Below are 144,179 nucleotides of genomic sequence, written 5' to 3'. Positions count from 1 at the left end.
CCTATCAGTCTGAAAGCTAGCATCACTATACCCCAATACCCTCAAGTCATCACTCCCACCGAGGGTAAGGACCCAATCCTTAGTCCTCCACGGGTACTTGAGAATGTTCTTTACCGCAGTCTAGTGAGCCTTGTCAGGGTTCCCCTAATATCTGCTGACCATGCTCAATGCAAAGGCGACATTAGGACGACTACAAGTCATAGCATACATGATTAAGCCTATAGCAGAAGCATACGGTACTCAACTCTTTTCTGCTATCTCAGTCTCTGTACTCGGACTCCGAGTTTTACTCAGTCTGGCGTTACTCTGGATCGGTAACTCTCCTTTCTTGGAATTCTGCATGCTGAATCTATTTAGCACCTTCTCTAAGTAGGTACTCTGACTATGTCCAATTAGTCTTTTACTCCTATCTCTTAGAATCCCTATCCCTAGGATATAGGCAGCTTCTCCAAGGTCCTTCATAGCGAAACACTTCCTAATCCAGGACTTAACTTCTTTCAGAGTTGGGAAGTCATTTCCTATGAGTAGTATGTCATCCACATACAGTACCAAAAAGCTGACTATGCTCCCACTAGCCTTGACATATACACAAGATTCATCTTCACTCCTCGAAAAGCCAAACTCTTTGACCTTCTCATCGAAGCAAAGATTCCATTTGCGACGTTCTTGCTTTAATCTATAGATGGATTTCTGAATCTTACACACTCTATTAGGGTACTTTGTACTGACAAAACTCTCTGGCTGACTCATGTAAACATCCTCAGCCAACTTTCCATTAAGGAAAGCGGTTTTGACATCCATTTGCCATATTTCATAATCATGAAATGCAACAATGGCTATCATAACCCTAACAGACTTAATATTCACTACTGGTGAAAAGGTCTCATCATAATCAACTCTCGGAGTTTGAGAAAAGCCCTTTGCAACCAGTCGCGTCGTATAAGTGTCTACATTACCATCCATGTCGATCTTCTTCTTGAAGATCCATTTGCACCCGACTATCTTGCGACCTGGTACATTGTCAACCAAGTTCCAAACTTGATTGTCATACATGGATTATATCTCGTTCTCCATAGCCTCTTTCCATTTAGCAGCCGCAGGGCCTGCCATGGCTTCCGTGTAGTTGTTAGGTTCATCCAAACTCACCTTATGCTATCACTGATAACTATATCACCTTTCACAGTAATATGGAAACCATAGTAATGCTCAAGTGCATTCCTAACTCTCGTAGAAAGCCTTAGAGGTACAGACTCTTCTATCGGATCAACAGGAGTTTCCTCCTCAGGTTGATGGCTAGGGTTTGAGGTTCCTTCACTGTGACAACCCGGAAAATTTTTTCTTTGAAAACTCAGTCATTCAACTCAACTGAGTGTCAGACTCATTAGTAATGAGTTCTAGCCTTGTTAAAGGTCATTATAAGGAGTTTTACCCTAGCACACCTAAGGAATAAGTGTTAGGAAGTGTTGGGTTTTGAGCATTCTAACACTTCCTAAGTGTACATGCAACCCTAAATACCTTGGATCTATGTTTTCTCTATTATACATGCAAATAAGAACATCCAAGGTATTATCCTAATCTAGCATACAAAAACTATGAATGTAACAAGATAGAATACATACCTCTTGATGTAGCTTGATGTCTTCAAGCTTTAAGAGCTTAGCCCCAATAGTGTGGAAGCCTCAAGTGGAATCACAAATCACCAAGACACCTTGGAATACTTTAGAGAATATGATTACTTGGTTCTCTCTAGTGAAATTGGCTAGCCCTTCTTTAGTTTATTCACACTAGTGCCAATTTCACCAACCAAAGACATCTTTATATAGTATGGAGGATTAGGGTTAAACCCTAATACCCATGACCTTTCATTTCCTAGGATCCATGGGTTAAACACTCCATGGACTATCCATGAAAGCTTAGCCCAACCTAAATGAACTTGGCCCATTCCATATATATAAGAGTCCATATTTAATTAGTTCCTTTTGATCACTTAATTAATTATAAATTAATTCTTGATCAATACTAATTAAATAATATGATTCCATATTAATATATTAGAACTTATAATATATTAATATTAATCATAAACATACTATTCTCAAAAGATTATCCATATAAATTGTGTCGGTGAAGTGCAACCCAAATGGACCATGCCGGGTCGGGTCAAGTACATACCAAATATAGTTATGGACTTAGACATTAATCCAACAGTCTCCCACTTGGATAAGTCTAAAACTATTATTGCGTATGACTTCAAACCTAACTGGCAATCGTAGCTCTTAAAGCTGCTGTCGAACTCTGATCTTGTCAACGAACTTGTCCATTAGATAAGGGATCATATATTCCTCCATTCTAGATATCATATGGACTGAGACATGGATTATAATCATTCTCTCTGTCCATTTGTTGTTTCCCGATTTCCGATTTATGACGACTGACTAATTGAACGAATCAAATCAGTCCTAGCCCGGCCGAGCACTTCCATTTGTCATCATCAAATCATCGAGGGGCCCACAGATATCGCTTTTATCCCGAAGGTAAAAGGAATGGATAAACTTCGACTCATATGGCTTGTTCTACTACTTGTTGAATCATACACAAAGGCACGTTTTATAGCACCGAGTTACCAAATGCGTTTTCGTGCAATCAATGTACAACCAACTCATAGTAACAACTCATATCTCTAGGTTTGAAGAATATAAGATATTATCGTCTCATGATCACTCGTGATAAAATCCATGAAGTGATTCCAATGAGCGCGGGTTGAATCCAATACTCAGAACTTATGAGCACTCATGAGTGTTGTAGCCCTTTGTCCAACACCTTAGACCTCTACAAGCCAACCCATGACAGTCTTAATTCATATCTACTTCCAACATATGACCGACTGTGGATGGTTTGAATAACTTAGTCATTCCGGAAGAATAACCTAGTTTATTCGGGAAGTCAAAACATGCAAAATGAAACACAATAATAATTGAATCCAATATGGTACCAACTCTTTGAACATAAATAAAACACCTTTTATTTATCACCATATGATTACACATTATTCATTGTATACTGTTTCAGCTATCAACTTTATTCTTGAATTTAAAACAATAGTTGTCCCATGCTCCAAGCATGTACACTATGTTTTCTTAAACACTAGTCATGCCACACACCAAGTATGCATACTATGTTTGTCTATGATCCTTACTTTATGAACTAGATCAATTGAACATAACTTCAATGATTCTCTTTTCACACTCCCAAATCCTTACCGCAAATGCAAGAATTCCAAATTCATGCCATTTACTGAAATCTGTTAGATTCTAAACTTATATGCATTGATCCTCTCGTAATGATTATGCACAAAGTCATAAAGACTTGGCAACAATCATTAAAGAGTATTCCAAAGGAGATCAACTCCTTGGAAATATCCTTCTTGCATTAAGTTTCCTTAATCTTACACAGATTGAAAATTCTAACTTTGAAACATTTCCAGATTTCATTTTGACTATCACTTCTGAACAAGAGTTGCCTCCTTACAGATTATGTCAATATGGTCCTTCCAGAATTATCACTATACTTCCAATTGTCCTTGAGTAACCAATCTTTGGTAAACCTTAGATTGTCCTCGACAATTGTTTAATCCTTTTAGTCATATCCAGTTCTAAACCTTTTCCCTTCTTAATACCCCAGGCATTTGGAAAATTTTAGAACGGATGAATATAGCACATGTAATCGATCCTATATCCGAAGCATATGGGACACGATTCATGATGTCTTACATAAAGACTAAACCAGTCTTTTGCTATAATATTTCCATTTCAATTTGCCAAGTTCTCATAATTCAGATTATGAAAAGGGATGCCGTAATCATAATCGAATTTTAGAACGCAAATAATGGACCCATATACAGAATTTCCTTATGTTGAGCCATTCCAACATGATATTCATATATATCCTTGACTAAATGATTAAAACCTCACGATCTAAGCTTATAGATTTGAGATGAAGCATAATTTCCTCTCCCTTAATTATAGCAAAACAACTTTTTCCCAATTGAAACTTTTGTTTTCTATAATTAACATTGCTAACTTGCAATACTTATCATAATTATCATGCTCCCACTAACATGATGATTATTAGCATAACACTTATGCTCCCACTAGTCTTGACATGTACTCAGAAATCAGCTGGACAGTCTGAAATTTAGATTCATACACCCTTTCCGTAGATAGCTCACCTGTGTGTCTAAGCAATTTCAAGAACCATGAAAAGGGATACCGTAATCATAGTCTCAATTGCTTAGGCATTTGCCATTTCTCACAAGTCCATGTTAGTGTGCCGGTTAACCACACGCGCTCCACTAACGACTTTTGAAAATGCAAATAACACAATTGATATCTTCGTAAAATCTACTTAGTGAAAGCGTTTTCTCACCATCATTTTCATGAATCGGAGAGAAACCTTATGACACTTAGATTTAATGGTGTATGTGTTCTTATCCATGTGAATGGTCAAAATCATAGTCACAAGACACCCAAACTCATATGGACTGAACTCAATCTTAATTTCTTGCCACCTGGCAGCTCAAGGGCCTGCCATTGCTTCCAAGTTGTTATGCAACAAACTGAGAACTCTAAGAACTCATATGCAAAGCCAACTTTAACTGGAATGGGCACAGATATGTCAACACGATAGGTTATAAACCTCAAGTCGTGTGCTAGTGAAGAATTTCAGGTTTTATTCATGATTATTTCTTGAGACTTTCAAGACCTTTAAGACTCCCACTGTCCTCTTGACATATAAGACTCCCTTGTCAAACATCCAAGAGATAGTGCGGATTCTAATCAAGAAAAACACTTTACCCAATTGGCCTAAGTTGGTCTTTGTTTTATCCAAAACATCACAACTTACCAATTTCAAATGTACAAGAGTAGAAAACTTTTACTCTTACATTTGACAAGTGTTTTAAACCTTCTTTAAGACATGTCACTCAAATGACAATCTTGGAGTATGACTCTAAGACTTGTATTGGAACGAAGTATGACTCATCTTCTTGATTTAACCATTTCAACAATTCAAGTTCCTCTTCTTAGTCATAAGAATGCACTAAGATTTCCTTAGAGAACTAATTTTGATATGGTTTCTTAATCATTAAGATGATCACAAAAACTGATACTAAAGTACTCTCCCATCTTTTCAGATTTGAGAAACTTTTATCCTTCTGCCTAATTTGATTCTTCTTATTCGCTCTGCCTTACATTGGAACCTTTTCCAATGTCTCAGAGTTACACTTAAGCATGTAAGTATAATCATATTTACTGAGCTTTAGTAAACTATGACGAATAATCTTATCGATCTTTTGTGGTGGACTTAATCAGTGCACAGGACTGTGTACTCGATCCTTTAGTCCTTCACTTGACTCACACATCCATGTGAACCAGTAATTAGTCTTAATTTTCCAATACTTGAAAGTTCTCATTCATCATGCTATACAACTTGCATGATTCCAAGTTCCGGTCCAATTGAAACTTGGGTGATGAGAATCTTTCCTTATTTGGTAAATCTAGACATTACCACAAATGAAAGAATCAATTTCATATTTCCACTCTTGCTCTTAATGGAATCATATAAGCAACAATTTTTCCTTAAATGCCATTGTAAGGATATTTTAAAATAAATAAAATCAAAAAAAAAAAATTTCTTTTATTTTAAAACTTTGCGGAAAAACTTATCCTTACAATCCATATGAAAACTTGTTGTTATCTATTCCTAAGCAATATCTCATAACTCCTAAGAAGTAGCTGAAGAATCCGATTTTTCAAACTATGCGATAGAAATCCATCTATGCGATCAGATTCAGCATATTCTTTCTTTAGGTTTCTTCACTTTTCTTTGATTCTTAAAACATCACCATGTGACCCAGTCACATAATGTATCAAGAATTTCAGAATAGAAACTTAACAGAGTTAGATAGTGGACTTTACCTGAAGTAGAGTCAAACTTATTGACTTTAACATCCTTAGGTAAATCTGGCAGCTTCGCAACCAATGCCCCTTCCTTTGGCAATATAAACATATGGACCCTTTGATAAAGGTACACGGGACTATCACAGACTTAGCTTTTCTCTTTACCATTTGGTCAACCGAGTTGACTATGGCCGATCCCTTTCCACTGGGAAGAGAGAGCTTTACTAGATATTCAATGTCATCATTGTCAATGTCCATAAAGATTTAGGAAGTTGATCTTAGCAAATAGATAAGATCATTAAGGGTCTTGTCATAGTCTGTTTCATAGGTGTCCCAAAGGAACTCACTATGTGACTTAGAAAGTGATTGAACCACCAACTTTCTCAAGACTTTGACACCCAACTCTCCCGGCTTGTCAATATGTGACTACATCTCCAAGATGTGATCACACCTAGACCTTGCCTTGCCAATATGGCTTTGAGTGACCTTAAACTTTTCAAGAACTTGTGGGTTGGGGAGAATAATTGGAGGAGGAGAAAGAAGTATGATATCCATGAGACATCATCTTCATTAGGAAAGCTTGTTTCAAGAGATTTGGGAAGATCATAAATGTCTAAACCAGACATCTTTTGGGAGATATTCAAGATAGTTGATCTTAAGTCCTTAATATGACACCCAATATGAAATATTAAGGCTAGGACCCAACAAACTATTTTACAACTTAGAAGAGGTATGCCGTAATCCAAGCTATAAAATATTTGAAGGTAGGTGAATGACGATTCACCAATTTCCACCAAGATAAACGAAATGTATTATTAGGTTTTAATTGGTTGTGAAACTCCTAGATCTTTGAGATTCATTGAACTGTTCAAAGGCATGTTTCAATCTCGAGTGTGCCCTTCAGGTTTTGTGACTGGGATGCCGAGGATCACAAAACAAGGTGTGAAGTAACCATGCAAATCACTTGGTACCCTTAATAAATTACCCCTCAATCGATGTGCCGGTTAACCACACACGCTCCATCGATACTATGATAAATATTAAGTCACCCTTTACCTACCTTGTTAAGTCCAAGTTAGTGTGCCGGTTAACCACACACGCTCCACTAACGACTTAGACAAAGTGTAAAGTGTAATTTCATGGATTAGCACCTTATTCACATTTTCCCTAAGTAACTAAGATTGGGTATTTTTTTAAGAGTTTAGTTACTTAGTATTCATCATTAATACTTTTAATGAAGGGAGAATTCTAGTCCTGTCAAACCCGTTCGGCTAACGACCCTCCACCAGTCAAGCAAGCGGTGGGTGAGAGTGGACACCCATTAAGTTGCCATTTTATAGGCAACAACCTTATACCCACCTTATAGACCGGCTTCGTGAATGAGGCGTACTAGCGGTAAGACTGACTTTACTCTTATACATATATATATATATTATTAACTTATAATATTATAAAGTATAAGGGTTGAATTTTAACTTTTAAAATTCTAAGGGCTAACTTGGAATTAAAGTATTCATAAGAGAAAACTTTACAAATTCCAAAACTTGAGGGCAAGTTTTGAAACTATTCAAAACTAATTAATTCCATAACTTATGTGTTTAAAGTAGTTTTAATCCAAAAACTCTTCAAGTTCCATAACTTGAGGACAAGTTATGGAAGACTTTAAACTAATAAAAGAATTAACTTTTCTTTATTTTATAACTTATGGAATTAATTAAGGTTACACCTTTATTTTATTTTATTTTATTTTATTAAATGAAGAGACTCTTGGTCCTCCATAACTTGAGGACAAGTTATGGAGTCATAAAACCATTTAATTAGAACTAGACTCTTCATTTTTGTAACCTTTGCCAATTTTTATGAGTTTTATGATTCTTAAATGTGACTTTTCATATAACTTGAGGACAAGTTACAAAAACACATTTTAGAATCAATTCTTAGATTAATTTGGATTAAAACCAACTATCACATAATTTTATTCATTAATCTAAATTTACTCATAAAACAAGGTAACACAAAAAACTTTTGGTGATCCATAACTTATTCTTAAGTTATGGAATCCTTTAAAACATTAACACCAAATTTTGTAACTCCAAAAAAACTTTGAATCAATTTTTTTTTTTTAAAACCTTTTCATATCCATAACTTATGGAGGTTTCAAAAAATAAAACTCTTTAGATCAAACTTTTAAAACTAATAAAATAATCATATTATTTTATCTTTTATTAAATTTGACCTAATTCAACTCATAAAGCAAATTATTCAAATTTTACAAATAATTAGTTTTTCACAAGAACAAGTAATTATCTTAAAATTTGACGAACTTCATGTTTTTTTTTCTTTTTTTTTTTTTCCACTTTGAAAATAAAATATTTGCATCAATATAACAGAAAACAACCCGTGGCTCTGATACCACTGTTGGGTTTTGAGCATTCTAACACTTCCTAAGTGTACATGCAACCCTAAATACCTTGGATCTATGTTTTCTCTATTATACATGCAAATAAGAACATCCAAGGTATTATCCTAATCTAGCATACAAAAACTATGAATGTAACAAGATAGAATACATACCTCTTGATGTAGCTTGATGTCTTCAAGCTTTAAGAGCTTAGCCCCAATAGTGTGGAAGCCTCAAGTGGAATCACAAATCACCAAGACACCTTGGAATACTTTAGAGAATATGATTACTTGGTTCTCTCTAGTGAAATTGGCTAGCCCTTCTTTAGTTTATTCACACTAGTGCCAATTTCACCAACCAAAGACATCTTTATATAGTATGGAGGATTAGGGTTAAACCCTAATACCCATGACCTTTCATTTCCTAGGATCCATGGGTTAAACACTCCATGGACTATCCATGAAAGCTTAGCCCAACCTAAATGAACTTGGCCCATTCCATATATATAAGAGTCCATATTTAATTAGTTCCTTTTGATCACTTAATTAATTATAAATTAATTCTTGATCAATACTAATTAAATAATATGATTCCATATTAATATATTAGAACTTATAATATATTAATATTAATCATAAACATACTATTCTCAAAAGATTATCCATATAAATTGTGTCGGTGAAGTGCAACCCAAATGGACCATGCCGGGTCGGGTCAAGTACATACCAAATATAGTTATGGACTTAGACATTAATCCAACAGGAAGTACCTTCTAAAGCCACTATACAACAAATCAAGCCTAAAGATCACCAAAAAGGATTCACCACCAAGACACTTGAGTTTACGGCCGTAAACTCAAGGCTGGCTGTAAACTCCCCCTTATAGTGTCATATCCTTCAACTTTCTTCATTATTTCACTTCCACCTCAAGAACATTCAATTCTCTCTCAAGTATGATCGAGTTATTCACCCTCATGATTCATCCATGAAAACATCCTTTTCTTTTATATCTTCATGATCTTCAAATTTCACCAAGAACACCAACAATACACACTAGTGTTCTTGGCCGAAATCAACCCTTTCAATCTTCAATATCGTGAGTACTCCTTTCCTTAACTTTTTAGCTAGTTGAAATACCTGATTAGAGCCTTGAAACCATCAAGAGTACAAGAACAAAAGGATTTTATGGCCAAGAAATCTCCTTTGGTCGTAAACCCATATATGTGTGCCATTTTGACAGCAAACCCATCTTAAAGTCCAAACCTTTGACCTTAAACGCTTAATGGATGTTGTAGGACCTTAAACCACACACTTAGGTATGATTGACCATTATTTTAAGGCCATAAACTCCCTTGGTCGTAAACTCATGGCCGTAAACTCCATTGTTGGTCGTACACTCCAGTTAGTTCAATCACATGTGATTCCAACAACTGGACAAAGTGTTTCCTAGTCCCGTGAGGTGTTTCCTTGCATTTGGTTGCTTCTAAGCACTATATTTATGTCAAACTATGCCATTATATGTCATTTAGGACTCGTTCAGTCTCAGGACTTCATTTGTGGAACTTCTCATCCTTACTGGCATACTCGTTTGAAAAACCCACATAAGGTGAGTTCATACCCTATAATGAATCTTTTAACTGTTTTAAATACTTTTAAAGGGGGAGATAAAAGTTGAACACAATAATAATTGTGTAAATGTTTGTTATAAACATCCTTCAAATTATTTCTTATGCCTTTTATAAGTGATCAAAACATTTCAAAAACTATTTTAAAGTTTTGTTACTTTATAGTTTAACAAAACTCTGTTTTTAAAGTATGAGCATACCTTAGTAGTAAAATGAGTCTTTTTAAATAATAGTTCATGTAAAACACTAGTGAACTATAAGGGGTATAATTTAGAGGTTCAGAACATACTAAGATACTATAACAGATGGAACATACTACGATACTATAACAGAAGGAACATACTAAGATACTATATCAGAACGAACATACTAAGATGCTATAGCATGGGACAATTGCAGGATCTAATTATACCAATGAATCACTAACTCATTGTTCTAAAAAAAACGTGATAGTTAAATTGGGTATACATGATCACATAACTTTAATGTGGATTACACGACCTACCAATTGGTTTACGGAAGTCGCGTTTGGTTCCCATAATCTCTTGACTGGGAGAGCGTATAGTTTGGGTACTAGCCTTCACATAATGACATTAATAAAACAAACATCTTTTAAGGAAATCAGTACGAAAGAATTTCAATTTAAAACACAACCGAGTACTTTCATTTTCCCATTACTTTCATAAAGTGACAGTTCCACTTGAAAGTTAATGCAAACTATTTTTGAGTCAAGATAGTTATAAACTAGGGAAAACTTACATTTTACAAATGACAATCAGAACAATCGAGTCTAGTACATTCAGTAGAAAGGGACCATAATGCTAAACTTATGATTCCTTAATGTACACATCAAGGGATATATACTAATAGGATCCGACAGGTAATAAGATGTGTGCTTTCCGCTTCATTTCATGTTCCTTGTTTGGTTGTGGGCTTAGAGCGGATTCACCCAACCTATTATCCATTCGATCTTAGTTATATATATGTTTCGTATACATTAAGTCATCATAAGGGGTACTGTGACAACCCAAAATTTCCATTATGAACAAACCATATCAAGAAAATAGAGCTTAGAACAGTTTCAGTGAAATTCCAGACTTCGGGTATAATTTTGGTAGTTTTTCTGGATTTACACTTAAGGAGATATCAGGAGAGTGGTTGCACTAGGGTTTTGTGCAACACTGTTATTCCAACACTCTGTAATATTAGAAATCATTTCAGGAATAAAAATATTTTTTGCCAAAAATATCGCAGGGCTATAAATAGAATTCTGAACCAAATTCATTCATTATTCGCATTTCCAACTATAGAAAAGCCATTTTCTCTCTCACGGATCTTCGGGTTTTTATCCCAAATCGTGAGTACCCCTCTCTACTAGTATTATATAGCTTTAAATGTGTTCATAACATAGATTACATAGCTAAATCATTAGATTTAGGAGTTTACTCCCCAAGGTGTTCTTGGGCGGTAAACTCCCGAAACCGAGCCTAGACTGTCCCCCGTGATATACTACTGCCCTGGACTTGTATAGGAGTGTATTAGGGACATGAAATCAAGCAAGAATCACCCAAGTTTGGGAGTTCACGGCCCAAGAGTATCTTAGGCCGTAAACTCCAAAATCATGCACAAAAGGGTGCTTTTAAGGCACCTAAAGCATTGGACATTTACTAGGAATTGTTCCCACTTAAATCAAGGACCAAAAACACATCAAAATTACCTTCCAAAGTGAGTTTACGGCCAAGACATGGTTCTTGGGCCGTAAACATGAAAGAAGGGCACCAAAGTGTGCCTAATGCCTTCATATGCTTGGAATAAAAGTCTAGAACCTATACCACATGTGCAAGAGACTTGAAAGCATCAAAAACACCCATACTTAAGAGTTTACGGCCGCAAACTCTAAGGGAAATGGCCTTAGGGCCGTAAACTCCTAAATGGAGTGTTTCTATGCCTTCAACCCTTCCAAGAATTTAACTACCAAGTTGGAATAATTCTAGGAATCATTTGGAACTTCAAAACACAAAATACACCCATGGTTGGGAGTTTACGGTCGTAAACTCAAGAGTTTACAACTGTAAACTCCATGTGTGTTGGTATATGAGGAGTATACTCATATATGGGGTCCTTTGGAACCCTAAACACAAGTGCCTTGTCCCACAATAGCTTAGATGCAATCCTTAGGACTTAAAACACTTATATAAAGTGTTTATTATGTCCAGGATGTCTTAACATTATCAATTAGTAATTTGAGACTAATTGAGTGCATATATGTGTGATTATATGTTCATTAGGATTGTAGTGTGTGTACAAGTCCTCACTTGACGCCTAACAATCCTACACCGTCCAGTTCATCTGAACTACTAACTACAGGTGAGTTCATACCCCTAAATCAATGTTTTAAATGATTTTAAACGTTTTAATGGGGGGGAATACAAGTAGAAAACAGTATGTTATTAAATCAATCTTATGTATTTTATAACTGTGTTTTCACTCAGTAGATTTCACATATTTCAAAAGGTGACATATGAAGTGGTTTTCTATCTTAAAATACCTTGATAACAAAAGTATTAGTTTTGAAACGTTTATTAGAATGACATCAAGTCATTCTTAATTATTGTTCAAAACTCCTAGATATCTTGCAAAACCATTATTTTACCTTCTTGAATCAAACTTTACTTATGCGCATATGTTCATTTATATGTTAGAGATTATAGTTTTCACCCTTCATTTAGTTTCCAATACTCTTGGGTAGCAAGAGTGCATAAACCTACGTAAACAACCAATTACCTTACAGTTGACTATCATAGGGATACTTAGAAGATATCAAACATTATTACTACTACAAGGAATCACACCAGAGTCAGTTCATTCATGAGTCTATACCAATACCTTACATGATACATGAGTACACCTACTTAGGATTACATGATACATGAATATGTTTACATATACTTACCTGTTACATGAACACACTTACATGAATACCATATAGGAACACTTTTACATAGGTGCATTATCATGTATTGACTTACCTGGACACTTGTACTTAGAACTACGAGGATGATTTATTAGTACTTTCTGTGTAAATTATCTTTCCTATCCCGGTTCAATGGGATATCTCGGCGGGACATACCATTCCAAACCCCACTGATTAGCACTAGTGGTCGATGACCATCTACGGAGGTCTAAGGTTACTACTTATACTAGGTAGATCGATAACCGGGGCTAACCCCTCCACCCACCTGCTGCTGCTACAGATGACAAGTGGACAATCTTCGATTGTTCATAAGGTTATACCTTTCGCTTATTGCAATGTTGTGTTAGTCCTAGTACCCAGTGACAACACTTACAGTAGTACAACTTACATTAATACTTGTTCTGGACAATCTTTGGATGTTCATTAGGTTACATATTTCGCTTAATGCGATGTTGTGTTAGTCCTGGTACCCAGTGACAACACTTACGGTAGTACAACTTACATTAACACTTGTTCTAGACAATCTTCGGATGTTTATTAGGTTACATATTTCGCTTAATGCGATGTTGTATTAGTCCTAGTACCCAGTGACAACACTTACAGTAGTACATTTTCCTGTTTACTTTATTTTGTGATACTTTCACATAAACGATGAGTTAGACTAAGTACTTTAGTACTAAACAATTGAAGGAAAAACTCTCATTTTACTTACAAAACATTCGAGTCTTGGTAGAAGACTACATTATCATAACAACACATTCGGGTCTTGGTAGAAGACTACATTGTCATAACAAAACATTCGGGTCTTGCTAGAAGACTACATTATCATAACAAAACGTTCGGGTCTTGGTAGAAGACTACATTGTCATAACATAACATTCGGGTCTTGGTAGAAGACTACATTATCATAACAAAACATTCGGGTCTTGGTAGAAGACTACATTTCATACTTATAGAAAGCAAGGGATTTTCTAGGGTTTTTCATACTTACATCAACATTTTCATTAAAGGTTTACATGGCCTTCATAATAGATTTGCATAAGCCAGACAATGACACCTAAATACTTATGAATTCACCAGCTTTAAAGCTGATACTCGCTTTCAAAATAACGTGTATTCTCAGGTCTCAGTTAGACAGGTGCGATGCCTAGATTCGGGGAAGATGGAGCACAGACAAGACTCGCCTTATTTTGATTATTCATTTTATTGTTGTACATTATGAAATAACACACATGTATTAAAACTCTACTTATAATGCAATGGATGATGTTGCTGCTTGTTTATTATATTACACTGTTTTGATACTGTAGATGACGTCCTCCACCCCTGAACGTTTCCGCCGTTCGTGGTTTTGGGGTGTGACAGATTGGTATCATAGCATTGTTTATAGTGAATTAAGTATATCAACCCATAAAAGATATAATAACTATAAACATATTAGGATTAAAACACTCTGTCTAAGAATTTATACCTTTAAATAATAAAATACTTAACATAGTATACGTGCCTGCATTCATACTAAAATCAGTGTCACAATGACAAGAACAAAAGTATTACGATTGTTGAATATCACAGGTAAGCTCGGGGATGTATGGTCAGTCTTGGGAGTGGCATAGCCTGATCAACTATGATGTTTCAAAGAGTGATTAGCACATGCCCAAGAATGGTTGTGATAGGGAAACGAATCTAAAAACTTACCAACATTACCACAATGAGAACATTATAACAGAACCTAAGTCTAAAATACCATAGGGGTGTTTTGTGTTACTATAATTACTATATACTTGAGAACTAAAATGGAATCTTCATTCCTAAGTTGATAATTGCTAAGTGGATACGCTAAAGTTATATGTAACTAAGATGTTATAGACTTAGAATCGGTGAAATTTTTGCTTTACCCATATTCCTTGTGAATTTGGAGTTGAGGTCACTTATTCGAAGGCCTATCCTGTGTTGATTACATATAACTGGTATGCACTTTACAAATAGAGATGGGACTAATGAAGATTTCCTAAATAATTATCTAGATAGTTCGTCTAAATATTTATTTTCTTACCCCAAATTCTCGCATAGATAACATGGCTGGATTCCATCCCCACGACAACATGTTCCTTCCGAACGCGGTTATTGCTGGATGGTTTGGAGAAGAACCAATTAATGATCATCCAATCCCTCTGAATGATCACCATACTGAATACCTTTCAAACGATTCCATCTCCAAACCCGAGGTTAAGAACCTACCCCAGGCAGCTCCCTTTCCGATTCCTAACCCTCGTCCGGCTTTTCATGGCCCGACGCCTGAGTGGGTGGAATGTTTGGAAACATGGAGCCAAGGACAAGATCAGCCCATGCCATTTAATGGTGACCGAAGCTTCTATGACCTGAGCAATGGGGGCTCAGCAGACAAAATCATGCCAATTCTGATCACAAGAGTTGCCCGAAACGAAATTCAGGGCAGGACAGCTCTACAACGTATCGCAAATGTTGATACAAATGGAGGAATGCATATGCTTCGCACCAGTCGCCTTGAACATGCTCGTGAGAGGTCTGAAAGAGACCATGAAACCTTGCTGCAAGCACTGGCTGAATCACGAGCCAAATTTGTGGAACTTCGGGTACGCCAGAGAGTGTACGAAAGACACCTACTTTATGTGGAACGCCAACTAGCTGAACTTAGAGTTCGCCAGAGGGATGACCGTCGCTAGTAATAGATACTTTACTTTATTTTTCCTTGTTAGAAAGGAATCGTCTTTCTGTCTATGCCCGATGTGGTATTTTCTATGAAACTATCTTGTACTATAAGTACTTTAGTTAGGCCCTTTATGTTGTCGAGGACTATCTTCTCTGGATACGATGTAAGACCTTTTACAAGGTCATTTTCCCGAACCTCTACGTCATGAATATTAAAGATGTTGATAGTCGGCTAACTTCTGAGTCATTCTTTATTCAAATACTCTTATCATACTTTCATTAGAGTCTATTTGAAAAATGCTCTAGTCAAGTCATTGGACTATAGCAATTTAACTCCGGCGACATCTCCAAGTCTCTTTCAATGGTTGGATCACGTTATTCGCCAACCAACGATACCTTGGCTAGAACGACAAACATCTTGAGACCATTTTAAGAACTTACTTCCAATCTTTACTAGGACTGCATCATAGGGATGTAGGTTGAACTTTCTTGAACATACTTCCATTCCATACTAGGACTGCATCATAGGGATGTAGGTCGAACTTTAGAGAACATACTTCTATTCTTTTCATGAGCGATCGAACTACGTCTAGGTTCAACCATTCTCGCTCACAAATTCATTTTCTTTTGGTGTAACAGAATCATGTGACCCAAGAAGAACGCTCAGCCAATCAACCAAACACCAACTCTTCAGATTGATGCAGCTACCTTCCAAGCTGCAGTCTCGGCTGCCAGGTCAGCCATTTTGAACCATCTGAATGCTAACAACGCAATTTTTAGCGAGATTGTTAACAACTATTCCCATCCAAGTAACATTCCAATACCGCAACGAGCAACAAACTACCACGATACCCCGATTGCCGAGACCAAGAGTAACAGCCGGAAGTTTTGGGCCAAAAGGAAGAACAAATCGCTTCTAGGGGCGAATAAGAACACAACTACAACATCTGCACCTCCTACTACCATTCCTTCGGGTGTCCCAATTGTCCCTACACCAGCCAGACAATATGCCGGAAACCTACCGAAATGCTATGAGTGTAGCTTTCATCATCTGGGTAGTTGCCAACCGTTACACTGCTATAATTGCAACAGGAATGGACATACTGCTAGTTACTGCAGGATCCAGATCCAACACATTTCTTCAACCACCAATGTCCAAACCTCTCAGATATGCCATCTATGTGGCGTCATGGGACACTTCAAGAGGGACTGTCCATCGGAGAAGGACAACGGCAAATCCGGATGAGTTTGACCTCAGAATGCAAAGAGGCAGTTAAGGAACCTAATATAGTATAGGTTCCCTCCAAATCGTCAGTATTTAGTATGTACAAAAACATGTTTAAAACTAGTGCAACCAGAGTCTTATCTTTTGCGAGATTCCGTCCGTTAAGGGACTCTCTTGCTGCGTATACTTGTCATTTGTAGTATACCTTGTTTCGCATCAATAGTCTTGTTATAAATCCTAAGTACAGTAACTCTGTCAATGGTTGCACTGTTGTGTTTTGTCTGTAACGCCTTATGTTCAAATCTAATGCCTTTAGTTTCCATATGTTTCCGACTTTATCATACGACTCGAGTAAATTTGATCCTCGAAATACCAGCTTCATAAGTACATCTCTTTCTCAGAAATCGATGCGGACACTTCGAGTCCGTAGCGATACCCCTCGGATAGGACCAATACGCCCATAGTATTCATGAGCTGAATAAGTAGAGTACGCCTTTCTTACTGGGATCAGTTCGTCATTTCTACATATAATGACTACTTATCTACCCTCGTAGTAAGAAAGAACCCATAGAAACATTACCCTCCGAGATACTTTCCGCAAAGTTCTCTGATCAAGAGTTTTGGAATTTAGAGTCAAATTTCCTAAGACACACTTTTAGTGTTGTGGAAATTCTTGAGTACTCTGTCAAATTATCCAAAACCGTTGGGAATTTGTCGGCACCATAGTCATCGACGGAAAATTCGCCAAATTCTTGGTCTTACAGACCTACTATCATAGTCCATTCGGAACTCCCCGTAAACTTCAGGAACCCTTTCGACTTTGACCTAGAAAGGGATGGCCCTTGATTGGGAAGTAAGCGAGAGAAAGAACATTTGAAATTCCATGTGAGAGACCAAATTCTTTAGGAAACCTCACTCTGGGAATGGCTTAATATGCTTCGTAAAGCGTGGAAAGCTAAAATCCAATATAGTTAGGACCTCCGAGATTCTTACCAGAATCGGTCCTGCATTTCATAAACTAGACCTACTCCGCGAACTCAGTAACGTACATTTCCCCCTTCGCGTCTCGAACATGAAACAGTATCCTTTCATTAGGACTTTCGTAATCCCTCTCGACGAGATCGAGATTTACGAGATCCTTGTCTTCGTATTAGCACCGTAATGACCCTCTCGATTAGGAAGTTTTCACCTAACGACTCGATCATTTATACCTACTTCCTTATCTAAACTCTAATTTCGGGACGAAATTCCCTTTAACAGGGTGATGATGTGACAACCGGAAATTTCCATTCTGAACAAACCATATCAAGACAATAGAGCTTAGAATGGTTTCAATAAAATTCCAGACTTCGGGTATAAGTTTGGCAGTTTTTCAGGATTTACACTTAAGGAGATATCAGGAGAGTGATTGCACTAGGGTTTTGTGCAACACCGTTATTCCAACACTCTGTAATTTTAGAAATCATTTCTGGAATAAAAATATTTTCTGCAGAAAATATCTCAGGTCTATAAATAGAATTCTGAACCAAATTCATTCATTATTCACATTTCCAACTAGAGAAAAACCATTTTCTCTCTCACGGATCTTCGGGTTTTTATCCCAAATCGTGAGTACCCCTCTCTAGTAGTATTATATAGCTTTAAATGTGTTCATAACATAGATTACATAGCTAAATCATTAGATTTAGGAGTTTACTCCCCAAGGTGTTCTTGGGCGGTAAACTCCCGAAACCGAGCCTAGACTGTCCCCCGTGATATACTACTGCCCTGGACTTGTATAGGAGTGTATTAGGGATATGAAATCAAGCAAGAATCACCCAAGTTTGGGAGTTCATGACCCAAGAGTATCTTAGGACGTAAACACCAAAATCATGCACAAAAGGGTGCTTTTAAGGCACCTAAAGCATTGGACATTTACTAGGAATTGTTCCCACTTAAATCAAGGACCAAAAACACATCAAAATCACCTTCCAAAGTGAGTTTACGGCCAAGACATGGTTCTTGGGCCGTAAACATGAAAGAAGGGCACCAAAGTGTGCCTAATACCTTCATATGCTTGGAATAAAAGTCTACAACCTATACCACATGTGCAAGAGACTTGAAAGCATCAAAAACACCCATACTTAAGAGTTTACGGCCGCGAACTCTAAGGGAGATATCCTTAGGGCCGTAAACTCCTAAATGGAGTGTTTATATGCCTTAAACCCTTCCAAGAATTTAACCACCAAGTTGGAATAATTCTAGGAATCATTTGGAACTTCAAAACACACAATACACCCATGGTTGGGAGTTTACGACCGTAAACTCAAGAGTTTACAACCGTAAACTCTATGTGTGTTGGTATATGAGGAGTAAACTCATATATGGGGTCCTTTCGAACCCTAAACACAAGTGCCTTGTCCCACAATAGCTTAGATGCAATCCTTAGGACTTAAAACACTTATATAAAGTGTTTATTATGTCTAGGATGTATTAACATTATCAATTAGTAATTTGATACTAATTGAGTGCATATATGTGTGATTATATGTTCATTAGGATCGTAGTGTGTGTACAAGTCCTCACTTGACGCCTAACAATCCTACACCGTCTAGTTCATCTGAACTACTAACTACAGGTGAGTTCGTACCCCTAAATCAATGTTTCAAATGATTTTAAACATTTTAATGGGGGGGGGAATACACGTAGAAAACAGTATGTTATTAAATCAATCTTATGTATTTTATAACTGTGTTTTCACTCAGTAGATTTCACATATTTCAAAAGGTGACACATGAAGTGGTTTTCTATCTTAAAATACCTTGATAACAAAAGTATTAGTTTTGAAATGTTTATTAAAATGACATCAAGTCATTCTTAATTATTGTTCAAAACTCCTAGATATCTTGCAAAACCATTATTTTACTTTCTTGAATCAAACTATACTTATGCACATATGTTCATTTATATGTTAAAGATTATAATTTTCAACCTTCATTTAGTTTCCAATACTCTTGGGTAGCAAGAGAGCATAAACCTACGTAAACAACCACTTACCTTCTAGTTAACTATCATAGGGATAGTTAAAAGATATCAAACATTATTACTACTACAAGGAATCACACCAGAGTCAATTCATTCATGAGTCTATACCAATACCTTACATGATACATGAGTACACTTACTTAGGATTACATGATACATGAATATGTTTACATATACTTACCTGTTACATGAACACACTTACATGAATACCATATAGGAACACTTTTACATAGGTGCATTATCCTGTATTCACTTACCTGGACACTTGTACTTAGAACTACGAGGATGATTTATTAGTACTTTCTGTGTAAATTATCTTTCCTATCCCGGTTCAATGGGATATCTCGGCGGGACTTATCATTCCGAAACCCACTGATTAGCACCAGTGGTTGATGACCATCTACGGAGGTCTAAGGTTACTACCTATACTAGGTAGATCGATAACCGGGGCTAACCCCTCCACGCACCTGCTGCTGCTATAGAGGACAAGTGGACAACCTTCGATTATTCATAAGGTTATACCTTTTGCTTATTGTGATGTTGTGTTAGTCCTAGTTCCCAGTGACAACACTTACAGTAGTACAACTTACATTAATACTTGTTCTAGACAATCTTCGGATGTTCATTAGGTTACATATTTCGCTTAATGCGATGTTGTGTTAGTCCTAGTACCCAGTGACAACACTTACAGTAGTACAACTTACATTAACACTTGTTCTGGACAATCTTCGGATGTTCATTAGGTTACATATTTCGCTTAATGCGATTGTTGTTAGTCCTAGTACCGAGTGACAACACTTACAGTAGGACATTTTCCTGTTTACTTTATTTTGTGATACTTTCACATAAATGATGAGTTAGACTAAGTACTTTAGTACTAAACAATTGAAGGAAAAACTATCATTTTACTTACAAAACATTCGGGTCTTGGTAGAAGACTACATTATCATAACAAAATATTCGGGTCTTGGTAGAAGACTACATTGTCATAACAAAACATTCGGGTCTTGGTAGAAGACTACATTATCATAACAAAAAATTCGGGTCTTGGTAGAAGACTACATTGTCATAACAAAACATTCGGGTCTTGGTAGAAGACTACATTATCATAACAAAACATTCGGGTCTTGGTAGAAGACTACATTTCATACTTATAGAAAGCAAGCGATTTTCTAGGGTTTTTCATACTTACATCAACATTTTCATTAAAGGTTTACATGGCCTTCATAATAGATTTTCATAAGCCATACAATGACACCTAAATACTTATGAATTCACTAGCTTTAAAGCTGATACTCGCTTTCAAAAGAACTTGTATTCTCAGGTCATCAGTTAGACAGGTGCGATGGCCAGATTCGGGGAAGATGGAGCACAGACAAGACTCGCCTTATTTTGATTATTCATTTTATTGTTCTACATTATGAAATAACACACATGTATTAAAACTCTACTTATAATGGAATGGATGATGTTGTTGCTTATTTATTATATTACACTGTTGTGATACTGTACATGACGTCCTCCATCGCTGAACGTTTCCGCCGTTCGTGGTTTTGGGGTGTGACAGGTACCAAGTATGGGTCAAGTCATAGGACACTAATACGATGCACAATTTTCTAGTACAAAACATACTTTTAAAATACAACTTTTGATATACAAAACTAGAAACTTACCAGTAAAGGTCTTAATCCATCTATTAAACCAGTATAACTTCAAGGACCTTAGCTGGTTAACTCTATAATACCTTAGTTTATACATCAGAGTTATATATAACTAATACCAGATAGGTAGTTAGATGTGTGCTTTCCGTCTCATTTCCTATTCCATGTTTGGTTGTGGGCTTAAGGCAGATTCACACAATTAACTATCTATTCGATATTATATTATATATAGCTAGTATAAACTAAGTGATTATAGAAGGATCCACTGTGGTTACCTATTTTATTATAAGAAATAAGGGTTTTCTTATAGGATCTTTTCATCAAATATAAAGGAATTATTACAGTTAACTCTGTTAGTACCAAGTGAATACGCCAGGGTTATATACAACGACAATCTAACAAATAATGGGATGTGTGCCTTCCGCCTCATTTCCTGTTCCTTGTTTGGTTGTGGGCTTAGGGCAGATACACACAATTGATTGTTTGTTTACTCTGAGTTCTATATAACTTGTATCCATTTTGGTACTCATAGAAAGGATTGTAGAGTCATTTTTACTTGTCTTAATCAAAGTAGGAAATATAGGATTTTCTGGAGGAACAGGTGAAATTTTCTAAACAAAACTTACAATTTACTACAACTTACTAAGCTTTCTACAACTTACTCACATCACTAAAATCTTGTGACCTCACCAGCTTAATTGCTTATCAACTCTTTCAAAATAACTTGTATTCTCAGGAAACTAGTAGATAGATACTCGCACTAGGCATTCAGAAGATGGAGCAGTATAGCTTCAAGTCTTGTTTTGTTATTTACTTATGTATTTTATGTTTTGTGAACACATACTTTGTAAAAACTTTCTTTCTATTGAAATGCTTGTTCATTACTTTTATTACTATGATGCTTGTCTTGTGATACTAAACATGCCGTCCTCCACCCCCGAACGTTTCCGCCGTTTCGGTTTTGGGGTGTGACTGATTGGTATCAGAGCATTGTTTATAGTGAACTAAGTATATCAACCGATAAAAGATATACAACTATAAATACAATGGGGCTTAAATGCTCTGGATAATAATATATTTTAAGATTATAACAATAAGTTATAAAAATATACCTACTTGCTTATACATGTATACATACTAGAACAAGTATCACAAGAAGAACATAACAGAAGTATTTAAAGGTTGAACACTGCGGTCAAACCTGGACAGTTATGTAATCATATCTAGGATCAATATATCCTAATCAACTATATTCATTTGGGATGTGACCGTCATGTGTATGGGATTGATGTGGTTTGCAACAGTCTTAAAACTTACCTAACGCTATGAACATTCTAGATCAAGTACATAGAGTCAAAATACTATAGGATTATTCTATGATACTATAACACGATAAAAAGTTTGAAACATACCAAGTACATTACGTTAAAATACTATAGAAGTATTTTAGGCACTATATAAATAACTTATGTGATGACTTAAAAGACCCTTACGGATAGGTCTATAATCTTCCAATGTATACACCCAAGGTTATATATAATTGAGACTTTATAGACTTAGAATTTGTGATCTACGATTCACTACCTTTTCCTTGTTTGGTTCTGGTTTTGGAGTAGGATCACTTATTCGAAGATCTATCTAATCTTGAATTATATACAACTTGTATACATTATAAAATTATAGAAGGACTCTGTAAGGATCACCCCCATAATGTTTCATTTAAATCTCATGAATTCTTTGGTCACATCCATTCTCGCACGACAAACCCAGATAGATGTAAACCCTTCCTCATAGTAGTCATCAAAAGAGTCAAGGAGGAACAAGAGCAAGTTCAAGAGAAGTTTTCAAAGAGAGATCAGCCGAAGTAACCAAAATGTCATATGTGTCACACTAATAAATAATAATCTCGGTTAACTTAATGAGTTAGTGGAAACACTGCTCACATTATGGGTTAGGGTTATTTTCTTACATGCAACTGGTAACAGTTATTCAAGTAATAGATATTCATTCGAGGATAGCCATTCGAAATTCATAAAGTTTATTAGGTATAGACTCGTTTATGAATTGTTTCCAGAACCCTGTGGAAGTCAGGACCCGATACACTCAGAACTAGGATAACCTTGTCTTTCATCTTTCGGCTTATATCCACTGCTATAGACTTATTCCATGTCATCTTTGTATTCTTTTAGCAAAGATGCCTCCTCGCAGATCAAAGAGACGCACTACCCCGATAACTCCAACTCCAATGCCACAATTCCATCCTGCTACTCTCCAAGAAGTGATATCCTTTGCAGTGGCTACTAATTTAGCTCACTTCGGCGAAAGTCGTACCTTCGGATCTGGTAGTGGTACCCACATAGCCAACCCCGAAGATTCTCACGGACACCCAACGGAGTGTTCATATAAAGACTTCATGAACTGCAAACCTAATTCCTTTAATGGAAATGGTGGAGTCATCACTCTGATGTGATGGATTGAGAAAACAGATTCGGTCTTCGCAATCTATTCGTGCCCAGAAGAGAGCAAAGTGAAGTTTGCTGCCTGCACCTTCTCCAACAGAGCGCTGACATGGTGGAACAGTCATGTTAAGTCACTGAACCTATCAGTGGGTAACTCAATAGGTTGGGAAAACCTAAAAGAGTTAATGTTGGAATAATACTGCCCGTTGGGCGAAGTTCAAAAGCTTGAACAAGAACTATGGGAGCTCATGATGGTCGGCTCAAACATAGTGACCTACACTGACAAATTTAGCGACTTATCAGTGCTATGTCCCAGAATCGTTACTCCGGAGTGCAAGAAGATAAAAAGATACATCTGGGATCTAACTGCCCCGATCCAAGGAGATGTGTTGTCTTCTAACCTAGCCACATTCGATAGTGCCAAATGCCTGACCCAACGAATCATTGACCATGGAGTCCACCATGGTATGGAAGTCCCAGTTCTGAAGCCATCAAAGGGAGAGGACTATAAACGAAAGTCAAGGAACAAGAGGAAGAAGAAGCAGACAACACAGGAAACTCCGCAATAGCAACAAACGAGTACTGTGTACAACGCCACAATAGTTGCTACTCCAACACCTACAAGTCGATATGTTGGAGCCCTACCGAAGTGTGGAAAGTGCAAGTATCACCACATCGGAGTATGTCGGGAAATATAGTGTCTGAACTACCACAGAAAGGGATACACAGTCCGTTTCTGCAGGGCACCAGCTCAATCGATCTCCCAAGTCCCCGGAATTGAAGAAAACCAAGTCGGCTATGGCTGTGGCGAAGCTGGACACTACCAGAGGGACTGTCGGATAACAAAGAACGCAGACGCGGATGGACGAATACTGATGTTCACCGCAGGAGAATCAACACCGGAGTCATCAACGAGCAGTGGTACGTCTTCGATCTATGAATTACTTTAAAAATTAATTTATATTTATATATAAGATTAAAATTCGGGGAACAACACTTAAAAGTAATTATAATAACTCACATATTGAAATAGGTCACAATATTCAAGAGAAATAAGAGGTCTGTTCTGAGAAGCTATGATGGCTTAGTATATACATTAAGCGTTGTGCATAGCTAAGATTTTACAGACGTAGAGTGAGTGATTCCGCCTTAATTCCTATTCCTTGTTTTGCTTGTTGATTTGACGCAGAGTTACTTATTCGACCATCTTATTTATCTTAATTATTCATAACTTGTATATGACATGCGATCAAAGTAGTATCGAAGAGAATCGTAGTATAAAGTATTGACACTAGTTATCATGCATATTCATTGTATGTACTCGCTCATCGCGGTACGATACGTAGAAGTGCTAACATCAAGGGGAAAACAGAAAGCACTAGAACGCTTACAAAGAGTACATTGTCGAGCACACTAGGGGTACATCATCGTATAGCAGACATTTCTTTGAAATCAGCCAAAACTTTGTTCAGTATAGAGTCTGTTACTATCATTCGTCATGATTTGGCGTGGTCCACACCATACTAAGCTCATATGTTTTCATCGCCTCGACCGTCAAATTTATGAAACCTTCGACTTTCGTGACCATCGTCCAACCTAAACCTCAGTTTTGTTTTTCGTATTCTAAACACCGAAGTACTCGTGCGAAGGGTATTTTGTCCTCCAAAGCCTTGTCATCGTATGTTCCACAGACCGTCACGAAATACCACTCGTCCAACAGACCAAGTTCGAGCATAGAGGCTAAGGACGAATACAGCCCACCTATTACTATTCAATGTATACGCGAGAGTGGGTATTCTGAAATCAGAGGAGCGCAAACCTAGTAGTACTTCTAAGAAAGCTAATTTTGGGACGAAATTCCATCTAACGGGGGGATGATGTGACAACCCGAAAATTTTTTGATTTGAAAACTCAGTCATTCAACTCAACTGAGTGTCAGACTCATTAGTAATGAGTTCCAGCCTTGTTAAAGGTCATTCAAAGGAGTTTTAGCCTAGTACACTTAAAGAATAAGTGTTAGGAAGTACCTGCTAAAGCCACCGTACCACAAATCAAGCCTAAAGACCACCAAAAAGGAGTTCACAGCCAAGACACTTGAGTTTACGGCTGTAAACTCAAGGTTGGCCATAAACTCCCCCTTATAGTCTCATATCCACCAACTTTCTTCATTATTTCACTTCCACCTCAAGAACTTCCAATTCTCTCCCAAGTATCATCGAGTTCTTCACCCTAGATCATCAAAAACGTAAGTGTTCTTCCTTTGATTTGCTGATACATCTCATTATCTAGTAACACCCTCACGATTCATCCATGAAAACATCCTTTTCTTCTAGATCTTCATAATCTTCAACATTCACCAAGAACACACACTAGTGTTCTTGGCCGAAATCAACCCTTTCAAGCTTCAATATCATGAGTACTCCTTTCCTTAACTTATTATCAAGTTGTAACACCCGATTAGAGCATTGAAACCATCAAGAATGCAAGAACAAAAGGAGTTTACGGCCAAGCAATCTCCTTTGGCCGTAAACCCCTATAAGTGTGCCATTTTGGCCGCAAACCCATCTTAAAGTCCAAGCCTTTTACCTTGAACCCTTAATGGATGTTGTAGGACCTTAAAAGACACACTTAGGCATGATTGACCACAAGTTTACAGCTGTAAACTCCCTTGGTTGTATACTCCATTGGTGGCCGTACACTCCCCTTAGTTCAATCACATGTGATTCCAACACTTGGACAAAGTATTTCATAGTCTCGTGAGGTGTTTCCTTTCATTTTGTTGCTTCTAAACAGTATATTTATATCAAAATATGTCATTATATGTCATTTGGGACTCGTTAAGTCTCGGGACTTCCTTCGTGGAACTTCTCATCCTTACGCGCTTATTCGTTTCAATCACCCACATAAGGTGAGTTCATACCCCTTATTGAATCTTTTAATTGTTTTAAATACTTCCAAAGTGGGGGAATACAAGTTGAACACAATGATAATTGTCTAAATGTTTGTTATAAAACTCCTTCAAAGGATTTCTTATGTATTTTATAAGTGATCAAGACATTTCTAAAACTCTTTTAAACTTATGTTAGTTTATAGTTTAACAAAACTTTGTTTTTAAAGTACGAGAATAAATTAGTAGTAAAATGAGTCTTTTCAATAACAGTTCAAGTAAAGCACTAGTGAACTATAAGGGGTATAGGTTAGAGGTTAAGAACATACTAAAATACTATCATAGAAGGAATATACTAAGATACTATAACAGAAGGAACATACGAAGATATTATATCAGAACGAACATACTAAGATGCTATAGCATGGAACAATTGCAGGATCTAGTTATACCAATGAATCACTAACTCATTGTTCTAACAAAAGGTGATATTTAAATTGGGTATACATGATTACATAACTTTAATGTGCATTACACAACCTAGCAACTGGTTTGCGGAAGTCGCGTTTGGTTCCCAGAATCTCTTAACTGGGAGAGCGTATAGTATGGGTACTAGCCTTCACATCATGACGTTAATAAAACAAACATGTTTTAAGGAAATTAATACGACAGGATATCAAATAAAAAAACAACTGAGTACTTTCATTTTCCCATTACTTTCATCAAGTGACAGTTCCACTTCAAAGTTAATGCAAACTATTTTCGAGTCAAGATAGTTATAAACTAGGGAAAACTTACATTTTACAAATGACAATCAGAACAGTCGAGTCTAGTACATTCAGTAGAAAGGGACCATAATGCTAACCTTATGATTCCTTAATGTATACATCAAGGGATATATACTAATAGGATTCGACAGGTAATAAGATGTGTGCTTTCCGCTTCATTTCATGTTTCTTGTTTGGTTGTGGGCTTAGAGCGGATTCACCGAACCTATTATCCCTTCGATCTTAGTTATATATATGTTTCGTATACATTAACTCATCATAAGGGGTACCAGGTATGGGTGAAGTCATAGGAAACTAATACAATGCACAGTTTTCTAGTACAAAACATACTTTTCAAATAGAGCTTTTGATATACAAAACTAGAAACTTACCAGTAAAGGGTTTAATCCATTTTATTAAACTAGTATAACTTAAAGGACCTTACGTGGTTAACTCTATAATACCTTAGTTTACACATCAGGTTTATATATAATTAATACTCGATAGGTAGTTGGATGTATGCTTTCCGCTTCATTTCCTGTTCCTTGTTTGGCTGTGGGCTTAGGGCAGATTCACACAATTAACTATCTATTTGATATTAGATTATATATAGCTAGTATAAACTAAGTGATTATAGAAGGATCCACTGTGGTTACCATTTTTATTATAATAAATAAGGGTTTTCTTAAAGGATCTTTTCATCAAATATAAAGGAACTATTACAGGTAACTCCGTGAGTACCAAGTGAATACGTCAGGGTTATATACAATGACGATCTAACAAACAATGGGATGTGTTCTTTCCGCGTCATTTCCTGTTCCTTGTTTGGTTGTGGGCTTAGGGCTGATACACACAATCGATTGTTTATTTACTCTAAATTCAATATAACTTATATCCATTTAGTACTCATAGAAAGGAGTGTAGAGTCATTTGTACTTATCTTCATCAAAGTAGGAAATATAGGATTTTCTGGAGTAACAGGTGAACTTTTCTAAACAAAACATCCAATTTACTACAACTTACTAAGCTTTCTACAACTTACTCACTTCACTAAAAGCTTATGAACGCACCAGCTTAGTTGCTGATCAACTCTTTCAAAATAACTTGTATTCTCAGGAAACTAGTAGATAGATACTTGCACTAGGCATTCAGAAGATGGAGCAGTATAGCTTCAAGTCTTGTTTTGTTATTTGCTTATGTTTCTATGTTTTGTGAACACATAATTTGTAAACACTTTCTTTCTAATGAAATGGTTTTTCATTACTTTGATTACTATGATTCATGTCTTGTGATACTAAACATTACGTCCTCCACCCTCGAACGTTTCCACCGTTCTGGTTTTCGGGTATGACATTCACCATTTGACTCTTGAATTTCTTCAAGGTCAATTTTCCTCCCATTGTTTCCTTGGCTCGTGAATTCTCTCTCGCGAAAGACTCCTCTCAATGCTATAAAGAACTCATTATCACTAGGTCTGTAGAAGAGGTAACCAAAGGATCTCTGTGGGTAGCCAATGAAAATACACCTCTCACTTCGAGGTTCGAGCTTATCGTCAGACTCGTGCCTCACAAAAGCCTCACAACGCCAAATCTTGTTGTGGTCCAGATTGGGAAATTTTCCGATCCACATCTCATGAGGTGTTTTGGCAACCTTCTATGTAGGAACTAGATTAAGGATATGGGCAGCAGTCTTAAAGGCATACCCCCAAAATGAGATTGAAAGCGAAGCTCGAATCATCATGGAATGAACCATATCCAACAAGGTTTGATTACCTCTCAGCCACACCATTAAGCTGTAGTGTCCTGGGAGGTGTCAATTGTGAGATAATCCCACATTCCTTAAGATAGTCAAGGAACTCTATATTAAGATACTCACCACCTCGATCGGATCGAAGAATCTTAATGTTCCTGCCCAACTGATTCCGCACTTCCTGCTTGAACTCTTTGAATCTTTCAAAGGTCTCTAACTTATGCTTGATTAAGTAGACATATCCATATCTACTAAAATCATCAGTAAAAGTCACATAGAAGCGATTAGCATCTCTTGTGGCGGTTCTGAAGGGTCCACACATATCAGTCTGTATGAGGTCCAACAAACCCTCACCCCTAGCACAAGTACCAGTGCAGGGTGACTTTGTCATTCCCCAAGCAAACAAGATTCACAATTACCATCTAACTTTAGGTCAAACGATTCCAAGACTCCATCCTTTTGGAGTTGGCCTATGCGTTTCTTGCTTACGTGTCTAAGACGACAATACCATAAAGATGCTTTATCCAAGCTAGTGGAAGAATCGATACACAATACATTATTTCCTAGATTATCCACAACCGACACAATTTCATATACACCATCACAAGGTAATGCTTTAAAATAAAAATAAAAAAACATTATTAAAGAAAGCATTAATACCACCACTATCATTATCAAATGAAAAGGTAAAACCTTGTTTGTACAAACCATGAAAGGAAATAATATTTTTCACCATTTCAGACGAGTAACAACATTTATTCAAATCTAATACTAATCCACTACTTAGCAGCAAAGAATAAACTCCAATCTTGGTGACATGTGAATCTTTCCTATTCCCCATGATCATGTTTATCTTTCCACGCTCCACATTCTCACTTCTTCTTATTCCCTGCAAATCAGTACATATGTGAACACCACACCCTATATCAAGGACCCAAGAATTAGAATGGGGTTAATTATTAGAAAATATAGTGTATGTACCTGCATGGTTGGGTTTTACTTTCCCATCCTTCACATCTTGCTGGTACTTTGGGCAGTTTCGCTTTAAGTGTGACTTTTCATGGAAATAGATGCATTCCGCCTCTTTAGGGTTAGCAAAAGGAGTGACGACACCTTTCTTCATTCCACTTGGATTGGAGCCATCAAGGGTCTTCCTCTTGGTGCCCTTCGAAGGGCTCTTCCTCTTCTTTCCTTTTCCTTGCCTGATTGCCAAGATAGGGGCCGCAGTAGGAGTAGGAGTTGTAACAACCGACTTACCTTTAAGACCACTTTCCACAGTCTTCAAAATTCCTTGAAGTTTGCTGAGTGTACCTTCCTCCTTGTTCATGTGGTATTTCATAAGGAATTGATCATAAAATGAAGGAAAGGAGTGCAAAATGATGTCTATTGCCAACTCCTCGGGGAAGTTCACATTCAGTTTCAGCAATCTCCTCAGGAGTAGCAGACGGATCGAGTTCTTTAATCTCCTTGTCAAGGACATATTCTTTGTCCTCATACCGAGTAATCATCCTAATGTTCCTGATCCAATCCATAAAGTTGGATCCATCAAAGATGACTCTCCCATAAAGTTTCATGAGAGAGAAGGAGCCGGTAGGGTTTGATCCAGAAGCAACATTGTTCGAAGACATCTGAAAAGAAGAAAGACAAGTTTTGATAAGATATAAAGATAGTCCTTAATAAAACACCCAAACGTAATATTAAGGCTAGGACCTAACACAATATTTTATAACTTAAAAGAGGGATGCCGCAATCCAAGCTATAAAATATTTGAAGATAGGTGAATGACGATTCACTAATTTTCACCATGAAAAACGAAAAAAAATATTAGGTTTTAATTGGTTTTTGAAACTCCTAAATTCTTTGAGATTTATTGAACTTTTCAATGACATGTTTCAATCTCGAGTGTGCTCTTCAGATTTTGTGATTGGGATGTCGAGGATCACTAAACAAGGTGTGAAGTAACCATGCAAATTACTTGGTACCCTTAATATTTACCCCTCAATCGATGTGCCAGTTAACCGCATGCGCTCCACTAATACAATGATAAATATTAAGTTACCCTTTGCCTACCTTGTTATTCCAGGTTAGTGTGTCAGTTAACCACACACGCTCCACTAACGACTTAATCAAAGTGCAAAGTGCAATTTCATGGGTTAGCACCTTATTCACATTTTCCTAAAGTAACTAAGATTGGGAATTTATAAAAAACATTTAGTTACTTTATGTTCATCATACTTTTAATGAAGATTTAAAGTCCTTGTCTTACCCATTCGGCTAACGACTCTCCACCCATCAAGGAAGCGGTGGATGAGAGTGGACACCCATTAAGCAGCCATTTTATAGGCAACAACCTTATACACCCGTTATAGACCGGCTTCATGAATGAGGCCTACTAACGGTAAAACGACTTTTTATTATACATATATAATTGTTATTAAATTTATAATATTATAAAGTATAAGGGTTGAATTGCAACTTTTAAAATTCTAAGGGTTGGAACTAAAGTTTTTAAAGTGACTTTACATGTACCAAAACTTGAAGGCAAGTTCTGTAACTTTCAAAACTTTTCATCTTTTATAACTTATGAGTTAAATGGTTTAATAAAATGAGAGTCTTTAAAAGAATGACTTTTGGTAATCCATAACTTGAGGACAAATTATGGATTCCATTAAAACACATAATTATTAAGAATCAAAATAACAAGAAAGTTAAAAATAATTCCTGTGATCTTCTAAACTCATAAGTTCATGAACATGCATATCAACAATTTCAAAAATCATAAAATTAACCATATAAAACTTGAAATTTTGATAATATCTATTGAAAATCGATTAGCATAACCATTACACCATCTAAAACAAGTTGTATATCACCAAAACAGTTTAGGGTAATGTTTCTAGTCCACTTCTAGCAGTAAAACACGAAAAAAACTGCATTATGTGGCTCCTACTCATCGAGTGTATGAACTTACTCGACGAATAGGATGAGTTTACTCATGGACTCGTCGAGTCCCCCCATGGACTCGGCAATTTCATGCTGCAGAGTGCAGAAAAACTAAGTTTTTTCAGAATTTTGCATAAAGTATCAAACAAACAAGCCTAGGCTCTTATACCACTGAAAGGTTTTGAGCAATCTAACACCCCTATGGTGTGCATGCAACCCTAGAAACCTTTGATCTATGCTTTATCTATGATACATGCAAAAATGTTTTTCCAAGGTTCATAACCTATCTAGCATACATGGGGAACTTTTAAACATAAAAGTAAGCAAGAAAGCATACCTTGTAGTAGTTTGGATTCCTTGAAAACCTTGTGAGCCTAGCACCTCAACTTTGATGCCTCAAATGCTCACACAACACCAAATGCACTTGGAATAACTTAGAGAGAATTGAATAACACTTAGAAATCGGTTAGCCCTCACTTGTCTACCTTAGTGGCCGATTTTGGTGAAGAACATGAAGCTTATATAGTGTGTTACAATTAGGGTTACACCATGTAAACCCTAATTGTCATGACTTTTCATTTCCGTGGCTTATGGGCTCTATAAACACCATGGAGCATCCTATGGGTTTTAGCCCAACTTGATAATCCATGTAGCATTAGTCCACTATACAAGTATGGATGATTTACACAATCAACCCATATATTTAATTAGTCTCCTTTTTATCACTTAATTAATTCCAATTTAATTTTTTATCAATACTAGTTAAGTAATATTATTAATATATTAGAACTTATAATGTATTAATAAACCTTAAGTGTTATTTCTCTCATATTAGTCTATCCAAATGCATGATGTCATGCAACCCAAATGGACCATGTTAATCGGGTCAAGTACATTCCAGAAATAGTTATGAACTTAGACACTTAATCTAAGCGATTGTTGGTGATCAGCATTTGCGGTAGAAGGAATATCTTCAATGTCAGACCATTATGCTGATGGAGAAGGTAGTTCCCCCTCGACTTGAGAGCAACCCGTAGAAGTATCTTGGACTATAGGAGCTTGACCTGCAGATATAAAACGAGGTTCCCCAGAACTGCGGATGGGAGTTCCCCCTTGACTGAAGATAGCTCCCCCTGGAAAGATGAATGAGCGATCACCCTTGAATCTGAACTTGTGTCAATGTTCTCAATTTCTTCATCCTTAGAGTTCAAAGGAGCAATTGGTTGGAATGGGACTCTGCTAGTAGACATCGAAGCTATATCTTCTAGTACTGGAACCTCGATGGTTTTCGTCTGAACCGAAGTTGAACTTTCCCCCTCAACTGGTAAGGTGGAAGTGTTGAGTGCCAATTCTTCAGAGAGAGACGGACTAGATACTTTTGCATGCTGTTGTTGAGCTACCGGAGACATCATGATTTCAGAAAGATGTGTTGTTTCTATAGGGTCAAAAATATCATCATACTTAACTTCAACTATGTTTAGGGGACACGAGGAGTCTAGGATATCACTCTCCAGGATGAATTTGGTTTCAGTTGAAGGAGTAGTGTTGCGGACATAATAGTCATCAATTTTAACATCGAAGCTTTCGACTATTAGCCTTGTGCGTCTGATGAGAACCCGATAGGCCACTTTATTGATGAGAACCCAATAGGCCACTCTCCAGGATGAATTTGGTTTTCGATTATTCAGGCCCTCATATGGAGTTTCGTTTAGACACTGGCAAATGATGCTTCGATTTTGACAAAATCATGCAGTTTCCACTACTTCGGCCCAGAAGTATAGAGGAAGATTGGCAAAATTTAACATTGATCTAGCTGCTTCAACCAATGTACGATTCCTTCGTTCTACAACTCCATGTTTCTATAGTGTGTAGGGAGCTAAAAAGTTGTGACTAATGACCTTTAAAACCAAGAAACTATTCAAGTTCTTATTATGGAATTTGGTTCCATTGTCACTTCTTATTCTTCTTACTGGTAGCTTGATTTGGAGCTCAATTTCTTTGATGAAGTTAACCAATGCCTGCGGTGTATCTTATTTGAGTCTCAAGAAGAAGACCCAAGTGAAACGAGTATAGTCATTAACTATAACAAGTATGTATTTCTTATGGCGAAGACTGGCTATGGTAGATGCACCACAATGATCAATATGAAGTAACTCCAATGGCTCATTAATTAAAGAATCGATAATCAGTGGATGGATTCCCTGTGTTTTCTTTCCACACCCACATGTTAGGCAGAGAGAATCATTGTTGTATATGATGGGTTTTGAGCATTCTAACACTCCTATGGTGTACATGCAACCCTATAAACCTTGGATCTATGTTTTCTCTATTATACATGCAAATATTAAATATTCCAAGGTTTCATCCTAACTAGCACATTATGAAGCACCTATACTACAAAGTTCTAGTTAGATGACATAGCTTTTGATGTAGCTTGATGTCTTCAAACTTTAAGACCTTAGCCCTAATAGTGTGGAAGCCTCAAGTGGAATCACAAATCACCAAAACACCTTGGAAGAACTTGAGAGAATATATATGCACACTAAAATTGGCCCACTCTTATGTCCTCACACACTAGTGCCACTTCTTGGGCCAAAGGCCTCTTTATAGAGTATGAAGGATTAGGGTTACATCCATGTAAACCCTAATACCCATGACCTTTCATTTCATAGGATCCATGGGTTAAAACTACATGGACTATCCATGATAGCTTAGCCCAACCTAAATGAACCTGGCCCAGTCCATATATATATATATATATATATATATATATATATATATATATATATATATATATATATATATATATATATATATATATATATATATATATATATATATATATATATAATAGTCCGTATTTAACTAGTTCCTTTTGATCACTTAATTAATTCTAAATTAATTCTTCATCAATATTAATTAAATAATATGATTCCATATTAATATATTAGAACTTATAATATATTAATATAAATCATAAATATACTATTCTCAAAAGACTATCTATATAAATTGTGTCGGTGAAGTGCAACCTAAATGGACCACGTCGGGTCGGGTCAAGTACATACCAATTATAGTTATGGACTTAAACATTAATCCATCAGTCTTCCACTTGGATAACTCTAAAACTATTATTGAGTAAGACTTCAAAACCTAACTGGCAATCGTAGCTCTTAAATCCGCTGTCGAACTCTGACCTTTGTCAATAACTTGTCCATTAGATAAGGGATCATATATTCCTCCATTCTAGATATCATATGGACTGAGACATGGATTATAATCATTCTCTCTGTCCATTTGTTGTTTCCCGATTTCCGATTCATGACGACTGACTGATTGAACAAATCAAATCAGTCCTGGCTTGGCCAAGCACTCACATGTGTCATGATTAAATCATCGAGGGGCCCACAGATATTGCTTTTATCCCGAAGGTAAAAGGAATGGATAAACATCAACTCATATGGCTTGTTCTACTACTTGTTGAATAATACAGAAAGGCACGTTTTATAACATCGAGTTAGCGAATGTGTTTTTGTGCAATCAATGTACAACCACCTCATAGTAACAACTCATATCTCTAGGTTTGAAGAATATAAGATATTATCATCTCATGATAACTCATGATAAAATCCATGAAGTGATTCAAATGAGGGCGGGTTGAATCCAATACTCTAAACTTATGAGCACTCATGAGTGTTGTATAACAACTTTGTCCACCAACTTGGACCTCTACAAGCCAACCCATGACAGTCTTGATTCACATTTACTTCCAACATATGACTGAATGTGGATGGTTTGAATAACTTAGTCATTCTGGAAGAATAACCTAGTTATTATGGAAGTCAAAACATGCTAAGTGAAACACAAGAAGAATTGAATCAAATATGGTATCAAACCCTATGAATATAAATAGACCACTTTTATTTATCACCATACTGATTACTCATTATTCATTGTTTCGGTTTTATCAAGTTTATACTTGAATTAAAAACACTAGTTGTCCCATGCTCCAAGCATGCACACTATGTTTTTCTAAACAATAGCCTTGCCATACACCAAGTATGCACTCTATGTTTATCTATGATCCTTACTTTGTGAACTAGATCGATTGAACATAATTTCAATGATTCTCTTTTCACACTTCAAAATCCTTGTCGAAAATGTAAGATTCTTAACATTTATCGAAATCTATTTAGATTTTAAACGTATATGCATTGTTCCTCTTGTAAGGATTATGCACAAAGCCGCAAAGACTTAGCAACAATCATTACAGAGTATTCCAATGGAGAGAAATTCCATGGAAACGATGTCTCAAATTCAAAGCGCATTGCTTTGGACATGCTTCTTGCATTAAGTTTCTCTAACTTTACACATATTGCGTCCACCTATGAAGACAACTCTATATTCCCATTTTGACTACCACTTCTAAACAAGAGGTGCCTCTTTTCACACTATGTCAATATGGTCCTTCCAATATTAACAGTATACTTCCAACTGTCCTTGAGCAACCAATCTTTGGTAAACCTTAGATTATCCTCGACAATTGCTTAATCACTTTAGTTATATCCAATTCTTGACATTTTCCTCCTTAATGTCCCAAGGCATTTGGAAAATTCAGAAAGGATAAATACTATAGAACATGTAATCGATGTTGTAACCAAAGTAAATGGGACACGATTCATGATGTTTCACATAAAGACATGGTTCTAGACCAGTCTTTTGCCATAATAATTTTTTGACTATGAAAAGGGATGTCATAATCATAATCGAATTTTGAGAACGCAATATATAGAATTTTCTTAAGTTGAACCAATCCAACATGAAATTCATATATATATTCTTGACTAAATGTGATTAAAATCTCAATATAAGCTTTTTAGAATGATTATAAACTCAATCTATGCTTTTTAGAATTGAAATGAAGTATAATTTCGTCTCCCTTAATTATAGCAAAACAACTTTTCCAACCTTTGCAACCTCACGAATTGAAACTTTTGTTTTCAATAATTAACATTTCTAACATGCAATACTTACCATAATTATCATGCTCCCACTAACATGATGATTATTAGCATAACACTTATGCTCCCACTAGCTTTGACATGTATCCAAAAAACAGATGGACCTCTAGAAGTCAATACTTTATTGACATTCTTACCAAAGTTCAGATTTCTGATACTAGATTGCTTTGATAAGACTTTATCAAAATCATACACCTTATCTTAGATAGATCACATGTGTGCCTAAACAATTTCAGAACTATGAAAAGGGATGTCGTAATCATAGTCTCAATTGTTTAGACTTTTTGCCATTTCTCATAAGTCAAAGTAAGTGTGTCGGTTAACCACGCACGCTCTACTAACGACTTTGAGAACTGCAAATATCATAATTGCTATCTACTTAAAATCTACTTAGTGAAAGAATTTCCTTACCATCATTTTCATGAATCGGAGAGAAACCTTATGACACTTAGATTTTATGGTGTATGTGTTCTTATCCATGTGAATTTTTCAAACCATAATCATAAGACTAGGTTAGTGAGAAATCCTAACTCGTATGGATTGAACTTGTGCAATCTTAACTTCTTGCCACCTGGCAGCTCAAGGGCCTGCCATTGCTTCCAAGTAGCTATGAAAGCAATTGAGAACATGTAGAACTCAAATGTATAGCCAACTTAGCTAGAATGGGCACAGAAATGTCAACATGATAGGTTATAAACCTCTAGTTGTGTGCTACTGATGAAATACATGTTTTATTCTTTATTACTTCTTGAAACCCTTTCAGGATCTTTTAGACTCCCACAGTCTCCTTGACCTATAAGACATTCTTGCAAAATATTCAAGAGATGGTGTGGATTCTAATCAAGACAGACACTTGACATAATTGGCCTTAGTTGGCCTTTGTTTTATCTAAAACATCACAACTTACCAATTTCAAATGTACAAGAGTAGAAAACTTTTACTCTTACATTTTACAAGTGTTTTAAACCTTCTTTAAGACATGTCACTCAATTTACAATCTTAGAGTATAACTCGAAGAATTGTTTTTGGAACGAAGTATGAATCATCTTCTTGATTTAACCACTTCAACAATTCATAATTCCTCTTCTTAACTACCAAAATGCACTTAGAGGATGAATTGTGTTAAGGTCTCAAAATCATTAATATGATCTTAAAACATGATACTAAAGTACTCTCCCATCTTTTCAGATTTGAGAAACTTTTATCCTTTTTCCTAATTTGATTCTTCTTATTCGTTCTGTTATACATTGAAACTTTTCCAATATCTTAGAATTATACATAAGCTTGTAAGTATAATCATAGTTACTAAACCTTAGTAAATCATGACGAATAGTCTTCTCCATCTTTTGTGGTGGACTTCGACAAGTGCACAAGAAAGTGTACTTGATCCCTTAGTCCTTCTCTTGAGTCACATGTACATGTGACCATGGAACTAGTCTTAATTTTTCAAAGTTGAAAATTCTCATACATCACACTAAACACCTTGTATGATTCCAAGTTTCGGTCCAATTGATACCTGGGTGATGATAATCTTTCCTTACTTGGTAACTTTAGACACTACCACAAATGAAAGAATCAAGTTCATTTTTCTAATGTTGCTAGAAACATACAGACATCAAGTTTTCATAAATTCCATTGTAAGGAGATATAAAATAAAGTAAAACAATTTTTTATTTATTTATCAAAATGCGGAAAACATCAACATGTGACCCAGTCACATCATGTAATAAGAATCTCATAATAGAAACTTAATCGAGTTAGATAGTGGACTTTACAAGAAGTATAGTCAAACTTATTGAGTTTACGAACCTTATGATCTTTTAGGTAATTTCGGCAGCTTCGCATCCAATGCCCTTTCCTTTTGGCACTTTAACATATGGACCCTTTGGTAATGGTACATGGGACTATCACAGACTTACTTTTTCTCTTTACCATTTGGTCAGCCGAGTCGATTATGGCCGATCCTTTTCCATTAGGATGAGAATGCTTTTTCTATATTTCTAGTGTCACCATTGTCAATGTCCATAAAGTTTTGGGAAGTCGATCTTCTAATCCAATTTGCTTTACAAGCATTCCAAATCATTGCTGATTCAGCAGCACCAAGTAAATAGATAATATCATTAAGGGTCTTGTCATAGTTTGTTTCATAGTAGTCCAAAAAGAACATAGAGAGTGATTGAACCACCAACTTTCTCAAGACTTTGACACCCAACTCTCCCGGCTTGTGAATATGTGACTTCATCTCCAAGATGTGATAACACATAGACCTTGCCTTGCTAATAGGGCTTGAGTGACCTTGAACTTGTGGGTTAGGGAGAATAATTGGAGGAGGTGGAGGAAGTGAAGTTCCAAGAGATTTGGGAAGATCATAGATGTCTGAACTAGACATCTACAATGGGAGAAATTCAAGTAAAGTTGATTTAAGTCCTTAATATAACACCCAATATGAAATATTAAGGCTAGGACCCAACAAACTATTTTATAACTTGGAAGAGGGATGTTGTAATCCAAGCTATAAAATATTTGAAGGTAAGTGAATGACGATTCACGAATTTCCATCAAGATAAACGAAATGTATTATTAGGTTTTAATTGGTTTTGAAACTCCTAGTTCATTTGAGATTCATTGAACTTTTCAATGGCATGTTTCAATCTCGAGTGTGCCCTTCAGGTTTTGTGACTGGGATGCCGAGGATCAGAAAACAAGGTGTGAAGTAACCATGCAAATATACTTGGTACCCTTAATATTTACTCCTCAATCGATGTGTCGGTTAACCACACACGCTCCATCGATACTATGATAAACATTAAGTTACCCTTTGCCTACCTTGTTAAATTCGAGTTAGTGTGCCGGTTAACCATACATGCTCCACTAACCGAATTATGCAAAGTGAAAAGTGTAATTTCATGGATTAGCACCTTATTCACATTTTCCTAAGTAACTAAGATTGGGAATTTATAAATGTTTAGTTACTTAGTATTTATCATTAATACTTTTAATGAAAGGAGAATTATAGTCCTTGTCCTACCCGTTCGGCTAACGACCCTCCACCGGTCAAGGAAGCGGTGGGTGAGTGTGGACACCCATTAAACTGCCATTTTATAGGCAGTAACCTTATACCCTCCCCCCCTTATAGACCGGCTTCGTGAATGAGGCCTACTAATGGTAAGATGACTTTTTCTCTTATACATATATAAATATTATTAAACTTATAATATTATAAAGTATAACGGTTGAATTTTAACTTTTAAAATTCTAGGGATTGGAACTAAAGTTTTAATTATGACTTTACATGTTCCAAAACTTGAGGGCAAGTTTTGAAACTATTCAAAACTCTTGGATTTTCATAACTTATGAGTTTAATTAAAGCTTTAAAAATTTTAATGAAGAGACTCTTGGACTCTTCATTTTTTGTAACCTAAGGCATTATTATAAGTTTTAAAATTCATAAATGTGAATTTTCATATAACTTGAGGACAAGTTACAAAAACACATTTTTGAACAACTTTTAGATTAATTTGGATTGAAAACAACTAACACATATTTTTCATTAATCTAAAATAACTCATAAAACAAGGTAACACAAAAAACTTTTGGTAATCCATAACTTGAGGACAAATTATGGACTCCATTAAAATACATTTAGATCAAGAATTAAATAACAAACACTTTTGTAAATAATTCCTATGATCTACCGAAACTCATAAGTATGAACAATCCATATCAACAATTTCAAGTATTCCATCAACATAAATAATACTTGAAATTTTGATTTTAACCTTGAAATTGGTTTACTATAATCATTACCAGTTTAAAAACATGTTTTATAAGTCCAAAACAGCTTAAGGTAATGATTCTAGACCAATTCCAGCTTTAAAACTCGAAGATATGATGTCATGGGGTCCAACTCGTCGAATGCATGAACCAACTCGGCGAGTTTGATGAGTTTGTACTTGGACACGTCGAGTCCCCTGCCCAGACAGCACAAATCTTCGATTTTTCAGCAATTTAAGCAAGTGTAACAAGAAAAAAAGCCTAGGCTTTGATACCACTGATGGGTTTTGAGCATTCTAACACTCCTATGGTGTACATGCAACCCTATAAACCTTGGATCTATGTTTTCTCTATTATACATGCCAATATTAAATACTCCAAGATTTCATCCTAACTAGCATATTATGAAGCACCTATACTATATAGTTCTAGTTAGATGACATACCTTTTGATGTAGCTTGATGTCTTCAAACTTTAAGAGCTTATCCCCAATAGTTTGGAAGCCTCAAGTGGAATCACAAATCACCAAAACACCTTGGAAGAACTTGAGAGAATATATACGCACAATAAAATTGGCCCACTCTTATGTCCTCACACACTATTGTCATTTCTTGTGCCAAAGGCCTCTTTATATAGTATGAAAGATTAGGGTTACATCTATGTAAACCCTAATACCCATGACCTTTCATTTCATAGGATCCATGGATTAAAACTCCATGGACTATCCATGATAGCTTAGCCCAACCTAAATTAACTTGGCCCATTCCATATATATATATATATATATATATATATATATATATATATATATATATATATATATATATATATATATATATATATATATATATATATATATATAAGAGTCCATATTTAATTAGTTCCTTTTGATAACTCAATTAATTCTAAATTAATTGTTGATCAATACTAATTAAATAATATGATTCCATATTAATATATTAGAACTTATAATATATTAATATAAATCATAAATATACTATTCTCGAAAGACTATCCATATAAATTGTGTCAGTGAAGTGAAACCCAAATGGACCATGTTGGGTCGGGTCAAGTACATACCAAATATAGTTATGTACTTAGACATTAATCCAACAGTATATTAGGATAGGAAGACCATGGACTAGTTCTTCGGTGACCAGTTTGTTGATATACCAAAAGTTGAGATAAGCTAGCTTGCAATGCCACAACCAACTGACTTCGGATATGGCTTTGGATAGAAAACACAACTGCGATTTCCCAATGATCAATGAGACATCCAAAGGATACATTGTACCTTCGGATTTTGACTTAATCAAGTAGGTGCTTGTATCACTCGCTAAATGTGGCAATAGTCACTATCAAACTCAACTCTATGACCAGCTTTGCATAATTGACCCACACTGATCAAATTATGCTTGAGACCTTCAACATTAGCAACCTTTTGAATTGAGAAGTTGCTTGTAGTCAGAACACCATAACCTCAGATGATTCCATTTGCATTGTTACCGAATGTGACATGTTCACCATGACATATAGGCCTGAAATCGCGAAGGTACTCTAACCTTCCGTTCATGTGCAAGGAGCATGCACTATTAGTTAACCATTCCTCTTCTTGTTCCTCCTTGCACATTTCCTACAAAATTAATGGGTTAGTTTGGGCACCCAAACAAATTTGGAGCCCGAGGACAAGCTGGAATTTTTCTGACTTGATGCATTCACATGATTAATAGGGAAAGGTTTCGTGTTGAAGGTTAGACCTAGTCCTAGGTACTTGGAAACTTTGGGAATGTTACGAGGTTAAGTTGGACGTGATGTTTTCAAAAGAAAAAGTACAGAAGAAAGAGGATTTATCCAGACACCAGGTTTGCTCAATGGTCCGGAGGGTGTGTTCTGATTCTTTTGTTCATTCCATGAATGACTTTTGGCTGTAGAAACCTTGGGACTTGAAAAAGTGTTTACACGTGAATTTCTCCAAGGTTTGACGTAAGAAGTGACTGAGATGACTTTGCAAACATAGGAGTTAGCAAAAGACCTTTCTATTTTGGATATTTTAAGGAATAATTTTTAAAAATATAGCTTTGAAAAGATGTAAGTTTCTTTTGGAATTTTGTAGGAGACTTTGGAAAAAAATTTATTATTGTACACTCCTTTTTCTCTGATACTTTGACTGTAGTGATTTTCAAAAGATTTTTGTTATTGATGGGTTTTTCTAAATTCTTGTGTTTTGAAACTTTAGGATGTTTGAAATTGTTTTTGTATTTATCATCCCGTTTTTTAAGATGTTCCTTCAAAGCCAATTTTGCGTGAGTTTTTGGAGAACCGCAGTCAGAAATGTTCAACTGCGGTTTCTTTAGAGGTTTTGATTGTTTTTGTGACATTCCCAATTTCACGGCGAGAAAAGACCGATTTGTTTATGCTTTGTTTTTAAAATCAGAGTAATCTTTTAAAGAAAACGGTTGCGGAATTTTTTCCCAAAACAAGATATGATAATAACTTATCAAAACATGTCTCAAAGAGAATGTATTTTCATTTAATAATAAAACATCGGGATGTTATGTTCCGATACAGACATATAAGCATAACCAGAACTTACATTTAATTACACTAATGATTTATATCTCCTTTAAATCTCTCTGAGAAAAATGTCTTCGTATCGATACCTGTGATACAAAGAAAACTGAGTGGGTCAGGCTTAGGAGCCTAGTGAGCATATAGGGGTTTCATCACAGAATGTTATATCATATATTTATAAATATAGAACATTCAAACTTGTACATTTTCACCATATAAAGGCAACTCTTATCCCACCCCATCGATCCTCACAACTACACGATCTAAACTCTCGTATCTAAAATTTTCCTCTTTATCTGATCCCTACTCACGGATCGAAACTAATCTCTCCACCCGATCCATACTCTCGGACCTAAAACTAACCTCTTGGTCTAATCCATACTCCCGGATCTAAACTAATCTCTTTGTCTGACCCACACTCCCGGATCTAAAACTGTGCCCAATCCATACTCCCGGACTAGGGACAATTAACTATGTCTTAATCCATACTCCCGGATTAATAACAAGTTTACCTATTGGTCTGATCCATACTCCCGGATCTAAAACTGTGCCCAATCCATACTCCCGGACTAGGGACAATTTACTATGTCTTAATCCATACTCCCGGATTAATAACAAGTTTATCTCTTTTCCTATTCCATATTCTCGGATCTAAATCCAATCTCTTGATCTAATCTATACTCACGGATCTAAAACTAACCTCTTGATCTGATCCATACTCACGGATCTCATCTACCCATGTCCTACCCAACATATTCGTAGATACAAAATATATGTACAGTTTAACTCTTTAAAACCTATATAATTCATCCATTCCATACTCATCTCAAATAAACAAACAATATATAAACACATAGCACGTATTTCATAACAAATACTTAATATTTATGTGTTAGAAGAAAGTGACCGCACACTCACCCAAAACATATACTTAATACATTCAAACAATACTTGTATTATAATCGTGTTTATGAAACGGACTATACACTCACACATATAAACAACTTTATATTATACACATAGCATGTATTTCGTATAAAATACTTCATAATTATGCGTTAGAAGAAAGTAACCACACACTCACATATAAACAACAATATATATACACATAGCATGTATTTTATAAAATACTTCATATCTATGTGTAAGATGAAAGTGACTATACACTCACACCAAACATATACTTAATACATTCAAACAACACTTGTATTATAATCGTGTTTATGAAAGGGACTATACACTCACTTGATCAGAAGATGATCGGACAACACTATGGCTCTTCAAGTAGATATTCTTCGGTGAAACCGGGATCACTTCACACACCGGGTTTCTCGCGGGTAGAGCTTTGGATCGGAAACTCTTTTCTTCTCGGGATCTTCGGGTTTCGGAACTTGCTTCGCGTCTCGGGGTTGATATCGGGGCTTCGGGGGGGGGGGGGTTAAAATAGGGCTTAGAGGGTGTGTCAGGAGTGGGAGAGAAGGGATGGAGCAACCATAGTCGTTTGGCCCTTCAAATCTATTTATAGGGAAAATTTGGCCCTCGCCACATCGTGGCACCCTTTTTCCACGTCGTGGGCTTGGTCGTCACTGCATACATCATCGCAAGTTGCATCTGGGGGACTCCTGGAGGTGTCAGGAGACTTTCCATGTCGTGGCACTGCTTGCCACGTCGTGCTCTCTAACAGTTTTGGGGTTTCGCGGCCCGAACTTCAGAAATTCATAACTTTCGCATACGAACTCCGTTTTCGACGTTCTTTATATCGACGCGAAGGTGAGATTATACTCTACAAATCTTGTTTAGACTCCATTGGCTAATTTTGACTCTATTTTTAATATATTATAATTACATTACTTATATATTATTTTGGTAGGTCGGGATAGGAAACTCCGTTCAAAATTCATAACTCCTTCATCTGAACTCCGTTTTCGTCTGTCTTTTTATTGTTGGACTACTATCGAAGACATCTTAAACTCTCATTTATATCACTAAGGGTAGATATCTATCTACCATAAATTCACTATTTACGTTGCACTGGGTCGCGCTGGGTCGTGCCAGTTCTTTCGCGAAACTTCGACAGGTCATAACTTCTTCGTTATAACTCGGATTTTGGCGTTCTTTATATGCACGGAAACCTTGTGACATATAATAAAACGTGGTTAAGATTAATCCTTCTAAATAATCTTCCATAAAAAAGTCATTTTTGATGCTTATCGTCTCTAAATTGACTAGCCCGGATCTACAGGCATTACAGTTTTGAAAAACGAGGGCTGGAATCATCTGAACTAATGAGTTCAAGGTTTTGTGAACATTAACCAAACGCAAAATTTTCAATTGGTAGTTCATGATGAATGGGTTGAATGTCACTGTACTTTTGATTGCGGTATGCGGTAAGGATGACTTGACTACCGCAGAATAAGTCAAAGATGGAGTTTTGTTGGGACGCTTTACGGAAGGTAAAGATGGACAATCATTGGCTAAGTCTGGTCCTTCCAAAACAATTTCTTCGTCAACATCAGAGGATGATTGAGAGTTGGGACAGTTTGTGTTAGTGACTGGTATGAAATATGCGGATTCAGGGAGAATTTCCTCAATAACATAATTGTTACTCAGTTCATGAAGCCTACCGAAGTGACACCTAATGTCTTTGGGGAATGTTTTGTCATTGATAGGGAAATGAAACTCTCGATCCGGAGGGAAATATGGACGGTCTTGGTTAAATCGAGGTGATGAGTCCTTTGCAGTTGAAAACCCATTGGACCATCCCCAATTGTATGTGTTATCTGTAGTCCCATTGTTCACAAGATTTTCAATAGCCTCACTTTCATTAAACAACTTTTCAATTAAAAGATTCAAACGTACATTTTCCTTTTGGGCCAAATCCCTTTGATTCAAGGTTATCCTTAACTGAATTTCACACAACATCCTAGCATCTTTTTCTAATGCTAAGTCCTTCTCTAACATGGCAGCTTTAAGTCTCTTGTTTTCTAGTCTTCCTCTCACATGAAACATTTCTTGGGACGCTATGTTCTTCACATCTAATGCCTCGTTATAGTCTGAAAGGACGGCAGCATAAGTGTCATTAATTTTGTCCAAGAAGGGTTGACAATCATGCATGTTGTAATTATTAGATTGGATCATGAGTTTTACCTGTTTGATAATGCTTAGAGTTCCATATTTTGCCATAAAACAATAGTTTTTCTCCAGCTTTGTTGATCCATCCTCATCAACAGTTGCCACCATGCTGATTTTTCCTTTGCCCTTGATGTTGCTATCATCTTCATCTTCATCTTCGGAAGAACACACTTGATGATCCCTTTTTACTAGGGCTATAAATTCCCTTGCCTTTTCTTTCTCTTCCATCTCCTGAGCCATTCTCAGATATAAGGCTTTATCTTTCACAACATTGGCTTTCCAGTCTTTAGCAAAGTGATTTTCTTTTTTGCATTTGTGACAGATAATAACATCATTTTTATCTATTGTTGAGGTACCAGAGTCAGTTGACTTGATGGACTGCAGTGCCGATTTGGATTGATGAGTGTTTTGTGGTCGGGGAGGCTGGTGAGGATTTCTAGGATATCGAGAATGATTGTTCAGTGGATTGAAATTACGGTTGAAGGGTAGTTTGGTAAACTGTTGATTTTTACGAAAAGAGGTTGGTGGTAGCCTATTGAATTGTTGGCTAACTATGGCGATGGCATTTTGAAATTCTTCTTCATTATCATATTTTGTACCGGCTTCTTAACATTACGGTAGGTTGTCATATGAGAGTGGATATGATTTATATGATTGGGTGGTTTTGCTTGGAGGGGTTTGAGCTATGAGAGAAAGTGGACCTCCGAAGTCTGCATAATCTTTTAGCATTGTTGACTCTTATGCCTGAAGTTCACCATACAACTTGAAGAGAGACAGTGTGTGAATTTTCCTATCTCCTTGGACTATCATCTTTGATGTATTCGAGTGCTTACCCAAACCATTGAGAAATTGAAGGTTTGTTTCATGATTGCTTCGGATGGTGCCAGTGTTTGACAGCTCGGTGACAATAAGATTGAATCTTTTGAATGAGTCTTCAAGACTTTCACCTGGATGAGCTCTGTAGTTGTTAAACTTGTTGAGTGTAGTGGTGAGTTTCTTGTCGTGAGCTTGCTTGGAACCTTCATACAAGTTTTTGAGAACATCCCAGATTTCCTTGGATGATTTGCAGTTGATGATGATGTCAAAGTTGTCTGGGGCCACTCCAAATGAGATTTCATAGAAAGCTACAACATCACTTTCCATCTTATCAAGATCATCTTTAGTGGGATGATTCATTACAACTTGACCTCCACCCAATCTAGCTTGAGCACCATTAGCTTGAACAGGAGTGAGAATAGGAACATGAGGTCCTTCTTCTACAGATCTCCATACATATCTACCATATCTTTCATATACGTATGCATTCTTTCAGACCAGTGGTGATATTCACTTGCAATGAGTATTGGGGCTCGGTTAGAACCACCAACACTACTGGAAACGTTAAGTGATAAAGCTTGTGCCATTTTTTTATAATTTCTTTTTTAAAAAATGAGCTTCAGTGGTATAGAAGGCTTTTCAAAATCAGACCTTCATTTAAAAAGAAACCACTTTGGCACTGATACCAATTGTTGAGAGAAAAACTTTCGAAACACTTGAACAAACGTTAGTACAAGATGATAGTTGCGGAATAAGTTAATCTCAAAGGATCATGAAAGCTCAACAATAATAAGTTAGATTTGTTAGATCGTTAGTTGCTGAAATGTAAAGGAAATGTAAATGACAAGTTATATCAGGTAAATACCAAATTGATACGAAACACGGTTTGCATTCAAACACGGGTTAGTAAGTGAGATCAGTTTAAAGTGAAGAGGATCTTCGATGATGATCAGTAAGATAATGATATGAGAAGATGATATTTGTATTTCTAAGAGAAGGATCAAAAGATCATAGTAGAGAAGAGATAAGATAGTAGAAGTAGAATTTGAATTAGAAGTGAATTCAGAAGTATTTGATACAAAACATGAGCACTCTATTTATAGAGCCTTGAAGACTTACATTCAGACTAAACAATTAATAAACTACTGACTAAAATGTCCATAAAAGGTCCATTGGATAAACAGATGCTATCACACTAAGTTAGTGCTTAAGTCTTGATTGCGGTAGCAGGGGAGTAGTTGCGGTAGTAAAAGAACAAGTTGTAATAGACAAGGAAGATTGCGGATGTCCTAAGTTTAAGAGGGTCACTTTTTTTCTTTAACACTTTTCATATGAATAAAAAAAATCCTCAAGTAGACATGATGCAAACCCAACCTAAATAAATTTGTTAGACATTCAGAAAATCTATTTTTGTAAATCAAGTAGGAAAAAAGAACACTGAAGTGAGAAATTGATTTCAGAAAATCCATAAGAAAACTTGATACATACTAACCTAAAACACATCCAAATGATAAATCTATTTCATAAAATCGATTTTGTGTAAACTCAAACCCCCATCGCATAGCGGTACTTGAGAACAGAAGGATGAACGTGGCGAACATGATGAAATCGATCTCTGATGACAAGCTTTTGGTGCACATTAGTTACGCCATGTTTCTTCAAGTTTGGGAAGTTCGATCTTCTAGCAAGTTCAGACTAGAGGACAAAGAGTAGGCGCAGTCGACAGAGATGAAACCAAATTACATCTGGGGTTAGGGGCAATGAGGTGGAGCGACGACGAAGGATCCGAAGGCTCAAATTCTAGGGTTTTACTAAGATTATGAGTTTTCTTGATAAGGTAGCGGTAACCGGTGGTTCTGATGAAAGGTTTTTCGCCGGTGATGAAGGAGTAACAGAGGTGGATTCCGATAGTGGAAGGTGGAGAGGCATAGAGAAGTGGTGGCTTTAAAGACACGATGAAGGGGATCTAGGGCTGAAGCGTTATGAGACAAACAGGTGAGGGTAGTGGTGGAAGGCTTTGCATTGAAGCTGTGGTAGGTGTAGGGTTTACATTTCGCGACATAAGGATATAGAGGTGAAGGGATAGGCAAGGGGTAGGGGATATACATATTACTATTTTCTTTTATAAAAAATTTTATTTAATAAAAAGTAAATAAACATTAAATTAATTTAAAAAAATAATTAATAAGGGCAATTTAGTCTATTTAGGTATAACATGGATCAAAGTAGCAATAAAAAAATATATAGGGATGATCTGATTGAAAAAAAAAATAAGGATCAAAAGCGTAATTTTACTCAAACTATATGGACGATTTCAATAATTTACTAAAAATCATGTAACTGAAGGCTACCTCCCTATTATGTAAACATGATATAGTTAGTACTCAAAATTTTGAGTTGTTAAAAAAAAACAAAAAAAAAAACATATACGTTTACTTCAATAGTACTTTTATTCTTTAATTGTTTTTTAACACAAAAATAATAAAACCCCAAGGCGCATATGCACGACATAAAAGCACTACATACTGTTCTACTAAAAAGATTGAACCGAGTTTCCTCCAAATAGACCCTGTGTAAAGAAGTCATGTGTAACGAAGTCATGGATATTTGCATTTATATATTAGGAATTATTGGTAGAAAGTTAGACAATTTATATACACAAGGAAAAGAAAATTTTGGTTCTTTTTTCATGGAAATCGACAGTACGCTCCTTCACTCCTTTCATCGAACATTTGGTGTACAACAAAAAACCAAATAAATAACGTACATAATAAAATATATTGGTGCAAGAAGTTATAGCACAACAAATAATGAACATAAATATATATATATATATATATATATATATATATATATATATATATATATATATATATATAGTATTCGGAAACGATGAGCCAAAACAAGGATGTTTTCAATGCTAAAACACACCATATACATAATAATTACACAAAAAATACCTTTAATAGAGTTCAACACAGTTAACACGTGTCTTCATGTTACTTAAAAAGACGCAAGTCTCTGCACACTTGGGCAGATCTAAAGCATTAAGGTTGCCCAAAGTGGAGCGAGCTCCAAGCGTGAACTGCTTACGTGGAGCTTCTCTCCACGTGTGAACGCCGCCGGCTTCGGTTGGTTGGTTGTGGCGTGGCTACTAGGATGGAACAAGACGCGTAAGCCTATTGGTGGATTACTTTTTTGACCGTTTGGACATTAAATAAATAAAAATTAGTTTAATTTCTCTCTATATATACATCCATTTTACACATATTTTTCAAAACCAAACGTATAAAATCTTTCAAATCAAACACACATTCAACAAAAAAATGGATGACGATTCTGATGACGAGTTGGTATTGCACACACTATAGTGTGCGACACAAGACATGGTTCGTGAGAGAGGAAAAGTTCAAACAACAAAAAGAAGCATAGAAAATGGATCAACCGGGATCGAGATGCGGCAAATGAACTTTTAGTATGTGATTATTTTGTCACTGATAGTTTATATGATCTATCGAAATTTGAAGAACGTTTTCGTATTAGAAGAAATTTATTCTTACGTATAGCTAGAGATTTGGAACGTAATTATGAGTTTTTCCAATTACGATGGGATACTAGAGGTAAACGTAGTTTTACCATAATACAAAAATATATGATCGCTCTTAGACAATTGCATATGACATAACCGCATATGCATCAGATGAGTATTTGAAAATGTCTGAGAGGACGGGTCGAGTATGTACATATCTTTTATGTGAGTATGTTATAGAGCTTCACCGTGGCATATACTTGCGACATCCCACTAAAAGTGATGCTGAAGAGTTGTATCTCGCACATCAAGCTAAACATGGTTTTTCAGGAATGTTTGGTAGTATTGATTGTACACATTGGGAGTGGGCAAATTGTTTGAATGCGTGGCATGGTTAATTCACGCGAGGTGATTATGGTGACCCCGACTCTTATATTAGAGGCGGTTGTTTCACATGACCTATGGTTTTAGCATGCATTATTTGGCATAGCGGGGTCCAACAATGACCTGAAGGTGCATCAAGCATCTCCGTTATTTAACAATATTTGGAGGGTAAAGCACTAGAGATGTCATACATTGTGAATGGAAATGAATATAACTATGGATATACCTAGGTGATGGGATATATCTAGAGTATGCTACAATTCTCAAGTCATATTCATTTCCAGCCGATGAAAAAAGAAAATTGTTCAAGTTAGCATAGGAATCTACACGAAAGGATGTGGAACGAGTGTTTGGAGTCCTAAAACAAAAGTAGCACATAATCAAATATTCGGTACGAACATGGGACAGGGAAAAGACTGCTTGTATTATTTTACATAACATGATAATAAAAGAAGAGGGCAGGGCTATTTGTTCATATACCGGAAACGATATACTTAATTCATCTGCAGTAATACAAGTTGGCAGCCCGGTATATTTCTCTAGGGTTTTGGAAATACAAAATCGTGAAACACATCACAACTTATGTCACGATTTGACCGAGCACATATGGGGAAGAAAACTCAAAGGGTGAAATGAAGATGAAGACGAACAAGATGATGGTGATGATGACGAGGCGGATGCAAACGGTGACGACGAGCGAAATCCAGACAGTGATGACGAGGCGGATGAGGGCGATGAGGACGGTGACAACGACGAGTAATATCTGTCTATGGGTTTTATGTTTTAAGTTTTTAAGTTTTTTAATTAAGTAGTGTAATGTTTTGTTTTTTATGTTTTATGTTTATTTTAGTAATTTAGGTTTTAAATTGCTATACTTTTAATTAATGAAATGGGGTTTAATTTTTTTGTGTTTTCAAAAAAAATATTAATGTTATAAATTATGTGTTTTATTTAATATAATGTTACAAAAAAAAATTAATTTATGTTATAAATTATGTTTTTTTATTTAATATAATGTTACAAAAAAATGAATATTGTTAGTGGTAACCATTTCCAGTGTCTAATGGGTTGGTGGTGAAACTGACGTGACACGGAAGTGACAACACTTTTTCGTTGGGTTGGATGTGATCACTCCCCACATGTAACACCCTGTTTATTTAATAGATAAATAGATAAAATTTATGAAAGAGTAGTAGCCCTAAAATAAATAATTATATAGCAAGGTGTTGGTTTTCGGGAGCTAAAGGTTACAATTTTAGAAGTCAGGGGCTAAAAGTGTAAGTTTCAGATTGGTTTCGTAAATAATTAAGAAGGCAGGGACTACTTGGTAAATTATTGGCACTTATTATGAAAGGATTTTAAAAGCTGAGTGTCGTAGGGTAAATTTTGGATTGGAGTTGAAAGAAATTTCCGAAGTTAGGGTAGAAATGGTAATTATTGGACTTAATTTGAAAGAGAATGAATGGGGAGGGACCAGAATTGGATTATAGGGCATAAGTTTGAAAGGAACACGGGACTTAAACCCTCCATTCCTTCCCTCCCGTTTTTAGACGCATGAAACCCTAACCCTAAACCACTTCCAACCACCACCAAGAGAGCCTATTCGGCTGTCATCCCCCTTCGTTCGCAGTTCCGATCATGCAGGGCCGCTAAGCGGTTGCATTGATGAGGAGTGCCACCATGACAACTCCCGCTGCCACCGGTGACGTCAAGAACCGCCAAGACCGACGGCTGAGTGAGTATTGTTGTTGTGAAAGTCGGGAGCGATCGGAAAACCGCTGGTAAGCCCATCTACCACCTTCCCCTCTCCTCTCCTTCGCTATTCTTGGTGATTCGGCATCGTATACGTCGGTTGCTGTCGTCGGTAGCCCATTAGTCGCTGTTTTGGGCCGCTGCCGCCATTGGTCGTCATTTATGTGACATTCCGGCGACGTCCTGCCACCTTGTAGGTGGCTGAATGCATGAGTGTTCGCCTTTAGGGGTTGTTTTAGAAGCTAATAATGAAGCGTGTACGTTTTGTGGGCAGGAATGAAGAGACCACCGCCACCACCGTGAGGTGGTGGCTGACATCCCAAATCCGCTGCTATCGCCGCCATCAGCCACCAGGTGGGTGGCTGGAATGTCTAGTGCAAACTTAAATGTGTGAATGTGTGTTTTGTGTGGCTAGAAGACCAAAAATGCTATTGCCACCACCGTGAGGTGGTGGCTGCCGCCACATACCACCGCCGACCACCACGAGGGTGGTTGTTTGTGTGTATTTGTAAATAGTGTGTGTGTTTATTTTGGGGTTTAAACATTGTAAACTGTAACTAGAAAGAAGATAATGGAAAGAAAACCTTAACCACCACCGTGAGGTGGTGGCTGCCGCCTCTTGTTGCCACCGGTCGTTGTATCGGGTGGCACTGTGCTTTGTCATGTTGTGTTTCATTTGTTTGGGATGCAAAAAACCCTAGTGGGCCCAGTGAGGCCATAATAGGCCCAATGAAACCGTAATTGACCAAATAAAACCCTAACGGACCCAATGAGGCCCAAAGTGACCTAAAAGCCCAACCAATTGAATAATGGGCTAGTATTGGGTAGGAAACCCTAATTAGGGTTTGGAAAACCCTAATGTCATGAACCCTAATTTCGGGACCCACATCGGGATTATTTATTAAACTTAAATTATTAATTAATTAATAATCGTTGGCAAATTAGTCTAAAGTAATATTGGACTTAATGGATTAAGTCCTTAATGGAATAAGTCAATAATAAGTTAAGCAGGAACACCTAACCTTAATCATCATTTTATGTGAAATCCTAATTTCACTTGGACCTTGAGTTGGGCCTTTCTATAGGGCTTTGATGATTGGGACAATAATGGGCCACCCAAGAATAAGCAATTGGACTAGAATAATTTAATGGGCCTAGGGCAAGGCCCATGTAAGGGGTTTGGGCCCAATTTGGAAAATTGGGCCATAGATGAGCCATAGTTTGGGTCTTAATGATTATATGATATTGGGCCATTAGAGCGCCAAATGTTTGGACTGGACTAAATGGTCGGGCCTTTAAATGAGACCATGTAAGGTTGGGCCTAATTTGGAAAATTGGGCCATATGTTGGGTTTTGGTCCATGCTTTGATATTGGGGCCTTTTGGATCGGGCCTTGAACTGAATAAAGCTAAGTTAGGGTAAAGTAGTCTTTTAGCCCAAGTATGGAGTTGTGGTTATGCATTGGGAACCAACTATTAATTGGGTATTGTTTGATGTTGACAGTTCGGGAACCTATCAACCAGCATTGGGGTTTTATCTACGGGACTTCAGCAGTGCCAGGTGAGTCTCCTCACCATACCAATAGGTCTAAGGCACCAATGCTGGCCCATTTAATGATATGTGATACACTAGTTGAAGTTGTATTATGTGGTATGCTAGCTGGTTATGTGATAGGGGGTATGTTAGTGATTATGTGGAATGCTAATTGATTTTGTGGTACGTGATATGCTAGTGGTCTTTGTGATACTGCATGGAAGACCTCGAGGGTTCCCGGGGCACTTAGGTGTAAGACCTTGGAGGGTTTCCTTGTCATCCTAGGTCAAGACCTCGGGGGGTTCCCGAGGCACTTAGGTGTAAGACCTTGGAGGGTTTCCTTGGCATCCTAGGTCAAAGACCTCGGGGGGTTCCCGAGGCATTGGGCTACGACCATGTGGGGGCTCCCACGGCACCCAGAGTAAGATCTTGTAGGGTTTCCAGGGCTTCCTTATGTGTTGTTTTGCATGGCTTATGTGTTCTGTATAGCTGTTTAGCTAGCATGATATGTTGTATGTGTTTGTGTGTGGGTATGCTCTGGGGAACTCATTAAGCTTTATGGTTACAGTTTTGTTTATGGTTTCAGGTACCTTTGTTACGGAAAGGAACGACTCAGCTTGATTGCAGTGCACAAACCCATGTTTTCCACAATGAAGGATTTTGGGATGAACTCTGATAAATGTTTTTAATTAACAATATTTTGGAAGGATTTTTGGGTCGTTACAAGTTGGTATCAGGGCCTTGGTTTGAGGGATTCGGACATACTTTCGGGTGAGTCAGAACTCAAATTGAGGATCTGTAAGGTTTTCAAAAAATTTCAAAGGAAAATGTTTTAAGTAAAGAATTTTGAAGACAAAAATGGGTGTGGTGCATGCAATCAATCGAGCTCAAGTAAGTTTCCCCAAGATACCCACATTTGTTATATGTTATGATTTGATTATGAATCTGTGAATCACATGCTAGTTAGGGATAGGCGAGATGCCTATATATGTTGTATGAGCTGGTAGACTTGCATGCCAGTGCTGAGTATTCAGCAATAGGTTGGCCTGATATGTGGTGCTTGTAGCCATGAGGATATTGGATGTCATGCTCGAATGATAGTGATAATTGGTATTTGTAACTGCAATGTGTATGTTTTGAAAATTGTATACGGTTAGGATCTTATAGCCTTAGAATGATTGACTTGGCCTTATTTCCTGTTCCTTGTCTGGTTGTGGTCCTAGGGTAGGGTCTATTATTCGACAGTCTATTAGATCATGTTCTGTGTATAATTTGCATACATAAGGCAGCCGACAACGAGGATGGATGTGGACAGCATGGTTCATGGTTTATGGGCCGAATGTTTTATGATAGTTCGTGGGTCGGGGATTACCCTAGGGTAAGCCCAGGATGAGATTAGTGACATGAGTCACCTGATTGCGAATTGTATACATAAGTAGAATTGTTTATTTAGAATAAGTGATTAGTTTTCTGTTGTCCGAATGTTGCTTGCTTTGTGCTTTGTAGGACTTATAGAAATGTGAGCTATCTACTAAGTGAATATGCTAGGTCACATGTTGCACAGGTTGGATAATTCCAGAGAGATGAATTTGGCCCTATTGCGCAGCTCTTGTTTGAGTCTAACCGTTCTAGGATTGAGTCTTTTACTTGAAGGATTATATGATCTCTGCTACATGTGGATATATTCATAAGGTAGTTAGTTGACATTACTAGGAATCTTTCAGCAGCTGAGGACTGGGTAGGTTGGGAACCTAAGGGGAGCCTAGGAAGTGCTTCGGTGGATATTGTGATGTTGTTTAGCAAACATTTGGTACATCATGGGAGTAAGCGACTTAGAGGATTCAGGATGATTCCGGAGGAAAGTATGGATATGTGTGGAAGGTAGTATTGGGCCCGTACTACTGAAAGCACATGATCCATACTTGAATCGGGAAAAGTCTTGGAGAATCTAAGAAGCCTCGGAAGGAGAATTCTTGGTTATGATTGGATTGTCGGGATAGCTGCTATGCAAAATGCGGATGAGCACACAAGGGGAAGGACCAGGGTTTGGTCTTGGCTCCAGTGGTGAGCCAGTTAGCGGAATGATTGCCAAGATTTCGAGTTTGCTTTGGATCTTTTGTATCAGGCGGCAAGGGTTGACTATGCTATTTATTGCGCTTTGGGATTTGAATCTATGTCTGGGAATAGTTTATAGCCAGTTTAGAGCAGAGGTTGCTCCAGCTTCTGTAGTTCATTCGTTGGTGTTTGAGCTAATGAGTGTTTTAGGGTGCGAGACCCTGAATGATATGGATCTCAGAACCAAGGACGGAAGATTGATTAGGAGTACCTCAATGAGAGAAGGTTAGGTCAAATGAATTTAACGGAGGGTCTCATGCGGAGACCCATGAGTTTGGATCAGCTTTTGAGAGGCCAGCAGGGTCGTCTCCTACTCGTCGAGTGCAAGAACCTACTCGACGAGTAGGATGAGTTTGGTCATGGACTCGTCGAGTCCCACCACGGACTCGACGAGTTCATGTGTCAGAGTTCGATTTTTTGAACTTTTTCAACAAGTTTGCATCAAGTATCAAGAAAACAAGCCTAGGCTCTGATACCACTGATGGGTTTTGAGCATTCTAACACTCTTATGGTGTACATGCAACTCTAGAAACCTTGGATCTATGTTTTGTCTAATACATATGCAAATTTTATTTTTCCAAGGTTTACTTCCTAACTAGCATGGCATGAGGAACATGTAATATAAAACTAGTAGAAGTACATACCTTTGTTGTTGCTTGGATTCCTTGAAGACTTTGTGAGCCTAGCACCCCAAATGTTGTGCCTCAAATGCTTCACACAACACCACAATACATGGAATAACTTGAGAGAATACACTTGCACACAAAAATCGGTTATGCCCTCTTAGAACTCACTAATAGTCCGATTTTGCTAGCTATAGGGCTCCTTTTATAGTGTTGTCACAATTAGGGTTTACACATGAATGCCCTTAATTGTCATGACTATTCATTTCTAATGATCCATGGGTTTGTAACTCCCATGAACTATCCATGGAGCTCCAAATGGTTATAACCCAAATCCATAAACCATGGATCATAAATCCACCATAAAAGATTATATGATTGTCCTAATCAACCCTATATATTTAATTAGTCTCATTTTGATCACCAAATTAATTCTAAATTAATTCTTGATCAACACAAATTAAATAATATTATTATTAATATATTAGAACTTATAATATATTAATAATCACAAGTGTCCTTTCTCTTATTTAGTTTATCCAAGTATTGCAATGCCATGCAACCCAAATGGACCATGCCGGGTCGGGTCAAGTACATACCAAATAAAGTTATGGACTTAGACACTATATCCAACAGTCTCCCACTTGGATAAGTCTAATAACTATATTTGCAGATATGACTTCAGGATCTGACTAGCAATCGTAGCTATTTCAAAGTCTCTCAGAACTGCGATGATAATGATACGTCATTTAAGATAAGTGATCATATAATCCTCTGCTCTCAAGATATCAGCCGAACAAACACATGGAACATGGTCTAACTTATTGTCCAGCGTTTGTTTCTTGATCTCTGATTTGTTTCGACATTGAACTAAATTGAACACATCAATTAGGTTCTGACCGGGCTCGGTACATAAGTCAAAACCAAATCATCGAGGGGCCCAGATATCGCTTCTATTTCTAGAAGGAACAGATAAACTTCGACTCATATGCTTGTACTGACTACTTGTTGAATTATGCACAAAAGCATGTTTTATAACACGAGTTACCGATGCGTTTTCGTACAATCAATGGATAACCAACTCATAGTTAACAACTCATATCTCTAGGTTTGAAGATTTATATGATATTACCGTCTCATGATCACTCGAGATAAATTCCATGAAGTGATGCAAGTGAGCATGGGTTGAATCCAATACTCAGGACTTATGAGCACTCATGAATGTTATAGCAACCATTTCTATGTCTAATGCACCTTAGACAGATCTTACAAGCCAAATTCATGAAAGTCTTGATTCATATGTACTTCCGACAGATGACCGACTGTGGAGAGTTTGAATAAAATAATTATTCTTGAAGTCAAAACATGCAAAATTGAAACCATAGTAAACGATTAACATAAGATAGTAACACTTTACTCATAAATAAATAACAACTTTTATTTAATCATCAAAATGTCAATTACATTTTACAAGTTTCATAGAACTATCGAATTATTAAAACTAATATCATCCTTCAGCCCTATGCGCCTCGCATGCTGTAGATGTTTAACCCTACTCAGTCCCTTCGTGAGGGGATCTGCTGGGTTTTCATACGATGATACCCTCTTTGCCACGAGGAGTCCTTCTTCTATTCGATGTCTGATGAAATGGTATTTTCTGTCAATGTGCCTAGATCTCCCGTGATCTCTTGGTTCCTTAGCGAAACCAACTGCACATTCGCTGTCACAGAAAATTTCCATTGGCTCCTTTATAGCTGGTACAACTCCAAGGTATCCGATGAAGTTCTTTAGCCATATCTCCTCCTTTGATGCTTCACTCGCTGCTATGTACTCTGATTCACAAGTAGAATCAGCTACTGTCTCCTACTTGGAACTTTTCCATGTAATTGCTCCTCCATTTAGGATAAAGACCCAGCCTGACTGAGAGCGGAAATTATCCATATCAGTCTGAAAGCTAGCATCACTATATCCTTCCACTCTCAAGTCATTACTGCCACCAAGGTTAAGGACCCAGTCCTTAGTCCTCCGCAGATACTTGAGAATATTCTTTACCGCAGTCTAGTGAGCCTTGACAAGGTTCCCTTGATATCTACTGACCATGCTCAAAACAAAAGCCACATCATGGCGAGTACAAGTCATAACATACACGATAGTGCCCACAGTGGAAGCATATGGTATATGACTCATCTCTGCTATCTCAGCCTCTGTACTCGGACTTTGAGTCTTACTGAGCTTGGCATTACTCTGGATAGGTAATTCCCATTTCTTGGATTCATGCATGCAGAACCTCTTCAGCACCTTATCCAAGTAGGTAGTTTGACTAAGTCCAATTAGTCTGTTACTCCTGTCTCTTTTTATCCTTATCCTTAGGATATAGGCAGCTTCTCCAAGATCCTTCATAGCGAAACACTTCCCAAGCCAGGACTTAACCTCCTGCAAGGTTGGGATGTCATTTCCTATGAGTAGTATGTCATCCACATACAATACCAGAAAGCTGACTATGCTCCCACTAGCCCTAACATATACACATGACTCATCTTCGCTCCTCAAAAAGCCAAACTCTTTTACATTCTCATCGAAGCAAAGATTCCATCTACGACATGCTTGTTTCAATCCATAAATGGATTTCTCAAGCTTACACACCCTATTAGGGTACTTTGCATCGACAAAACCCTCTGGTTGAGCCATATAAACATCCTCAGCTAACTTTCCATTAAGGAAAGCAGTTTTGACATCCATTTGGTATATTTCATAATCAAGAAATGCAACTATGGCTAACAAAACTCTAATAGATTTAATCTTTGCTACTGGTGAAAAGGTCTCATCATAGTCAACTCCTGGAGTTTAAGTAAAGCCCTTTGCCACCAATCTTGCTTTGTAGGTGTGTACCTTCCCATCCATGCCGGTCTTCTTTTTGAAGATCCATTTGCAACCAACTGTCTTACAACCTGGTACATTGTCCACCAAGTTCCATACTTGATTGTCATACATGGACTGAATATCGTTGTCCATAGCCTCCTTCCATTTAGCAGACTCGGGGCTTGCCATGGCTTCCCTGTAATAATTAGGTTCATCCAAATCTATTAGTGTACTATCACTAATAAATGTATCACCTTCAGTGGTGATGTGATAACCATAATAAAATTCAGGTGTGTTCCTAACTTTAGTGAAACGAATCGGAGATACGGACTCATCTATCAGCTCAACAGGAGTTTCCTCCTCAAGTTGGTCGGTAGTATTTGAGGTTTCTTCATTAATTGACTCTTGAAGCTCTTCAAGGTCAATTTGCCTCCCACTGTCCCCTTGGCTTATAAATTCTCTCTCACGAAAGACTCCTCTTCTTGCTACAAAGACCACATTATCACTGGGTTTGTAGAAAAAGTAACCAAAGGATCTCTATGGGTAGCCGATGAAAATACACCTCTCACTTCGAGGTTCAAGCTTATCATGAATCTCACGCCTCACGAAAGCTTCACAACCCCAAATCTTGATGTGGTCTAAATTGGGAACTTTCCCAGTCCACATCTCGTGGGGTGTTTTGGCAACCTTTTTTCGTCGGGACTAGATTAAGGATATGGGCGGCAGTCACTAAGGCATACCCCCAGAATGAGATTGGTAACGAAGCTTGACTCGTCATGGAACGAACCATATCCAAAAAGGTTCGATTACGCCTCTTAGCCACACCATTCAACTATGGTGTCCTGGTAGGTGTCAATTGTGAGATGATCCCACATTCCATGAGATAGTCGAGGAACTCTATACTAAGATACTCGCCACCACGATCGGATCGAAGCATCTTACTGTTCCTGCCCATATGATTCTCGACTTCTTGTTTAAACTCTTTAAACTTTTCAAAGGTTTCTGATTTATGGTTGATTAAGTAGATATATCCATATCTGTTGTAATCATCAGTGAAAGTCACATAGTACCGATTAGCATCCCTTGTGGCTGATTTGAAGGGTCCACAAACATCTGTGTGTATGAGGTCCAACAAACCCTCACCCCTCTCACAAGTACCAGTGAAGGTTGACTTTGTCATTTTTCCAGGTAAACAAGACTTGCAACTATCATTTGACCTTAGGTCAAATTATTCCAAAGCTCCAGCCTTCTGGAGTTGGCCTATGCGCTTCTTGTTAACATGTCCAAGTCGACGATGCCACAAGGATGCTTTATCTAAGCTTATCGAAGAATCAATATGATATACATTATTTCCTATGTTGTCTACAATCGACATTGTTTCATATACACCATCACAAGGTAATGCTTTAAAATAAAACACATCATTATAAAAAGCATCAATAGCACCAATTTTATTATCAAATGAAAAGGTGAAACCTTGTTTGTACAAACTATGAAGGAAAATAATATTTCTCACCATTTCAGGTGAGTAAAAACATTTGTTCAAATCTAACATTAACCCATTATTAAGCAATAAAGAATAAACTCCTATCTTGATGATATGTGATGCTTTCCTGTTGCCCATGACTAAGTTTATCTTCCCATGCTCAACTTGCTCACTTCTTCTTAGGCCTTGCAAATCAGTACAAATGTGAATACCACAACCTATATCAAGCACCCAAGAATTAGCAGTAGATGAGTTATTAGACAATATTGTATAAATACCTGTATGGGTGGGTTTAACTTTCCCATCCTGCACATCTTGCAGGTACTTGGGGCAGCTTCGCTTCTAGTGCCCTTTTCGTGGCAGTAGAAGCATTGTGTTTCCTTTGGGTTTGAAGAAGGAGGAATGAGACCTTTCTTGGTCCCACTTTAAGAGGAGCCATCAACGGACTTTCCCTTGGTACCCTTCGAAGGGATCAACGAACTTCCCCTTTCCCTGCCCAATTACCAGAACAAGGGCTGCTGTAGGAGTAGGAGTAGAAGTAACAACCGACTTACCTTTAAGGCCACTTTCAGCGGTCCTTAAAAGTCCTTGAGGTTTGCTAACATTGACTTCCTCCTTGTTCATATGATAAGTCATACGAAACTGATCATAACTTGGAGGTAAGGAATGGAGAATGATATCAATCGCCAAGTCCTCAGGGAAGTCCACATTCAGCTTCAGCAACCGGTCCATGAACCTTTGCATTTTTTGTAAGTGACCGGTGATGGGTTCACCATCCTTCATCCTGACCGTTATCATGGAGGGGATGATTTCATACCTCTCTTGACACGCACTCTGATGGTATCTATCCATCATATCTAAGTGCATCTCAAAGGGGTAGAAATCTTCATAGGATTTCTGGAGTTCGGGAGTCATGGTAGCCAACATGATGCAGGACACTTTGGTAGCATCCCTCTCATGTGCAGTGTACTCCGCAACCTCCTCAGGAGTAGTAGTGGACTCATTGATGACCCTAAGCTCCTTATCAAGGATATATTCCTTGTTCTCATTGCGGGTAATCATCCTGATGTTTCTAATCCGTTCATTGGAGTTAGACCCATCAAAAGTGACTTTCCCACACAAGTTCATGAGGGAAAAGGAGCCTCTAGGGTTTGAGCCAGTAGTAGTGTTGGAAGACATCTAAAAGAAAGAAGGACAAGTTTAATTAGATGAAGAGTCCTTAATAAGTCACCCAAATGAAATATTAAGGCTAGGACCCCAAACAATATTTCATAACTTGGAAGAGGGATGTCATAATCCAAGCTATGATATATTTGATGGTAGGTAAATGATGATTTACCAATTTCCACCATTATAAACGAAATAAATGATTAAGTTTTAATTGGATTTGAAACTCCTAGATCTTTTGAGATACATTGAACTTTTAATGGCATGTTTGAATATCGATTGTGCCCTCTCAAGTTTGTGACTGGGATGCCGAGGATCACAAACAAGGTGTGAATTGATGGGTTTTGGCCATATGAACATTCCTATGTATACATGCAATGAATCAAAGACTTCTAATAGCTAATAGAGTATAAGAACAATACAAAATCAAATTTAGAAGTATACCTTGAAACACTTGTTTGATCTTCTTGTTCTTGGAGCTTTAGAGTCACAAATCTCACTCATCTAATGGCTTACAAACACCAACTAGCAAGAGGATGATTTGAGAGAGAGGAGAGGGAAGAAATCGGCCAGGGTTTCTTTGCTTTAGCAGAGGTGCCGATTTCCTTTGCCCCAAGGGTCTATTTATACTTGTAAGGCTCCTAGGGTTTCACCCTTAAACCCTAGTTGGATAATCTTTACTCAAAGCAATCCAAATCCTTTCCATGATAAGCTCTTGGACGATTTGTGGCTTATCATAAGCCCTAGAAATCGTCCAACCCTATCCAAGAAGGATTTACAGCCCAATGTGTAACTATCAAACAATTGACAGTTTATACCCTCTTACTTAATTAATCTCTTTAAGTCACCAAATTAATTCTAATTAATTTACGACTTATATTAATCAAATAACAATATTATTATTCCTTTATATTATTGTCATAATATATTAATAATATTTATTCTCTCATAATAAATCATCCTGTCAAGTTGCTATGGTGAAGGCAACCCAAAAGGACCATGCACAATCGGGTCAAATACTTGCCTAATATAGTTGCAGCCTTAGACACTATTCCAAGAGTCTCACACTTGGATAAGTCTAGTAACTATATGCACAAGTACAATTCGATTTGCAATCGTAGCTCTCAAAGACGTTGTCAAACTCTGATCTAATCAATCTTGTCCTTTAGATATGGGATCGTACAGTCCTCTGTTAGATATCATCCTGACAATTCTATGGAATAATTTGTCTAGCATTTGGTTTCTCGATCTCCGATTTATTCGACATAGAACTTAATCGAACACATCAATTCAGTTCTGACTTGTCCCGACACATAAGTCAAATCAAATCATCGAGCGGCCGAGATATCACTTTTACTCTCATGGGATAAAAGTTATAGATAAACTTCGACTTATATGCATTTACTTATTCATCAATCAACTATACACAACAATGCGTTTTATAACACCGAGTTACTGATGCGTTTTCGCATTATCAATGTACAACCAATTAACAAATAACAAACCATATGTCTAGGTTTTAAGACTATATGATATTATCGTCTTGCGATCACCCGTTTATATCAAATTCCATAAGGTGATTCCAGCAAGCGCGGGTTTGTTCCAATGCTCAAAACCAGTTCATAAGCACTCATGAACGTTGCAGCAACCCTTTGCTATGTCTAATACCATTTAGACAATCTACACACCGGTTCATGACAATCTTCATTCATATCTACTTCCAACATATGAACGATTGTGGACAATTTGAATAATTTGATTATTCTTATTAAACTCAATTATTCTGGAAGTCAAAACATGCAAAATTGAAACAATAGTTAAACAATTAACACAAGACAGTAACATTACTCATAAATAATACTCCTTTATTTAATCATCAAATGTTAATTACATTTATCTATTACATGTTTCTGCTACTATCTAATCTATGCTAATATCATCCTTCAGCCCAATACTCCTAGCATGCTGCAAGTGCTTAACCCTACTCAGTCCCTTCGTAAGCGGATCTGCTAGGTTATTTTCTGATGATATCCTCTTCACTACGAGTTGTCCTTCTTCTACACGATGTTTAATAAAGTGATATTTTCTGTCGATATGTCGATATCTACCATGATCCCTTGGTTCCTTGGTCAAGGCAACCGCTCCTTCATTATCATAGAAAATTTCCATGGGCTCCATTATGGCAGGTACAACTCCAAGATCACCGATGAAGTTCTTCAACCATATTGCCTCCTTCGACGCTTCGCTCGCTGCAATGTACTCTGATTCGCACGTTGAATCAGCTACGGTTTCCTGCTTGGAACTTTTCCAAGTTACTGCTCCTCCATTTAGGGTAAAGAACCAGCCTGACTGCGAACGGTAGTTGTCCCTGTCGGTCTGAAAGTTGGCGTCACTATACCCTCGCACCTTCAAGTCATCACTCCCTCTGAGGACTAAGAACCATTCCTTCGTTCTCCGAAGGTACTTAAGGATATTCTTAACCGCAATCCAATGGGCTCTGCCAGGGTTCCCTTGATATCTGCTAACCATGCTCAAAGCAAAGGCTACATCAGGGCGAGTACAAGTCATAGCATACATGATTGAGCCAACTACGGAAGCGTATGGTACTCGGCTCATTTCTGCTATTTCAGCTTCGGTACTCGGACTTTGAGTCTTACTCAACCTGGCATTACTTTGTATCGGTAATTCTCCCTTCTTCAAGTTTTCCATACTAAAACGTTTTAGTACCTTCTCTAAGTAAGTGTTCTGACTAAGTCCTATTATTCTCTTACTTCTTTCTCTTACTATCCTTATTCCCAAAATATAAGAAGCCTCTACGAGGTCCTTCATAGTGAAGCACTTCCCGAGCCAGGACTTAACCTCCTGCAGAGTCGGGACGTCGTTTCCTATGAGTAATATGTCATTGACATATAGAACGAGGAAGCTTACTATACTCCCACTGACTTTGACATATACACACGATTCATCTTCGCTTCGTACAAATCCAAACTCTTTGACTTTCTCGTCGAAGCAAAGATTTCATCTGCGAGGCGCTTGTTTAAGTCCATAAATGGACTTCTCAAGATTACACACTCTATTTGGATGCTTCGGATCGATAAAACCCTCCGGCTGAGCCACGTAAACATCCTCGGCCAACTTCCCATTAAGGAAAGCAGTTTTGACATCCATTTGCCAAATCTCATAATCATGAAATGCGGCAATTGCTAGCATCACTCTAATAAATTTTATCTTCGCAACTGGTGAGAAGGTCTCATCATAGTCAACTCCTGGAGTTTGAGTAAAGCCCTTCGTCAATCGGTTCAACCGGAGTTTCCTCCTCAGGTTGAGTGCCAGCGGTAGAGGTTCCTTCATCTATTGAATCTTGAATCTCTTCAAGCTCGATTTTCCTCCCACTGTCTCCTTGGCTTATAAGTTCTCGTTCTCGAAAACTCCTCTCCTCGCAACGAAGACAACATTGTCCTTCGGTCTATAGAAGAGATATCCAAAGGATTTCTGCGGGTAGCCGATGAAAATACATCGCTCACTACGAGGTTCGAGCTTGTCGTGAGTATCTCGTCTTACGAAGGCCTCACAACCCCAAACCTTGATATGTGCCAACGAGGGAGCTTTCCCTGTCCACATCTCGTGAGGTGTTTTGGCAACCTTCTTAGTAGGGACTCGGTTACGGATATGGGCGGCAGTCTCTAAGGCATACCCCCAAAAAGAGATTGTTAGTAAAGTACGACTCATCATAGAGCGAACCATGTCCAACAAGGTTCGATTACGCCTTTCTGCCACACCATTCAATAGTGGTGTCCTAGGTGGCGTCAATTGTGAAACTATTCCACACTCCTTGAGATAATCGTGGAACTCAAGACTTAGGTACTCTCATCCTCGATCGGATCGAAGCATCTTGATTTTCCTGCCCAATTGATTCTCCACTTCATTCTTGAACTCTTTGAACTTTTCAAAAGTTTCTGACTTTTGCTTGATTAAGTAGATATACCCATATCTACTATAGTCATCGGTAAAAGTCACATAGAAGCGGTTCCCATCCTTCGTGGTTGATCTAAACGGTCCACATACATCGGTATGTATTAGGTCCATTAGACCCTCACCCCTTTCACACGTACTTGTGAAAGGTTACTTAGTCATCTTTCCAAGTAAACAAGACTCGCACGTGTCATCTTCCCTAAGGTCGAATGACTCCAACATTCCATCCTTTTAGAGTTGGACTATGCGCTTCTTGTTGACATGTCCAAGACGACAATGCCACAAGGATGCTCTATCCATACTATTGGAAGAATCCATGCATAAAACATCATTTCCTAAGTTATCTACAATCATAATGGTTTCATAAATTCCATTACTTGGTATAGCTTCAAAATAAAAGACACCATTTAGATAAGCCAAAATAGAACCATTCTCATTATTAAAAGAAAATCTAAAACCTTGTCTAAACAAACCATGAAATGAAATGATGTTTCTAGCCATTTCTTGCGAATAGCAACAATTGTTCAAATCTAAAGATAAACCATTCCTAAGCACTAAAGAATATACTCCAATCTTGGTCATAGGCGACGATCTTATGTTCCCCATGATTAGATTTATTCTTCCAGCCTCCACATCCCTATTTCTTCTTAGTCCCTGCACATTAGAACAAATGTGGTAACCACAACCGGTATCAAGAACCCAAGAAATAGCATGAAATGAATCGTTAGATTTAATTGTGTATATACCTGCAAAAGACGGCTTGATCTTTCCTTCCTTGATGGCTTACAGGTACTCTGGGCAGCTTCTCTTCCAATGTCCTATCTTGTGGCAGTGGTGGCACTCTGCCTCCTTTGGGTTAGGGCAGGGTTTAGCGGGATCAACTTTGGTCCCACTAGAAGAGGCACCATCTAGGGACTTAACCTTGCGATGGTTCTTAGATGAATCCTTCCTCTTCTTTCTCCTTCCTTGTCCAATAGCCAACACAGGAGCAGCGGGTGGATTGGGAGATGGTGCAACAGACTTGTCCTTGAAGTTGCTCTCAGCGACCCTCAAGAGACCTTGGAGCTTGCTTAGGGTGACCTCTTCTTTGTTCATGTGGTAGGTCATCCTAAATTGATTGTAACTTGGAGGCAAAGAGTGAAGCACCATGTCGATCGCCAAGTCTTCCTCAAAGTCAACATTCAACTTGCGAAGACGGTCGACATACCTTTGCATCTTTTGCAGGTGCACGGTAAGAGACTCTCCATGACCCATTTTAGCGGAAATCATGTTAGTGAAAATCTCATAACGCTCTTGACTCGCGTTTGGTGGTATCTCTCCAACAAGTCTTGGTGCATCTCGTACGGGTACATGTCCTCATAGGACTTTTGGAATTCGGAGTTCATAGTGGCTATCATGATGAAATGTATCTTCGTTGCATCACGCTCGTGAGTTTCAAAAGCGGTTATTTCAGCCGGAGTAGCGATTTCAGGGTTGATCTTCTCGAGCTTCTCATCGAGGACATATTCCTTGTCCTCATAGCGAGCAATAGTGCAAATGTATCTTATCCATTCGCTAAAGTTCGTCCCATCGAAAGTGACCTCTTGACAAAGGCTCATCAATGTGAATGAACTAGCAGCAGCGTTGTTTGCGTTCGACATCTACAAATAGAAAGGACAAAGATAGATTAGAATATGAATCCCTAATTATCACCCAATAAGAAAATTGGGGCTAGGATCCAACAACAATATTTACATATTAGAAAAGGGATGTCGTAATCTAACATGCAAACAATTTAAGGTAAGTGAATGATGATTCACTAATTCTCCACCACAAAACATAACCTTAAGTTCTAAATGTATTGAGAATTCCTAGGTTTGGATGAGATTCATTGAACCTTTTCAATGGCATGTTTAAATCTCGATATGCCCCTCTTGTTTGTGACTGGGATACCGAGGATCACAAAGCGGGTGTGAATTACCATGCAAATTTACATGGTGCCTTCATTGAAACGATCACCTATTCGATGTGCCGGTAAACCACACACGCTCCATCGAACTATGATAAACAATGAATTACCCTTTGCCACCTTTGCTTAGAACCAATTAGTGTGCCGGTAAACCACACACGCTCCACTAACTTCTTAGCAAGGGTGCAAAGTGTAATTTCATGGGATTACATCAATTCACTTTTCCTAAAGTAACTAAGATTGGGAAATTTTTGAAAAACATGTAGTTACTTTGTGTTTCGTATTATACTTTTAATGAGAGATGAGGTTGCCCTATCCTACCCGTTCGGCTAACGACCCTCCACCGATCAAGCAAGCGGTGGGTGTGAGTGTACACTCATTAAGCTCCATTTTATAGGCAGCAACCTTATACCCACCTTATAGATCGGTTTCGTGAATGAGGCCTACTAACGGTAAGACTAGCATTTTAGTTATATATATATATATATATATATATATATATATATATATATATATATATATATATATATATATATATTAATCTTGTTATATTATATTAGTATAAGGTTGTATTTTAAACTTGTAAAATTCTAGGGTTTGAAATTTAAATTGTCTAAATTAGAACTTTTAATCACAAAACATAAATTTCAAAACTTGAGGGCAAGTTTTAAACATTTAAAACATGGAGGATCAAATAACAAATAATCTTAATTAACAATTAATTCCATAATTATCCATATTTGATTTATTTAATGATTTCTTGCAAAATAATTTACTAATTTAATCAAAATAATTAATTAATTATCACATAAGGAAATTAAATTACATTTCAGGTCGAGGGTTCAAGTCCCGTTGTAGACATAGGTGGAATAGGTGTTGTTAGGTTAGGAGTAGATTACATTTGATCTAATATGATAAAGGCAAGTTTCCATAAGATAAATATCAAAAAAAAACCCAAATTTGGCCCTTCCTGACGCTCGGACTCGCCAAGTTCCCAACTGGACTCGCCGAGTCCACAATGGGACTCGTCGAGTTCATGACTCAGAAACACAAATATCGAATTTTGCAAGCAAGAAACAAACAATCATGCATCAATTTAATAGAAAACAATCTAGGCTCTGATACCACTGATGGGTTTTGGACATATGAACATTCCTATGTGCACATGCACACCCTAATGCTTGGATCTAGGCTTCTCTAATTAAACATGCATTGAATCCAAGACTTCTAATAGCTAATAGAGTATAAGAACAATACAAAATCAAATTTAGAAGTATACCTTGAAACACTTTTTTGATCTTCTTGTTCTTGGAGCTTTAGAGTCACAAATGTCACTCCTCTAATGGATTACAAACACCAACTAGCAAGAGGATGATTTGAGAGAGAGTAGAGGGAAGAAATCGGCCAGGGTTTCTTTGCTTTAGCAGAGGTGCCGATTTCCCTTACCCCAAGGGTCTATTTATACTTGTAAGGCTCCTAGGGTTTCACCCTTAAACCCTAGTTGGATAATCTTTACTCAAAGCAATCCAAATCCTTTCCATGATAAGCTCTTGGACGATTTTTGGCTTATCATAAGCCCTAGAAATCGTCCAACCCTATCCAAGAAGGATTTACAGCCCAAAGTGTAACTATCAAACAATTGACAGTTTATACCCTCTTACTTAATTAATCTCTTTAAGTCACCAAATTAATTCTAATTAATTTATGACTTATATTAATCAAATAACAATATTATTATTCCTTTATATTATTCTCATAATATATTAATAATATTTATTCTCTCATAATAAATCATCCTGTCAAGTTGCTATGGTGAAGGCAACCCAAAAGGACCATGCACAAGCGGGTCAAATACTTGTCTAATATAATTGCAGCCTTAGACACTATTCCAACATGAATAACCATGCAAATTGACTTGGTACCCTTAATTTTAACACCTAATCGATGTGCCGGTTAACCACACACGCTCCACCGATCTATGATAAAACTTAAGTCACCCTTTGCCACTCTTACTAGTTCTTGTTAGTGTGCCGGTTAACCACACACGCTCCACTAACGACTTGGCAAGGTGCAAAGTGTAATTTCATGGGTTAGCACCTATTTCATATTTTCCTAGAGTAACTAAGATTGGGAATTAATAAAGCTTTAGTTACTTTATTATTTCATTATACTTTTAATGAGGATTAAGGTCCTATCCTACCCGTTCGGCTAACGACCTTCCACCAGTCAAGGAAGCGGTGGGTGAGAGTGGACACCCATTAAGCTGCCATTTTATAGGAAACAACCTTATACCCCCCCTCCCCCCCCTTATAGACCGGCTTCGTTAATGAGGCTTACTTGCGGTAAGACTGACTTATTCTTATACATATATATAATGATTAAACTTTTAATATTATAGAAGTATAAGGGTTGAATTTTAAACTTTTAAAATTCTAAAGATCTATTTATTTTTAATAATATACTAAACAATCATTATTTTCTTAAATATTACATTTTTTTTACTGTATACAGTTATTTGTAATTTTTGTTTTGAAATAAAAAACTAACAAAATAGTAATGAAAATAATATTAATTAAAATTATTAATATATTTAAAAGAAACATTAATAATGATTATTATATTTATTTATTTAATCTTAAAAGACATGTTATATCCTTAAAACGTTTTACTGAAAATATGATATTTTTTAATATTTTGTATTTTAATAAAAATAAAGTTAAAATCTATATTCAATCGCTAACTTTATATATTTAAACTAAAAAATTCAATTATCCAAAGTAAAATTAGTTTATTTGTGGTTTATGCTACACGAGAAAAAAATAATTAATAACTAAAGGTACATATAACTAACAAAAAATATAGATTTTATTATTTCATTTATGACTAATATTTATGTAAAAAACAAACTGAAAGATATTTTACTAATTTAATAAAAAAATGATAAAAATTTATTTGTAATTTTATTTTTATTATTATTATATTATAAAAACAATATTTTTATAGTGTTTTATCTTAATAATAAAAAAGAAATTTAAAATTATTAATATTAATAAAGTTAGTAATAATATGGTAATAATTTATCATGGTTCACCTAAAAAATAAGCTTAATTATTTAAATTGACGTTGTAGATTGGTGTGTTTATAGTAGGACGTTCAAATAATACATTGTTTCCAACGTAAAAAAGATATACATGACAATTTATGTATTATAATTATCAAAGTGCTCTAGGTCTAGCGGCATTGGTGTTTGAGAGTGTTTTCCAGAAATTTTGATTACTTTGGGAGGGAATTAGAAGCCTACAGGTGGTAGTTTAGCGATCAAGGGGCGAATATGTGATAGAAAGCCCTATCAAGATTGTATGGGGACTTACAAATGTTTGGAGGGGATACCAAACCTAATATTTTCATTAGGGGTAAACCAAAAAATGTGAAATGAAATTTTACAGCACAGTTTATCTATTTTGTTGATCGGCAAACCATTATGAATTTTTTTTTATTGAAGTTCATCCTTTTGTTTTATGAAGGATAGTAGATTTTTAATTATTAGATTTAGATTTAAAATTTAGTACGCATAAAGCCAAAGGTTGTATTCCTTTTAAGTGAAAACGTATTATCATCTAGTTTTTACTAGTTGTGAAACCCGTATATTATACGGGTTGATTAAAACAAAATGTTAAGTACAAACGATTAAATAGAAATTTTATTTGCATTTAAAATTGAAATAAATAAAAATTATGAGAAAAAGAAACATGCAAAAAATAAATAAATTAAAATTATGTGTTTAGTGTATACTAAACGGGTTAATTATAACAAAATGTTAAACATAAAGGTTTAAACTGTAAATTTATTTGAAATTAAATTTGAAATTTGAAATTAATAGTCATTATGGTAGGTTTAATTTATGGAAACTAAATTAATGATATATTGAAAATGAAAATTAAAGTAATGACAAGTGGAAAATAAATATATCTCAAATTATGACAAAATGACATGTGGCTAATTTTATGAGAAAAAGACATGTGGCAAAGTTATTTTCATTTATTAAGGTAGATTATCAAGTATTTTTTATTTTGTAATAGTACACAATTATAAATATTTAATATATTTTAATTATATATCAGTGAAATTTAACTGATAAATCTTAATAAAACTATGTAAATACTATAAAAGTAAGGTATTTCAAATTATAAAAAAATGGAGATTAAAAAACGTGTGTTCAAATAACTTTTGGAGTCGTTTCCAAAAACAAAAGGAAAATATTTGGAATGAATTGTATGACATTAAACAAATATAACCATCTTTACGAATGTTTTTTTCCATAAAATTGAACCTTTTTATAAAGGTCGCATGAGATGTGTTAATGCAACATTTATTTCACAAAACAGTATTTATAGTCAAATGCAACTACATGGGAAAAGGTTGCATTTCCCTCATTTTGTAGTAGTTGTTTGTTACATGCGGGAGTACATGTTGAATTCTCTTATCCTTATATGTTGATTATATAACTATTAGTGGTGATGAATATGATGCAATATAGCTTCTAAAACGTGACTTGGATCATCACTTTGCTATGAAAGATTTGAGAATGTTGTGTTATTTTTTGGTATTGAGGTTGTTCAAGCAATAAATGGTTCTACTTTGTTTTAGTCGAAATAGGTATATGATCTATTTGATCGTGCGCACCTCACTGACAACTGAACTTTCACAAATCCCTTGAAACTAATGTATGGTATTTTACAACTGATGGTGTTCTTTTATTAGATTAGAGATTGTACTATATTGTTGTATTGTTGTGGGTAATCTGGTTTACCTTATTATGGCCCAATATAACTTGTACAGTTGATTAATAAAATCAAGATTCTTTCTGAAGGTAAGAACCTTAATTTTTCAACCTATGATTCCAGAAACAGAGAATTCTACAAAAAAGCAGTCAAAGACTTTTATTTAATGCATAAATTAAATAATCCCTATTTATAATGTCTTGCTAATGTGATAAACTACCAAAACCAAATCCTAAATAAAAGCAAATCCTAAACATAATCTGAAACTAAATAAATAAAAGAAAAACTAAATATAAGGAAACATTTAAATTATCCTAATATGGAAAACTATTTCTTGCGCCGACAAACTTGACCAAACCGACCCATACGGGTCGTATCATTACTCCCCTCCTAAACATGCACCTTGTCCTCAAGGTGAAACTCAGGAAAACGCAGATTCAAATCAGTAAAACTTTCCCAGGTGGCTTCATACATAGGTAAATCCTTCCAACGAATTAAAACCTCACGCCCCATGGGCCCATTACGAATTCCCTCCACGTGATCAGGTTGTAGCAATACTTCCATGTCTTGGTTCAAAGTTACGGGTAACTGTAGACTAGCCTTTTAAGAACCAATTGCCTTACGTAACTGTTATACATGGAAGATGTTATGAATACGAACAAAAGGGGACAAATGTAATTTATATGCAACCTTTCCTATACGAGCCACTATTTCAAAAGGACCAAAATAGCGAGGTGCCAACTTCTCATTTACACGTCTTGCCACAGAATGCCGACGGTAAGGTCATAACTTTAAGAAAACCCGATCTCCAATCTCAAATCCCACCTCCTTCCGATGCATGTCATGTTGGTTTTTCATGAGTTGTTGAGCTTTTTATAAATCCCCTCGTAACCCTAACAAAACACGGTCTCATTCCTGAAGGTATTGATCAATCGTACCCACCGAAGTTTGTTGATTTCCATAATGCAACAAGTGGGGTGGATCCCGACCATACAAGATTCGAAATGGAGTAGTACGAATGGAAGTGTCAAAAGTGGTATTGTACCAGTACTCTGCCCATGGTAACCAACGAACCCATTGTTTTGGAGAAGAAGATACAAAACAAAGAAGGTAAGTTTCTAAGCAGCGATTGACAACCTTCATCTGCCCATCCGTTTGTGGATGGTAAGCCGTGCTACATTTCAATTGAGTACCCTGCAAACAAAAAAGTTCTCACCAAAATAAACTTAAAAAAATCTCGTCACGATCAAAACACGATTGAGTCCGGAATCCCATGAAGACGAACGACCTCTCGAAGGAAAACATTGGCAACCGTTAGGGCTGTATACGGATGCTTTAATGGCACAAAATGTGCATATTTACTCAAACGATCAACGACCAGAAGATGATCGTGAATCCACTTGACTTAGGCAAGCCATCGATGAAATTCATAGTTACCTCGGGTCACACCCCCGAACCAGAAGGCGGAAACGTCCGAGGGCTCGCGTGACTAAAATTGAATATCATCACAATGTATATACATGAAACATAACATAAGCATCACCATGCATCAATATATTACAACTGACATTGTTCACATCAAGTACATTGTCTACATATTACATCTCCACAGCAAATTGTTTTGAGAGGTTTTCAAAACATAACATCCTAATACACTTTGTATTGTTCTTCCGTTTATTTGTTACCTGAGAATACAAGTTATTTTGAAAACGTCAACATACAGAATGTTGGTGAGTTCATAAGCAGGTTTGATATGAAAATATATTGTGTAGTTTATAAAACCCAGAAAATCCGATCTTTTTTGAAACGACAATTGTTTATACAAAAAGTGTGAAGATCCATAGGTTTATGCATGAATGATTTCAAAACGTGTATAAATGAAAGGTTTTGCATTATAGTTATTGAAAGTACAAGTGACTAATGTTAATTTCCCCCGAAAAACCCGATGTTTTCCGATAAATAGTATGATCGTTTTGTAATATTATATCATCACAACGACTAAACATGATTTCCCTTGATTACTTAGATGGTATTGGATTTTTATGTAAGTCGTTATAACTATGCATGATAATGACTAGTACGTCTGTCTTGACATTTTAGCAAACGCTAGAATTGATCTTAAGATTTTGTCACCCTAGACTGGCCTATTCTAACTGTAGCGAACATCTGAGGTGTGGGGGAGTTACCCCTGTATAGATCTATACACAAACTCTAGCTCTCCCTCCAGGAGACTTTGATTATAACTACAGACTACGACTGACACTTAAAGGTGTCGCTCGTTATTACTCACTTAATCCAAACAAATTTGATTACCCTTGATTAACGACCTGATTTTTGTTTACTTGAATAGAAAGTAAGCCTAACAGATGAGGAGAAGAGGACTGCGAGGTTCCACTAATCGCGTGTGTTATCCAAGGCTGTCGAGTATACGAAGGGCGCGTTGGCCTACTTCACAATATGATTTATTTGGACAATACTAGCAATACTAGTGGGTTACTAAGGCCCAACAGCGTGTGAATGCCATTGAGGGTCCTTAAGCATGTAATTGGGTCACAGGAGGCCCAATAACAATGTATTATTATTGTTAGGTCCAAAAGTCATGTTAATGGGTCACGAAGGCCTAATAAGCATGATTAGAATCTTTCAACCCCAACAATTTGAATACTTACTTGTTTTAGGTATAGTATAATTGTTGGAAGTTTGATTGAACAATTCTTAAATCGCAAAGGCACGAAGCTTGTCGATTGTTTTTATAACGATCTTAAAACATATGTATATTTTTCATTGTAAATTTATAAGTCATAATTTGGTATTTTTGGCCCAATATTTTGAAAATAAAATAATTGACTCAAAAATATTGGTTTGACCTATTCGACCCTTCTTTAATAAAAACGACAATTTTAGCTCCTTTTTGTAAAAAAAAAAGCGACATTTTAGGTCCTTAAACTATTTTTCTTGACATTTTGGCCGAAGGACTTATTTAACAGATGTTTTCAGCCCAAATCTTACTTTTTGGCAGTTTCAGCCCCTTTAGTACAAAGATTTTCATTTATGGTCCAAACTTTTTGCAACTTTTACAAATTTGACCCAAAAACCAAAAACTTTGCATTTTTTATCCGTTTTAGCAAAAAAAAATCATTTTAACCACTGAAATAGATTTATATACCTTTTTACCCACTGTGTTAAGAAATTTACCATTTCAGTCACTTAAAACCCATTTTTTTCGCAAATTTGGGCCTATGGGCCGAAAAGCCCAAAGTTTGGCCCAATAGACTACAATTTACATTTCTAGTCCTTTGAAGAGCATAATATTCATAAAAGCTTCTATTTTAACTATTTTGACCCTTTTGGTACTTATAAAACCCGTGAATGACAACCTTTAACCCAACTTTTGTTTACTTGACAAAAGTAGCCCAAAAATGAGTTTTATCTTGTAACATGCTTATTATTAACCTTAGATGATAATTTTTCTTGGCTTGTTAAATGTAATACATCCTAGATCGCGTATAATTTCCTCTTTGAACTATAGATCTTGAGATACTTTTCCTTTTTGGCACATATTTTCCACATAAACACATTAAATCACACATAACATACACATACACATAGATCTACACATTTTACTTGTATTCTCCCCCATAAAACATGTGAAAACCGAAAATAGAGGGGTATGAACTCACCTTTGCTTGTTGTTTTCGGTTTTGAAGAAAGAATGGAAGAGTTTGATGTTATTTTCGACCCTAGAAAGCTTTTTGAGAAGACTTTGGCTTAGATAGGTTCTAAGAAGCATGATCATGAACTTTCATGAGTTAGAAAGGAGATTTATAAAAGAATTGAGAAACTAAACCATGGATCTAAGTACAACTTACCAAGGATGATGATTTCTTATGGAAGAACCTCCTTGAAATGCCCTAGATCACGAAATTTTTATGGGGGAAAGGAAAGTGTTGTTGACAGAATTTGAAAAGAGTTGGAAATGAATTATGTGTGTGTCTACTTTCAGCCGAGAGTAAGAGGGATGAAGAAGAGAGATGAGGTTTCATAGGAATATGAGAGGGCTTGGATGTTTGTGATGTATTTAGCCTTGATACCCTTTGAGTAATAATGATGTGCCAAGATTTAATAATTCTAATTAATCTCTTCTTTTTTTTTGTTGTTTGTATTGGGGCAAGGACTTAGGTTAGGAGAAAGGATGAAGTAGCTTGGTCCAAATCCTTTCCTTGATTCGAATTTATGAGGCCCAATAATTATTTTTCGGCCCATTTTAGTATAAAAGAATGGATTTATGGCCCATTAGGGCTATTTAGATTTGTTATGGCCCAATAAGGCTCATTTAGGTAAACTAATTCATTTTGGATTCCTTATGGCCCCAAATGTTAAGTTTTTATGAAAGTGGGTCCAATTAGGGCCCATTTAGGGGTTCTAGGCCCAAAATAGTCAAATTGGAAGCTTATTGGTCCATTAGGCCCAATAAGGAAATCCCAGTCCAAAATGGACTTAATCCGGGATTTTTAGGGTTTCCAACCTTTTGTTGACTATTTGAATGTTTGTACAGAGTGTTTGATGGATTTTTGTTGTCATTGAATAAGCATCATACATGCTTTAAAGTTTTAGTTACAATGTTAGCCTTGTTAAGTGTTTACAAAGCATCCGAATTCCTAGTTGTGACACCTTGGACCAAACTTTATTTGGTAATTCCAGGGGTTGTAATAAACCGCTAGGGGCCATGGTAGAATACTTTTGGCGTTGACAAACACCACACTCCGTAAAAAGTTTCGTCACATCACTCTTCATTCTCGTCCAATATACTTCCCGAACCATGCGGTGGTACGTCTTTTACACACCTGAATGCCCCCAACTACACTATTATGGAATTCAAGGAATAGTTTTGGAATCCATCTTGGCTATCGATTAAGAACCAAACAACCCTTATACAACAAACAACTGTTTTTCATGGTGTAAACCAACGGTACTGGCTGCCCCGTCATAATTTTATGCTTGATGTTCGTAAGTTCTTCATCGGTTTCCACTTCCCTCCATAGCTGGTCCTAATCAATTCTACATAGAGATCATAGAGGTTCGAGCTAAACTGCTACATCTCTACGTGAAAGTGCATCTGCCACACTGTTGTCATTCCTAGGTTGATAAACAATATTGAAATTATACCCTAATATTTTCGATAACCACTTTTGATGATCTTCTGCGATCGTTCGTAGTTCAAATAATATTTGAGACTGTGTTGATCCGTCCGTACTAGAAACTTTCTGCTGATTGTTCGTTTTCTATAACAAACTTTTTGCTAAAATCGGGCAAAGCCAAAATGGGAACCTAAGTCATGGTCTGTTGTAGCAACCAAAAAGCTCTGGTGGCTTCTTCAGTCCACTTGAAACTATCTTTCTTCAATTGTTCGGTTAAGAGCCCATATATGTTGCTATATCCCTTCACAATTTTTCTGTAGTAACCTGTGAATCCCAAAAATCCGCATAATTCTCGTAAATTAGTAGGTACTAGCCACCTCAACATAGCATCAATTTTAGATGTGTCTACCGCCACCCCTTCAGCAGAAACTATATGCCCAAAATACTCTATTTTTTTGTGCCATATCACATTTTTTTTCTGATTTGCATACAGTTGGATTTTTTGGTAATATCTCCAGCACAATTGTTAAATGCTCGACATGCTCCGCCTCCGCTTTGCTATAAACAAGTATATCATAGAAAAAACTAACACAAATCGGCATAAGAAAGTTTGAAAAACCTTATTCATCAAGGATTGAAAAGTAGCAGGTGCGTGAGTTAATCCGAATGGCATGACCAAAAATTCGTAATGCCCTTCGTGAGTATGAAAAGCTTTTTCTTGGAACATCTTGGGCGTTCACGCGTATTTGATAATACCCTGATTTTATATCGAGCTTAGAAAAAATAGTAGCTCCATGTAATTCATTGAGCAACTCGTCAATAACCGGAATAGGAAACTTATCAAAAACGGTTGCTTTATTAAGTGTCTGATAGTCAATGCAAAGCCTCCTACTACAGTCTTTCTTTTTCGCTAATAATATCGGGCTAGAGAAAGGAGTCATACTTGGCTGAATTATACAAGCATGGTGCACCTCGTAGACTAGTTTCTCGATTTCGTCCTTTTATGCGTGAGGGTAGCGATAAGGACATACACTAATTGGAGTAGTGCCTTCATGGAGAGTAATCGCGTGTTCATGGTTGCAGTGAGGAGGTAAACCAACCGGCATATATCTCTCAAGTACTTTCTAAATGGCCGATGGAGGCAGTGGGTTTGGTGAGGAAGTCTCGGTCGCATTCATGTGGACTAGAAAACCTATGTCCTTATTTTGACATAACTTAAGCATAGTTTTACATGAAACCATCGTCTTTGCTAAGCTTGGATCTCCAGTAATAGTAATCTAGCGATTTCCTACCCAAAACTTCATCCAAAATTCCTTCGAATTCATAGTCATGTCGCCTAATGTTTGCAACCAAGTAATACCCAAAATAATATCAGAGCCTCCCAAATTAAGTGGGTAAAATTCATCAACTATTTTTAGTTATGGTAGGTTTAATATGACTCCCTGGCATGTTCCTTGACTCTTCTCCCACATGCCAATACCTAATTGCACCGATATCATATCGTCTCCTGAGATCTTCATTCCGAATTTATTGATCACTTGTTTAGAAATAAAGCTATGAGTTGATCCACTTTCAATTAAGACTAGTACTGATAAGCCTCTAATGTAACCCTTAACCTTCATGGTTTGAGGCGGTGTGAGCCCACTAACTGAATTAAGGGATGCCTCGATTTCATCAAGGTGGGTGTGCTCTGTTTCATCTTCTTTGTTGTTTTCCTCCTCCTGTTTAGCGATTGTTAGCACTTGTAAGGTCTTACATGGATAGCGATGACCCTGAGAGAACTTGTCATCGCAACGGAAACAAATACCCTTGGATATTTTTCAGCATATTCAGCCTCTGTCAGATGTTTGAATTACGTGTTGGTCCCCGTCGTGTTTCCGCTAGATGTGGTGTGAACCTTGTTGCTTGTGTTCGAAATCAGAATATTAGTGACCCCACCCGATCAACTTGAACCGTTATTAGAAAAACGGGTTACCCTGCTTCTCGACTTGGGTATTACGATGCTGCAACGATTTGCATCGATCAAGACAACGAGTGACATTGCCCAAGTCAGATTTGTCCGCTGTAGGATACGCACAGCTGAATGTGCCTCCTCCTTGAGGCCATTGATGAATGTGCCTTCTAGAACACTTTCAGGAATGTCATCCAGTTGACATGATAACCGTTCAAAATTGCTCACATAATCTAGAAAAGTTCCTTCCTGCCTGATTGCAAGAAATTATTGGTACAAATTACCATTTTCGGTTGTTTAGAAATGCTCCAGAAGTCTTTCCTTCGAGTATTCCCAAGAATGGAATGGAGTTCTTGATTGACTCCAACGATACCAAGCTAATGCCTTGTCGTCCAAGCAAATTGTTGTCGTCTTCAGTCGATCACACACTACGATGTCTTGAACTTTGAAGAACCGTGCTACCTTGTAAATCCATCCAAATGCGTCTGCACCCTCGAAAATTGGGGCCTTAAGTTTTCGATAATCTCCTATATGTTAACTTCCCCCTCTGTTTTTGTCATCCTTTGGCCCTTTTTTGAACGAACCAAACTCGAGAATAAGCTCGTCTTCTTCTTTGTTTCCCCCATATCGTTATGATTATTTTTCCCCATGATAGTCTTTGTCAAATTACTGATGGCCTGCAACACCTCTGCGAAATGTTCAACATTCTCCTTCCTAGTGCATTCACCCTCTTCCCGAATTTTGGTTACGTCTTGCTCCAACCCTAAAACACCTACCTCAAACCCAACGATTTTCTCAGCATTTGATTTCGTCATGATGTCACAAGAAACGGACGACTATGATACCAATTAATAAGATCAAGATTCTTCCGGAAGGTAAGAACCTTAATCGTTCCACCTGTGATTCAAGAAACATTGAATTCTCCAAAAAAGCAGTCAAAGACTTTTATTTAATGCATAAATTAAATAATACCTATAAATCCTTATTTATAATGTCTTGCTTACGTGATATGCTACCAAAACCAAATCGTAAATAAAAGGAAATCCTAAATAGAATCTGAAACTAAATAAATAAAAGAAAAACTAAATATAAGGAAACATTTAAATTATCCTTATTTGGAAAACTATTTCTCGTGCCGGTAGACTTGACCAAATCGACCCATACGGGTCGTATCATTAATGTGATTAGTCGATTTGTTACTGCTCCTACTATAGTTGGGAGCTGTTTTCTTCTTGTTTTAAGATATCTTCATGGGACTCGTTTTCAAAGTCTCATGTTCCCTTCTACATCATCTCTAATGTTGCATGCTAATAGTTATACCGATTGGGATAACGATCCAAATAATTAAAATTCGTACATTAGTTTTTGTATTTTTCCATTAAAATTCATTAATCCCATAAAAAGTATGAAACAAGATGTTATATCTCACACTTCTACAGAGGTTGAGTGTTTTGTTATGTATGTAACTACTTGTGACAATATTTAGTTACGTTAACTTCTATTAGATATAGGTGTTGTCATTTCTTAGCCTACCCCTAATACTGTGACAACAACAGTGCGATGCAAATTGAGAAAAATATTTCCATGAGCGGTCAAATCATTTTATATTGATTGTTATTTCATTCATGATCATCTAGAAAGTTGAAACCATCTTGCTACCTTATGTTCCATCGACATTGCATATTGTTGATATTTTCGCGAATGCTCAATCAATATCCCAGTTTCATTCCTTGTCTGATAAACTCTTAATGTTCATTATTGTTATATTACGGGTTTGAAGGTGGTGAAGATCTTTATGTCCAACAGTCACTATAGAATGATATTGTTAATGACATAAGATCCTATAGGGTCACACATTATAGCAAGTTGCTACTAATTGATTATTTATTAGAGTAATTTTTATTAATAATAAATATCAACACTAGTATTTATTTGGAAAAGTATTAATTTATGAAAATAATATTTTATTACCAACATGTTAGGAATTATTATTTCTACGGAATAATAACAAAAGAGAATAAAAACTAGCTAATATCATAAGATATGAATATTATATTATGTACAATATTTTGGGCACTTAAAGTAAGTTTGGATCATAACTAGCTAGTTATGACATGAAGAGTAACACACATCTTGGTCTTGAGTTTTGATGCCAAAACCATAACTTCATCCATGAGGAAGATTTTGTTTGTTGATTTGTTTCTTACATCTCCTTACATGACATAAGATGATGTCATGCATTAATTTAATGACTAGTTTTGACTTAGTATATTTATGGAAGTATATAAGGAAGACCTCAAGAAAAGACTAGAGAGTTTTTTTTATGACTTTTTCCTCTAAAAAACGGCTGCCATTTTCATGGTTGCCCTCATTCCCTCTATTCTTTCTTGAAATTTAGTGCATGAAGTAAGTTATTTTATGTTTCTTCTCTATAATTTTTATTTGGTATAAACTTTAAGGCTTAAGAACAATATATATATATATATAATATATATATATATATATATAGGTTGAAGTTTTCTAACTAATTATTGTGCCGATATCGTATGCTATGAGCAGGATAAAGAAAATATGTTGTTTGATAATATAAATACGTTCAATCTTACATAAATATTGTCATTAACACACATTTTCACTAACTAAATCGTCTATAAGGTTATTATACACTTATTATTGTTATTCTTATTTCTGTCAGAATGTTTATTTGGGTCATATTTTGTCAGAATAAAAATGACTGAAAAACGATGTGTGAGAACAAAAATAAATAATAATTAGCGAGAATGCATGAAAATGATGATATTTTTGTAAGGTTGAACGTATTCGCATTGTTAAACAACTTATCCTCTTAATAATTCTCGTTGCATACGATATCTGCACAATAATTAGTTAGATGAGAATAACCTAAACCTACATATATATATATATATATATATATATAATATATATATATATATATATATATATATATATATATATATAAGTGAATACTAGCATCTTTTAGCGGTTTATCCATTCTTCTCTTTTGGAACTTCTTGCCACACTTCATCAACTTTCAGTGTCCCATGACAATCAATGTCTTCAAAGGTTGTAAACCTTTTCCTATTATGGTTTGTTTAATATTTTCTAGATTTGAAAAATGATCCTTAACGGGTAAAATGGTTTTAGTTTATTTAAACATAAAATTGTTTATGTTGCTAAACTCTTAGTTTTTATTTTAGACTATTTAAAAAATAAAACCCAACAATTGGTATCAGAGCCATTTTTTGCAAGCATGGTTAGATTATTTGATAAAATGTTATTATATTTATTATTATTTGGAAAACATGGGTGATTTTCTTTTCGTAAAAAGAAATCCATACATGTTTTCCTTAACAACTTTATAATTGTTATTTTTTTGTGAGAAAAGTTTACGTGCATTTTTTGTGAAAAAGTTATTTTAGAACAACAAAGTGTTGTTATATATAATTTTGAGTGTGTGTGTATATATATATATATATATATATATATATATAGAGAGAGAGAGAGAGAGAGAGAGAGAGAGAGATACTAGGCGAATACCCGCACGTTGCATTTGATATAATTATTTGCATGCTAAGTTGATATAGTATATTGATTATTTTGAATTATATGATAATATATATATATATATATATATATATATATATATATATATATATATATATATTAAAACTGTATAATCTTAATCTTTTGAATAACCTCTACCTACGGGTTACTCATGAATAAAATTAAATATAATATATGGTTTAATATTATTTATAGTTGTTGTTACTGTTAATTTATTTTTAAAATTTATTTGCTTAACGTTTTAATTTCTATCAGTGTAATTATTTAAAATATCACACAATTTTTTTTTTATTTTAAAGAGAACAATATAATCATTTATATAGAGTTATTTTTAACTATTGTTATTTTAAGCTATTTATTTCAAAACTTTTAACGATTATAAAAATATCTTTAGGAAATATTTTAGTGAATTGATATTACAATTTAGTTTTTGCATTTATCACTACAATTTATCACTTTTCACTGTTCACAAAATATTCTTTGAGTTTTTTTAAGTGGAACTGAAAATTACATTGAAGTTGACACTGTAATGTTATATTTAAATTAACAATTTAAGTATTTTGTCCATCCAGTTCAAAAGTTGTAGCTTTAAACTGATAATTGTTTACATACAACAACATATTGAATCTAATAAATTAAGTATAATATGTTAAATGTTAAAGACATAACCTTATAAGTAGAAGTAAAAATATTATTTTAATATTGAAATTCAGTTTATTTTTTTTATTACACTTTAGGTTTGATACTTATTTATCCTTATTAACCAATTTATAATCATTATTAGAAAGACACTACACTTTATCATTTCTAACTATTTACAAAATATTCTTTGGGTTGTTTAAGTTGAACTAAATTTTATATTTAAATTGATCATGTAAGGTTCTATTTAAATTAACAATTTAAGTATTTTATACAAATTGATTAAAAGTTGTAGCTTTAAAGTGATAATGGTTTACATACAACATATTAGACCTAATAAATTAAATATAATATGTTAAAAGTTTAAAAAAACTTTATAAGTGGAAGAAAATATATTTTTTAATATTGAAATTTAGTTTATATATGATTAAACTTTAGGTTTGATATTTATTTATCCTTATTAACCAACTTATAATAATTATTAAAAAGAAATTGAAAAGTCATGGGAGTTTCAAATGAATGTGGTTCAAGAAAAAATGCAAGCTTTATAAGTATATAATGATGATAATGATATATATATATATATATATATATATATATATATATATATATATATATATATATATATATATATATATATATATATATATATATGATGTGTATACTAGCCATGGACCTTTTGTGTTTGTGTTGACTTATTAAAATTGTTGTAATATTTATTTATTCATATGGTATGTAATAATTAAATAGATAGTTTTCATTTTGTTTATTTTGTAAGTAATAAATTAGTTTTACAAATAATATATTTTTTATAATAAACTAACAATAATAAAGATGGTGACCATTTTGAAGCAAATGAGAGAGATAAAGACATTACAATATGTATTTGGTCCCTTATGTCCCTTTAGGAATGTACTTGATATTTTTGATGTTTTTGTGATGGCTCAGTAAAATGTCACTAGCTACTTGGTTTATATACATATGTTTTACATGCTTGTGTTGTTAAAATTCATGTTGTTGTTGTGTTATTATTGTTACATTTTGATTTCAAATGTATATAATATTTCGAACATAAATAACATCACAAAGAGTTTGCTTTTAATGAAATCTAACTTTTAACAAAATATGCTGAAAATAGTTTTAAAAGTAGCTAACGGCAAATATCGGTAATTAAAATTATATAAGTTTAAAATTGAGATTTTATAAACTTATCAAACTCCAAACCATATTTTATAAAAGGAAGTTTTATTAAAAGGTTTAAAAATGTTCTAAAACGATTAAACGTCCAAACTTAATAGTAGTTATTAAATTTAAAATTTGACCGCGTCGAAAATATAAAATTTGGATTTTATAAGAACATTGTTAAAATTGTGATTTTAAATAAAAGTATATGATGTTTGTTGGATGCATACAATAATCATGTTATAATATGTTTTTTTAAACTAGAATTAAAAAAAAAAATCAAAGATCCCTTACTTAAACTCAAATCTATGTAATCCACGTTGAAAGCACTCACACATCTCTTGATCCGTTAATGGGATAAAGGTCATCTAACTACTTAGTGCTATCTTTTTATTGTTGGGGTCTATTCGCGGTTTCAATAACCAAGTTATAGGAAGATTAAATAAGTTTTCAAACTGGATGATTTGATCGGAAATCTATTGTGATAAAGGTCACCTAGGCATAGATGAGATCAAACATGTCTATTAAATTTTGTTATTAACAATCACATAAAGCTAGGAATTATATATTAGTATGCAATGGATAATCGATATCTACCTGGTTGGATTGAGATTAATGGGATAAAGGATAACTAATCATTTATTTGTTTTGCAACTTGGATCTTAGACTTTGATAATTAATGTTTTTAGAAACTAAAAGGGTAATAATTATTGAATATTAAATATTAAAAATACTAAATAAATTTTATAGATAAAGGAAAAATCCAATCTCATTACCATGCATTATCTTTCACTTACTAAAATAATAACATTCATAAAAGGGCATATTCCTCAACCACCAGCTTTGAGCTAAAAACATGAACATGACACATGGTACTAGCATTTTGATGTTGAAGATCTTTCTAACATCATAACTAAGGACAGATATTCATGACTTCAAGGAAGTCTTGAAGAATATAGATGTATATCAGATATTCTGACAAGTTAAATAGACATTCCAACAATAGAGTGATATTTGTTTTAAGTCAGTTCAAAGAATGGAATAATTCGAGACTAAAAAGAGTCACCTTGTGTGATCCAAGAAGCTCATAGTTTATGGAATGGATACCTTTAGGCTCAATAAATCCAAGAATTCCCATAAATATCAATCATGTTTCTTCTATGGAGAAACAATACATTGAAATAGGAACTGCTCCTCTTATCTGAGAACAATGTCTAGAGAGACTAATACTTCAGGTATCTACTAGATAGGACTTATACTTTTCATACAACAATCAAGTACTTGGTGCTTATTGTTAATCTAATATTTGTAAATGGCTTGCAGATATTATAGAGGGGTAACTAGTGAGGACAAGTAAGATGGAATTACATTCTTGGAGTTTAGTATATTATTTATGCGTAAAATATAAAATACTTGTAATATAAACATTATTTGTTTTGGAACAATGTATCTTTTAAATTTAGCCTATATATATATATATATATATATATATATATATATATATATATATATATATATATATATATATGTCTTACTTAATTTATTAATATTTGATTATTGACTTAAACCGGTTTTCATAACGCCCACGTTCATATTCTATAATGATTAAAATTTTGTTGTTAAGAACTAGACCTCTCAATAGAATTATAAAGTAAATATCATTGTTTTCTAAATAAATAAAGTTCTATATGCAAACACTTTCATCTCAAACTTGATTTGAATCCGTTTTATTAGTGTCATTGTTATCTTTATTAAATAAACAAAATACATATATTCAAACTTCAAGAAATAGATTTTTGAAGGTAAATATTGTATTTTATTTAACATATGTGAATCTTATTTATATATAAAAAAATTGAATAATTCATAATGATATTTTCACTAAACTATAGAGAAAATAATTATTAAGGAACTACACATTATGATGTATGACTTCTTTTCTAACCAATGTCTAGATTTAGCACAAGATACCAAGCCAACTTTATTAAACAACTGTACTCATTATAATTATATTTTACATTTTTAAATATAATTGTGAAACACTTTTTTTTGAAGTTTTCAAATATAAAGTTGAGATACAAACAAGTAGAACCGTCTCAAGCCTTCATGATAATACATAGTGATCTAAACCTTACTAGATATGGGTAACATTATAATTGGTGAAAATTATATTCCTTTATTCTTTTTGGGATTATACCATAATCAATACACTTGTACTTGAGTTGATAAAACACTTTGCAAGATTTAGTATTGAAAGGCTCCATCATTATCTTACTTAATGTTTTAAGGATTTGAAGCTTATGTTAGACTAAAACTTCTAAAGCCAAATCTACTAACTACATATTTGTAGAATACACTAAAAGTTAGATTAGATTATTTAAACAAACCCACCAAGAATAAGTTCGCTTATTCCTCTAAAAGTTGAGTTAACAAAAAGCAAGATTCTAATGACAAAGCAAGTAGGAAGCACATGGAACTTGAAGTAGCTCAAGAACGGTAGCCTGCTGTAGCAGCTGTTGCCACTAGTTTTAACAAGGAATTGTTGAACTTAAACAATAACTATTCATAGACACAAAAAGTTTACGTATATGGTAGAAATCGTCTATGACTTGAGAAATGTGGAATCAATCATTAATGAGTTTTTCTTGATGGTTTCTGGCAAATCCATCAACTACCAAAATGCTATATCATAACTTGAATCCATTTAATGACTAAGAGTCATGAACACTGAGGTGTAATCCATGTCTAGGAATCAAGTATAAGCTTGATTAATCTTTTTCTCTATATCAAGACTCGAAGGAGTAAGTGATTCTTCTAGAAAGAATACATACATGGAGATCTATACACATTAAGCAAGACTTTTTATAAAAGGATTTTATCATAATCATGTAATTGACTATGATCTCTATCATATTCATGTCATTAACTATGATCAAACATTTTCACAAGTAGCCATGATTAGATCAACAAGGATATTATTTACCATAATTATATATTCTTAATATGAGTCATGAGATATGGACAAATAGATTTATAGAAAAAACCATTTTTTTTATTGAACATCTACTTGAATATGTCTATATACCTTAGCTTAGAGGTTTTCTTAATCTTTGTTATCCTAAAAAATGTGTGAATTGTAATCCTTAATGTCCGTTTATGGATATAAAGCAAACATATAAATGTTAGAATCGTCATTTTAATATGAAAACACAATGTATGATTTTATATATCAAAACGTAGATAACATATGCGTTTACTAAGAACTACTGGGAGCGATAATAATATTCCTAATCTTATATGAACAAGAAATACTTAATCGTGAGAAACTACATTCTGACTATGCATGGTTATTTCTCATTGACTCATAAAAGTTTTCTGTAGATGATTCACTTAGGAAAGAAACGATACATTCTATGAATGTAAAATATTCAAAGATAGATAAAGAGGAATGTTAAAGTTTTATATCTTTGTGCATATGTTTGACATTAATTTGAAATAGATCAACATATAAGATTCCTGTAGAGGACTCTTGACATTGCTACATAGCACCATTGTGAGCATGACTCAAAAAGACCTAACATATAGGTTTGAGGTAGATAAAACGATTTATATTTATTTTTCTTGGCAAAAGAATCCATAATTTATGTCGTATTATGCACAAGATTTGGTATATGATCATGTTATAAACAGATCATAAGATATCAATTGGATACATGGGTAAGTCACTTGATGATTATGAGGACATTCTAAGAGTATTTACGAAGAACTAAGATAATGTACATGAGATTATTAGTTTAGAAGAAGATCTTTATGTAAAGAGCTACACAAGATGTTAACTTCAAAAAATATATAGATAATTGTGAATTATAATTAGATTATGACCTTATTATGGAATCAACAATAAGTTTTGTTGGAAAGGGGTCCAAGCAAAACATAATAGCACAGTCTACAACCAAATCAAAATACACTACTACTAGAGAAGTTGTAATTAACTATGATTGGATGAATTAGTTCATTAAAAAACTAAGATGAGTCCTTCCAATCAGGGATGACCTAGAAATCTTATGTGACTACAAGTGTATACTTAATCTGGCTAAGCAACTCTGAAACAACCCAAAAATACAACCCAAAAATTTCAATTTTTATCATAACAAAAACATGAAACCAAGTGTCTCATAACAACATCATACGTCGCGTGTTTCAAAAACCATGATAAAATACTGAGAGAAAGAAAACTGTATCACAACTGTATCCGAACATATCAACTAACGGAATCAACTCCCAGGACAAAAACTGAAGCTGTGGTGTGTGCGATGCCATCATCCCGAGCTCTTCCTTTCGCTTGCGGAAGTACCTGAAACCAAAAATGAAACTGTAAGCACGAAGCTTAGTGAGCTCCCCCAAACTACCACATACCATACAATACATATAAAGCACATACTGGGCCTTGCCCACTGCATCAGACCGAAGTCTGGAACTAGCTGCATCGGACCGAAGTCCGGAACTGACTGGGACCTTGTCCCCTGCATCGGACCAGAGTCCGGAACTAACTGCATCGGACCGAAGTCCGGAACTGACTGCATCGGACCGAAGTCCGGAACTAGCTGCATCGGACCGAAGTCCGGAACTGACTGATCATGGCATAGCATAACACATACCAACTAATATAAACACATATACTGCATACTACATCAGAACAGAGTCCGGAACACATAACACAAACATACTTGAATCACAAAGACATCAAGCACTCTAACTACTGCATCGGACTAATGTCCGGGACTACTGCTAACTAAACGGGCCGGAATTGTGGCCATAGACTCGTTCCTACTGAAAGGAAACTCACCTCGTGAACCGGCTGCTGAATGAATGGCTCTGGAAGCTAACTGATGCTGCTCCGGTATCTCCCCGGCTACAAATCCATAAACACACTCAATCAAGTGCTAAACACTGCACTGGGGTAAAATGACTCTTTTACCCTTGGTCAAAGTCAACTCTCTCGGTCAAAATCAACCTACAGTTGACCTGACTCGCCGAGTTGGGCCGCCAACTCGCCGAGTCTCTAGTCTCACTTCTCAACCCTACTCGTGGCTACTCATCGAGTATGGCATCGACTCGACGAGTACCCTCTCGATCCAAGAACTCAGACAATCTTCATCCGACTCGCCGAGTCATATGAACAACTCGACAAGTTGTTCTTAAGCTAAGAAGATTGCCTTGGACTCGCCGAGTTGTATGAACAACTCGTCGAGTCCCTCCATTACTGAGTTTGCCCTCCAACTCACTGAGTCCACTCTACTACTCACAGGCTTCCACTCGACATCACTCAAAAAGGGGAAAAACGGGACTCGCGACTTGACTCGCCGAGTCGTTCTTCCGACTCGCCGAGTCACATCCATGCAGCTACTCAAAACTCGATTCTACTTGAATCCAGCGTCTGAAACTTATAGATCTGGGCTTCCTTAACTCGATTAGCACGTAAAGATTCTATCTTTACGTGCCCATAAGCGACCAAGAAGATAATAAGGCTCAAAAAGCATAATAAAGGCTAGATCTAGGGTTCTTATGCAAACCATCTTCAAAAAGGCAATATATCCGGGCTCTACAACTCGTAAATGAACAGATCTAGGGATATCTCGACCTATTAAGGCATCCATACAACCATAAGGCTTGGAAATGCATCAAACTAGCCCTAGAAGAGTTCTAATGGAGGTCTAAAGCATAAAACAGAAGGAATCTGAGAAATACCTCAATGAACTCTGATTTTGCCCTTGGATCTTTGCTCTACACCTCTTCTCTTTGCTCCTTTCTTCTTCTTCTTCTTCAAACCTTCAAAAACCACACACAAAAGCACTTAAAACAATAAGGGATGGATTAGGGTTTTCTCACAGCTCTCTGAGGGTGAAGGAGGCGAGTTTGGGGCACATAGCATTGCTTAAATAGTGAGCAACCCGGGGATTTAGGGTTTCTTCCAGGCAGGCAGACTCACCGAGTCCCGAATATGGACTCGCCGAGTCGCCGACTAACATGTGCACGAAAACTCGACCCTACTCGACGAGTCAGGCCATAGACTCGCCGAGTCCCTCAATAAAACTTTTAAATAAATGCCACATGAACAACATACCAGAGATGGGGCGTTACAAACTCTAAATCACAATAGAACACCAACCATATTCTCAGATATAGTTAACCATAATTAGAATAGAGTTAGATATAGAGATGATATTTGTAGAATTCACACAGATTAATTTTGGGCAGACCCATTAATAAAGTCTTTCCTTAAGTTAAGTATGAATCATCATTATTCAACTATAAGACTTTGTTATTCTAGAAATGGGATTTGATTTTGATATAGTATTTTTATATTAGAACATTAAGACAACAACTATTATATATTGTTTTGATATATTGTGATATGATCATCATATTAATACTTGGTGTGTTTTATATTAACATGTTTAATCCATGAATAATCTTATTCTTCTAAAAGCTCATAGTCGATCATAAATTGTGGGATCAATTATGAATTAGGACTAATATAAATTGGATCAGTTGACTTTTACCATATGAAAGTAGGCAAGTGGTTGTAACCAAAATTCATAAGTACTTTTCAGAGAACTATTATTGAATAGACCTATACCAAGGTCACCTTATAGATCGATGTTATGAGTGATACTTGATTAAAAGGTTCTATCTGTGTATCCTTAACACTTGAGATACATAGTGGGACTTAAGTGTAGGGAATGCGCTTTGATATGACTAGATATTGATCCTTAACCGGGAAATTATAAAATCCATTTTTAGGTATTGTATGAACTATACAAGAGGCATATTTTGTCAAAGTTGAACACCAAATGAGATTGATTTTGATCCAAGTTTCATGTTCAACATGATGTCTAAACAAATCCATAATTGATAAACATACCTTATACATCAATTATAGCTTCATGCTATTGGAAATTGGATGTTGATGAATGTCATTCTTTGTCGTTTGCTGTTGGGGGCAATGAAATATTGCAAGAAGTTCACCAATGTGTATATCAATCTTTGATGGGTCTTGTGAAAATGAGAGATTGAAATATCTTTCTGCCAAGAGTCATTATAAAATGATATTGCTAATGACATATGATCGTATAGGGTCACACCTTACAATAATTTATTACTAATTGATTATTTATTAAAGTAATTTTGACTAATAATACATATCAACGCTTGTATTTATTTGGAAAATATTATTTTATGAAAAACAAAATTTGCCAATATATTGAGAATTACTGTTTATAGGAAATAATAATAAAAGAAAATAAAAACTAGCTAATATCAATATGGTATGATTATTAATATTATGTACAACATTTTGGGCACTTAGAGTAACCACTTAGTTGGATCATAACTAGCTAGTTATGAGATGGAGTGTCACACACATCTTGGTCTTGACTTTTGATGCCAAAACCATAACTTCTTCCTTGAGGAAGAGTTTGTGTGTTGCTTTGTTTCTTACATCTCCTTACATGTCATAAGATGGTATCATGCTTTCATTTAATGACCACTTTAGTTTATTTATAGAAGTATATAAGGAATACATAAGGCAAAAACAAGAGAGCTTTGATTTTATGTCTTTTTCCTCTCAAAAGGGATGCCATTTTTATGGTTTTGATGCCCTCTTTTTCCGTATTCTTTCTTGCAATTTGGTGCATGAACTAAATGCTTATATGTTTCTTCTCTTTAAGGTTTATTTGGTATAAAGTTTAAAGTTTAAGAACAACATATATACAAGTAAATATTATCATCTTTTAGTGATGTATCTTTGCTTGGTGGATACTTGTAGAGAGCTTCTCTTTTGAAGCTTATTGTCACACTTCATTAACTTTCAATCTCCCATGAGAATTAAATTCTTCAAAGATTGTAAAGTATTTCCTTCCATGGTTGATTTAATGTTTCCTAGCTTTGTAAAATGATCATCGTTGGATAAAATAATTTTAGTTTATTCAAACATCAAATATTTCAGTTGCTAAACTTGTAGTTTTGACTATTTAGTTTAGACTATTTAAAAATATAACCCAACAGTGGATGTTAGCATAATTAAGCATTTGAACTTATTTTGTTTCGACTCTTTATTTAGTCTTTTAACTAGGTTAACCTAGATAGCTTTTATGTTTATAGTTGTCTTCCAATTCGTTATAATTAATTTATTTTCAATAAAAGCCTTTTATATTGTTGTCGTTTTATGGCTATAAAAATTTACTCTTTTTCAATTGCTCATTTATTTTCAATAAACGCCTTTATATTGTTGTCTTTTTCTTGCTATAAAAATATTTACTCCTCTTCGATTCCTTATTTTATTTTTGCATGCAGAAATTTGTTTGGGGCCGGAAGCTCTTACCACTACATTTGCAATTGGTAATTTTGAAGTTGAAAATTTCTCTAAAACAAAAGTATAAACAATATACAATTTAATAACCTAAATTTTAGAGAGAGAGGGAGAGAGAGGGAGAGAGAGGAGAGAGAGAGAGAGAGAGAGAGAGAGAGAGAGAGAGAGAGAGAGAGAGAGAGGGAGAGAGAGAGGGAGAGAGAGAGAGAGAGAGAGAGAGAGAGAGATGGTCGACTTGAAATTTTCCATGGTCCCTTCTTTTATAAAGCCAAATCTCTCCTACTCTTTATTCATAAACCTCTGTGGACCTTCTGCTACACCTTCATCTTTAAATCCAATCGTACAGTTTTGCATGTGAAGATTCTGATTTTGTATTTGCCCCAGAACAAAACATTTCGTCAACCACTTACTATGGAATTACAACAAGCCATGTCAATGATTTGGTCTATCTATACATGTTATAGTGCTAAGTCATGATATACGGTGCTACTTAAGTCATGATATATAGTGCTAGCTAAGTCATATAAGTCATCTTGACCGTATATAGGATAAGAGAAGGAGAATATTACAAAAATCTTGTTTATGAACTATAATTATCTAGGATCATAGAATGATTAAGCCAAAACATTTTTAGTAATTCCCAGCTAGTTATAAGTACGAACAAAAGTCAACCGTGTTAAGGTTTGACTTGGTCATTGCCTTGAGGCGACTATCCATAACACTGAAATTTGGTTAGACATCAGATGTAGCTTTACAGTGGGAAGTGGGGATGGATAGATGGACAGCTTTGTGGTGAAGCAACATGTACAGTAGATATGAATAAAACGTTGGATGATTTCCCCTTTACACGATCGGGTATGTTGTTAATGGGGGACATGATGAACCCCAAAGTTTGTGTTATGTGTGGATTGTCATAAAGATTAGATCAATTTGCACGTTTACAAATTCGTTATTTATTAAAATTTAAAGGTCCACAAATAGTTTTTACTTAACTGAATAATTTAATTTAATTTTAAAATCATTTTTTTAGTTTTTTTTTATAATAGTTTTACACCAATAATTCAAGTATTATATATGTGAACCTTTAGATACATCATCTTTTTGGTGCTAGCTTTCCTAGCTAGAACCAACTATATATGATTTACACCAATAATTTAAGTATTATTTAATTCCAATTCAAATTATTTCCTTATCAACATCCAAGAGGCTTTTGGAAACCCTAGAAGAGCTCCCAAAACCGTCCACCCTCGGATGTTTCTAGAATTGCTTTTTTTGTACAATTATTAAACATTTACAATTAACCCCTTGCACCCTTAATTAATTCCAATTAATCGCAAATTAATTCTAGATTAATTCTGATTAATAATTAATTAATTTTAATTGATTTATTATTAATATATTAAAAATATAAATTAACAAATTAATTATTTTACAATTGATCTCATATTAATTTATTATCACATAATAAATTAACAAATCAAATATCTATTTGCAATTAATATATCAATCATATAATACACTAACACATCATTTCCTCATAATTTTCAATTAGTTTGTTAATCATATAATAATCTAATAATCATCATCTCTTTATAAATCTCATTCTAATCAAGTTCTAGTTATGAGGGCAAACCCAAAAAGGACTTTGTTTCCAATTACACGAATATACCAATTTAGTTATGAGCTTTAACACATTAATCCAACAATCTCCCACTTGGATAAGTCCATAGCTACAATTGCCAATATGACCTTTAACTACACGGAAAAGTGTGCTTTCCAAAGCCACTGTTGAACTCTGATTCGAATCAAATGTTGGCCCTAAGATAAGTGATCAACTATTCCTTCATTCTTAGGGATATCGTATGAACAATGTCATGAATTAAATGATCAACCTTATGTGCATTTGTTTGTTTCCCGATTTTCTGATTTGTGATCAAATTCAAACTAGAAAATCTAACACATCAATTTAATTCGCACCAAGCGCCTGGTTTTTCATATATCAACTCAAATCATCGAGGGACCAAAACATATAACTTACAATCATGAATCGATTGTAGATTGTCCATAGAGATTGGACATTGCTTTGGATTGCTACAATATTCATGAGTACTTTGAAAATAGAGATTTTGAGTATTGGATAAACCTACGTTTTCAGATTACTTCATGGATTTAATCATGTGTAATTCTAAGAAAATACTGTCTTCCATTATTTAAACAAAGATACATAAGTTGCAATTTACAAGTCGGTTGTGCATTGGTATTGTAGAAACGTATCAGTAACATGATGTTGTAAAACATAGTGTTATGTATCATTTAGTGTCATGTATCACTACTTACATCCAAAAGTATTAATGAATATTGAATTTTGAATAATAAAAATATTCAGGGAAGTAAAACATGCAAAGTAAAACACAATTTTAAATTAATTATGGTATCTTACCCATCGATCATCAATAAATCCTTATTATTTAATCACCATAACATTTATGAATTTATTCATTGTATAATGTTTCTGCTAATCAACTTACCACTTGAATTAGATAAAATTAATCATGCCATGTTAAAAAATTGCACACTATGCCTCTCGATGGTTCTTCCTTTGTGAACAGATCGACTAGACACTACTCTAATGTTGCTCATTTGACAATCTGTATTCTTATCCTTATCTTAAGATGCAATAGAATTTCATCTTTACATGCACTGACCTTTTGTGATGTCGAGGTTCTAAATTCACAGAAACCGAGCCTCCGATACTAGAAACAAATCCATGGTTATGAAGTCTCAAATTCAAGGTACACTCCTTGAACACCTTTCTTGTATTAAAGTTTCCAACTCATATGTAGATTTTATAATGAATTGTTATTATGGAAAATTTTCCATATTTCCATATGACCATAAATTCTGACCAAGAATCATATAAATCCAGAACGTGTCACTATGATCCTTACAAACAAAATCATACTTCCAACTATCCATAAGCAACCAATTTTCGGTAACACTTAAAACATTCTTGACAACTTTTCAACAATTTTAGTCACATGAAATTCTAATCTTTTTTCTATAACACCCTGTTTCGATTCGTTTCCTATTTCGGAGTGATGATTCAGGATTGGGTATTAGAAGGCTTGGGACCCTTGAAGAATTGAGATTTGAACTCTTATGGGGGTGGATGATGTATATTGGATTATCCAAGTATTCAGTTTGTGCCTTGGAGCCAAAGGGTATTTTGGTAATATGTTAGATCAGGATTGTTTTGAAAATTGAATGTTTGTTCGGGAAATGGTAAGGCATGTATGAGTTGATCAAGGCATAGGCTTCTCATTACCTTTTCATGGATATATGGATCGTTGGAATTGGATTTATAACGAAGAAGTTATGGACTTCAGAATATGTTAGGGTTTGAGGGGAAACCCTACTACGTGGGGCATACTTAGGGAGTATGCGGGGCGTACTGATGGGAAGGGCATTACGCTGGGCATAATGTGGTGTACACTTAGCTTACTATGAGGGACATATCAGTGGTGCAAGAACTCGTATGCTAGGCGTAGGAGGAGTATGCGAGGCGTACGAGGGGTAAAGTGAAAACCCTAATTTTTCTTGATGTACCCTATATAAGCTTTATGTTAGCCTCTTTTGTTCATTTCTAAGCCAACCTCCATACCCTAAAAACCCTAATTCGTCCTTTAGCCCATGTTTGGTGATCTTGAGCTTTTGTGAGGTTTTGTGGATCTAGAAGAAGAAGAAGAAGCTTGAAGACTTGTTATTTGGAGAAAGGCTTTGAGATCCATCATTAGCATCTCCTTTTGGTAGCTTGGGAGGTATAAAGTTGAAACCTTGCCATTTAATTTCATGGAACTACTTCGTAGCTTATTTTTGGTCATGTTGGTCCTTTTGGTTGGTGATTGGGAGTTAAGGTGGTTTTGGGAGCTTGTCTTTGAATATCTGGATGTTTGGGTTCCTTGGTCATAAAGGTACAAACTTTATGGTGTTTTGGTCCCATGCATGTATTAAGTCAAGTATTAAGCTCCTTTGAGCTCTAGAGTTCCATTTAGTCATGCATGCACATAAATTTGGCAACTTTATGTGATTAACCACCTTGGGGAGATAAGATATGAGTTTGGATCAAAGTCTTAATGGATTAAGTTCTAATTTGGAAAGTTGGCCATGGCTGGTGAGTACGCTGCACGTACAAGTTTGAACGATGCACGTACAAGCCTTTCATGCACCACGCTAAGCGTACAGGCTGAGTACGCCCTGGGTACTTAACAGACTCGGGCTTCGTTATTTTGAGCCTTGGTGTTGGGATTGGTTGTGTTTGGCCATGTTGGGCAATCTGGATTTTATATTTGGGCTTTTATGACTTGTTGGACTTTCTTGGGTGAAGGCCCATGAAAGGAAATGGGCCGAACATGGAAAAGTGGGCCATATTTGGGCCTTAGCTGCTTATTTTGGATTTTGGGCCTTCGATCATCTAGTTTGGGCCTTGGCCTTCGGCCAAGCTTGAGGAAGGGTAAGAAAGGTCTTTTACCTTAATTTGGACTCATAGTGTGAGTCAGGGGCTAGATGTTAATGGGTTGTCATTTTTTGTATTTGATAGTGCGCGGGTTTTAGCAGATCTGCAGACATAGATATTCGTAGGATCAACTTTTGATTGGGTGTTGTCTTGATAGTGACAGTTCGGGGATCTATCAGTATCAGCCTGAGATCATCTGTGTGATTTGGCAGCGCGGGGAGAGTTTTCCTCACTGTACTTATGGGTCGAAGGCACCAAGGCTGGCTCTTTAATTTTTATCCTAATTATCTTATGATTAAGTATTGTAGTGATCTATTAGATATGTATCCTGGTAGATAGGATGATGTTATACTTAGTGATCTGTAACATCTGTCTGCTTCTTATTGGCTGGTTAATTGTATGACTATCTGTTATATATGTATGTCGATATAGTGTATGTGTGGTTAGATTGAGGCGGTCCTGATTTGTGCTGAAGTCCCATAGACAAAGGTGTCCCTGATAGACTGAAGGCCATTAGGGCATACCAGTCAGGCCGAAGGCCCAGAGAACGATCCAGATAGGCTGAAGGCGCAGTGTGGTGTGCTACTCATGCTTAAGGTTCTGTGAGCGTACTAGAGAGACTGTAGGCCGGAGGGGGTGTGCTAGTCAAACTGAAGGCTCTATGAGCGTACCAAAAAGACTGTAGGGCAGTGGAGTGTTCTAATCAGATTGAAGGCTCTGTGGGCATGCCAGATAGACTATAGGCCGGTGAGGGCATTCTAGTCATGCTGAAGGCCCTATATACATGTTGTTTATTGTAAATGTTATCTGTTGTGTGTTGGTACTTTGGGGGACTTCACTAAGCTTTGTGCTTATAATATTTGAGTTACAGTTTTAGGTGTTTTAGAGAATCCTGGCAAGGTTAAGGCGTGACCGTACACATCCTGGTTTTATGTCATTGATCTTGTGAGGCACTGATTTTTAAATAATGTCTTGGGAACACTAATTTTGTAAACAGTTTTATTAGTAAAATGGTCGTTTTGAAAAGTTTAAAGTTGTTGAAATTTTTGGGATGATGACAATTGGTATCAAAACCTTGGTGTGAGTGAATTTGAGGAGGACACATGTAAATCCAGTCTCAAACTATGGAAAAAGATGTTTTCAAACAATTTTAAAATAGTTCTCAAAATAATCAAGAAGGATGTGATGTGTACGATCAGCCGTAGCCTGTATGTAGACCCCAAATTAGCACACAATTATTTTAAGATAATGATTTAATATGTTAGAAGAGCATGCTACTATTCGGATGGGGATCTTCAGGAGCTGTATGATAGAATTGCATGATATATGATGCGTTATCTCTTATAGAATCCATGATTGAATGTTGTATGAGTCTTTCGCGTGTGAACTGCCTATTGAGTGAATACGCTAAGTGACATGATACATGGTTTAAATGACCTTAGGATAAGGGGTTTGGTCCTGCTATGCAACTCTTGTGTGAGTCTAGTTGTTGTGGGATTGAATCTTTTAGCCTAAGATTGTTTAAATTGTGGGGCATGTGATTCTATTCATGTGATAGTCATATGACACCAATGGAGGGTCACGTGGAAGTTTATAGTAGGGTGAGTTGTGTGGGGTCATCCGGCCAGTTGCTTTATTGGATGAGGAGGTTGTGGTTTTTTTAGACTGGGTGTAGGTTTAATAGTATTGTGTCAAATGTATGCATAATATACTTTATTTTGTTCCAGTTTGGGCCTGTCCATTCTCAGCTTAGCTATTTAGTCTAGCTTATATATAGTGCATGCATGTATCATTAGGGTTATCATTTTTTCGCCCTACCTAGCTCTCACAGAGAAGTACTTTCATTGTGAACTCTTCTAGATCTATTATAATCAAAGCATTCGACACTCTTTGGATCTTTGTTTTCTTATCACTTAATTCACATTCATTATTATAGAATCTATCGATCATAATTATTGTTCTCACAATTGGTATCAGAGCAGAAGATAGTGTAATTAATTCGCTATCCTTCTATCGAGTTTTGCTAGGGTTTTACATTTTACTTAGATCTGCTCTTGTTGTCTCAGTCCTCTCAATCGATTGTTGATTCTAAATCTATATCTCAAGTTTTACCCTTGAACTCAATTCACATTTCATACATCTTGTTTCTGTGAATTCTTGATAAGATGGCTCATGAAGATCCTCACCCGCTTTCTTTCAATCTCTCAAGTAGTCTTGGATCGATGACAAGGATTCCAATTCTTTTACCAGACTATTATGAAGTTTGGGCACTCCACTTTGAAGATTATGTTCTTGGAATAGAAGAACATGGTACCACTATATGGCATGCGATTACACAATAGACGTACATGCATACGGATACCAAAAAGGAAATCAAGACTGTAACGACGTAAATTATCAAAACAAATTTCTCAATTTAAAAACACAATGGCACAATAATAAATCTCATTTTTTGTTAAAATGTCAAATCATTAATTCTCTTATTTAAAACTATATATAAAACTCCAGGATCCTAAAAACATAATTCTTTCTCTGGTGTGTACAATCAAGCCGGTGTCGTCCCATGATCCTAAGAAAACCCGAAACACATAACACAAAAGACGGTAAGCACCAAGCTTAGTGAGTTCCCCAAAATACCACACATCACATAAGCCACTGGAGGCTATAACTCGGTATGACCCTCCAATCAATGTTTCTAAGCGGGACCCTCCAGTCCCATAGCTCGTTGGACCCTCTGGCCTGGTCTATATATCACATTGCATACATAAATCACAATGCACATAATCTCAAACATACACATAACACATAAGACCCTCCGGTCTACACATAGATACCACTCTAGGGAATGTATAGTGAGAAGACTCACCTCGAATGAAGTATGGTTCCTAAACATGTTGCCGCTGCACACCAGCCTCTAACACTATGCAAAACCCACAGTAACCCTAATTAGGATCCAAGACTATACCCTTACTCATTAGGTCTAAAGATAGTCCACCAACTCGGTCCACAATAACTCAAACTCCTTAGGCCCATCAAGGCCCAATACTAAATGGGTCCACTCAAATCTCAACCCTTAAACTTGAGTAAAAAGGCAAGCCCAACACAAGGGCCCACTAATGGCCCAATCTTCCCAATTGGGCCGAACCCCAAATGGACTTAACCTTACAGTCCATAACCCTTTACAAACTCTCAGGAGGGAGAGAAGACCATTTTGCCCCTCTAAATCCACATTTTCTCGAAGCCCTAAAAGTCAACAAAGAGGTCAACGCATGGTGCGTACACTGGGTGTACGTCCAGCCATGCATGCAACGGGGGTGGCTCAGTGCTACGCTGCGCGTAACTGGGAGTGCGCTCAACGTATGTCCCGATCTTGTTCATTCAACTCTATTGGTATTAACTCATTATGAAAAAAGCTACCATCTCAGATGTCGGTCCAATAAAGTCTCTTATAGCATAAAGTTGGTGACTTTAAGCCCCCTCAAGGCTGAATAAGTCTAGATCTCAATTAATCTCACTCATTCACCATAAAAATCCTAAAATCTCTTAAAGGGGAAGGTCTTGACAACCAAGACTCCATTTTTATGAAATCTAACATTTGAGTACATCAAGGAGGACAGGTACAACGTTCTGGGGTGGACCGACCCATAAAGCTTCAAGCTTTGGGGACATAAACCCTAAAATGGACCTTTAAATGAACTATGCAAAATAAGAGTAAAGCTTTGAGCTTGATACCTCTGAATGATGCTCCATCCTCAAGGAAACTCAGATCCATAAGCTTGAACATCCACTCTTCTTCTTTCAAAGTTCCTTCTTCTCAAAAGAATCCCACAAGATTACTTGCTTATCCTCCAAATGCACTCACAAGATAATAAATGAGATTTAGGGTTTTGAGAGGAGGAAGGTGCTAGAAAATGGTGGTTGGATATGCAGGCATGATGTTCTTTAAATAGGGATACTCCAATAGTTAGGGTTTTTCTTCCAAGACCTAGTATGCCCAACGTACCCACCGGTACGCCCAACGTATTAGGTGGCCTTCGCGTCCCTCCTACGCATTCATAATTACGCCCCGCGTACTCAAACTGCCACACTTTTCAAAATAAGGACTAAACTTGCCAAAACTTCGAACCGTCGTAGCTTCTTCATTACAGGTTCGTTTACTGCGAATTCTATACCCACAGAGAGGTGACGAAAAGCCCTACGCTTCCAGAAACTTGCAGCCCACGAATACCTAAATTACGGACGATACAAAACAGGGTGTTACAATTCTTCCCCACTTGAATTGGATTTCACCCTCGAAATCGCTCCCTTCCAACACATAGATTGAACCTAAATAACCCAAGAAACACCACCAAAAGGGACTCATATCATAGAAAAATCTCCTTTATGGATACCTGAACTCAACAAGAGCTACCAACCCGAAAGGTAAGATCCCTTCTGTCGCTGCGGTACTCATTCGTCTTTCCAGAACTTGCCAACTCTAGTGGCCCGTCTCCCTGACAGACCACCCTCGCAATTTCATCTAGTTAACCGCTCAACGAATGACAGACTCTAAGAACACTCTATCATCTTTGATTTTCTAATCGACCCCGGTCGTAACTCAAAATAGACGGATAGTCTTATCCCAACAAGGACCCACCGTCTGAATATCTATCTGAACTCATTAGAAAGAAAGAACCCCAAAACTTGACCTCATCACAAGAAAAACTATGCTCACTTGGAAGCATCTTCTGACATCTATAGACATAAGCCCCAACTTCCTCTCAGACTTTCCTTCAACACTAAGTACCAGGCCAGATCTCGAACCCACAGTTGAACCTCCAAGGCTACTCCTTGTACATCCAACAAAACGACTTTACAACCTTTCGTCTCACATTCGTTATCTCAAACCATCATATGGCACACAAAATCACGAAGTCCGCTTTACCTCAAGCGGGTACTACAATCGATCTGATGTTGTCCCACCTCCGACCTTTGTTGTCTCCATTTATCAGTCCCACGTGTCTTGTGGTCCCCCACAACCAACGAACCGACCCTCCCAGGTCTAAAAACATTAGATGGAAATCATTACTACTCGAATGAAATCCATCTGAAAATCCGGAAATTCATTTTGCCTACTCGATACACCACTAGAGCCAAACTCAACTCAAGCATCTAGTCCGACACAGAATTGGAACCAATCGTCCCAATAAAGCACTCAACTCATGACCCATGACTCGCAGCCCACATGTACACTACTTCTCCAATCCCCTTTGGCTGCGACAACTACAATTTTAACTCAGAATATCACGACTCCCGACAAATATGGAGACCCCAGTCTCGCCCCTGGTTCGACCACCAGGATCCTACAAACTCAAATAATGAGGCTACTCAAGCCTAGGAACATACCTGAGTCATGCGCTGACCAGCGAATACTACGACTCCCCGTAGGTTCACAACACTTCTCGCTCACTGCTTGGTGAATACTACGGCTCCCCGCAATATCACCACACCCTCTCACAGACTGGTGAGTACTATGGTTCCCTGTAGCATCACAACAACCTCTCACTAACTAGTGAGTACTATGGCTCCCTATAGCACCACAACAACCTACTACATCCACTAACTCATGCTTCGTGGAACAACATAGATGGGTACTCACACTTATCCAAATTATGCATCACAATTTCTGATGGCAACTGTCACGACCAAACCCCCTTTTCTCGCTGCAATCCATATTCTCAAATAACCTCAGTTGCTACCATTAGCCGAAGGGCTCCCACTGGAACCATATATACTTGATACACCACTTGCCGTCTCAATCTCAAAGCCCAAAATAATATGAAATTCAAGGCATTATACTTGGATACCTCGACACGCAATCACAATACGTCACGATGTCTTGCCTCCGCCACTAATCTCCCTGCCACACAACCTAAATTTTCGGAATATTCCACTTCCCAATTTAAGACACGGCGGAATCCTCCATGACTCAGAACATGTTGACGAAAATCCGAAAATCCTTCCTATATTGCTCAAACTCAAGTCAAAATACTCATAACGACCCTGAGATTAGTTGCCTAATCAACTTCTGTCCCTTCCCAAACTGCATAACAGCCCAAAAGCTGAACCAGGAATTCTCAACCGTCGAACTAACCTTATGAGCCAACCACCTCGAATTCACTATAATAAACTCAAAGAATTCATAAACACCACAATTTCTTCGACTAACGGCCACTCGCCGTGGGGACACTCATCCTTCTCAACACGTACCACATGCATTATCTCGTTTTGCACCTCGCCTTGACCACCAACAACCCTGGTATCATGAATCCATACTGCAGGTCTCTATATCCAGTTTTGTAACCGCTCTTGAACAAATCTCTTATCCCTTCAAAATACCTGGTTCTCCCCCACTTAGGGTTCGAACCATCGTCAATTGGCTCACTAACAATCTATCCCACCGACTGTTTCCACTAGTAACATCGCACCTACTCTTGGAAAGTGCTACGCAATGCCCGATGATCTCCCCGATATATATCAAGCAACTCCAAATACCCCGAATCTCAGGTGAAATCCTCAAAAACATCTCATCATGACTGCCGCTAGTCATTCAAAATCTCATACCATCTCACTATCAGACATCTCAATTGTCCAGTAGTACCCTTGACCCTTAGTTTGGAAATAATGAACTATCATACTCCTCATCCTCGAATCCTCAACCAACGTTCCATCATGCAACTTATCATAAGAGTAGAGACCTCATTTCCATACTCGACACCCATCATATACAATAAGAGCCACTGCCCCAATATACTCCTCTTGGTCGTCCGTCGCTGCAGTTAACACATGCCCTACTGTACTCAAATAAGGTGTATCCTAGTCCTTCACCATCTTAGTCCCCACTAACAACCTGCTCTTGATATATCATTACCTCGCGGCACACATACTGCCAGATACTCTGGTTGAAGATCACCATCAGTGCTATCCTACAGGGTTCACCCCCAAGCTCAGAAACCTAAAATTTCAACATCTCTTGTGTTCCCCACAGGAAACGAAATAGCACCACTCAGGTCACAGAAGGTGACATCTCCACTATCGGCCAATTGCTCGACTCAGACCGTAGTCCTCCATAAAGCACCATCCATACTCATCCCTGAGTCTTGCCACTCTAGCTGGCATCTCTCCAGCAATCCTTCGAAAACAAATCGATTTCCCTCCCAAGGGATGCTCCATTGAAACTTGTTCATCATGGCCCTCTAGCCCAATACTCCTTCACATCTGATTTCAGTCTAGCCAATCACCATGGAATCACCGGGAAAAGGCACAAGCATTATCTGCTACGAATCATGGTACTCGAACCACGACATCACCTCTCAATCTGCTACAAAGCATGGTACTTAAACCATGACATCACTTCTCAATCTGCTACGAAGCATGGTACTCGAACCATGACATCCCCTTTCAATCTGCTACGAAGCATGGTACTCGAGCCATGACATCCCCTCTCAATCTACTACTTAGAACCTCCAGAATACCCCCTGTATCGAGTATGGGTCCTCTGCTTTTGGTAGTACGGGCCCATACTACTTGCCACATCTACCCATACTTTCTACACAGACCATCCCAAAGTTTCTAGGTAGCTACTCAACCTTCTCAATCACCCATCCCGTCATGCGTGTTTGCTCCCTAGCGAAATGCTCTACTCTGTCAGTGCACTCATTTGACTATGGTCACCCGTAGGCACTTCCTAGGTTCTCATACTTCTCCGCCATCAGCTGTTGAAGAACTCTTAATGATGCTAGCCATCTACCTCCAGAATATCGTCATATTCACTTAGTAGCTGACTCCCATCATCGAGAGTTCCACAAAGCACGAAGCAAGCAGCATTCGAGCATCGAATAATCTCCACCAGCTCATAAAACCACTCTAGAATAAAACTTCATTGGCTCTATTCACACTCAGCAGGCTCCTTCAATGCTCATCTAGGTATCTCTCCTAGATTACCGCTCTAATCGAAGATCTATCTATGAAATATTCCTGCTAGATACTCTTACACAACACATACTAAAAAGCACATCATAGATAACAGAAACTCCTAGACTAAGGCATCACAAATCAGGCCACTCTAGTCCTAAAATATGAAATACCTAGCCTATCTCTAGCATGCATAATATCTCATAAAATATCTTATAACACAAAAGTAAGGGTATTTTGGGAAATCACCGTTTGGGGTCTCGCTGATTGTACACACTGCTCCTTCTCATTTTCTCATAGAAACTCTTTCTCGTTTTAGAAAAATCCTTTCTTTTGAAATTTTTTCTCCAATCCTAAGTTTGAGTCCAAATTTACCCGAAGGTGCATCCAAATTCCTCAAACCAAGGCTCTGATACCAACTTGTAACCACATAAATTTTCAAACAAATTTCTCAATTTAAAAACACAATGTCACAATAATAAATCTCATTTTTTGTCAAAACGTCAAATCATTAATTCTATTATTTAAAACTATATATAAAACTCCAGGATCCTCAAAACATAATTCTTTCTCTGGTGTGTACAATCAAGCCGGTGCCGTCCCGTGATCCTGAGAAAACCTGAAACACATAAAATAGAAGACGGTAAGCATGAAGCTTAGTGAGTTCCCCAAAATACCACATACAACACATAAGCCACTGGAGGCTATAACTCGGTATGACCCTCGGGTCAATGTGTCTCAACGGGACCCTCCAATCTCGTAGCTCGTTGGACCCTCCGGTCCAGTCTATATATCAGATAGCACACATATATCACAATGCACATCACCTCAAACGTAGACATAACACATAAGACCCTCCGGTCTGCACATAGATACCAATCTCGGTAATGTATAGTGATAAGATTCACCTCAGATGAAGTACAGTCCCTAAACATGTTGTTGCTGCACACCGGCCTCTAACACTATGACAAACCCATAGTAACCCTAATTAGGATCCAAGACTATACCCTTACTCATTAGGTCTAAAGATAGTCCACCAACTCGGTCTATAATAACTCAAACTCCTTGGGCCCACCAAGGCCCAATCCTAAATGGGTCCACTTATATCTCAACCCTTAAACTTGAGTAAAAAAGGCAAGCCCAACACAAGGGCCCACTAATGGCTCAATCTTCTGAATTGGGCCCAACCCTAAATGGACTTAACCCTACAATTCATAACCATTTACAAATTCTCAGGAGGGAGAAAATACCATTTTTCCCTTCTAAATCCACATTTGCTCGAAGCCCTAAAAGTCAACGAAGACATCAACGCATGGCGCATACGCTGGGCGTACGTCTAACCATGCATGCAACAGGGGTGGTTCTGTGCTACGCTGCGCGTAACTGGGAGTACGCTCAGCGTACGTCCCAGTCTTGTTCATTCAACTCTATTGGTCTTAAATCATTAATACAAAAGCTACCATCTCAGATCTCTATCCAATAAAGTCTCTTATAGCATAAAGTTGGTGACTTTAAGCCCCCTCAAGGCTGAATAAGTCTAGATCTTCATTAATCTCAGTCATTCACCATAAAAATCCAAGTATCTCTTAAAGGGGAAGGTCTTGACAACCAAGACTCCATTTTTATGAACTCTAACGTCTGAATACATCAAGGAGGACATGTACAAGGTTCTGGGGTGGACCAACCCATAAAGCTTCAAGCTTTGGGGACATAAACCCTAAAATGGACCTTTAAATGAACTATGCAGAATAAGAGTAAAGATTTGAGCTTGATACCTGTAAATGATGCTCCATCCTCAAGGAAACTCAGATCCATAAGCTTGAACATGCACTCTTCTTCATTCAAAGTTCCTTCTTTTCAAAAAATCCCACAAGATTACTTCCTAAGCCTCCAAATGCACTCACAAGCTAATAAACGAGATTTAGGGTTTTGAGAGGAGGAAGGTGCTAGAAAATGGTGGCTGGATATGAAGGCATGATGTTCTTTAAATAGGGATATTCCAATAGTTAGGGTTTTTCTTCCTAAACCTAGTACGCCCAGCGTACCCACCGGTACACCCAGCGTACTGGGTGGCGTTAACGTCCCTCCTATGCATATAAGTATGCCCAGCGTACTCATAATTACGCCCTGCGTACTCAAACTGCCACACTTTTCAAAATAAGGACTAAACTTGCCAAAACTTCAAACTGTCATAGCTTCTTCGTTACAGGCCCGTTTACTACGAATTCTATACCCAAAGAGAGATGACGAAAAGCGCTGGACTCCCAGCAACTTGTCCCAGCTCCCAGGGCTTCCTCATGCCGGGTTTGTAGCCGACAAATCCATAAATCATGGACGATCCAAAACAGAATGTTACAAAGACTCTGGATGACTAGAATACTCTTATTGTTGAACAGACCATTCCACAAGATGAGAAGAATAAAATTATGAGTATTATAAAATCAATGAGAATCATTCGATATGCTCTTCCTCCAGAGACTTTTCGTCTTGTCAGTTCATGCGATACTACTGAAGGAATTTGGGATAGGTTGAAGGAGTTGTATTCAAGTCATGCGGATTTGGAACATTCCATGCAAACAATGCTCATATTGGAGTTTGGAGCGTTTTTACAAAAACCTGATGAGAAGCTGGATTAGACATTCATTCGCTTCAATCATTTGTTAAGCAGGATGCTCAAGAACAAACTTAAGCATGAAGTAATTGAACAAAAAGTCACGTCTATGAATGGACTTAGATCTGACTGGAAGGCTGTTGTTTCCACTGTCAAGGCACACGAATAATTTAAAAGCTATTTTTTGGCTAATCTTGTGGGCATTCTAAGATCTCACCAAGAGGAAGTAACAAATGATGTGAAGCTTCTTTTAAGCATGGGATCCTCAGCATTGGTTGTGAAGGGAAAGAAGACTGTAGAAGAAGATTATGAATTAGACCTTTCAGAAAGCGAAATCTCAAAAGAAGACAAGGCTCTTTTGGTGTCCAATCCTAAGAAGTTCTATAAGAAGAATTTCTCTCGTTACAGAAACAAGTTGAGGCAGGGTAATTCTAGTTCAGAAAATCCTAGAGATGATATTTTTAAGAACTTTGATAACGACGACGAGAAGAAGGAAAAGAATACATCAAATGAGAAGCGGGCGTTGATTGTACAGGAAGGCAGTGATGATGATGGCTGAGTCGAGGTGTGGTCTACAGACTCGGAGGATGATGAGGTCAGGAAACCCACAATTGACGGGTGCTTAGTGGAAAATTCATAATTGCATGGTTATGAGGGCAAATGCTTAATGGTTCAGAGCGGAGTTTCGAAACAAAGAGGGTATGCTACTGATAGTGGTCAAGCTTACGAAAGCTGTTTTGTTGCGAAGATAGTTTCGGAGCAAGTGAAAGAGTGCGAGAAGGTGGTCGATAAGGTACATTCTATACTCAAATATCTTAACATTCCTATCTCTGGTTATGATTCCGAACTAGAAGATTTAAAGTATACTATTTCAAATTTTAGTGATAGTTTAAAACGACCTCGTCTCAAAATTCTAATCTGACTGATCAACTTAACAGGGTAACATTTAAAAGTGAAAAGAGAAGATTAAGAATAGAGGCTTTGGAATTAGAGCTTACTAGGTCACGTGATGATGTTATTTATCTTAAAAGAACTAGTCTTGCACTTTTGAAACAAAGGAATATTTTTATTTTAATTGCTAAGCATTTTTGTTTCTATGTTACCCAATTGCATTTGGATTGTAAAATAAGGAAAAGGTCTACATAAAATTATTTTACCCTTTCTTGAATTGAAAAAGGATGAAATCGATGTTGATTGTTATAAATGTGAATCTATTTTTTTCATCAGATGACTTTTCTGATTCAAACAAGGTTGGACTTGAGAAAATCGAGGAATACATACAGTCCTAAGACCATAGAAATATGTTAAAAGAAAAAGATAAAGAACAAATAAAATTTAGTACTATGCAAAAATATGACTAATTGTGCAAGAAATTAAATTTAGAAAATACTTTTGATTTAGAAAATGTTTCTGAATTTGATGAAAGTGATAAGAGTGAAATTTCTATAAAGGATGAAATTGATTTTTCTGTTTCTGTGCAAAATGTTAATGAACGTAAGAAAATTTTGATTTCCAAAAACTCAATCGAATTCGTTTGAATCAAGTTTTTATTAAGACAAGACTGAAGAAAAATGGTACATCTGAACTAACGTCCCCGGTTGTTGATGATAATGCGAATGGATTAGACGAATTCTTCTCGTCAAAGCCGATTGATAATGGCGATGAAACAAAAGGTCTTTCAGAAATGACCTCATGGAAAATAAAAGGGAAATACGTTTTAGAACCATTGAATCGTGTGGACCATTGCTACGATAAGGTAGGACCTAGTGGCACAAAATATGTTTCCAGTGAAACCTCTTCAGTACAGCACAAAACTTCAGTCAGAAAAGAAAAACCGAAATCTAAAATTCATTAGTTTGCTGAAGAGTTAATTTCTAAGAACAGACAGATGAATGCTAGATATAGGAAGAACTTCAATGAAAGAAAGCGTTTATGGAAAAATAAGAATTAAAATCAAAGTTCTGTCATTTCCGAATGATCTTCTAATCAAAAAGTTGATTCCGTTCAAATTCCAAAACCAAAGTCAAATTTTTCTCCAAAATCACAAGTTTCTAAACCAATTGAAAAACCAAAATCAAAATGTTCTGCACAAACTCAGTTTTCAAAACCTCTCATCAAACCAGAAGATTTATGGGGTGAAAGTGAAGTTGTTTCAGAACCAAAAATTACTCTCATTGAATACGAAGCAAATTTGAAAAAGGAGGAAAAGGCATTTTCAAATAGAATGGCACCCAGAATCAAAGAATATAATCAACAAAAATCTAATTTTGTTGAAATTAATCTTTGTCATAAAAAAGTGGAAGTTTTCAAAATCGTAAAAGGGAAGAATCATGTTTTGAAAAGAAAATCTTTTTGGGTTGATAAAACTAAGACATTTCCTGTTCAAAAGAAATCCTCACAAGGACCCAAGATGGTTTGGGTTCCTAAATCCCTCTAATTTTTGTAGGTTATATGTGACGAACAAAATGATTCAAAATGGTATATTAGTAGCGGTTGTTCTCATCACATGACTGGGAGAAGAGAAGAATTACGAGAGTTAAAAGGCTAAGGGGAGATAAAAGGTTATGGAATAATTACAACTGGTGAATTCTTATTTAGGAAGGTAGCATATACCGAGGGCCTGCAACACAATCTAATAAGTGTTTCACAATTGGTTATAGGTATAGGAATAAAGGTATCGTTTGATTTAGAAGGTTCAGATATAATTGAAAAGAAATCTAAGGCGGTGCTTCTGAAGTCTAAAAGGGAGGGAGAGATGTATCCTCTGAATCTGATTCCGTTAAAAAGGAAGCCATCTATTTTCTTGCTTACGAAAGCATTTTCGGATAATAGTTGGTTATGTCAAAGAAGGCTTTCTCATCTGAACTTCAAGGTTATAAACAAGCCTGTCATTGGTGATCTTGTTCGTGGTCTACCTCTTCTGAAGTTCGATAAGGAACATTTATGTGCTGCCCGTGAGCTCGGAAAACAAATCAGGAAGAGTCACTCAACCATCATCAATACCAAAATCATTGAGCCACTGGAATTGTTGCTAATTGATGTTTGTGGTCCATAAGCCATCGAAAGTATTGGTGGTAATAAATATATTTTAGTTATTGTTGGTGATTTTTCTAGATTTACCTAGGTGTTCTTTCTTAGACAAAAATCATATGCAACTCCGAAGTTAGTAGATTTCATCAAGCAGGTTGAGCTACAACTACGAAAGCATGTTTAGAAAATTCATAGTTAAAATGGTTCGGAATTCAAAAATCAAGCATTTGAATAATTCTTAACTAGAAAAGGGATTGCTCACAACTTTTCTTCTCCTTACACTCCACAATAGAACAGAGTGGTTGAAATACAAAACCCCTCTCTTTGTGAAGCTTCAAGGACAATGTTATCATTTGCGAATCTTCCTCTTTACTTCTGGGCTAACATTATTTCAATTTCTTGTTTCACACAGAACCTTTCCTACATGAACAAAAGATTTTTCATTACTCCTTATGAAATATTGAAAATAGGCAACCAAATGTTAAATTCTTTTATGTATTTGGTTTTGGGTGCTTTCTTTTCAACTTTAAAGAAAATCATAGTAAATTTGATATGAAAGCAGACAAAGTAATTTTTTTGGGTTATTCTTTGACTTCAAAGGCGTATGGGGTTCTGAGTAAGAAATCAAGAAAGATTGAAGAAACCTACTATGTCACCTTCGATGACAACTATATGTATAATATCAGAAAGCAAGTTGTCAGTTTGGGGAAATCTTTCCAGCAACAAATTCTATGACAATTCCTCTCATGAATTTATATGAGGAATTTCTAAATTTGTTTGATGCGCCTCAAAAATCCATGTCCTCAGAATCGAAGGCCAAGGACAACAAAGAAAATGAATTAAAGAAGATTGTTGATGAAGCTGCTAAAAACATTGAGACTTCTCAAGAACAACCAATTCCAAATTATGAGTGATGGATCATATGCAAACTTCTAGGGGGAGAATAAAAATAATGACTCCGATGTACAATCGGAATTTGAGGAAGTTTTTGATGAAATCGATATAGTATATGATTAAATTATCCTCCTATGGCTAAATAGACCAAATATCATCCATGTTCTTAAGTGATTGGATACTCATCATTAGGAGTTCTTACGAGGGCTCTGCAAAAAGCAAAACAAACTGCATTTGTTTCAAAATTGGAATTTTGCATGTTTAATTCTTTCATTTCTAAAATTGAGCCTAAAACTGTGAAAATTCCTCTTGATCATGTAGATTGGGTTCAAGCAATGTAGGAAGAACTTAACTAGTTTGAGCGAAATAAAGTATGGAGATTGGTTCCCACTCTGAAGGATGCTTCTGTTGTCGGAATGAAATGGGTATTTCGGAATAAGATGGATAAAGAGGGAAATGTAATTCGAAACAAGGCACACTTGGTCGTTAGGCTACTATGAAGAAGGAATCGACTACGAAGAGTCATTCGCATTGGTGGCTAGACTAGAGTCTGTTCGGATTTTTCTCGCCTATGTAGCTCACAAAAACATTGATGTATATCAAATGGATGTAAAGTGTGCATTTATAAATGGTGAACTGGAAGAAATCGTCAATGTTGAACAACCACCTGGCTTTGTGAATGAAAATTTTCCGAATCATTGCTATGTTCTGGATAAAGCGGTATATGGTCTCAAACAACCGAGGGCATGGCATGAAACTTTTAATCTAATTCTTAAGCAATCTACATTTAAACAAGATACTATTGATCCTACCTTCTTTTTTAAGAAGGAGGGTAACCATATGATGATTGTTCAAATTTACGTTGATGACATTATTTTCGGATTTACTAATCCCAACTTAACAACTGAATTCCAAAAGCTAATGGAAACTAAAATTGAAATGAGTTCAATGGGTAAGATTAACTATTTTATTGGATTGAATATAACAAAGGTTTCAGAAAGTATTTTCATCAATCAAAAAGCATTTAGAAAGACCTTATTGGCGAAATTCGAAATGGTGGGTGATTCTAAAGTCGAAGTTCCAATGGCGTTCGAAACAAAACTCACACCTTCTCTTGATAAACCAACAATTGATATGAATTTGTATCGTCAAATGATTTGCTATTTGTTATACTTAACTTCTAGTCGTCCTAATATCATGTTTGTTGTGTGTTATTGTGCTAGATCTCAAGCCAACCGTAGAGAACCTCACATGTTGGCAGTCAAGAACATCTTTCGGTATCTGCAGCGAACTACTTCTCTTTGACTTGGTATCCATCAAATTTAGGATTCTTTATGCAAACATATTTTAATGTTGAGCTAGTTGGATGTGGACTTGACCGGAAAAGTACATCAAGGGGATGTCAGTTTCTAGATGGAAAACTTGTAAGTTAGCAATATTAGAAACAAACATGTGTATCTTTGTCAACTGCTGAAGCTGAATATATAGCAGGTGCATAATGTACATCCCAAATTATGTGGATTTAGAACCAGCTTAGGTATTATGGAATTAATATGAAGCGTATCCCACTGTATTGTGATTCTGAAAGCGTAATTAGAATCTGCCATTATCCAGTGCATAACTTAAAGATGAAACATATTACACTGAGATATCACTTCATAAAGGATCACGTTGAGGATGGTAACATTGAAGTTCATTTCATTAGATCATCAGATCAGTTGGCTGACATCTTCACAAATGTCTTTACCTTAACCCACGTTTAATCGAATCTTACAAGGGCTAGGAATGATTGAAGCTGACTAAGTTTTCAAATCCTCTTCGTAATTGGAATTTAATGTTCACGTTGTACACAGTTCCGAGCTTCAGAACGTTTTGGAATCCATTTTTCTAATTCCAATTGGTTTCGAACTTCAGAATGGTTCGGAATCTACTCTTCGTTGGTGGTTCAGAATACCTTATATCTTTCAAGCATTTAGCACGTTATGATTGGTTCCGACGTTCGGAATGCTTCAGATTCTATAGTTCATCCTCATTTCAGAATGTTTCTGTATCCTTTGTATATTAAGTCTCTTCCGACTGGTTCTGAGCTTAGGAATGATTCGGAAGTTAATGTTCATTTATGTTTCTGAATTCTTTTGTCTTATTTTTTTTTTTCAGAAAATCTAAAATCTCAAAAATATTTTTTGTTATTTCTGTTTTATCTTTTTCAGAAAATCTAAAATCTCAAAAATATTTTTCTTTATTTGTGTTTTATCTTTTTTTTTTAAAACAAAAATAAAAAATACTTTATTTATTTATGTATTTTCTTTTTCAAACTCAACATACCCAAAACATCTTATTTTTAAGAAGCTAATGTTTTCTTCTTAGGTTACTATTCTCTTTCATCTCATTTCTGAACAATGGGGCAGGTATGATTCTGAAACTATGTACTAGCTAAGCATCCCTAGAAGGATGTTGTTGCATGTTATCTTAATCCTATGAGACTCTATGTTTGAAGCCTTGATGAAACTTTTGTTTCGATCGTTTCTTCCCAGTCAGGCTATTCATTCACATAAGTCATTGAGCTACCTTACTCTTCTCACTAAGAGTTAAGAGTTTATCATTCTTTTATAGTAGAGGTACACTTTCTTCTTCGGAACCAATCTAAACTTTCTCCATCCATTATGTGTTCATAAATGTAACCCTTGAGACTCATTGAAATCGTTATGACCATGATTTTGAGTGAGATCCAAAATTTGAAACCTATTTTTCAATTGATGGTGAAAAATTAAATGTTCTAGATATTTTCACCAAGGAATTGATGAAGAAATCCTTACTGGTTTGTACCATTATAGTTTGAAATCTTATTTTTCTTTTTGAGTGATCTTATTGAAATGTTCTCGATCCAAGACATTTCTGCCCAGCTAGATCTAATTTTTACTTTTTTTAGATTTATATAATATCCAGTCACTTAAAGAATTTCCAAAGCTTTCTTGTTCTTATGGCTACACCGGTCAAACAAGTACTTCTTTCAGATTTTTAGAATTATGTGAAGTTTCAGAATCTGGTTGAAGCTTAGCCACCCTTGAAGCCTATTAAATAAGCCTTTCATAGTTTCTTAAGAAATGAGTGACCGTAATTCAACGCAATACCACACTAGCACTTCAAACTCTCTCTTGACTTAGAAGGAAGAGATTGTTGCCTAGGATGCATCTGATTTTAATGTCAATCTTGTTTGACATCACAAAATCCCCCAACTTTAATTTTCTTTATTTCTTTGTCTTTGACACACTCTTGCACAAAAAATCATTGTGCTTTTTCAAAGAATGGTTCTAATTCTGAATGGTTACCTTTATTCCAAGAATAAATCTTGGTCTAAATGCGATGGATTGGCTGAAAATACCAAATATGTAAAAACCGAAACGACGGTTCACTTGAGATAAGATTTCAAATCAGGCACGATTTTAGAATTCCCGATATCATGCGTGTTTGGTACAACATCATCTAATAATTTTGATGAGTTGTCCCAATTTCAAGGCTACTTTTACAGGGTACTTGATATGTGCATAATTATCCATATATTTTGTGTTAAATCTTAATAATTTTTTGGCTATTTAATTGCAAATTATGAACAAAAGGTACTTAAATATGTTCAAATTGTATTCTCAGCCTAAATAATATGCTCAGATGGAACAGGAAGCGGAATTGGCAATTGGAAGCTTAGATCTTGGATTTTGAAATTTGTGAGGGGTAGGGGGTTGGTTACATTAGTTGAAATCTTCGTTAAATTTTGAATTTTTTTCATTAAAATTACTAGGACTAAATTAGAAATTTTTGGTAAAATCAATTAGGAATCATGCTAGTATTATGTTTGATGATTTTATGAAGACTCAAATGTTTAGTTGAGCCTCTATACTTTCTAGTGCATTTGAAAAACACAACCTCGCTTAGTTTGACAGATGTAATATGTTTAGCATCGTGTACTTGAAATGTATCTCGGAAAACTAATATCTTTAACCAATAAAGGTTGAAGTCAAGTGTCCTTGCCTAAGCATGTAGGTTTTGAGTGAAAAAAAGTGAGTTACATGTAAAAAAATAGAGAATTACAAGAAAAGTTGTATGAAATTTGGAGCAATTAAAGTGAAGATCAAAAGATAAAAATTCTGACGATTCAAAAAGTTGAAGATACAAAAAATTAAACAACAAGGTGGTGAATTTAAAGAAGTCAAGATCAAATTATCAAAGAAGAGAAGAATTCCAAAGAGCTCCATAGTGGTATCGTAAAGTTGTAATTTTCTAGATTATGTATGCTGGGGTTGCTTGTAACACCAGTCAAAATAGGTCAATAGACAATCACATGTGATTATGCCAATCATGTAATGTGATTTTGTTAAATTAGTAATGTGATAAACTTACTATGTAATTCACGATAAATTCTAGAAACAAATACAAACTTTCTTTATAATACCGCTTAAAGTATATGTCCATATGATTCCAAGGATATAGAGAACATCTGAATCCGACTTCGGATTAGCAAGTTGTGATAAACCGAACACTATATATCTCTATAATAAGAGAAATTTAAAATAGACTTAGAATTAGCTATTTAAGTCTAAAACAGAGTTCGTATACGAAAGTTACGACCTTCGGAAGATTCAGCTTTCAGAAACCCTAAGCTAACTAAACTCACGACGTGAACAAGGGTTTGTTCACGACGTGAGGAGTCATTTTGCCATATTTCGGAATCTAGAAGGTGTGACGAGGCTGTGAGGGGGATAAGATCCAAACTCACAACGTGAACAAGGAGTTTTTCACGACGTGAGGAGGCACATGGCCACCTTCCGAAGCTAGGGACGCAAATGGCAAGTCTACGGGGTGATCATGCAAGACTCACAACGTGAGCCTTATGAAACTCACGACGTGAGTTTCTAAAAACCTTACTATAAATAGAAGGTCCGACTTCAACCATTCTTACACCCAAACTTCTTCTCTTTCTCTCCTTTGCTGAATCCATCTTGCATCCCGAGCCCCGACGATCTCACACGATGACGGTTTTGCTTAGATAACATAAAATCACGCTACTACGGTGACTTTCATGGCCCTACTTTCTAATATTTCAGGAAAACGCATGCTAGATATTATATATGTGTTATTATTATGTCTATATGATAGTATATAGTTGTGATAACCGGGATATAGTTGTTTTGAATATAATATTTTGAATATATACAATTATTATCAACTTGTTAGTATGTTATTATACTAATGTAGAACTTGAGTTATACTAAGGATTCTATATATATGTTGTGTGCGATATAGTTCCGAAGTTATATTCGGAAGTTCTATATATAAAGTATGTTGCTAATATTAGTTTTATGTCAAGATAAAACTGGATATGTTATATGTTGTTATTGTTAGTTTTATGTTAAGATAAAACTTGGTATTGTTATTGATAGTTTTATGTCAAGATAAAACTAGAAACGTTATATGTTGTTATTATTGGTTTTAGGTCAAGATAAAACCGGGTTTTACTTCAAGATATAGCTGTTATACTGCCTAAATATTATGAAGTTAGGAGTAATGTTTAAAAGCATAGTCTAGTAACTTAGGGTTTTATACATGAAACTGCTTTTGTTGTTAGAGCTATAGGAAGCCGTCAAAGTCTACATGAGTAATTGTATTCATCAACTAAGATTGGGGATCTTAGCGGAAATCCTTTGAACTTGTAACCGTCAATCCCGTGTTAGCGAGGAAGTCGTGTATAATTAGTATACGGGTTGACCAACCCACTTGTGACTGTTAGCTACAGTCAACCAAAAGCAAGTGATGAACTTTCCTTTTACTTGTTACTGTTCCAGCGTCGATGAAGCGTGCGGTGTTCCTCATGGAAATCATGAGTGGCTTGTCCTCATGGAAATTATGAGTGGGTTTTTCTCAGAGGTATTATTTCATAGCAACGGTTACAGGCTCATGGTATCAAATTGTTAGAAACATTATACTTTGTCGTATACAAGTATTAATGTTAAGTATAAGTTTCCCCCTACTTATACCCTAGGTACTACTTGTGTATTGAGTAGATAATTATACCTAACACACAAACTCGTATAGATTTGAAATAGATTTATACGTAGTGGTTTTACTGGTATAGAACTGAAATGAGATTTATACGTAGTAACTTTCGTTTGTATGGAATTACAAACACTTATATTCATAGTATATGATACTTATAGGTAAACTACTTATTTGATAAGTAAACTATTATACCTAATATATATACTAAATGTTGGAGCGTCAAAACGATACTTTCAAAACTATACTTTTGAACTTAGAAAAAGTATTATTTTATATGGAGTTAAAACCTGTGGACTTACCAACTTTAAGTTGACGTATATTTTAAAATGCATGTGTTTTCAGGAACTTGAAAAGCTGGTATGTATTTGAATGAGAGAAGTTTTACTATTATCTATCTGTTCATTAAGAAGTATGCCATAGTCGGATATTATGTAATAAGTACTAGGAAAAACAATAATGTAACTTTCAGTTATCAATAAAGGTATGTATTTTCTTTAGTACTGTTCAATGTATGTTATATAATTGTGATACAAAGAATGACGTTACACTACTCGGTGTTTCCGCCGACGGCCGGGGTGTGACGTTGCTTGACCAAAAATACCTTGAGGTTAGGAAGTTTATCTGCAGATGGATTCGGAGGGATGCATAAAATGAGCGTTTCTCAAAAGAAGCGGGCGAGTGTTTATGAGGATTGTGAGTATTTAGAATTAGGAGGGGGGGGGGGGTCCTTAGGAAGAAATTTAGACACAAATGAATGCATTGCATTCTAGGCATATTGGTTGGGTTTGATTGGAATTATTTTATGTGATGCTAGTACGTTAAAATTCAGTTTTGCTTGGGGGCAAGCAAAAGTCAAGTGTGGGGTATTTTGATATGTGCATAATTAGTCATATATTTTATGTTAAATCTTAATAGTTTTTGGCTATTTTATTGCAAATTATGAACAAAGAGGTACTTAAATACGTTTAAATTGTATTCTTAGCCTAAAAGATATGCTCGGATGGAAAAGGAAGCAGAATTGGCGATTGGAAGCTTGGATCTTGGATTTTAAAGAAAGAAGGATGTTGTTGGACAGCTTGACCCCTCGTCAGTGTTTTAGCCATATCTCATGAACCGTAATTCCGATTGATGAGATTCAAAATTTTCTGAAAACCAGACACAATTTTGGACGACGTTCATGTTTTAAGAAAATGCTGATTCCAGATGGACTCGATGAGTTGGGCCTCAACTTGACAAGTTGATCAGAAAGTTCGCGATTCTCGACGCTGACTTGCCGTACACGGGATTTTAAGGGATGGATTCGTCGAGTCGTTCATTGGACTTGCCGAGGCGCCTTTCAGAATATATATATATATATATATATATATATATATATATATATATATATATATATATGTATGTATGTATATATATATATATATATATATATATATATATATATATATATATATATATATATATATATATATATATATATATATATATATAAACGCTTCTCATTCGAACCCTAACTAGTAGGGCAAGCCTTGGATGATTTTTGGAGGCCAGAAGGGTTCTTGGAGCTCTAGTTTTCGAGAATTCGACCTAAGAAGCAATTTAGAAGAGATCAAAGGCAAATAATTATTCTTATTTTCTTAATCTTTTTTTTGCACCATGTTTGAATCATTAGAATTTTAATTTATGTTGTTATTTGCTGTAGATATGAGGTAAAACTCATAACTTCTATGTAGGATAGATGACTTTATGAATATGGATTTAATTTATGGTTGGATTAATTTAATTTGGTGAGTCTTTATTTTGTCAAGCTTGTTAAAGAACCTTATGTGTTAACAAAAACTATTCTCTATTAATTACAAGTATATTAAGCTACATGAACATCTCTTAAATTGCTTGTCTCATATGATTTATGGGAAAACAATGTTATATGCCTAGGAATGGCGAACGGGAAACTAGGGTTAACTAGAAAATAGGTAAGTTAACGTGTGAGCTTTTGTGACGAACTATCAATAAGAAGTTAATTGAATTAGTGATTTGATTAGCTAACTACAAGTCTTACTTAACCCGAATCAATAAACTATGAAATTTATTAGTTTAATCACTTGATTACCGATTAAATTAATTTGTTTTCTAAGGATTAATAATAGCGAACGTGAACTTAATCACATTAATCGGTAGCCAATGCCAATTAATCCATTACACTTGCCATAAAATCAACCACAGGAATAAGTGAATCGAATATAAATGGAAGTCTCCTTAAATTGATTGAATCTAGTTATCTTTTGTTTCTCCTTAGTTGTTAATTGTCCTTTGTTAAAGAATTTAAGTAGTTGCTTAAGTTTCTAGTCTTGTAAAACTAGAGAAAAACCATTCTTTTTATAACTTGTTTTATTTAGATAATATTAGTAATAATCTTAATTGTTTACTGTTCCTTGTTTTCGATACCCTACTCACCTGAACTAAGCTACTAATCGATAGGTACACTTCCTTTCGTGTGTTTGTTTTTGTGTCTAAGTTAGTAGGATTAAAACTAGTTCGTTTAACGCACACCGAGTTTTTGGTGTCGTTGTCGGGGAACAGTTCAAATAGTTAATTTTATTTGCTAATTGTTACCGTTTTTAATTTATTGATTAATTTTTTTTTTATATTTAGTTAAAATTTTGTTTTTATTTATTTACTATGTATTTTCCAAATCTCGATGCTTTTGATGCTTTTCTTGAGGAAGTAGTACAGGAAATTGAGCAAGAAGATGAGGAGTATAACTCAGATGATTATTTGAAGAAATTTGGAAGATGGTTAGATAACATCTTGCCTAATAAACAAGAGCAATCTGAGTTACAAGAGCTAGAGTTAAAAGATGAAGAATTTAATCCAGAAAGAGACTTGGAGGAGCTGGAAAGGTTACTGACAGAAGGGTCAGACGAAGAACAAGAACAAGCTGAGTTGCAGGAATGAAGTTGTGGATTGACCATTACCACGACATGGCCCCCTATTTTTCCAGTTTGTGTTTCGAAGAATGGGGTGACGGTTACAACTTTGGAGAATGTTCTAAAGCACGATCCATTTCTGATTAGTACTCGACCGGTTCCAACCCTTGTCAAGATTCTTTGGTTACATGAATTAAAGCTCGTTTGGCCAATTTTTGAAGCAAAGAGCCAAATTTTACGAATTGGTCCAAAGAAAATATTCATTGCAATGGATAGATTGGCATTGAGTTTATTGGAAGTTTATTAAGTTGGGAATCCAGCTCAAGACTTGCACAAAAAGAAACGCTTGTGGGAGGCAACCCGTCATTAGAGTTTGCTTTCCGTTTTCTTTTAAACTTAGAGTATTTAGGGATAATTTAGGAATTTTAATTTTGATGTTTGTTTTGCTTTTTAGTATGTGGTTTTGTGTTTTTGATCTTGGAGATTTCAGGGTGAGAATTGAGCGAATAATTACAAGAGTGACGAAATTAAAGTGAGGAGTCGATTCATTGACGAGAAGATTAGAAGATTTTGAGCGATATGTTGAGTCCGATGTTTATATTATCTAAAAGGAGTCTCGTCACTGAAGAGTATAAGGAGGTATATTACCTTAATACCCTCTTTGACCACAAAATCAGAACTGAAGCAGAAAGAAGAAAATTCATGTTCACCACCTTAAACTCGTCGAGTACACATCTAAACTCGACGAGTTCCAGAGGAAATTTACGTTTTCAGCCTGAGTCACGATCCAATTCAACGAGTCTTCACTTACAAATCAGTGAGTTTCTCAGTCAATTTTCTTTCAAGTTTTTGATTTGATTCCATTCTAGGTGGGCATTTTCCATATTTCTGAAGTTCATTTTGAAGTTTTACAAGAGGCTTTTTCTGCTACATTAGGAGCTGTCAAACATACGAGATTTTGACACCCAAGGCATGGATGAGCTGTTCCTATGCCAAAGTCAGCTGAAGATGGAGCTCAAAAGAAGAATACCAACCTTGCAACTTCTATACCAAGGGAGTTTGTTCTAATTCTCTCTTGACTTTTATGTTATTTATCATGCACAACATGCAATGGGGACATTGCATAAATTAAGTGTGGGGTAGGGGTTGGTTACATTAGTAAAAGTTTCAGCTAAATTTTGAAATTTTTGCATTAAAAGCTAGGGATAAATTATAAAATTTTGGTAAAAGCAATTAGGAATCATGCTAGTATTATGTTTGATGATTTTATGAAGACCCAAATGTTTAGTTAAGCCTCTACACATTCTAGTGCATTTGTGGCCCCCTTTATTGTAGTGAAATCATGAGACAAAAACACAACCTTGTTTAGTTTGAGGGATGCAATATGTTTAGCATCGTGTACTTGAAATGCATCTAGGAAAACTAATATCTTTAACCAATAAAGGTTGAAGTCAAGTAACCTTGCTTAAGCATGTAGGTTTTGAGTGAATAAAAAGTGAGTTACATGTGAAAAAAAGAGAGAATTAAAAGAAAAGTTGTAAGAATTTTGGAGCAATAAAAGTGAAGATCAAAAGATCAAAATTCTGATGATTCAAAAAGTTGAAGTTACCAAAAATTAAACAACAAGGTGGTGATTCAAAGAAAACAGGATCAAATTATCAAAGAAGTGAGGAATTCCAAAGTGCTCCATAGTACTGTCGAAAAGTTGTAATTTTCTAGATTATGTATGCTTGGGTTGCTTGACCAAAAATAACTTGACGTTAGGAAATTTTTTGCGGATGGATTCGGAGGGATGCATAAAATGAGCGTTGCTCAAAAGAAGTGGGCGAGTGTTTATGATGATTGTGAGTATTTATAATTAGGGGGAGTCCTTAGGAAAATTTTTAGACACAAATGCATGCTTTGTGGTCTAGGAATAATGGCTGTGTTTGATTGGAATTATTTTATGTGATGCTAGTATGTTAAAATTCAGTTTTGCTTGGGGACAAGCAAAAGTCAAGTGTGGGGTATTTTGATATGTGCATAATTAGTCATATTATTTGTGTTAAATCTTAATACTTTTTGGCTATTTTATTGCAAATTATGAACAAAAGGTACTTCAATATGTTTAAATTTTATTCTCAGCCTAAAAGATATGCTCGGATGGAAAAGGAAGTGGAATTGGCGATTGGAAGCTGGGATCTTGGATTTTGAAGAAAGAAGGATGTTGTTGGGCAGCTTGACCCCTCATCAGTAGTTTTGCTATATCTCATGAACCATAACTCCGATTGATGAGATTCAAAATGTTCTGAAAACCAAACATAATTTCGGACAACTTTCATATTTTAAGAAAATGCTGATTCTAAACGGACTCGACGAGTTGGGCCTCAACTCGACGAGTTGATCATATATATATATATATATATATATATATATATATATATATATATATATATATATATATATATATATATATATATATATATATATATATATATAAACGCTTCTCCTTCGAACCCTAACTAATACGGGAAGCCTTGGATGATTTTTGGAGGACAGAAGGGTTCTTGGAGCTCTAGTTTTAGAGAATTCAACCTAAGAAGAAATTTAGAAAATATCAAAGTCAACTAATTATTCTTCTTTTCTTAATCTTTGTTTTGAACCATGTTTGAATCACTAGAATTTGAATTTATGTTGTTATTTGATGTAGAGATGAGCTAAAACTCATATCTTCTGTTTATGATAGATGACTTTATGAATATGGCTTGAGTTTATGGTTGGATTAATTTAATTTGTTGAGTTTTGTTTTGTCAAGCTTGTTAATGAACCTAATATGTTAACAACAACTATTTTCTGTTAATTACAAGTATATTAAGGTGCATGAACATCTCTTAATTGCTTGTCTCATATGATTTATGTGAAAACATTGTTATATTCCTAGGAATAACGAACGTGAAACTAGGGTTAACTAGAGAATAGGTAAGTTAATGTGTGAGCTTGTGTGACGAACTATCAACAAGAAGTTAATTGAATTAGTAATTTGGTTAGCTAAATACAAGTCTTACTTAATCTGAATCAGTAAACTAGAAAATTTATTAGTTTAATCAGTTGATAACTGCTTAAATTAATTTTTTTTCTAAGGACTATTCATAGCGAACGTGAACCTAATCACAATAAGCGGAAGCTAATGCCAATTAATCCATTCCATTTGCAATAAAATCAACCATAGAAATAAGTGAATCGAATCTAAACGAAAGTCTCTCTAAATTGATTGAATATAGTTGTCTTTTGTTTCTCCTTAGTTGTTAATTGTCCTTTGTTAAAGAGTTTAAGTAGTTGCTTAAGTTTCTAATCTTTTAAAACTAGACAAAAACCCTTCTTTTTTACTTGTTTTATTTAGATAATATTAGTAATAATCTTAATTGTTTACTGTTCCTAGTGTTCAATACCCTACTTACCTGAACTAAGCTGCTAATCGATAGGTACACTGCCTTTCGTGTGTTTGTTTATGTGTCTAAGTTAATAGGTTTAAAACTAGTTCTTTTAACACACACCAGTACAGGAACGTCATACAGAGCTTTTCTCTTACCACTCATAAAAAACCGTATAAAATGGTTTTTGACGGTTCACTTTCTATCACCATTCACACAGTACTCAAAAACGTCATGGAAAAAATCCCTAAACGCTCTCTAGTTTTCATTGTCTTCTTCACCGTAACAATGAAAAGATCACCTGAACACGTCTCTTTTGCTGACCAATCCACCTCAGTCATCATGCTCAAAGTAAAGCAAAGACAGAACATGATCCTTGATCTTGATTCCTCTCGCTATAACGAAGTTCTCATATCGATCATTGAATGCCTCAAATTATCACCACTAGCTCATGCATTAACAGTGGTAGAATACGTTTCACTTGTTCATCTGTCCAAGGCTTGCTCATCTTCCATCTACGACAAGGCAGACTAAATCATTGACTTGGAGGTTTCATCTCACAAAACCTCGATCACCAAGCCCCGCTTTTGCAGACTTTTAGGGCTTACTTCTGCTAAAGCGTCTGTGGATCCTAAAATAATTTCAATTTCTTCCTTAATTCGTACGTTTTATCAGATGGGTTATTCAGGCGATATCACTCTATTGTCGAAGTTCAGGAAACCCTTCCTTCCTCCAATTTGGAATGGGTTGTTCACCTTTACTCATCACATATTATTTCATGGAGTAAATCTCGAATATGGTTCAATCCTATGCACTCAATTTATTCAAAGTACAGTCACCTTTACTTATCACCAGAAAACAACTTAAGCTTGATTTTGTTCGATTGTGGTCAATCGAGCCCTAGGTCACTTAAAAGTTCCATTGATGACCGATTATGTCATGGCTTTCATTCTGATGCTCTAGACTTCAACATTTGTGATGTCTAACCCTAGTAATTTCACATTTATTGGTTCAAATCCGGAGGAAATGTTGGTGAAAGTTCCTTTTGACAAGGTGATCGCGAATGAATATCGGAAACTACTGTAACATCCCAAAATTCAAGCCCAAAAATTTCATTTTAATTATTTATTTCATAAAAGCATTAATTAGAAAATACTATGCCAACACGCCATTTCATAAACAGTGTATCATGTTCGAAACCCCCGTCATAAACAAATATCATATTAGAGTACAATCCCAGAAAACTTCGTGCGGAAAATCATATGTGTGTGTGATGTCATGCTACGCCGCCGGCTCCTTCCCTTTAGACGAAGAGGTACCTGAAACCAAAAACTGAAACCCTAAGCACAAAGCTTAGTGAGTTCCCCCATCATACCACATACCATACAATACCATCGGTATCTTTCAACCAGTAATCATCATCGGTATCTTTCAACCGGTAGTCATCATCGGTATCTTACAACCAGTAATCATCATCGGTATCTTTGAACCGGTAATCATCATCGGTATCTTTCAACCGGTAACTGGGGTCTTTTCCACCCCTACTACTAGCATACAACAACAAGGTATAAGCATACAATCAGGCATATCCGAGTATTGACCTACCCTTCGGTCCTAAGGACCACTGTCAGGGGAAAACTATCCCTATCATACACGTAACATATCATACATATATCCATACCAAGATAATTATCACAAAAACAATCATCTTCTAAAATACTCCTACTTGGTGGGCTGGCATTATGGCCTTAGACCCATCCCTATTGGAAGGTAACTCACCTCAAAAGGCTGGCTGCTGAAAAGCTGATCCGCAAATGTCTAACAGCTGCTTTGGTGATCCCCCGGCTATATTTCTATAAAACACTTAATCAGACATTGATACTATTCCCAGGGTAAAACGACTATTTTACCCCTGACCGATTTCAAACAAAAGTCAAGTCAAAGTCAAAGTCAACTTCCAGTTGACCCGGCTCACTGAGTTGGCTTGCCAACTCGCCGAGTCCATATCCAGTCGATTGTCCTTACTCTCGTCTCTACTCGTCGAGTTAGGCATTGAATCGACGAGTTCACTTCCTAACTGATACCCAATGGTCTTTCATCCGACTCGCCGAGTTGTATGAACAACTCGTCTAGTTAATCTTCATCTGATGAACACGTTCTGTCCTCGACTCGCCGAGTTGATGAACAACTTGTCGAGTTCTATGAAGATTTCCCTAGACTCGCCAAGCACCTTCATGCACTCACCGAGTCCCATGAACTTTCAGATCAATGGCTTAGCCTAGAATGTTGGGTCACTCCCCAGAGACCCCCTTAAAACCTTTTCACACTCAACTGGGTCCTTTCGACCCTCAACAGAATGGGACAGAACCCCCCCCCCCCCCCCCTTAGACTCGCCGAGTCCAAGAATGGACTCGCCGAGTTGGTCACGTCCATACCCTAAATCTTTGCTTTCTGATGTACATCCTTTGATCAAAAGATAGATCCAAGCTTCTACAATCGATCTAGCACGTAAAGTTACAAACTTTACGTTCGTGCATGGGACTTTGAGTTCAAAAGGACATAAGACAAGCTCATATGGCACATGGGACCTTTCATGGGTGCAAAAGCAACCCAAATCTACATAGTGACTCCTTTCATGATGTGATTCAAAAGCTTAAACGCCCAACCATGTTTGCAAACATGGTTGGCCACCAAAAATGGCTCATAAAAGCCCTAAACCTCCCCAAAGAGGGATCTAACAAATGAATGAGCAAGGTCACAACTTTTTACCTTCAATGAGCTGAAAAACGTGCACAAACTCAGGTTCCCTTGATCTCTACTTGCTTCCTCAAGCTTCTCTCCTTCCTTCTTAAGATCACAAGCACCAAAAACCACCAACAAGGCTTAGATTGCTTCAAAAACGGATAGGGTTTCAGTGAGGGGTGTTTGGGAGCATAAAGGAGTGATGGAGGCTGCATAAGGTCGTTTAAATAGGATGCAAACCCATGGATTAGGGTTTTTGTCCAGACAGCGGCTATTCGCCGAGTCCGGGACCCGACTCGCCGAGTCCACAGCTTAAACTCCGCGTCTCATCCCGCTTCTACTCGGCGAGTCAGTCCTTCGACTCGCCGAGTCCAAGGCCAAAAACGCAAATCATTAAAAGAATTAAATACAAGAATACGTACTAAGAACCAGGTGCTACAAAGCTCCCCCACTTATTTTAGACTTCGTCCTCGAAGTCCGCTGCTCGCTCCTGAAACAGCTCGGGGTAATGCTCCATCATCTCGTCCACCGACTCCCAAGTCCACTCCGACCCCTTCCAATGTTGCCATTGCACCTTCACGAGTTCCACTCTTTTGTTCCTCAGATCCTTCGACTTCCGATCAAGGATCGCTACAGGCCGCTCAATGTAATTCAGGTTGTCATCAACCTGAATGTCCTCCAAGGGTATCACCGCTGAGTCGTCCACCAGGCAATTCCGCAGCTGGGAGACGTGGAAAGTGCTATGGATCTGACTGAGTTCGGCTGGAAGACCCAGCTGGTACGCCACCTTGCCCACCCGGACTACAACCATGAACGGTCTAATAAACCTGGGATCCAAGTTGCCCCGCTTCCTGAATCGGATGACGCCCTTCCAAGGCGACACTTTTAGGAGAACCATATCCCCGACCTGGAACTCCAGGTCTGATCGACGCTTATCAGCCTAACTTTTCTGCCGACTCTGAGCAGTCTGAAGCCTGCTTTGGACTACTCCGATGCTCCCCATGACCCTCTGGCCAACCTCGCCCTAGCATATCAGGGTCCTGCACCTCCTCCCATACAACACCTCGAAGGGAGGATGGTCGATACTCGCATGGAAGCTATTATTATATGAGAACTCCACCGATGGAAGGTAGGTATCCTAGCTAGCTCTGAAGTCTAAAACACATGCCCGCAGCATGTCCTCCAGAGTCTAGATGGTCCGCTTGCTCTGGCCATCCGTCTGCGGGTGAAAGGCGGTGCTGAAGTGCAGACGAGTACCCTACTCGTCGTGGAATGTCTTCCAAAACCTAGATGTGAACCGCACATCCCTATCCGAAATCACCGAAACTGGCACTCCGTACCATGCCACCACCTCCCTGATATAGATATCAGCAAATTTCTCGGTCGAGATGCTCTCCTGAATCGGGATAAAGTGGGCGCTCTTGGTCAATCGATCGACAATGACCCAGATCGAATCCACTCCCCGCGCGGTCCTGGGAAGGTTGGTGATAAAATCCATCACGGTGTCTTCCCATTTCCATAGCGGAATATCCAATAGCTGCATCTTGCCATGCGGTCTCTGATGCTCGGCCTTGACCTTCCTGCAGGTCAAGCACCGCTCCACGTACCATGCCACATCCCGCTTCATGCAGGGCCACCAATAGTCCAGACGAAGATCCCTATACATCTTCGTCGCCCCGAGATGAATGGAGAATCGGGATTTGTGCGCCTCCTCCATCAGAACCTGGCGCACGCCTCCATGATAAGGGACGCACACCCTATGTTGAAGAGTCAATAACCCTCGGCTATCATAGTCGAAGGAGGAAACCTGCCCCACAATCCGCTCACTCTTCCGATGTTCCTCCTTCATAGCCTCTTGCTGAGCCTCCCAGATCTGCTCCAGCAGCGGAGTCACCATTGTCATCCTTAGGCAGATATCTCGGATCAGTGCTGCCTTACGGCTAAGTGCGTCAGCCACCACATTGGTTTTCCCCGGATGGTAAAGGATCTCATAATCATAATCCTTTACCACGTCAAGCCACCGACGCTGCCTCATGTTCAGATTCGGCTGGTCCATGAGATACCTTAGGCTCTTGTGGTCCGTGTAGATGGTATAACGAACCCCATAGAGGTAATGACGCTGAATCTTGAGGGAGAACACAACAGCCCCCATCTCCAAATCATGCGTCGGGTAGTTCACCTCGTGAGGCTTTAGTTGCCTCGAAGCATAAGCAATAACGTGCCCTCTCTGCATCAACACTGCGCCCAAACCCGAGATGGACGCATCGCAGTACACAACAAAATCCTCCATGCCTTCTGGCAGGGCTAAGATTGGCGCCTCGCACAATCTCTGTCTCAACGTCTCGAATGTGGCGTGCTGCTCGGCCCCCCAACGAAAAACCACAGCTTTCCTCGTCAGCCTGGTCAGGGGTACGACTATCTTGGATAAGTCCTGAATGAATCTCCAATAGTAGCCCGCCAATCCTAGGAAGCTCCGAATCTCGGATGGAGACCTCGGGACCTCCCATCTCATCATGGCCTCTACCTTGGCCGGATCCACTGATATCCCGTCCTGGTTGACAAGGTGCCCCAGAAACTGCACCTCGCACAACCAAAACTCACACATGGAGAACTTAGCATATAAGATCTCCCTCCTCAAAGTACTCATAACCTCACGCAAGTGCTCCTCATGCTGCTCTTGCGTCTTAGAATAAACCAAGATATCGTCAATGAAAACAATCACGGACCGATCCAACATCGGCCGGCACACGCGATTCATGAGATCCATGAACGCGACAGGAGCATTGGTGAGCCCGAAAAGCATCACCACAAACTCGTAATGACCATAGCGTGTCCGAAAAGCAGTCATCTACACATCCTCCTCTCTGACCCTCATATGATGATACCCTGATCGTAAATCAATCTTGGAGAACCAAGATGCTCCCTGAAGCTGGTCGAAGAGGTCATCGATCCTCGGGAGTGGGTAACGGTTCTTCATCGTTACCTTATTCAACTCCTGATAGTCTATACACATACGATGCGACCCGTCCTTCTTCTTCACAAACAGAATCGGGGCTCCCCAGGGTAAACTACTCGGTCTAATGAATCCCTTGTCTAACAGCTCCTGCAGCTGTGTAGACAACTCCTGCATCTCAGGAGGTGCCAACCGATATGGCACCTTGGCTATCAGAGCCGCACCAGGGACTAGGCCGATCCTAAACTCCACCTGCCTCTCCAGAGGTATCCCAGGCAACTCCTCTGGGAATACATCCATAAACTCCCGCACCACGGGTACATCGCCCACTGTCGCCTTACCAGCCTACCGGGTGTCCATAACATACGCGATATACCCTGCACAACCCTGTTGAAGGTAGCGCCTAACTCTCGTTGCTGAACATACAGCTGGTCCTCGCTGTGGCCTCTCGCCCTGGACTATCAACTCTCCCCCACTTGGGGTCCTGATCCGTACCAGCTGATGTGCACAATCTATCACTGTCCCATTGGGGCTCAACCAATCCATGCCTATAATAACCTGGTTCCCCCGCAACGGTATGGGAACAAAGTCTACCAGGTAACGTTCCTCGAACAGCCACAAAACACAATCTCGGTAGACCTCCGATGCTCGCACTGATCGGTCGTCTGCAATCTCGACCTCTAGAAGGCATTCCAACATGCCCAAAGACTCAGGAAACTTCTTGCTAAGCACAAGAGAGACAAATGATCGGGTAGCACCCGAATCAAACAACACCTGAACTGGGATACCGTTCACATGGAACAATCCTAAACGCATATACACAGAGCACATATCAATATCATAACATCATACAAATAATTCAGAGGAAAAGAATCATACCCGTCACCACATCGGGTGCAACGCGTGCCTCCTCAGCTGTCAGCTGAAATGCTCGGCTCCGAACCACTGGAATCTCCGACTTGACTTTCCGGCCATCCATAACCCATGTTGTCGCTGACGTTGGCACCATTGCCGGTGCTGTTGCTGTCAACCTGGGGCAATTGGCCTTTTTATGGCCCCTCTGATTGCAATGGAAGCAAATCAAGTCTAATGTCTGAATTACAGAAGCAGGGGCAGTACAATCTCTGCCAAAATGCCCCACCTTGTCGCACTTATAGTAGCCTGAACCCGGCCCAGTGCGACAAACTCCCTCATGTGACCGACCGCATTTCCCACAGCGGTCCCGCCCTAACTGGCCTTTCGGCCTACCGTCGGATCCCTTGGGCTTCTTTCCTAAAGCCCCCATCGCCTGCCCCTCAGCGGCCTTCCTCTTCTGTATGTGCTCCAAATCAATCTCTCTCTCCCTAGCCCTGGCAATCATGGACTCCAGGGTAGGGCAAGCAGAGAAACTAACATGCTCCCGAATATCACCCGTAGCATGTCATGGTATCGGGTCCTCCTCATATCCTCATCCCCCGCATACTGGGGTACCAACAAGGTCGTCTCCCGGAACTTGGCGGTGATCTCCGCCATAGTCTCCGTAGTCTGTCTTATATCCAAGAACTCTTTGGCTAGCTGCTGAAGCTCCATAGCTGGTACAAACTCAGCTCTGAATCGGGTCACGAAATCTGACCATGACATAACCTCAATGGCTGGGGCTCCCAACGTAGTGCCAATCAACTCCCACCAATCTCTGGCTGTATCCCTCAAACAACCTGCAGCGAAACGGACCTTCGACCCTTCCGGCTAAAAGCTCGTCAGCTGCACAGACTCGATGTCTACGATCCATCTCCTAGCAGCAACGGGGTCCTTCACCCCATGAAAATTCGGTGCACCACTCCCACGGATGTCCTTAAAGGACAGTGTACGTGTACCCACCTGGCTAGACGCCAGATCACTCCTGAATGCCTGGAGGCGATCCTCCATCAGCTCGATAATCCCTTCCTTGATCAACCCGAAAATGACCGGGTTTGCCTCAAGGATACCTCTCATAATCTCAGACGCAATGAACTCGCGTAACCCATCATCGACATGCTCGGAGCCCGCTCCCGAACACGATCCTGAACTAGATCCTGATCCACCTGCTCCATGACGTGTGACCACCATTCTGAAAATAATAACCCAATTGTCAGGATCACATATACCCCGAAAGGTCGCACACACTCTCCAAGTTTCCAGGTTCCATCTCGGCCCTCCTTGAATCGAGTACGGATCCTCTGCTTTCAGTAGTACGGGCCCATACTACCTTCCACATCTATCCGTACTTTCCTCAAGGATTTCCTTGACTTCACCAAGTCCCTTTTCACCGATTCTCTTCCCACTGATCACATCCTAGGTTTCCCTAGGGCACTCTCCGACATACTCCCCGCCATCAGCTGCATTAGGAGTCCTTACCGCGTCCCCCTAACTAGTTTGCGAATACTGTTACATATCCATTCACTAGTTAGTGGAAGTAGGCCAGAACCCCCATAGCACAAGCAAGCAACATTCATGCGTTGAGTAACCAAACCAGGCATAACCTAAACAGGCCATCCTACAGCTGACTAAACAGTCCTAGCATACAACTCATACAACAAGCATATAAGGCATCTTTCCTAGATCCTTAGCCTTAACGGGCATGCAATTTTTAGAATCATATATCAGGAACACAAGGAATCCTCCTGGACCATTAGTCCTATTCTAGCATGCAGTTTCCTGAATCAAAACCATACAACATAACATAACAAGTATGGGTATCTTGGGGAAAGCTTACTTGAGCCCGACCGGTCGCACGCTTCACACAATTCGTCTTTCTTAAAACTGCGCATTTTAGATTTTAGAAAACCATTTTCCTTGTAAAACTCTTTTAGTCCCTCGGTTTGAGTCCAGACACCCTCGAGGGTGTGTCCGAATCCCTCAAACCAGGGCTCTGATACCAACTTGTAACATCCCAAAATTCAAGCCCAAAAATTTCATTTTAATTATTTATTTCATAAAAGCATTCATTAGAAAATATTGTGCCAACACGTCATTTCATAAAACAATGTATCATGTTCGAAACCCCCGTCATAAACAAATATCATATCATAGTACAATCCCAGAAAACTTCGTGCGGAAAATCATATGTGTGTGTGATGTCATGCTACGCCGCCGGCTCCTTCCCCTTAGACGAAGAGGTACCTGAAACCAAAAACTAAAACCGTAAGCACAAATCTTAGTGAGTTCCCCCATCATACCACATACCATACAATACCATCGGTATCTTTCAACCGATAATCATCATCGGTATCTTTCAACCGATAGTCATCATCGGTATCTTACAACCGGTAATCATCATTGGTATCTTTCAACCAATAATCATCATTGGTATCTTTCAATAGGTAACTTGGGTCTATTCCACTCCCTACTACTAGCATACAACGACAAGATATAAGCATACAGTCAGGCATATCCGAGTACTGGCCTACCCTTCGGTCCTAAGGACCACTGTCAGGGAAAAACTATCCCTATCATACACGTAACATATCATACAGATATATATCATAACCAAACACGTATCCATACCAAGATAATTATCACAAAGGCAATCATATTCTAAAATAATCCTACTTGGTTGGTCGGCATTGTGGCCTTAGACCCACCCCTACTGGAAGGTAACTCACCTCAAAAGGCTGACTGCTGAAAAGCTGATCCGCAAATTTCCGACAGCTGCTAAGGTGATCCCTCGACTATATTTCCATAAAACACTTAAGCAGACATTGATACTATTCCCAGGGTAAAATGACAATTTTACCCCTGACCGATTTCAAGCCAAAGTCAAGTCAAAGTCAAAGTCAACTTCCAGTTGACCCGGCTCGCCGAGTTGCCTTGCCAACTCGCCGAGTCCATATGCAGTCGATTGTCCTTACTCCCGTCTCTACTTGTCGAGTTAGGAATTGACTCAACGAGTTCACTTCCTAATTGATACTCAATGGTCCTTTATCCAACTCGCCTAGTTGTATGAATAACTCGTCGAGTTAATCTTCATCCGATGAACATGTTCTGTCCTCGACTCGCCGAGCACCTTCATGCACTCACCGAGTCCCATGAACTTTCACATCAATGTCTTAGCCCAGAACGTTGGGTCACTCCCCGGAGACCCCCTTAAAACCTTTTCACACTCAACTGGGTCCTTTCTACCCTCAACAAAACAGGACAGAACCCCCCCCCCCCCTTAGACTCGCCGAGTCCAAGAATGGACTCGCCAAGTTGGTCACGTCCATACCCTAAATCTTTGCTTTCTGATGTACATCCTTTGATCAAAAGATAGATCCAAGCTACTACAATCGATCCAGCATGTAAGGTTACAAACTTTACGTGCTTGCGTGGGACTTTTAGTTCAAAAGGACATAAAACAAGCTCATATGTCACATGGGACCTTTCATGGGTGCAAAAGCAACCCAAATCTGCCTAGTGACTCAAACATGGTTGGCCACCAAAAACGGCTCATAAAAGCCCTAAACCTCCCCAAAGAGGGATCTAACAAATGAATGAGCAAGGTCACAACTTTTTACCTTCAATGAGCCGAAAAAGGTGCACAAAATCAGGTTCCCTTGATCTCTACTTGCTTCCTCAAGCTTCTCTCCTTCCTTCTTAAGATCACAAGCACCAAAATCCACCAACAAGGCTTAGATTGCTTCAAAAACGGATAGGGTTTCAGTGAGGGGTGTTTGGGAGCATAAAGGAGTGATGGAGGCTGCATAAGGTCGTTTAAATAGGGTGCAAACCCCTGGATTAGGTTTTTGTCCAGACAGCGGCTACTCATCGAGTCTGGGACCCGACTCGCCGATTCCATAGCTTAAACTCAGTGTCTCATCCCGCATCTACTCGGCGAGTTAGTCCTTCGACTCGCCGAGTCCAAGGCCAAAATTGCAAATCATTAAAAGAATTAAATACAAGAATACATACCAAGAACCAGGTGCTACAACTACCATCATCTGGTGTTCACCCAATACCGAATGAGTTACGAAAGTTGATCGATGAGGGTACCAGAAAAAGAAGGGACACAAGAGAAAAGAAAAAGTTGTTCCTTCTGATATTGTCAAAGCTCCCAATAAAACTAGAAAGCAAGATAAGAGACAAAGATCTCCATCTCCGGTTGTTCGCGAGGATTCCAAATCAAGTACTGTTACGGAAGTCAGAAACGACGATTTAAACCAAAACAAAGTGGAAGATATTGCTGCTACTTCCAAACAAAATCCTACTGACATAGTTCTGAAGGTATCAACTCGACCACATACTTCTGTTCCTTTTATAGATGACTTTCTGATAAACACTCCACCATCTTCACCTATCACAACTATCATTCTGATTTCTTCTGTCCCTATATCCTCTCCCATGTTTACAAATTCTACTGCTCCTCCTACTTCATTTGTCACTAGTATACCAAAAGTCCCTATTACCAAGTGCGTTTTGGAGGAGGTACATACTTCATGCATTCATGTCAACACATCTTATATGGGAGCAGATGTCAACATCGGTGTCACTATGGATCAAGGCACTCCTCCCACTTCTCCTTTCAATCAGGTGTAACGTCCCAAAATTCAAGACTAAAAATTCCTTTAATAAAACATTACTTAAAGGATAATCATCAATCCAAACATAATCAGAGTATTAATTCCCAAAGCATATGTTCATTATCAGAGTAAAACATTCCCAGGCTGACTAATCTATGGTGTGTGCCATGTGATCACCCCGAGCTCTTCCCTCCGCTAACGAAAACACTTGAAACCAAAACTAAAAACCGTAAGCACAAAGCTTAGTGAGTTCCCCAACCTACCACATACCATGCATAACCACATACTACACATAGTGGGCTATGCCCGCTATTCTGGGCCTTGCCCCTACCTCGGGTCTCGCCCGCTACAACGGCCCCGCCGCTCCAGGCCTCGCCTTGCCTTCGAGCCCCGGTCGGATACAAATCTGTTTCACTTAGGCCTCGCCTGTCACAGGGCCTCGCCCGCTAACGTATAATAGCACATAAACATATCACATCACGTAAGCTAAACACATACTAACAGATCTTGTCCTAAGGCCTCGCCTATCCTGGGCCTCGCCCTTGTCCTGCTACTGATGGTTCATGGAACCCCGTCCATGCTCCTACTGACAGTGAGATACGGGCCTAGCCCACACTCACTATTTCCCTGACTTGGGCCTCGCCCCTGATCTGCTGCTAATGAGATGTGGAACACCATCCACACTCTGCTATTTGTAAGATACGGAACCTCGCCCACACTCACCTCCCTACCAGGCACATACAAGTATCATACAGACAACAAGTATAAACTATCACATAAACCATTCCTTGGGCACCCGCCCGCTATTGTTGGACCTCATCCTGAATATCATACTAGCATACTGTGCCTAGGGCTAACCCCCGGGTCTTCTACTCATAACTACATGGGCCGACATTGTGGCCTTAGACCCATTCACACAAAAGGAAACTCACCTGCACTTGCTAAACTTCCTGATAACCCCTCTAGCTACTGCCCGGCAACTCTCTGAACTCCTGCTCCACTAGCTCCCCGAGGTACCAATATCAATGCAACACTTAGTCTAACTGCCCCCGAAAGTCAACTAAGTCAACTCTGGTCAACGTCAAAGTCAACCTTCTAGGTCAACCCTACTCGCCGAGTCTGCCTACTGACTCGCCGAGTTCATAAGCTCAGAGTCCTTCCTTTCGCAACTCGACTCGCCGAGTCCACCGATTTCCGAGTCCTGACCTATCCAACTCACCGAGTCCCCACTCAACACACTGATCCCAGTCTTAACTCGAAGGGTTTGGGGTTTCGCGACTTGACTCGCCGAGTCCAAGAACAGACTCGCCGAGTCCAAGGCAATCTCCAACAGACTCCCCGAGTTGTTCTTCTAACTCGTCGAGTTCCTGCCCAACTTCAACCAACTCGCCGAGTCCACCCATGTGACTCGCTGAGTCGCTCCAGTTCTTAATCCATACAATGGATTTTCGAGCCATGCAGGGGCTCCAAATCATAGATCCATACTTCCAAAGCTCAATCCTTACGTAAAGTTGCAAACTTTACGTATAACTAAAGAGATCTAGGCTCAAAACACTTTAGGGCTAGGTTTAAGGACAAAAGGGTTTCACCAACTACTCATCTTCTGATGCTTTACGACATATTCGACCATCCCAACACTAGATCTGAAGTGGCAACAACATATCTAAGTCCCAAACTCGAATTAGGTCTCAAACAACCATAAAACCCCCAAATCTCATAACAAAAATAGATCTAGATGCAACAACATATCCAACGCCCGCCGCCTACCTTCGCTGGCCTTTCACCTGGTCCTCCTGACGACCATTAATCCTTGCAGATAATAATCTCGGGTCAACCCTGAACCTGAACATTCTGGAAACACAACTTACTCAACCGACAATCCTTCTGGTACTCTCCGGGTGCTACAACTGAACCCATATGGGTTCACCCCCTCTTTGCTTATGCGTTTTCTCTCCTTCCCAAGGCGATGCTCCATAACCAACTATTTCCTTTGTCACTGTGAAGGTCCTATCCTTCACCAAATCCATTACTCCCGCTACCTCCAGTACGGGTCATTATCGCTAGTATCCACTGGGCATATCTTTCTACTATAATTTAGTGTCGAGCACCCCACGATCAACTAACTAAATTCCACCATAGACTGCTTACCAGCACTGCTACTGACTGAAAATTTCTGCTGACCCTTATCTGCCTTTCAGATGAACCGAGACCACCCTAGTCCCTACCAATCTATCAATATCTAGATTACCGGCTCCCACCAGTCGCTAGCCCCAACACAACTCCTAGTCGCTCCCAACGACTTTCGAAGAAACTTCGACCACTTATAACTGCTCAATCTATTCTGCCATTCAGGCAGTACAATCCTGGGATCCTCGATCCCCTATCTTGACACTAATGGTCCTTACCAGGTCCCACCTGTGCTGCTAAAACTCACAGGCCTCGCCCACGGGTCTCACCCGCCTCTATCCTTCTAGTCCCACTTGTCTAACCACTCTCGCTCGGGCCTTGCCCACGGGTCTCACACAACCATAGTACTGAGCAACCCTGCTCTCAGGTCTCACTTATACTGCTACTCTCATACAGGCCTTGCCCATGGGTCTCACCCAACTATATCCTGGAGCGGCCTCTCCCAAGGTCTCACCTCTCTAGGGCTATACAGGCAAACTCCCTACCATTCTCATCCACTACCCACTCCTGATCCCTATCTGATCACTAGGAGATAAGGGCCTCGCCCCAACTCCGCCAACGAAGCTACTATGGAATGCTACGGCTTACCCGTAGTCTTACATCACCTTCCATCACTGACTGCTAGTGGATGCTACGGCTGCCCCGTAGTCTTACAACACTTTCTACCACTGACCGCTAATATGAAAGCACCCCATGCTATTAGTTCTCAAGATCCTCCTGCCGACTCACTCGAGTCCTACAGGCGATCCTCCAACCTAAATTTCAAACCCTGTACTAACCATCACCATTACACGCACTAACTGATGGGGAGTTTCTCAAACTCCCAACCCTGAACTCCTCGATCCATCAAATGCTGTACTACTTCTTTTCCTTCTCAAAGATCGCGTACAAATTCTGGGTTTGCATGCTCTTACCCTTGTACACTCAGAGGATTCTCTCCCACTTCGATCCTGCTTATACCTCGCTGCTCAATGCTCGAAAAGAAATCTCAATCCTTGCTACTATCCAATAATCAATCTACTGAGGAACCCAAGCTTACCATAGCTAGGGATCTAACCAATCCATTTCTAAAACTATACGGCTTCGAGCTAGCGAGACATACCAAGTCCCTCCTAGGCATGCTACAGTTACTGCATCCTAAGTAACCTTCTCCAATAGAGCCCATCCCTTAACTACCATTCAAATATCCAAGGTATGCAGATGACATATAACTCGATCACAATCAAGCCGCAAGAAAAATACTCATACCAATAATGATGCAGAACCATAACAATATAATCATGCACAAATAAAAGAACTGAAAACAGAAATCGCATACTTGCAACGTCCGATGCTGCTCGCGTCTCCAAGGTAGTCATCTGAAAAGCCCTGCCTCCTACCGAAGGCATCTCTGCTCGGCCCTGACGGCCGTCTGTGATTCTCAAAGTTGTAGGGGCAGGTGCCATCACCCGTCCTACCGGAAGAAAACTAGGGCATTGGGCCTTCTTGTGGCCCCGCTGATTGAAGTGAAAACATATAAGGTTGGATCCCTGAGTGGTGGTAACAGTACAAATACACTTGGAATAACTTGAGAGAAACTTACAACTCATGAAATCGACTAGCCCTTCTTTTACACACCCTAGTGCCAATTTTGGTGAATAATATGATGCTTATATAGTGTGTTACAATTAGGGTTACACCTTGTAAACCCTAATTGTCATGACCTTTCATTTCCATGACCCATGGGTTATGTAACCTCCATGGAGCATCCATTGAGCATCCTATGGGTTTAACCCAACTTGATTATCCATGGAGCTTTGGCCTACTATATAAGTTATGGATGATTTGTACAATCAACCCATATATTTAATTAGTCTTCTTTTGATCACATAATTAATTCTAAATTAATTCTTGATCAATACTAACTAAATATTATTATTCTTATTATTAATATACTAGAACTTATAATATATTAATAACCATAAGTGCCTTATTTCTCTCATTTAGTCTATCCAAGTGCATGATGCCATGCAACCCAAATGGACCATGCCGTGTCGGGTCAAGTCTTACAATTATAGTTATGGACTTAGACATTAATCCAACAGTCTCCCACTTGGATAAGTCTAAAACTATTATTGCGTATGACTTCAAGAACCGACTGGAAATCGTAGCTCTCGAAAGCTTCTGTCGAACTCAGACCTTGTAGATGAACTCTGACTTTGTCAATGACTTGTCCATTAGATAAGGGATCATATATTCCACCATTCTAGATATCATATGGACTGATACATGGATTATAATCATTCTCTCTGTCCATTTATTGTTTCCCGATTTCCGATTTATGACGACCGACTAATTAAACATATCAAATCAGTCCTGGCCCGGCCGAGCACTTACATTCGTCATCACCAAATCATCGAGGGGCCCACAGATATCACTTTTATCCCGAAGATAAAAAGAATGGATAAACTTCGACTCATATGACTTGTTCTACTACTTGTTGAATCATACATAAATACACGTTTTATAACACCGAGTTACCGAATGCGTTTTCGTGCAATCAATGTACAACCAACTCATAGTAACAACTCATATCTCTAGGTTTGAAGAATATAAGATATTATCGTCTCATGATCACTCATGATAGAATCCATGAAGTGATTCCAATGAGCGCGGGTTGAATCCAATACTCAGAACTTCTGAGCACTCATGAGTGTTGTAGCCCTTTGTCCAACATCTTAGACCTCTACAAGCCAACCCATGACAGTCTTGATTAATATCTATTTCCAACATATGACCGACTGTGGTTGGTTTGAATAACTTAGTCATCCAGAATAATGACCTAGTTATTCAGGAAGTTAAAACATGCAAAGTGAAACACAATAATAATTGAATACTGTTTCAGATTTCGCTTTAGTACAATATGGTATCAAAACCTATGAACATAAATAAAACACCTTTTATCTATCGCCATATGATTATACATTATTCATTGTATACTGTTTCAGCTATCAACATTACTCTTGAATTTAAAACAATAGTTGTCCCATGCTCCAAGCATGTACACTATGTTTTCTAAACACTTAGTCATGCCATACACCAAGTATTCATACTATGTTTGTCTATGATCTTTACTTTATGAAATAGATCAATTGAACATAACTCCAATGATCCTCTTACACAATCCCAAATCCTTACTGCAAATGCAAGAATTCCAAATTCATGCCATTTACTGAAATCTGTTAGATTCTAAACTTATATGCATTGATCCTCTTGTAATGATTATGCACAAAGCCAGAAAGAGTTGACAACAATCATTATAGAGCATTCCAAAGGAGATCAACTCCTTGGAAACATCCTTCTTGCATTAAGTTTCCTAATCTTACACAGATTGAATAATTTTTAACTTTGAAACATTTCCAGATTCCATTTTGACTATCACTTCTGAATAAGAGTTGCCTCCTTACAGATTATGTCAATATGGTACTTCCAGAATTATCACTATACTTCCAACTGTCCTTGAGCAACCATCTTTGGTAAACCTTAGATTGTCCTCGACAATTGTTTAATCCTTTTATTCATATCCAATTCTAGACCTTTTCCCTTCTTAATGCCCCAAGCATTTGGAAAATTTTAGAAATGATGAATATGGCACATGTAATCGATCCTATATCCAAAGCATATGGGACACGATTCATGATGTCTCACATAAAGACTAAACCAGTCTTTTGCCATAACATTTCCATTTCTATTTGCCAAGTTCTCATAATTCAGATTATGAAAAGGGATGTCATAATCATAATCGAATTTTAGAACGCAAATAATGGAACCATATACAGAATTTCCTAATGTTGAGCCATTCCAACATGAAATTCATATATAACCTTGACTAAATAAGATTAAAATCTCAATCAAATTTATTAGAACTGAAGTGAAGTATATTTTCCTCTCCCTTAATTATAGTAAAGCAACTTTTTCCCAATTGAAACTTTGTTTTCTATAATAAACATTGCTAACTTGCAACCTTTATCATAATTATCATGCTCCTACTGACATGATGATTATTAGCATAACACTTATGCTCCTACTAGCTTTGACTTGTACTCAGAAATTAGCTGACTTTCTTACCAAAGTTAAGATTTCTATTACTATATTGTTTTGATAAGTCTTTATCAAATCATACACCTTATCTTAGATAGCTCATAAGTGTGTGTAAACAATTTAAGAACTATGAAAAGGGATTTCGTAATCATAGTCTCGATTGTTTAGACCTTTCCTACTTCTCACAAGTCCATGTTAGTGTGCCGGTAAACCACACACGCTCCACTAACGCATTTGAGAATTCAAATATTACAATTGCTATCTAGCTAAAATCTACTTAGTGAAAGTGTTTCCTCACCATCATTTTCATGAATCGGAGAGAAACCTTATGACAATTAGATTTAATGGTGTATGTGTTCTTATCCATGTGAATTGTCAAAACCATAGTCACAAGATAGGGATAATGACAAATCCAAACTCATATGGACTGAACTCAATCTTAATTCCTTCCCACCTGGTAGCTCAAGGGCCTGTCATTGCTTCCAAGTTGTTGTGCAACCAACTGAGAACTCTAAGAACTCATATGCAAAGCAAACTTTAATTGGAATGGCACAGAATATCTCAACACAATAGGTTAGATACCTCAAGTCGTGTGCTAGTGAAGAACTTCAGGTTTTATTCTTGATT

This window comes from Lactuca sativa, chromosome 4 (assembly GCF_002870075.4).
Source record: "Lactuca sativa cultivar Salinas chromosome 4, Lsat_Salinas_v11, whole genome shotgun sequence".
In the NCBI taxonomy this organism is placed as follows: Eukaryota; Viridiplantae; Streptophyta; class Magnoliopsida; order Asterales; family Asteraceae; genus Lactuca; species Lactuca sativa.
The sequence above is the reverse complement of the archived record's forward strand: the minus strand, read 5'-3'. Positions refer to the sequence as shown.